Source organism: Hippopotamus amphibius, chromosome 16, assembly GCF_030028045.1.
Source record: "Hippopotamus amphibius kiboko isolate mHipAmp2 chromosome 16, mHipAmp2.hap2, whole genome shotgun sequence".
Taxonomy (NCBI): domain Eukaryota; kingdom Metazoa; phylum Chordata; class Mammalia; order Artiodactyla; family Hippopotamidae; genus Hippopotamus; species Hippopotamus amphibius.
In genome coordinates this window covers 29,054,425-29,187,196 of record NC_080201.1, presented here as the reverse complement: position 1 = coordinate 29,187,196, position 132,772 = coordinate 29,054,425, and the positions used below count along the sequence as shown (strand labels likewise).

General features: G+C 42.1%; 1 protein-coding gene across 1 annotated transcript; it reads left to right on the top strand.

Moving 5' to 3' along the window:
- Nucleotides 1-22,266: 22,266 nt before the first annotated feature.
- Nucleotides 22,267-127,847, top strand: NUP93 (nucleoporin 93). Its single transcript, XM_057712257.1, has 22 exons — nucleotides 22,267-22,360; nucleotides 36,974-37,166; nucleotides 48,457-48,574; nucleotides 87,661-87,723; nucleotides 93,529-93,657; nucleotides 105,052-105,126; nucleotides 107,535-107,624; nucleotides 109,160-109,299; nucleotides 113,693-113,825; nucleotides 115,275-115,432; nucleotides 116,512-116,677; nucleotides 116,953-117,046; nucleotides 117,860-118,051; nucleotides 118,766-118,892; nucleotides 119,009-119,081; nucleotides 119,373-119,417; nucleotides 121,080-121,196; nucleotides 121,950-122,068; nucleotides 122,824-122,941; nucleotides 123,388-123,471; nucleotides 124,897-125,025; nucleotides 127,560-127,847. Exons 2-22 carry the CDS (start codon nucleotides 36,988-36,990, stop codon nucleotides 127,668-127,670), a joined length of 2,460 nt encoding a protein of 819 aa, XP_057568240.1. The 5' UTR covers nucleotides 22,267-22,360; nucleotides 36,974-36,987; the 3' UTR covers nucleotides 127,671-127,847.
- Nucleotides 127,848-132,772: the final 4,925 nt, after the last annotated feature.

Sequence of the window (132,772 nt, the reverse complement as noted above, 5' to 3'; positions counted from 1 at the left end):
CCTCAGGAAACAATCAACCCTGCTGACACCTTGGTTTTGACCTTGTGGCCTCCAGGATTTCGAGAAAATGAATCTGTTGTTTACACACAACCCTCCCAGAAGAACATCTTCAGAGCTCTTGGAATAAACGGGAAGCTTTAGGGTTGGAGAGGCGGGAGGCCGGAAATGAATCACTCCTCTTTTCATATCTGGCTGCAAAGCCCACAGATGCCCTAGCTCAGGCTGCAGCTAGACATGGAACAAGATGAAAGACTGGGCCACACAATGGCTGCAATGGAATTTAAGAAAGAAACAAACAAACAATATCAGCCAATAAATGGAGCAGGAGACAGCGGGGGATTGGGGGGAGAAAGAGGGAGGCAGCTAATCCTAGGAGGGCAGTGTGGGGCTGGCCTGGCTGCCTCAAAATGTTCAGCTTCCGTACGCAGCGGAGGGTGGGCTTTTAGGGAGTTAAATACCCTCATCCTCAGAAGGCTGAGGGCTGACCTTCTGACGGTCACTGCCCTGCCGTCCATCCTACTACAGGACACCCAGGAGGCAGAGGAGAGCAGACAATGCAGTCCTCACCCCCAGGGCTGCCTCACACCCACATGCATTTCACGTGACGGGAAGGTGAACCATAAGGATCAACATCTTTAAAAATCTGGGGCTGCAGAGCCCTGGACCAGTGTTCCCGCATGGCCTGATGGGACCGTCCCAGGAATGGCTGCCCCCTTGAAAGTGGTCACACCTCGGTCCCCACCACTCCCTAATGCGTCAGCCTGCCCATTTCACTCATTTGCAAGACCTGCCTGGCCCTGCAGGGGGTGTGGCTTCCCACTCACCAAGGCTTTGAGTCCAACCTCCTTATCGTTTTTCTTTCCTTCAGTCATCTGTCGAGGCTCCGTATTCTACCTCTTGGCTACAGCAATTCTTCCAATGCCCAGGAAAGCAGTGATACGGGGGGGAGGGTCATTGGAAGGGGACGACCAGCATGCAAGGTCAGGATATGAGCCCTAGAACCAGGCTGTGTGGGTTCACATCCTGGCTACCCTGGTACCTCCGTTTTCTCATCTATAATATGGGTGAAATGAAATGAATAGATACATGGAAAGCTCTTAGCACTTGCAAAGCAGTAAATGTTCACTATTATTGTGGTTCCTAGTGAAACGGAGTCCCCCTAAAAGTGAGTTCTTCTGCCGACTTTATGATTAACCTCTCCATCCAAAACGTTAGTCCCTTTCTTGTCCCACACCCATTCCTCCTCAGGATTGAGGAGTAATGAAACAAAGGCAGGAACTGTAACCGAGCAGGACCCTACGGGGCCTTCCTGGGACAAAACCCCCATGTCCTGTACCTGCCTCTTGTTTGTAGAAAACATTAGCCTCCTTGGCCTCCCCCGAGTTACAAAGAATAAATTTAATTAGAGAAGTGAGAAAATGCAGAAGCAAAGGAAAACAGTCAAGCAAGACAAAATTATAGTTTAGCCATTAGAGTCACGGGCCTTTAGTTCCTCTTCAAGGGCTATAGATAATATTCTGAGCCAAATGCTTTCAGCTGTTTTGCAGCTACTGAAACCCCCACCAGGTGGGAGACGTTGACTGCATGCTGCCCACAAGCACGTAGACCCCAGACCAGCTGGAACCAGAAGGTTGATGACGTTGACTCCCGATTACCTCACCACCCACCAATCAGAATACGGCCATGAGCTGATCACACACCCCTCAACCCGCTTCCTCACCAGGTCTTTAAAAGCCTTTCCCTGAAAGCCATGGGGTCTTCTGAGCATTAGCTGCCTGGAACCCCTTCTTGGTCCTACGGTAAACACGGCACTTTCCTTCACCACAACCTGCGGTCAGAAGATGGGCTTCACTGTGTGCAGGTGAGCAGACCTGAGTTTGGTGTGCAAGCACTAGCCCTGGGTTGTATTTCTACTGGCCATCAGCTACAGCCGCTGCAGGCGGCCCACCAAGGTATTCCCCCAGCTGCCCTCACCACTGATGGGGGCCTGCCTGCTCCCCCAGGGCCCAGGCAGTAGGCACCAGCGTCCTGAGCATTCTTGTACCTCCCACCCAAGGGCCCCCTCCAGGGCACTGTGTGCAGTGGACCCAGGCCCACCTCCACCCTCCACCTTTTGATCCTCTGAAACTCAGGGAGCCACTCCCTCCCGAGCCACATTGCCTTCACACCTCCCTCCCCAATTCCAGAACTCACATCTGTCCTGTCCACCTGTATCAGGAAACCCTCCGGGGGTGGGGGAGGTGATAAAAGTGCCAATTCCTGAGCTGACAAATGTCCATTTCCTAGATCCCATGGATCAAAATCTCTGAGATTAGGGCTGGCAATTCACACACAGTTTTTGAGATTAAATTACATTTACATTCAGTAAAATGTGCAAACGTTAACTGCAGAGTTTGATGAGTGTTGACAGATATACACCCCCATGTAACCCACACTCCAGTCAAGACACAGAGCATGTCCATCACCCTAAGAGCTCCCTGGCCCCCCTTCCAGTCAATACCTATCACCCACCCACAACCAGCACTTGATTTCTTTCACATGTTAGTTTCATCTATTCATGAACCTCCTTTAAATGGAATCCTATCTTAAATATCAGTACTTTGTTTTGGCTTCTTTTACTCAGCCCAGTGTCTTTGAAACTCATCCATACTGTTGTGGATATCAATAGTTTATTCCTTCACATCTCTGAGTAGTGTCCCGTTGTATGCTTGCCCCACAGTTGGCTTACCGACTCTTCTTTGATGGACATTCAGGTTGTTCCAAGTTTGGGGCTGTTATGAGGAAACCTACTATGAGCATTTTTACATGTCTTTTTGGGGGCAATATGCTTTCATTTCTCTTGGGCAGATACCTAGCAGTGGAATTACTGGGTCTTTATTACAATCTGCCAAGCCTTCCAGACTCCATCCGGCAGAAGAGGAGAGTTCCAGGTGCTTCACATTTATGGCGACACTCGGTATTATCAGGCTTTTAAACTGTAGGCATCCTAGTGGGTATGAAGTAGTGCGTCATTGTGGTTTGAATTTAGAGTTCCCTGATGACTGAGGATGTTGACTCTTTTTTCATGTTTACTGATATTTTTATATGCTCTTTCATAAAGTGCCTATTCAAGTCTTTTGACCACTTAGAAAAATTGGATTGTTTAACTTTTAATTATTATTAATAATTATTAATTTTCAGAAGTTCTTTTATATATTCTTATAGAGTAAGCCCTGACAATTTTCTCTTTCTGTAACACAAGTGCCTGACAAAATGATCGCTGAGGCATGTATTTCAAAGAGACATCCACTTCAAAGGCAACTGTGTAAACACATTGCCAGGCACAGGGCAAGATAAGGGGCCAGGCTGCCTCCTCCAACAAGGCGCCTTTATTTTTAGAGATCTTGATTGATTTCAACAGCTGACCTTTGGGACTACTTGCAGGGTGTTTTCCTCTTCCCGTGTTTTAAAATTCCTGCTTTTATGTTTAAAATTCATCAATAAAGAGTGAAAGAAAACCTAGACCCCCACCCACCCTCAACCCAAATAAAAGCGGAACCTCAGGCCCATGCAGGCTCTCTCTCTCTCTAACCTTGATATTGCTGTGTGGCCCCAGAAGTGCTATGTAATTTCCAGATCTTGTAAGTAAAAACACCTCTATTTTCTCAAAGTTTCCTGGTGGTTATAGCTGAAGGGTGTCTTCAATAATAATAAGAACCGTAAGGACTGGTCCAACTACAACATTGGTTATGGATAGTCTGAGACCAGCACACAATTCTGGACATCGGACCTTTGTCACAGATAAATATTAGGAACATTTCCTTTTAGTCTGTGGCTTGCCTTTTCATGTTCTTATGGTATCTTTTGATGATCAGAAATTTTAATTTTTGATGAAAACTAGTTTTTTGTTTTTTTCCTTTTGGATCAGTGCTAGCTTTCTGCCCAAGCATCTTTGCCTACTGACTATATTTTTAGCAAGTTTCTCAGGTGATTCAGCTTCGCACTAAAATTAGAGGTGCACTGGTCTCAGATAATGGTGCTCTGTTGGGTGTTTTCCCCTGCTGACACCTTCCTCCTAATACATGCATGTACACACACACACACACACACACACACACACATTCCTGACTTCTGGATAAGGAATCCAGTACTTAAGCACCCAAGATATGATAGGTCAGAGACAATGGGCTTGCCCCCACAATCCACCCTATTCCTCTTAGTAATAAACACCCAACAGTTATCTGGGACATGGACATCTAGCTAAGACTACTTTGCAACCAGTGATGGCCGTGTAACCAAGTTTTGTCCTATGACTGGTAAGTGCGAGTGGATGTAAAACTGTAGGAATATATCCTTCAAAGGAATGAGGAGCTACTCAGGTCCCTGCCTTCCTTTCTGCTAGTTGGAACCTGGATGTAATGGCTGGATCTTAAGCAACTACCTTGGACAGTGAGGCAGAATGCTAAGGATGGTGGAGCACCAGTGTAGAAGGAACCTGTGTCCTTGATGACTCAGGAGCCATCACCTTGTCTGGATGGCCTCTCTTCAGACTTTTCCTACATGACAGAGAAATAATGTCTGACCTTGTTCAGGCCACTAGATCTTGGTGCTGTTATCATTATTGGGTTTTGTTTGTTTTATGCAGCTGAATTGAATACGAACTTCTACACTTGGCTGATTTCCTTTGAGGGAGGAGGAGCAAGTCAACTTTTCATTCTTTGTTAGTGGATGCTGACAAATTAAAAAAAAATCAAAGCAAAATAAAAACAAACAAAACAGACACCAATTAATTTTTCAGGAACACCCTGTCACATCTTGTTTGGGAAAAAGTTGAGGGGTCTGGAACACTCCTACATCCCCAAGCATTTTCAAAGCACCTCCCTGCACATCTTTCCTTGGAGTCTCATGGCATCCTGCCAGGTCGGTTGGACTTGGACAAACATTGTTGACTTCCCCCGACACATGATGGGGCTGAGATTCAGGAAGCAAGTGACTTGCCCACTGCTCCCCGACCCCTGATGGCTCAAACAGGCTACAGGCAGCATTGGGGTCCCCTGATTTTTTGCCCAGGGCCTTACGGGAATGTGTGAGAACTACAATGGTACAGGGAGGCCAGGACTTGATGCATCTCAGAGGGCAAGGGTGAAATCCTGTTCCCCCAATGACAGTGGGGTGTGCCAGGGCTGGGACTCGAGTGAGACAAAGGGCACCACCCTCCATGCCTCACCTGAGTCCCTGGTGAGGGATGTGCACCTCAGTTCTTTCTCTCTAAACAGCAACCCCTCATTCCTCTACAAAGAGAAAGGTGCAGTAGTGAGACCCTGGTCTGCGGCATTAGACCAACCTGGGTTCAAACCCTCATGACCTTTGGTTCCTTAGCTACACAACCTTGGACACTTTCCTCTGCTCAGCTTCCTTTCTGCTCTGAAACATGAGGGTACTTTGAAAGAGTTGTCAGAAGGATTAAATTAAACAGCATAAATCAAGTGTCTGCCATACAAGTTCCTTTCCCTTAACTTTCCCTTTATGATAATAGGGTTCCCTGGCGTTCATTGTCCCACAGAAGCAAGAAACTGTTAATTTATTATACTAATTACACACCTTCTGGGTATAAAGTATGGTGCTAAGGTTATTTGCCACATGGAGACAAAGCAACCCTGATCCAGCCATCAAGTAAAGAGTGTTCTGGTTGTCAAACACCCATTCCCAGCTTGCTGAATGGAAAGCAGGGACCAAAGAGCCCTCTTTGCCAAAATAAATCCTAATAGGTCCTCCCTAAATGTCGCTGGCAGGTTAACTGAAACAATGGGCTGCGTCCAGCCCAGCCAAATCCACAACACAGAAATTATCCCACTTCTTCTCAGGTTAGTGTATTTCTTTCATTCACTTGACACCTTTATTAAGTACTTATTCTACACAAGGCTTTGCAGTGAAATGCACATATTTTCATTTTACTTGCAGGAATAATTTCAGAAGAAAACAAACAGAAACATTGATTCTTGCCAGGATAGATTTTTACCAAAAAATCATAGAAATTGATGGATGATTTTAAAAACTGAGACCATATTGGATAAAAACTGTCCCTTCAAATCTTCCAGTTTAATCTGAACCTTGAAACTGAAGATCAGACTTCTGATATTATAAAATCAAATGCATTACTAAAAAGCAAATTCTGTGAAGACACTGATGGATTAAAAAGGTAAACAAACATATTTTCTATTAAAATTACATTATCAGCCAGATCAGTGAAGAGTGTTTTGTCCTTCCCTGAATGCCCTCTTCCCTGACTTTTTGAGGCCTGTTTTTTATTTTCTACTCTGAAAAGGAATGAGACATCTAAGACAGACTCCAGCCAGGGACTGTAGCGTGGCAAGTGTGTGTGAAATGGTTTGCATCAGGGTAAACTCTTAGTGTTGGTTCACTGAAGTCTGAGTATTCGGCAGTCTTCTATCTCAAGGCAAGGTAAGGTCTGGCCACATTCCTGCTTCAGGAAATGCTTGCAGTGCCCAGGAATGTTATAGACCTGCTGAGCACCAAGACTGGGCCACATGGAGGAGCTGGCCCTGTGGGGGAGGGGGGTGTCAGTCAAGGAGGTTGGTGGGGGAGAGTGTGCTAGGCTGGTCCTTTTTCAACTAACATTCATGGACCGCCCCCTGGTGGACATAGAGAGGAACATGCCATGCTGCCACCCTCAAGGTGAAAGTTATGGACAGTTGCTCTGTCCTGTGATGTGTGGCATGGGGTGGGGTGGGATGGAGTGAGGGCAGAGGGTAGCCCTGTCCTGGTGGGTCAGAGAAACCTCTACTCAATTCTGGAGTATTGTGGCAACAGGCCCTGCCAGAAATAAAAACAGTTAACATCTTTTGAGTACCTACTATATGTAAGACTCTGCTTGAAGCCCTTAACATGTATTAACTAATTTAATCCTTAGAACAACCATCCATGGTAGATTATTATTATCCCTACAAGAATAGTCACTATGTGAAAGAGGTAATCCCCCCAAAGTTAACCTGCATGTTCCTGGGTATAGTTACCAAAGAAGGGAGAAGGTATGGTGAAAAGCCCCAATGCCACCCAATGTCAACTGTTTATCTTTTTTTTGTTTTAATTTTTATTTATTTTTATTTATTGGTTGCGTTGGGTCTTTGTTGCTGCACACGGGCTTTCTCTAGTTGCGGCGAGCAGGGGCTACTCTTCTTTGCAGTGCACGGGGTTCTCAGTGCTGTGGCTTTTCTTGTTGCGGAACATGGGCTCTAGGCACTTGGGCTTCAGTAATTGCAGCATGTGGGCTCAGTAGTTGTGGTTCACGGACTTAGTTACCGCGGCATGTGGGATCTTCCCAGATCAGGGCTTGAACCCGTGTTCCCTGCATTGGCAGGCGGATTCTTAACCTCTGCACCCCAGGGAAGTCCTTTGTCCACCCTTCTTGCTTGCTGATATTAATTTTCTCCTGGGTTTTCAGTGAAGGATTAAGTCCTCTGATTTCGAAGAGTGGTAACAGCTAGAAGGCTGTTTCTGTTTTCTGCGTTCATTCTTGGGGATCCTTTTCTTTTGTCATTTAAGGTTTTTTACCCCTGAACCTCCAGCTGCAAATACATTTAATAATTAACCACAACAGAGTGCTGGACAGATGGGCCTCGAAACAGATGGCTCCATTAAAAGGCAGCAATTGAGAAATGGAGGGTAATTTGAACCAATCAAGAAGACAAAGTCTCTAGGAGGAAAAGTTTCTACAGAAACTGTAGCCATATCCCCCAAGCTCCTCGGCTACATTCCCACCCCCCCCCCCCATCAGCCTTTCTGGGGTGGATCCAACCTTTTTTTTTAACATCTGGAAACTTGAAAAGGAAGAGAGGGAAGCCCTGAGGCCTTGTCAATGAAATTCACTTTTCTTTTGGCAAATTCAGCATCAGTAACAAATTGCACAATTTGACATAAACAAAGTTGATAGATGTCAGCAAAGCTATTTTGAAACAGCAGCAAGGAAGAGATGTGTAGGATGGTTTTTTTTTTCCACTCAACAGTTTGTTTAATAACATAAAACAACCAGATGTTTAAAAACTCCTACCACCTTCACAATGTCATCTTCCAGTTAGCCGCTGATTAATGAGGATGTTGGATTTGTTCCCATCTCAGTTCAGAAACTTGGCAGAAAGTCCCTTTCAGAACTTCACTGGATAGCTCTTATAGTTCATGAAGGCTTCTAAGTTCACCTCTGAGGCTTTTTTGGACTAGAAAACACTGGCCTTGATATAAGAAGACCTGAATGTAGGCTCTGGTCTGCCCCTCCCTCCCTCTGTAACCTTGGGTAAATCATTTAATCCTCCTGGAGTTTAGGTCCCACAGGGTGCACGATGATAGTCAGCCCTGCCCTGCCTACCCCCGGGTTCTTGCAAGGTTCAAGGGCTCTATAAGATGTGAATCATGTTTTCTTCCACGTGAAGTTTATTGATCTTTTCATTCAAAGCTAATTTCATCTAGTAAAGCGCCCAAATCTTAAGTGTACAGCTCAGGAAATTTTTACCTATGTATATACCTGTATCGCCACTCAGATCAAGACAGGATATTTCTGGCACCCTGAAAAGTTCTCTGTGCCTTTGCCAGTCAGTACTTCCAAGGAGCAATTATTGTCACCTCTGTCACCATAGATTAGCTTTGGCTGTTCTTGAACTTAATACAAGTAGAATGGCATAGTATGTATTCTTTTATGTGTGGCTTTTAGCCGGCAGTGGTTTCTGAGACCCATTTATATCAACTCAGGAATCGTAGTTTCTTCCTTTTTGCTGCTGAGTATACCCCAGGTGGGGTCTTCCTCCTCCTCTTGATGGACACCTGGGTGGTTTCCAGTTTTGGATTATCAGGAGTAAAGCTACTATGAGCTTTTTTGAAAGGGTTTTTGTGTGAATGTTTCCATTTCTCCTGGATCAGTACCTAGGAGGGGCATGGCTGGGTCATTGGGTAGGTGTGAATTTAATTTTTTTTTTTAGAAATTGCTGGTTTTACAAAGTGGCCTTATATGTCTATACTCCCTGTAACAACCTATGAGAACTCTAGTGGCTTTGCATCTTCCCCATGCTTGTCACTGTTAAAGTATGGCGCCCTCTACAGGCTCGGGGGTGTTACTACTATGAGAGAAGAGAGAAGTAGAGGAATTAATATGGAATATACAGTCTGGAGTCATGTTTGAAATCATTGTTCTGTGCTGGGCTCACCATATGGCCTTGAGTAAGCCCCCTAACTCTAGCCTCATTTTCTGCATCTGAAAATGAGGCTGTCCATAGCACCTCTCTCAAAGGGTTGCTGTGAGGATTAACTGAGAAAAATCTCACAGACACCCTTGGCACAGTTACTGCAAACAGCGCCCAGTTAGTGGTTGCTATAGTCTTAATTTCCTTTGTTTACTCTTTAACAGATCTCAGTTGTAGAGAATATCTTTCAGTGTCCCGTGTCCGTCAGGAACTCTGACAGAGCCCCAGGATTATGATTCATTTTATACGGAAAGACATGTCTCTCCTGTTTGGTCAGCAATGTGTTTACTGCCCCCAAGATGCAGTTCACACCAAGGATGACACAGCAAAGAGAAAGAAAGTCCCTGGAGACTGGGAGCTGCTGAATCCAGCAGCCAACCTCCTGCCAAGCTTCCAATTAGGTGAATAACACATTTCCTTATTGTTCAGGCCAAATTCAATTGGCTATTTGGAGATCAAACACCCTGACTGATATACCAAATGATCTCCACATTCCTCCACTGAGCCTGGACCTGCTCTCAGCATCCTTAGCACAGGACTTCTGGTAGACCTGACCAATTGTGACCAAATGGGAGCTAGTGTCCTAGTCAAAGCCTATTTGCTATGTCTGATAATGCCAAGTCACCTTTTGCGTGGCTGAAATGAAATTCATCTGAAGTGCAAAGTAAGAAGCTTCCCTTTTAAGCTTTTAATGACTTTTACAGAATACTTCTGATCACTCAGCCACAGATCACAAAGTGTTATGCAATTTTTTGCCACCCACTGAGAACCCATCTCTGGCGGCAGCAGCTCAAGATAGGAGGCAATTGTGGAGCTGAATTCTGTCATTAAAGAAATATTTCTAGCTTTCTTTCCATGAACCACATGCTAGGAATTGTGGGGAATACCAAAGAAGTAAAACAAGTTTCTAAACTGCAAAGAGTTGAGGGAAGGGAAGCAATATGCATTCTGTGTAGCAACAATATTGACTATTCCACAGAGAAGGGGATATTTTACTTTTTTTTTACTTTTATTGTAGTATAATGAATAATATATGTGTGGTAAGGTACACAAATGTTAAATGTGCAGCTCAATAAATTTTTAAAAAGTGAATACATCCGTGCACTCAGCATCCAGAGTAAGAAACAGAACATTAACAGACCTCAGAAGATTGTCTCTTTTCCCTTCCTAGTCAACAACTCTTCCTCCCTTCAAAATAACTACTGATCTGACCATGTGTCATGATAGATTAGTCTTGTCTGATTTGTACTTTATGTAAAAGGGGTCCTACTTTTGGGTCTGGCTTCTTTTTCTTACCATTATGTCTGTGAAATTCATTCATGTTGTTTTGTGTGGATGTAGTTCATTCTTTTATTTACTGCAGTATTTTGTCATATGACCACACCATAATTGATTTACCCACCATTTTTTAATGAACATCTGGGTAGTTTCCACTTTGGGGCTGGTACAAATAATGGTGCTAAGAACATTATTGTGCATGGCTTTGGTGAAAATACATATACATTTAAGCAAGAGATAGATAAAACATACATATATGCATACATATTTAGAACTTTTGAATCACAGAGTATGTGTGTATTTAGCTTTAGTACATTTTGCCAATTTTCCAAAGTGGGTGTTCCTATTTACAACTCCTCTGAAGTATATGATGGTCTCAGTTGCTCCACAACCTTAAAATCTTTTTTTTAATTGTGATAATATACACGTAACATAAAATTAACCATCTTAATTTTCAAGTGTATAGTTTAGTGGTACTAAATACTTTCATAATGTGCAGCTGTCGCTACCATCCATCTCCATAACTCTTTTCATCTTGTAAAACGGAAATTCTGTGCCCATGAAACAATAACTCCACTCCCACCCCCACTCCCCAGCTCCTGGCAACTACCATTCTACTTTATGTCTCTATGATTTTGGCTACTCTAAGTATAAGTGAAATCATACAGTATTTGTCTTTTTGTTACTGGCTTATTTCATTTAGTATAAAATCCTGAAGTTTCATCCATGTTGTAGTATATGTCATAATTTCATTCCTTTTTAAGGCTGAATAACATTCTATTGTCTGTATACACCACATTTGCTTATCCATTCACCTATCCGTGGACACTTGGATTGCTTCCATGCCTTGGATATTGTAAATAATGCTATGTACATGGAGGTATAAATGTCACTTTGAGATCCTGCTTTCAATTCTTTGGAGTACATACCCAGAAGTGGAATTGCTGGGTCATATGGAAATTCTATTTTTCATTTTTGAGGATCCTCATAAAGAATGAGTTTTTCTACTTGTGCAAAAAATGCCATAAGAATTTTTATAGGGATTGTATTGAATCCATAGATCTCTTTGAGTAATATTGAAATCTTAACAATATTGTCTTCCAATCTGTGGACATGGAAGGTGTTTCCTTTTATTTATGTCTTCTTTAAATTGTTTCAACTATGATTTGTCGTTTTCATTGTGCAAGCTTTTCACAGGCCCCCTGCATTGAGAGTGTGAAGTCCTAACTACTGGACCACCAGGGAACTCCAACTGTTTTTTTAATATAAGTGTTTTTAGCTATCAACTTCCCCCATACTGCTTTCACTACATCCCATAAGTTTTGGTATGTTGTGTTTTCATTTTCATTCATCTCTAGAAAATTCAAGTATTTAAAAATTTTCCTTGTAATTTCTTCTTTAATCCATTAGTTGTTCAATAGTGTGTTGTTTAATTTCCACAAATTAAAAGTTTTTAAAAAACTTTTCTGTTGTCGATTTCTTATTTCATCCTGTTGTGATTGGAGAAGACACTGTGTATAATATCTATCTCTTAAAATCTACAGAGACAATCTGTGGCCTAACCTATAGTCTACCCTACGAAATGTCCCATGGACACTTGAGAAGTATGTGTATTCTGTTGTTGTTCTGTATATGTCTGTTATATCTAGTTGATATAAGTCCTCCTTATTTATCTTCTGCCTTGGTTTTTCTATCCTTTATTGAGAGTGAGGTATAGAAGTCTTCAACTATTATTGTAGAGCTATTTATTTCTCGCTTCATTCTGTCAGTTTTTGTTTCATATATTTTGCTGCTTTGTTATTATGTGTGAAAATGTTTGTAATTGTTATGTATTCTTGCTGTGTTGAAACTTTTATTAATATATAATGTGCTTCTTCATCTCTTGTCATCTTTCTTGAAGTCAATTTTGTCTGATAATAGTATAAAAATTCTCGCTCTTTTTTGGTTACCATTTACTCTTTTTGGTTACTATTTACATGGAATTTTTTTCTGTCTTTTCACTTTCAATCTATTTCTGCCTTTGGATCTAAAGTGAATCTCTTTTAGACAGTATATGCTTGGATCCATTCTGCCAATCTCTGTCTTTTGATTGGGGAATTTAATCCTCCTCCATTGAAAGTAATTGCTGGTAAGGAGAGACTTCTGTCATTTTACTCTCTGTTTTCTGTATGCCTTACACTTTTTTTGTCTCTCATTTCTTACATTACTGTCTTCTTTTGTGTTTAGTTACATTTTTGTAGTCAAATATTTAAATTCCTTTCTCATTTCCTTTTGTGTATATTCTTTGGCAATTTTCTTTGTGGTTACCATGGGGATTGCTTTTAATATCCTAAAGTTATAACACTCTAAATTTACACCAGCTTAATTTCAATAACACAAAAACTCTGCTCCTTTATATCTCCATTCCCGCCCCTTTCTGTTGTTGATGTCACAGAACTACATCTTTATATATTGTGTGCTCCAAAAACGAGTAATTCTTTTAAATGCATTAGTCTGTTGAATTATGTAGAAAACATGTGGAGTTATGTGAAGCTACCATAATGGTAAATTTTAGACTAATAATTTAAATAGATGTATTAATCTCTTAAATCATGTAGAAGACAAAAAGTAGAGCTACATTGTTACAATATTTCTTTTTATAAATGTACATGTATCCATCTTTGCAATTTTTATTTGTTTGTACTACTTTAAGTTACTGTCTGTTGTTCTTTCGTTTCACCCTGCAGAGTTCGCTTGAGTTTTCTTGCAGGGCACATCTAGTGGTAATAAATTTCCTCGGCTTTTGTGTAACCTGGAAGTGTCTTAATGTCTCCCTCATTCTTGAATGACAGTTTACCAGATATAGGATTCCTGGCTGACAATTTTTTTCCCTTTTAGCATTTTGAATATATTGGCCCACTGCTTTCTGGCCTCCAAAGTTTCTAATGAGAAATCTGCTGATAACTTTATTGAGGATCCTTTGTATGTGACAAATTGCTTCTCTCTTGCTGCTCTCAAGATTATCTTTGTCTTGAAAGTTTGATTATAATGTGTCATCTTGTGTGCCTCTAACTTCATCTTAGAGTTCATTTAAGCTCTTGGGTATTTTTCATATCTTCATCAAATTTGGAAATTTTTCCATCGTTTCTTAAAATATTCTCTTCATCCCTTTCTTTCTTTCTCGTCTCCTTCTGGAATTCCCACAATGCATATGTTGGTCCCATGGGTAACTTAGGCCCTGTTCACTTTTCTTCAATCTCTTTTTGTTGTTGTTCCTCAGACTCCATAATTTCCATTGTCCTATGTTCAACCTCACTGATTCTTTCTTCTGCCTCCTCAGATCTGCCTTTGAATCCCTCTAGTGAATTTTTCATTTGTTATTGTATACTTTTCAGTATTTCTGTATTCAGAGCTTCAGATTCAGAATTTCTTTTTGGTTTCTTATAGGTTTTCTATGTTTTTACTGTTATTTCCATTTTATTCATGGATCATTTTCTTGACCTTCTCCACATCTTCCTTTAGTTCTTTGAGCATCTTTAAGACTGTTGTTTTAAAGCCTTTGTCTAGTAGATCTGCAGTTAGGTTTTTTTCAGGGGCATTTTCTGTTGGCCTATTTTTTCCTTTGAACGGGCCATACTTTTCTGTTTCTTTTGTTTGTATGCTTTGTGATTTTTTCTTTTTGAAAACTGGACACTTGAATCTAGTAATGTAGTAGCTCTGGAAATCAGATTCTTGCCCTTCCCCCAAGCTTCCTGGGTTTTTGTTATTGTTTTTGTTTTTATGATTGTTGTAGACTATCTGTGTACCAAGGGTCAGCCTGAGGTGTGAACTTAAGGTCTTCTCAGGTCTTTTCTGAGCCTATGCCTTTTCTTGGGTGCAGGTGGTCAGTTTCTAATTTTACCCATGTATGTAGTTGTTTTTGGTTTGTTTGTTTGCTTTTGTTTGTTTGTTTTAATTTGTGGGTATTCATTGCTGCACGCAGGCTTTCTCTAGTTGTGCAGGGTGGAGGCTTGTCTTCATTGTGGTGCACAGGCTTCTCACTGAGGTGGCTTCTCTTGTTGTGGAGCACAGGCTCTAGGTGCACGGGCTTCAGTAGCACACAGACTCAACAGTTGTGGCTCACGGGCTCTAGAGCACAGGCTCAGTACTTGTGGCACATGGGCTTAGTTGCTCCCCAGCATGTGGGATCTTCCCAGACCAGGGATTGAACCCGTGTCCTCTGCATTGGCAGGCGGATTCTTAAGCACTGCACCACCAGGGAAGTGCCTGTAGTTGTTTTTGAATATTGTAGTCTTTAATGTCTGAGGAAAAAGAGAAAAATGAAGGGGGGAAGTAGGGCACTGGGAAAATATACTGGGAATCACCTCCACTGGAGTGGAAAGGGAGGGGCTTGCAACAATGGGAGAAGGTGTAAAAACAATGGCTGCCCTTCTCTTTGTCTACAGTGAATAATCATTAAGTAACCACTGTGAGATCAGAAGTGGCAATCAGTGATCAGAGCACAGCTCCCCAATATTTGGAGGACAGGGCCCTTTTTGCCCATGCTGGCTCCTGCAACTGTGTGCAAGCTGCTCCAGGAACAGGTACACAGCTGTCTGTCACATGGCTGGGGGTAGGGGATGGGTATCTGTGCTTAAATAGACTGAAATTAACATTGATTTACCACCCAAGACTTCCCCTGGAAATTGCAAACTTCAATAGACCCACAGTTTCAAAATAGTTACATCAAACAGATTCTGCCAGTGCAATTATTGTCCAGGTGCAGACAGATTCCTGGTACTTCCTGCTCTGCCATCTTCCTAGAATCCTCACTTTACATACAACCTTTTGAACACTTGGCTTTGTCAATGTTTTAATTTAGCCATTTTCTCAACATTATCAGTAGTCAGAGAAATAAAAATTAAAGTATAATCATATACTCTATACATCTATCGGAGGGGCTCAAATAAAGAAAAATATCTGATAATACCAAGTGTTAGTCAATTTTGGAGAAACAGGAACTCATATATTGCTGGTGGGAATGTAACATGGTACAACCATTTTAGAAAACATTTTGGCAGTTTCTTACAAAATTAAACATGTAAATACCATACAGCCCAGAAATTCCATTTCTAGGTATTTACAGAAGGGAAATGAAAGCATACGTTCACACAAAAACATATACAAGAATGTTCCTAGCCAAAAACTGGAAAAAATCCAAACATTTATCAGAATGAATGGATAAATAAAATAGAGTATATCTATGAAATAAATACTTACCAATGAAAATGAGTGAACTACTGATACAGGCATCAACATGAATGAATATTAAAAACGTTATACTGAGCTAAAGAAGGCAGACACAAAAGATATGGAATTATTCTATTTACATACAGTTCTAGAACAGACAAAAATAAGTTATAGTGACAGAAACCAGATCAGTGGTTTCCTGGGATGTGTGTTGCAGGATAGAGAGGAGATTGACTGCAAAGGGACAGAAAGAAACTTTTTAGGATGATGAAAATCTTCTATACCTTGACTGTAGTGATTGTCATACATTATTGAATACATCTAAGTGCACTTTTAAAACAGATTCATTTTTGGAAGGAGACTGTACTTCATTTTTCAATGTAGTCATTCTGGCCTGGTGGTTTGTTTTGTTTTGTTTTTTTTATAAATTTATTTTTATTTATTTATTTATTGGCTATGTTGGGTCTTCATTGCTGCACACAGACTTCCTCTGGTTGCAGTGAGCAGGGGCTACTCTTCATTGTGGTGCACAGGCTTCTCAGTGTGGTGGCTTCTCTTGTTATGGAGCATGGGCTGTAGGTGCGCGGGCTTCAGTAGTTGTGCCTCATGGGCTCAGTAGTTGTGGCTCGTGGGCTCTAGAGCACAGGCTCAGTAGTTGTGGTGCACAGGCTTAGCTGCTCCATGGCATGTGGGATCTTCCCAGACCAGAGATTGAATCCATGTCCCCTGCATTGGCAGGTGGATTCTTAATCACTGTGCTACCAGGGAAGTCCCTGGTGGTTGTTTAATGGTTATTCATTGTAGATTTAATTTGCATTATCCTGTGACTAATTTTGTTGAGTACCTTCCATATACTTGCTGCTATTTCAATATTTTATTAGTCAGGTTTCTCCAGAGAAGGCAAACTAGAGACCCAGGAGAGTCTGTAGTGGTTCCAGTCTCAGTCCAACAGGCTCAAGGCTCAGGAAAAGTCAGTGTTTCAGTTTGTGTCTGAAGGCAAGAAATAAAACAGTACCCTAGCTTGAAAGTAGTCACACAGAAGGAATTCTCTCTTACTCAGCTTTTTTGTTCAATTTAAGCCTTCAGCTGATTGGATGGGACCCACACACATTGGGGAGGGCAATCTGCTTTACTCGGTCTACTGATTCAAATGTTAATCTCTCCAAAAATGCTCTCACATACACACCCAGAATTATATTTGACGAAATATCTGGGCATCCTGTAGCCCAGTCAAGTTGATACATAAAATTTACCATCATAGATCTCCTCTTTTGTAAAATACTTATTCAAGTCTTTTGCCCATTTCTAATTGGGTTATCTGTCTTTTTCTTATTGGTTTATAGGAATTCTTTATATATTCTGGATATAAATCATAGTTAGAGAAATGCATTGCAAATTTCTTCCAATTTCTTCACTCTCTCAATGGTGTCTAATTTATCAGTCTTTTCCTTGTAGTTAATTATTGTTGTGTGTTATTTAAGAAATGCTTGCCAACCCCAAGTCATGAATCCCACTGTCTTATGTTTTAGAAACTTTATTGTGCTTTCTTTTCACATTCAGGTCTATAATCCATGTGAAATTTATTTGGGGCATATGGTGTAATGTAGGGATACATTTTTTTCCCATAGCCAATAGACTAATACCACTTACTGAAAACACCATTCTTTCCTCCTGAGTCACTTTTGCCATAAATCAGGTGACCATATCAGATCCATGCCTGGACTCTCTGCTTCATTGGTTTATTTATCTATTCTTGTGCCAATTCTTTTAAAATTATTGTAGCTTTAAATAAGTTGGTATTTGGAAGTATAAGTTCCCCTCCCACTTTGTTTATCTTCTTTAAGAATGTCTACAAGGAACATTCTTGGCTTTTTGCATTTTCAGATAAATTTTAGCATCAGCTTGTTAATTTCCTTTAAAATTTTTTCTAGGATTATGACTTGAGGTGCTTTGAATCTATAAATCACTTTGGGGAGAATTGACATCTTTATAATACTGTCTTCAATTTTAAAACATGGTATGTCTTTATATTTATTTAGGTCTTCTTTTGTTGCTCTCAGCAATGCCACGTAGTTTTTAGTATCAAGATCTTGCTTATCTTTTTGTAAAGTTTACTCTTCATTGTATTATTTTTATGCTTATGTAATTTATATCATTAAAATTTTTAATTTTCTAATTATTTTTGCTTATTTATAGAAATACAATTAGTTTTTATATATCAACCTGGTATTTAAAACCTTGCTAAATCATTGATTAATTTTAATATTGTGATTAATTTTAATATTTTATCTGCATATTATTTTGGATTTTTTGCTTATGTAATCATATCATCTGTCTGTGATGACAGTTTTATTTTTTCCTTTCAATTTTTATACTTAGTATTTCTCTTTCTTGTCATATTGCATTGGTTAAGTCTTCCTGTACAATGTCAAATATAAATGGTAACAATAGACATCTTTTTCTCCAGGGAAATATTTATACTTCATCATTAAGTATGATGTTTGAGGAAGGCTTTTTTAAATCAGATTAGGTTCCCATCTATTCCTAGTTTGCTAAAAAATTTTTATCATAAATGAGTGTTGTATAAAATGCTTTTTTATGTGTCTATTAAGATACACATTTACTTTTTTCTCATTTATGCTATGTGTGGAGAATTACATCATTTTCTAATGCTAAATTAACTTTGCATTTTTGGCAAAACAATCCCTTATTTAATTATGATGTATTATTTTTTGCTGTATTTAGTTTCTAATATTTTATTTTGAATTTTGCCTTTTGTTTACTAGGGCTGTTGTCCTATTTCTTTTCATGTAAGCTTCTGCCAGGTTTTGAATTCAAGGTTATAAAGATCTCATTTAATAAACTGGAAAGTGTTTTCATTTTTTCTATTCTCTGGAAGAGTTTGTGTAAGATTAGTGGTATTTCATCCTTAAATATTTGAAACAATTAGCCAATGAAGTCACCTGGACTTGGAATTTTTTGTTTTGGGTGTGTTTGTTTTATTTCAGTGGAAGTAGAGTGTGTGTTTTGAAATCCTGTCTGTCCCAGAGACCATGACACTTGCTGAGCCTTCATGTCTCCACATGGCTGCTCCTTCAGTGATTCAGTTCTTTGCTTGAATGCCACCTCCTCAGAGAGGTCCTCCATGCCTGCCCCAGATAAAGTAACACCTACTCCTTTCAGCTACCATTTCTATTTTTTTGTAGAGTTGTGTTCCCCAAAATTAACCTTTCCAAAAAAATTATTTACTGTCTTTCTCTCCTGTTAGATCTTGAGTCCCATGGGGCAGGAACCTCATCAATCTTGTTCCCCTCTGAATATTTAGCCCTCAGTACATAGCAGGTGCCCAACAAATATTTTCCAAGTGACTAAATGAATAAAAGGAAGCCAGAGAGAGATGCTTTCCCCACAAGATCACCAGAAGATGAGAGCAATGATGAGGATGTTCATCATCAAGTCCTACCTTTTTAACAATAAAAATTGTCTAGGGTCTCAATCAGACTCAATATAAAAACAAAAATCTGCTATATAATTCTGTAGTTTATGCTAAGTTATGATGTCATTTTGAAACAAAATGTAATGAACATAAAAATGACTTCCTCAGTTTCCTTCTTTGAAAATGGAACTGTTTAATGTTTTTGTTTATTTGTTTGTTTAACATTTTTTAAATATATAGAACAAAATGTAATATGGTGAAAACATTCTTCTTAGCATTGTTGAAAGCACCTCTTTATATAGCATGTGAGGGACAAGCACATTCAATTGGGAAAAGCTTACTGAGTTCTGGCCTGCTGACCTTGTAACAAGTATGTTAGATGAGCTGCTGCAAGAGTTCAAGTAATCCTGCATCCTTCAGGACTATTTTGATTGTAAGTGACAGAAAACCCAACTGTGAGCGAAAAGTGGATTTCCTTTCTCATGCAACAGAACATTCTGGGGATAGCGTTAGCTTTAGTTTAATCTAGAAGTTCACATAATGTCACTGGATTCTGCCACTGTCTCCATCACTACATTGTTCTCTTTTGTAACAGCTTCATTCCCTGGCAGTCTCTTCCTTCATGGCTAATAAAGTTCTAAAAGCTTAATTTCAGGGAGTGAGAACTGCTATGAAAATACCTTCACAGTTCTAATTCCAGTGCTAAAGAGAGCAACTGTGTGAGTCAAACATCTTGAGAATGAATTTTCTTGACTCTATTAGAGTCATAGACCCACCCCTGAACTAGCCACTCTAGCCAGGGTAGAGCTCATACTACACTAATAGTCTTCTGCTACTTGTTTTTTCTACTTAACATTATGTTTCCAAGATCCAGCCATGCTGTGTTTGTGGCTATAGCACACTCATTTTCAATGCTGAATAATATTCCATTGTTATAATACACATAATTTATTTATCTTCTTTTTGTTAATGGACATTTGGCTTTTTTCCTGTTATGCACTGTGCTGCTGTGAAGATTTTTGCAAATATCTCCTGGTGCACATGTGTAAGAGTTTTTCTTGGGCACCTATCATGGAGTGGAATTGCTGGGTTTTTTCAATATGCAAGTGTTCAGCTCCAAAAGGTAAATGTCCTGATTTTCCATTTGGCAATGTTTCATGGGTATTTGTCTATGGTATTAAAAATTCTTCTTTACATAATAGAAAAAATCAAGATAAAAGGATAAAACATTATTCAGATGCAAGATGCTGTTATATTTGTGAATATTGTCTGACCACAACAGGATCTGGCTATATTTAATAGCCTTAAGACAAAGGCCACACCCATACATATTGTCAATCAGCATCAATGATTTATACAGAACCCACAATATGCTGATGTGAAATGTTAAAGATAAACAAAGCTGGTCACTAGTTAAAGTGGTAAGGACATATTTTAATCAGCAATATACTGTTGCAGTTGGGAATAGAGTCCAACTTGAATGGAACTTAACTTTGATTGTACAGAGGTGACTGGACATTTCAAAGGGAGAGTCAGAGAATAAGGAGGGGGTTGAGCTCCGCAGAGTTAGGGCAAAATTACCAAAAGTGGGAAGAAGGTGTCAGTCCACATGAAACCCATCTGAGTTTGCTAACTGGTGCTCATTGAAGTTAGGCTCCTGCCCTCCCACAGAGGCTTGCAGACGGGGCCCTATCTTCAGGTGCTGGCTGGAACAAACAGTAAATTCTTTTGGCAGCCTTGAGTTTTCTCAGGCTGGTACTTTGAGAAGGGCTAGGGTCACCTAGGGATATGGCCCTGAGCTGTTAGAAACTATGTTGGTGTTTTGCTTGAGTCCTTATGGGCTGAGGTTGAGGCCCTAGAAGAGAACAGGGCTCGGAGGAACCTTTCTAGAGTTCTGTCAAGGAGAGAATCTGTCAGAGGTGAGAGGAAAGGAATGGTGATGGTGGGAAAAGCATTATTTCTCTCCTCTCTACCTTTGCATACTCCATTCCCTATGCCAGGAAAAAATTCCTCTCTTTCTTTGCCTTTCTAAGCCCTATTCAACCTTCCAGCTCAGTTAAGGTGTCACTTCCCCTGGGAAGGCCTTCTTGACTTTCAACCCATCAGACCAGGTTAAACTCCCTTAGCATCCTCATACAGCTTTGTCATGCACTTAGCACATTACCTTGAAATACACTCTTTATATACCTGCTTCCTCCCCAGATCATAAGGACTGGGCCTTATTCATTTCTGGCATATTGTGAGCACTAATGTATATTGCGTGAGCGGGCACTGTGACAATCCTAGTTCCACTCTCCTTATGTCTTGGACACAGAAATAGCCTCCCAGCTCCTCTCTGCGGCCCTCTTCTCTACCCAGAGGGCTAGAGGGATCCTCTACAAAGATGTCAGCTCATGTTACAACTCGGCTTCAAATCCTCCAGTGGCTTCTATTTGCATGAGGAATAAATTCAACTTACTTGCTGCGGGCTGAAGGACCCGCAAGGTGTGGCCCCAGCCAACTGTGAGTCTTAACCCACCTGAGCTCGGTCATCCTCTAACAGTCATACTCCCCTTCTTTCTGTTCTTCAAACTCCAGGCTTGTTTCCCCGTGGAGCCTTCAGATTTGTTCCCTCTACTTAGAATGTTCTGCAGCCAAGACGATGCAGGACTGACCTTTTCTCATCATTCATGTTTAAGCTCAGCCATCTCCTCCTGACAGAGGCCATCCCTGACCACATTCTCTCTGCCATCACCCTGCTTTTTTCGTCACTGCCCTCCTTACAAATTGGCAGTGATTTATTATATTTTGTTTCCCCCACCAGCTTAAGAACTCGATTAGGGCAGGGATCTTGTCTGTCGTGGTCGCCACTGTGCCCCCAGTACCTAGAATAGTGCCTGGCACTCGGATGGCGCTCAGTAAAGGGTAGGAATTCCGCGCAGGAAGCTGTGGGATTGCTTTCTCTGCGCAGAGCCAACTCTATCCACGTGGGAGGGGCGGTGGCCCGAGGCTTGCGGGGAGTGACAGCTCAGTCGAAGGCCCCGCCCCTAGCCCAGGCCTTGTCCATGTCCTCCTCCTCGGGTCTCCATAAAGTTTTTTTTGGCGGCGCGCCGCGCGCGGGCTTCTGGGAGGGCCGGCCTCAGCCAATCAGGAAGCGCGGGCGAGCGGCGCGAGAAGCGGCGGCCGCGTTCTCTAGCCGGGACCTGAGTGGCGGACACGGCTGCAGCGCCAGGTAAGGGTGTTTCTGACCCTGTCCTTCCGACGTGGGGCATGTCCTTGAACCCAGGGCCCCAAGGCTGGGCGGAGCCCGGTCCACATGCTCGGAGCCGTGCTGCTCACACTTTCCGTTCACCTCGTGGCAGCCGGCACGCCTGACGCTAGCGACACAGCGTCCCGCCGAACCACCCCCCCGTTATAGCGTCGGGCTGCGCTCCCGGAGTGCCTTGTATCTGCCCTCTTTCTGAATACGGAGCCTCGGCCCCCCGGCGGCCCTCCTGTCCCACTACAGCGCTCTGCCGGCGCGCCACGCCCCCACGCCCACCCCTGCCCTGCGAGCCCACCCCTGCCCTGCGAGCCCACCCTTGGGTGGATCCGTGCCCCCCCCCCCCACATTCTGCCTGATTACCTTCGTGACCACGCCCTACCAGCTCTGTCGCCCCTCGGGGGTACACCCTGTCGGGAGGCGTTGCCCTCTCGAGAAAGTGACGACCCTGTGAGCCTTGGCCTATCTCCTCTGTCTGCATCCAGCGGAATGTTCCTTCCCGTGCAGCGAGATGCTGGTGATTAGAACCTGGAGGTGGCCCGCACTTTCTCTGGGCCGGCAGCACCCCATCCTCTGCGAAGGCAATGCCTACGTTTACTGACGGGGCCGACCGCAAGGGTCTTTGTTCAAAGTTTGGACGACCCATTGACAAAACTGGTGGTCCATGTTTGCCCCTCTGTCAGGTGTGAGAGGAGGTTTTGTTTTGACCAGAATGTCTTTCAGCAGGGGTCACCTTTCTGTTATGTTTGAGAGGTGTGAGAGAGTGTCTTTGGGCATCGTATCTTTTCTTCTTTCAGTTCTTCTCTGTGAATTTGTGTTTGGGACGTTTTCATTTTTTATCGGTGGTGATCTTACTCGAGCCTCATCGTTCTAAATACCTGTTTATTAGGCTAACAGATCTCACGTGAATATCTCAAGCCTGGGCCTCTCCCTTCACCTATATACAGCTGCTTACTTAAGATCTCCACTGAGATGGTTTGTAGGGAGCTCAAACTGAACGTTTCAAGAAAGGGGTAGCAAGCTTCCCTCCACCTCTCTTCCTAGACTGCTCTTCTTGCTGTTTTTTTCTCTTTTCAGTAACGTAAAAGGCTCTGACGGATAACCTTTGAGTCGTCCTTAACTGTTTTCTTCCTTTCTTACCCCACATCCAGTGCTTGGCATCCTGGGCAAGGTCACCATCACTTCTCTCCTGGATTATTGAGATAGTCTCCCAGCTGGTCTCCTGGCTTCTTCCCTGGCCCCTATTTTCAGCACAGCAGACAGAAGGACCCTCCAGTGGGTCCCCATCTCTTTTAAAGATGGACTCCTTACAGTGAGCTATATGGCTTTATATAATCTGACCCATTGTTACTTTCCCACTTTTGTTTTCTGCTACCCTTTGCTTCCACATGGCAGACATGCTTCGACCTCAGGACCTTTGTGCTTGCAATTCAGTATTCATATTGTTCGCTCCCTCCCTTCTTTCAGGTTTTTATTTAAGGGTCACCTAGTGAGACTTTCCCCATTTCCTTTCTTTATCGCTTTAGTTGTTTTTATATTTTACTCATTTATCTTGTGTGTTGTTTGGTTTCTCCCTCTAGAACGTTATCTGTTTTGTTCCCTGATGTATCCCCAGCACCTAGACCTGGCACACAGTAGGTGCTCAATGAAAAGGAAACAAATCCATGTTCCTGACACTGTTAGAGGCTTGGGGATCCAGTGGTGACTGAGATAGGCCTGTGCTCACTGAGCTGCTGTTTTCTGCGGAGCACACCACCAGCAATAAGCCCGCAGGGATAGCATGTAGTGGCAGGGCCTTTTTAAAAAGAGGACAAGGATATCTGAACAGAGATCTGATTGAAATCAGAGAGGGGAATATTTAGGGCAAGAGCATTCCTGGAAGGGGAATAGCAAGTGCAAACACCCTGAGGTGGGAACATTGGAAAGGTGGTGACCTTGAGTGTCTGAACCTGATTCTTGATGGGCTGAAGTAAAAAATAAGGTAGAGAGAAAAATAAGATGTGCCACGGGGAGGAAGGGGTCAGAACAAAGACCCTGAGGTGAGCACCTAAGGTATGTTCAGGGAACAGGTCACTTTAATTCAGCAAACATTCATTTGGTAACTTTTTTTGTATCAAACTTAGCAACCGTGGATTCAAAGCTGAGCAGTCTGTGGACCTTACCCTACAGGAATTCTCCATGTAGAGAGGGAAACAGATTTGGGGAAAAAAATCATCACAGCTCTTTCAGCTGGCCGGGGAAGTACAGTAATAGACTGTTGAGAGTAGTGTGGGAGGGGTAAGTAAGAGTGTCCTAGCTGACTTTGAGAGAGACACGGGAGTTCTGCTGTGGTAGGGTAGGTTTGTGTTCTAGCAGAGTGTGCATCTGTATGTGCCAGGCTATGAAGGGAGGAAACAGCATGGACATCCCAAGGAGTAGTGAATGGCTAGGGTGTCTTTGGTGGGAGGCAGTAAGAGATGAGGATAGTAAGGGTGGCAGTGCCCATTCTTGGAGGGCACTCTGATTGGCCGTGTCAAAACATGAACACTTCCTTCTATAGGAGATGGAAGGTGTCCCTGAGGGGTAAAGGCAGGGGAACATTTCAGAAAGACCTCTCTAGCCAAGGGGAGGGTAGGTTAGAAGAACAGAAGGCTTAGACTGTTGAGGTAATCAGGAGAAAAGTATGAGGTTAGGGTGGAGGCAAAAGAGATGAGGTTTAAACTTTGCAAAAGGTTTGGGAGATAGACCTGGAGGTTGGATGTTCAGGAGAGGAAAGGGAGCCTGAGGTGGTCTGTGGCTGAATTGACTCGGTGCTAATCGTTTTACCAAGAGAGACTGGAAACGCAGGAGGAAGTGATGCTGATGGTGGTGGCAGTGGCAGCTAAGAGAGGAGAGAAGTGAGGCATTTGGGATAATGTGTAGTTTGAGGCACCCGTTGGTCAGCCAAGTGTAGATGTCAGGTAAACAGAAGTGGCCTGGGGAGAGAGCTAGGCTGGACATAGAGATATGGAAGTCAGCTTTGTTTCGATAGGTCAGGGTCCTTGCCTGGACCCAAATAGACCTTTGAGGTCCTTGGATGAGCTTTCTAGGGAAGGACAGCATTGAGCCTCCTGACACTGCATGTTCAAGAGTGTGCGTGTGGTTCTCTTGAGTGCACATGTGTATGTGAATGGATTCAGAGAGGTCTGTAACCATCTGGAAGATTAATGGCCATGGTAGGGATTGTAGTTGAAGTCCCGGTGGATGTTATCCAGAGAAATTTGTAGTGTGAAAGGAGGTCCAAGGGTAGCATTTGAGGGGTGGATAGGTGAAGAAGCCACGGCATAGGAAGCTGAGAGAGGGAGGAGCTGGAGGAAGAGGAGGAGAACCAGGGGAAGGTGGAGTCTCAGGAAGTTTCAGGAAGAAGGGCATGGTCAGGGTTTCAAAGGCTATGAGAAAGGAAGGGTTGAAGAGTCCATTGGATTCGGCAGTTAGGTCATTGGTGACTGCTGAGGAATTCAGGAAATGGGAGGCAGGCAGGCAGGCAGAAGTTAAATTGCAGTAGTGATGAATGAATGAGGCCTGACAAAGCATGGCTGCCTCTTTGTGAAGGGAGTGAGAGCAGAGGAGGACATGGGATCGAGGAATTTTTTTTTAAATAAACTTCTTATTTTAGAATTGTTTTAGATTTACAGAACACATGCAGGATAGTACGGAGTTCCTGTACGCCTCACCCAGTTTCCCCTGTTGGTGAGGAATTATTTTAGGGAAGGAGAGATGTAAATCCTAGGGGAAGGAACCAGTGATAGTGGGGAAAAGGACCACCATCACTTCCTGAGTTCTGGCTGTGTGCAGGTCTCTGCCATAGGCTTTACTTGTATAATCTAATGCCATCACGGTAGCCCTGTGCTGTCAGGCCTACTCCCTTCCCCGTCTCCCTCATTTCAGTAAATGGCATCTTCATGGTCTGAGTTACACAGGCCTGAAGCCTTGGCTTCTTTTCTCCTCTCACACGCTATATCAACAATTCATGTCTACACTAAATCTACTCTTAAAATATAGTATCCATGAATCAGACCCACTTTTTGTCTCTTCCGCCAGTGTTGCACTGGTCCATGAGGGTCTCATGTATCATGTCTGGGTGATAGAGTAGCCTCCTGACTGGTCTCCCTGTTCTTACTTTGTCCCCTTACTTCCCCAGGCAGTTCTCCACACAGCAGTGGGAATGAGCCTTAAAGAAGGCTCAACCCTTCACTAGCTCCCGTCACACATAGGCTGAAAACCAAAGTCCTTGGTGCTGGGAAGCCTACATGATCTGACCTGTCCCGACCCCTTCTCCCACCACCCTTCCCCATGATTATGTGCTTCAACCATGTGACCTCCTGCTCTTCAACTATGCAGAACACACCTCTGCCTTGTTTCCTTGGCAGGACATTCTTCCCCCAAATATCTGCATAGCTTGCCCCCTTACCTCACTCAGGTCTCTGCTCAAAGGTTTCCTTTTAAAAGAAGCTTCTCAGAACACCCCAGCTAAAGCAGTCCCACCATCCACTCTACCACATTTCCTTGCTTTATCTCCTTCATAGCACTTATCAGTGCCTGGCATCATGTGTCTATATGTTTATGCATTTTTATTGTCTGTCTTCTAATAGACATAAACTCCCTGAGTCTGGGAACCTTGTCTGGTTTTTCCACAGCTCCTTCCCCATTGCTTTGAACAAACAGTACCTCGCATGCGGTAGATCCTCAATAAGTATTTGTGAAATGAATGAAGGAAAGAAGGAAGATGGGGCTCTAACTTTGGTGGACTTTACAAGGCCAACATAGGAATTTAGAAAATGAGTCATTAGACATTTTGGGAAAGGTGTGTGGAAGGTTATTCTGGCAGTTAGTGACTGTATTGAGAATCTAGCTACTGTTTAAGGGCAGTGTTGGAGTTTTATATATATATATATATATATATATATTTTTTTTTTTTTTTTTTTTTTTTTTAAGGTAAAGCTACACAATACTTTAAATTTTAAGCTGTTTGGGGGAGAAGGAATCTAGGTATTAATAGACAATAACATAAGGCAAATGTGGAGAATGATGTCAGCAGGATGATGGACTAACAGGTCCTAATGCTTGTCCCCCCATAAAAACAACAAAACAGCAAATAAACAGCTATATATTGATGAAAATAGCTCTGTGAGAGCTCCAGAGTAAAATAAGGAGGCTGCAGAAACCCTGTGGAGCACAAAAACAGATGACCAGTACATGGAAACACGTGAGGTAAATAGATAGCTGGAGTAGAGAGAAATTTAGATGAGGGGAGATTCCTGTGGGGTGGGATTGAGGAAAACCATTTGGTAGGTAGGACTTGAGTTGGTGTTAAAAATGATAGTTAATATTTGAATGGTTACTGTGTGGCAGGCGAGGAAAGTAGAACTATTTTTGCACGTCACAGGTGAGGAGTAATTAACTTACCCAAGGTCACCCAGCTAGAGGGTACAGTTCCTAGCTGGATCTCAGGGGTGTGGTGGAAGGTGAGTAGATGTCCCTGGTTCTGAAAAATGGCGTGAACACAGAGCAGGGTATGCAGAGGATGGTCAGGGACAGAGTGAATCACGTTACTAGTACACAGGGTTTCTCCAGAAACAGTGCCTTCTCTGGGTCCTGTGAGTGGGAGGTATTGAGGGCTTTTGTGCAGGAGCAACATAGGGAACATGGTGGTGGAAAGATTGACATGTTCTCAGTGAGCAGAGTGATGTGCAGTGGGAGGGGCTGGAACTTGCATCTAGCAAGAATTTGGGCTTAAAGGGAGGGAAGTCTGGCCTAAGTGATGGTGACGAAGGTGGAAGCAACAGTCTAGCCTTATTGTGGTAATCATCTCACAGTATATATGACTGTCAAATCATCATGTGTGTGCCTTAAAGTTATACAACATTATGTGTTGGTTTTATCTCAGTAAAGCTGGAAAAAGAAAAAAAGCAACAGAAGACACTGCAAAAATAAAGTATCCCTTGCTGTCTAAATTTGTTTAGGTAATGAGAGATTTGGAGAGTGAGAGATGTCATGTTATCTGAATTTATAGTATTTATACTCCTTAGGGAGTAGCAATAGTTTGGATAATGAGGAATACCTACCTGCTTTCTCTCAAAAATGTATCTGCATCTGTTTTGGTTTCTGAGTCTGCAGAGTAGAGAATACCAATAAATAAGCAATCCAAGGTCCTGCACAGATGCAGGGAGAAGGATGAGTTAGAACCTAAGAGGGAGAAGCCAGAGTACAGGTGAAGGGGTTTGGGAGGGCAGCTGAAAGAGGGTGTTGTGGTTGTAGTTGTGGGAGGACAACTGCATTTTGAGACGTGCTGGGTGTGACAGTTATGGGTTTGAGTGGAAATGCACAAGTGGTGCCTGGAAGCTCCTGGTTTGGAGTGTGAGTTCAAAAAGCAGGATGGAAGTGTGGATTTGACATTCATTGCCATCGAGGATTCAGGGGCAGTGGTGAGATGGTCACTCTGAGGCAAGGAATTTAGAGCAGTTTTTTTTGTTTGTTTGTTTGTTTTTTTGGCACATGGGCTTAGTTGCTCCGTGGCATGTGGGATCTTCCTGGAGCAGGGATCGAACCTGTGTCCCCTGCATTGGCAGGCAGATTCTTAACCACTGCGCCACCTAGGAAGCCCTAGAGCAGTTTTAAAATGAACAAGTTATTAAAAATTAGAAAAGGTCACATACACTTACGGAAGGAATTCAGATTGACAGAGAGTTATACAATGAAAAGTAGAAATCTCCCAAATCAGCTTTGCTCTCTCTCTGGAGATAATGCTAAGTTTGTTGCTATGCTAATGTTATGTGTCTTGCTATTTCTTCTAAATTCTATCTGTGAACAAACCTTTGCATATATATTTATTAATATACATAATATATATTGAGTGTATAGCTTAATGAATTTTTACTTATTTATTCAATCATGTGACATCACCTGTATTGAGATACATGTTCTTATTTCTAGTACCATAGATTTTTTTTTTCTTCTTAAAATCCATATAAATGGAATCATGCAGTATGCCCTTTTTTTGGTATCTGGCTGCTTTAGTTCATTTTTATGTCTGAGAAATTTATCCCTGTTGTTCCATGTAGCTGTAGTTTGATCTTTTCCATTGCTGTGTGCTGAGGTATGACTATACTACCAAAAAACCCTCAATGGTATAATTCTGTATATACAGTGTTATAAGATTATTTGGGGTGGGGATGGGGGGTGGAGCAAGGGACTCAGACTTTTGTTAGAATCTGGTAACAGCTATAGTGCTTTTCTTATATTTTTTAAAAAACGTATGCAGATATTTCCAGGGGTTCCTCATACCTGGGATGCTGGTGTCATGGCCCTCAGGACGAGAAGCCTTCCTTAGTTTACAGCAGGGTGTCTCAGCCTTGACACAATTGATATTTTAGGCTGAATAATTCTTTGTTGTGGAGGTTGTGCAGTGCATCATAGGGTGTTTAGCAGCACCCCTGGCCTCTGAGTCTAGATGTCAGCAGCATGTGGCCTCTCTCTCTCAATTGTGACAACCAAAAATGCCTCTAGATATTGCCAGTGATCCCTGGGGAACAAAGCTGCCCCCAACTGAGAACCGTTAGTTTAGAGAGAACAGCCAGAGCCAAAGGCTTTTGGAGGTAGACTTGGTGATCTGTCCCTGTTTATGCCAGCTGTAATATGGGGCCCATATCTTTCCTAAGGTTCTGTATACAGATACTTTTCATCACCGCTAAAATGGGGCTGCTGCTTCTGAGGACACATTCATTAAGTGAGTTTAAAGACTGAATTAAAATATCGCACATCTGTAGATTCTTCGTGGCAGGCAGGACCTTAGAGGTCACCTGAGCCAAGCCCTTTGTCTCACTGGTGGTGAAACTGGGATCCAAAGATGAGGAAGGGCCAGTCCCAGGGTCAGAGGGCTGGTGTGGGGCAAAGCAGGATGGGGTCCCACAGTTGTATCCCAGGTCTTCTACTCTGAGAATTTGTCAGAAGGTAGGCTGTGTGGGTACTTTGTTTCTATGTGATGCCAGATTGCTTCTCTTTGCTCACTGAAGATGAAATAATGCAAGTGTTACTTTATGTATCAGGCAAGCTGATACTACACACTCCTTACTGCAAACACTGAGTCATCCAGGCCCATACTTGTACTGAATCACCCAGGTCTTTAATTTCTCTTCTGTCTAGGGTAATTTATTTTAGTTCTTTGTTTTCTCCAGAAGTCTACCTTCTGAATGATGATTAGGTCTAACTCTTTTACCTCGTTTCACAGGACTATAAAGAATTATCCAACAACAGTTTTTTTTGTTTGTTTGTTTTTTAATCATCTTTTTCCTCCTGTTCTAGTGGTGTCTGAAACAATATCTGTTAGGATGTAATTTTCTTTTGGTTGTTATAATTGACAGGTGACAGATACAGTACAAAGTAGAATGATATTGTCATTTAATCATAGTTTATATATTCAGAAGAGAGGAGAGCAGAAGCAGTCTTCAACTTTTGACACCTGTGAGGCTTTCCTCATTAATCTTGGTGTTGAACATTGAATACTCTTCTTGTGTTTTAATCCTATTACAGTCTAATTAATAAGAAGGTTTGAGGGCAAGATTTCCACTTGAAATTCAATGCTAAATTTCTTTTGAATCACACCTTCATTGTGGAAATTTTGATTTATAGTTAAAACCATATTTCATAGTGGGGAATGTAAAAATTGTACATTAAAAAATCTCAGCTCTCGGGACTTCCCTGGTGGTGCAGTGGTTAAGAATCCACCTGCTAATGCAGGGTACATGGGTTCCATCCCTGGGCTGGGAAGATCCCAGGTGCCATGGAGCAGCTCAGCCTGTGCACCCCAACTACTAGAGCCCATGCTCTGCAACAAGAGAAACCACCACAATGAGAAGCCTGCACACTGCAACAAAGAGTAGCCCGCATTTGCCACAGCTAGAGAAAGCCTGTGTGCACCAATGAAGACCCAGTGCAGCCAAAAATACATACATACATAAATATATAAACAAAATTTCTTTAAAAAAAATTTTGCAGCTATCTCCCAGAAGTTCTTACTGAATGATATAAAGCTGTGATTAAATAAGTCATAATTTAGTATCATATATTTACTAGATGATTTTGAAGCAGAGATGTTTATAATTGACAAATGTTGCCAAATGGGCAACTTTGAGAAAAAGCTAAAATAGCATTTTACAGTCACATAGATCAGGAGAATTAATAAAATACTTTCTGTGTATCATCAACCTTTTGAAGTAGATAGGCATTATCATCTTCTTAGAGATGAGGAAATTACGAGGGGAGATTTGGATTTTATCCCAGGGGTAAATCAGTTGATTTATTTTGAAGGGTGAATGGCCAGGTAAAGAGGTACATAGGGTGGGTCTGGAAGAGTCCTTAGCACAGGAGCTTCTGTCTCTGTGGAACCAGGGTGCATCACTCTCCCAGTATGTGGATGCATTCACCAACTCAGACACTGAACAAATCTCATTGTTCAAGAGTTTTTATAGAGCTTGATCTGCAGCCTTTGCTTCCCCTTCCCAGAGGTTGATGGGTGAGGCTGAAAGTTCCAGCCCTCTAACCACTTGGTCTTTCTGGTGACCAGCCCCAACCTGAGGCTGCCTAGCTTAGCTGCTCTACGTTACCTCATCTGCATAAATTCAGGTGTGCTTGAAAGGGGTTCCTTGTGAGTAACAAAAGACTCAGAACTTCAGGACATGACAGGGGTTTTAGAAGCTTTGTGCTAGGAACTCAGGGACAGGGACCAAATATATTTCTTATTCTACACTACTCTTGTCTGGCTTGATTAAATATTTAACATAGTTATATTGGGAATGTAGAAATGACCATATTTTTCATAATTAAGACGCAGGTTAATAGCAAGTGAGTCGAAGTTATTTGATGCATTTTTGGTCTGCCTTTTTTTAAAGTTTATTTCATCCTATATGCAATTTGGAGATTTTTTTTTCTCTTTGTTAAGAATGTTTATGTGCATGGAATGGGCATTTTATTGGACACCGAATGACAGGTGAGTACTGACTAATTTGAGGAAATGGAAGTCTGCCTGGTCTTTGGTTTTAGCTCTAAACAGGAGCTGTCTCTCTAAAGCTGTGAGCTTTAATTTTTTCCTCTGGTTAATTTTCTCAGCATCCTCTAGGTGTGGTGAAGAGGTCTGGATCTCGGGAACTTCGGACTAAGAGCATTCACCATTTCTATTTATTTATTTATTTTTATTTTTTTGTTTATTTTTATTTTTATTTTTTGACTGTGCCACTCGGCATGTGGGATCTTAGTTCCCCAACCAGGGATCAAACCCCCTGCATTGGAAGCTCGGCGTCTTAACCACTGGACTGCCAGGGAAGTCCCACCGTTTCTGATATAGCAGGGTGTCCTGCAGCCTCTGAAAAACAGTGGGTCATTGTCCTTCATTTTGGAGGGGAACTTTTTATTGAAGTGCAATACAGAATCAGAAAAGTGCATACATAAATCACGAGTCTAGCTCAAAATGAATGCACTATTAAGCAGCACCCAGCATAAAAAACCAAAATTACCAGCCCCCCAGAAGCCTCCTTTCTGCCTCCCCCCACCCCCCCCTTACCAAAGGGTAACCAGTCTTGCCTTCTAACAGCAGTGATATGTTTGCCCTTCATTTTAAGGCTTACCCGGGTATTTGAGGAGGTCTGTGGAGGCTCAGTAGGACTTCTGCCAAGAGGCACAGAGAGCAGTTTGTTGCTCAGGGCCCTGGTACCCTGCCATGCTCTCTGAAGCACCTTTTGGTGTTTCCAGGGGCCTCTCAACAATCAGGCTCAGTCATGCTGACAGAGAGGAGCCTTACTGCTGTGAGTCCGTCCTTGCTGGCCTTTTCCCATCCAGCCCCAGTTTTGCTGCATTAACTGTTCCACATCCCACTTCTTTGGGTTCTCAGCGTGGCTTCTTCCTGGCTCCCTCCTCCATAGCTCTCCAGGGGTGCATCTGGCATCCAGTCTGCATGTGTCTTGGCCAGATTTCTCCAACACAGACCTTGGACTTCACCCCTCCCCTCCCCTGGTCATGTTAGTTCTCACTATTGGACCAAGCTAGTGAGGTTATTTTCATGATCAGTTTTCAGTGTCTTGGGTCAAAATTGATATTTGGTTGGTTTAACCCCTATATTTTGTGTCTAAATTGATACTTATTTTGCAGAGGGGTTAAACTTGCCTTTAAATTTGTTAAATTATCCATGTTTAGAAATTTAAATGAAATAGAATGATGACTACATCAAAGTATAGATTTGCAAACTTTAATAACTTTTTTCATAAATCAGTTTCCACTGGTTGAGTTATAATGCAGGACAGATCCAGTTTTTCCCAAATATGGTATCATATACATTTCTCTCTTCTCTCAGACAGACATGGAACAAGGTTATTTTCTACTCTGAAGTTATATAGCACAATTCTTCCTGTATGTATATTTGTTCTTTTAGTCTGGAATTTGTTCACCTGAAAACTGTGCTATTTCTTCTAAAATATCCCTGGGTTTTTGTCTGGGTATTTAGAGGGAAAGCACTAGTCTGGACCAAGTGTGATCTGAATTCATGCCATTTATACTGTCACTGCCTTATGCTGTGCAGCCTCAGAAATGTTAAGTATCAGTTGGTAGTCGGAAGAGAATGTTTTTGCTCCTGTCTCTGCTTGCCAGTGGGTGCTGATTTGGCAAGGCTGTGTAGGAAGCCTTCGAGAAGAACAGAGTCTCCACAAATGAAAGAATAAAACTGTTCATTCAACAGATGAGCACCTACTATGTGCCAGGCACTGTTCTAGGAACCTAGGGTACCTCAGTGAACGGTACCTTGTGCAGTTTACATTCTAGCTGGGGTGACAGACAATAAGGGGGATGAGGAGTGCTGAGGGTGGTTACAGGTTGCACTCAAATATTTTGTTCTAGGTTGGCATCAAAGGCAAGATGACAGTTTAGCTGAGAGAGGTAGGGAATCAGCCATAAGCTTATCTGGGAGAGGCATGTTCTAGGCAGAGGAAATAAGGAGTACAGAGAAAGGCTCTAGGGCAGGAACGTGCTTGACCCAGTGGAGGAACAGCAAGGAGGCCCCAGCATGGCTGGAGCCCAGGAAAGGAAGGCTGGCAGGGCTGGAGATGAGTCTAGGAGGTAAGAAGAGATGGGTTACTTCTGTAGGGCTTCACTCTGCACAAGGTGTTTAAACAGAGGATGGATGTGATCAGACTTTTTAAGGGTCACTGGTTGCTGGGTTGAGAAGAAACTGTAGGAGACAAGGGCTGAAGCTGGGAAGCCAGGAAGAGGTGAAAGTGGCTTGGATGGGGGAAGGTGGTGGGAAGAGGTAGATTCTGGGTACATTTTGAAGGCAGATTTGAAAGGCTTTGTTGGCCTAATTGGATGTGGGATGTGAACCAGGGAAGCCTTTAAAGATTTTGGCCCAAGCAGCTGACTGATGGAGTCTCCATACTGAGAAGGCCAAAGAGCAGGTTTTGTAGGCAGAAGGTTAAAGCTCAGTTTGGGGCATATGAAGTTTAGGATGTTTAGAGATTCAGCCTTTATTTTTCTGTGGTCAAAATAATTCTAATTAACTTTTAAAAATCATAGTTATTGAACCATATTAAAGTAAATCATGACTTTTATTTTGCATTTATTACTTACCCTCAAATCCATTACTTTAAATCTTTGTATGGGCAAGTTATTTGAGAATTTGAGCATTTCCTTTGTCTGAATTTGTCTGACATGGAAATGTTACGTGAAATGTTAGATATGTTTCTTTTTTTCCTTTTTTTTTTCCTTTTTTTAAATATAAAGTTTTGTTTCATTCAGGGAGTTCCAAGATCTTCCTTATGAAGGAAGAAAAGTATTTCCTTCTCCTTGGCTCTGTTAGACAAATTATTTTTATCTTAGATTTTAAAAAAATGTGGGGGGGGAGAGGCAGCATATTTCTTTTCTTTCCTCTTTCTGGTGAGCAACCATGTTTCTGATCGTTCATAGAATGTCATTGGCCTCATAGGTTTCTGAGGAAAAGCATTTCTGCATCAAGCAGGAGCCATTGTTTAATAATACTCTCTGTTTCTTTCATCTTCTGTCCCCAAGAATACCTTTCTCATTCTGCAATCCACATTTTCCCACAGGTAGAGATGGCCAGTTACAGCCTGATTCTATTAGGTCAAAAAAAAAAAAAAAAAAAAACAGTGATTATTTAGAAACTTTAAGAGTTTATAGTATATGACTTTTTTGTCTAAAGATTAAAGTCAGCTTGGCACTTTATGAAGAATACCCAAATATTTTCATGTTTACTCCAGCTGAGCTATTTTTGTTTTAACCTTGTGCCCTTGCCTTTAAAGTTAATGTCTTTTAATGTTCATTTTTAAAAGTCCTTATTCTGCGGTGGATTTATGGTGGAAACCATGCCCTTTTAACATTAACCTGCGATTCATAGCTGAGATTTAATTGTATATTACATTAACATTGTAACTGCAATTCTAGACCACAGGGGTTTCCAGAGTACAATATAAGCCATGGGTTTAAAACAAAGAGGAAAAGTATGATCAGCAAGAGCTACTAAAGAATATTGTTCTTTTTTAATAAATAATTTTGTTAACCTTTTAGCAATGTAATTTTTTAAAATGATGTTGATACTATCTATCTATTGTTGATTTAAATAGTGGTAGGAGTTAAAAACTCCTTGGTTATGAACCTTATACAAGGACAGTACAGTATATAGAAGCTCCATAAATGTGTAATATGCGTTAAATATCAACATGTTCATAGGTCTTTTCTCAGTCAGCTGTTGGAGAAACAGGTGATCTTGCTAATATTCATGGTCTAGAAGCCAGCTACTACTTAAATTAGTATAATTATTAGTTGCAACAGTATTTCTAAAAGTAGTAGGTATATTAACAAGTTTAATATTCTGAATGTCATATATAACAAGCAGACATGGATCTCTGCTCTCAGAGATAAAGCTAAAGAACGAGTGAATGGAGACTTGGATATGAATTTAAAAAGACTGTCTTTTATGTTAGTGAAGGAGCAGGTGTGTGAGACTCACACAGGATTAGTCAGAAGACCTATGTTCTTCTGGTCGCAGTTCAGCTTCCTTGCAGCAGGCCGGAGTTGCTTGTGTCTTCTCAGGATCCTCACGGAGCTTTTTGGGACCCATATGAGATGAGCTGGCCTTATGAATTGCCTGGCCCTCTGCTGGTGGAGGTGTTTTTCTGTCTAAGACAGGTAGAGGGAGAGGAAGTGCGGGAGAGAGTACTTTAAGCTTCCCAGAGGTTGCCAGCGTGGCTTCCGTTGCCTTGTCAGCTTTGAGTCTGTGACGGGAGACAGGAATTCTGGTCTGCACCTTAATATCTTTGCATTTGTTCTGGTGGCAGAAATCAGTCTTGGGGCTGTCAGTATGATCTGTTTCTTCCCAGTCTGACTCATTTTCTCTGTCAGACCTGTTGTTCTTGGGCTGTGTTCAGGAACAAATGCTGCTTGTTGATGAGCTGTCTCCTCGTCTGTTTACAAAAAATTCTAGTGTTTCTTTAAGCTTGTGGCAGGTTCAGGCAGTGTTTAAAGCCTATCTTTCCCTTGATTTGGGTCTCTTCTTTTTTCTCCCCCACATAGGATCTGCATCTCCAATGGATACTGAGGGGTTTGGTGAGCTCCTTCAGCAAGCTGAACAGCTTGCTGCTGAGACTGAGGGCATCTCAGAGCTTCCCCATGTGGAACGGAACCTACAGGAGATCCAGCAGGCGGGCGAGCGCCTGCGTTCTCGTACCCTCACACGCACGTCCCAGGAGACAGCAGATGTCAAGGCGTGAGTACTGGTGGGGAGGCAGTTCTGGTACTGGGTGGCTTGGGGGCAGGATCTGTTTCTTCTTTCCTGCCTTGAATTTGGATGCAGTCTGTAAAAAGACAGATACAAGCCAGAGTCTCAGGAATTCAGGAGAGGTTTTATAAACAGGTCAGCAACCTTGCTTTGTCTCCTTGCCTCCCGGGTTTTCCAGCCTGTCTGCCTGACCAAGCTGCGAGCCCCTATCACAGGCAGAGATGATCAGGGTGAGAAAGGATGAAGAACTTTGTCATGCAGAACTGTCCCAGTCGTTCCTGCTTGTGTTCCCTGACTGTGGGGTCGTAAATGGTTCACACAGTGTATTCGTAAATGTGGGTCACACAGGTAAGTGTTACGGTCAGAGCCAGAGAGCGCGAAGTGATGAGCGAAGGTTTTAAGAGCACCTGGAAGAAATTGATGAGCAGGTAGTGGTGAGAAGCCATTCAAGTGAGGAGTGGTCCTGTCTGCTTATTGTCAGTGACCCCAGAGGCTGTTTCTAAAAGGCCTTGGAAATGCAGCGCCTGCTAGTTGATTGTAGAAGGGGAAAGTGGGGGAGCCCCAAGAGAGTGCAGCGGGAGACAAGTGCAGATTGACTGGCCAGTGGCGGCTGCTGCCACACAACGTCGTTGGGTTGTTGATTCCACAGACATGTGTTTGGGGCCCCCACTGTGCCAGGCCTGGGCCGTCTCTGGGGCTGCAACTATGAATTAGACGTGGTCCTTGCCCTCAAGGTGCTTATTATTTGGTGAGGCAGGAAAAAAAATTCCTGCCACTTTTTGTTAAGAAATGTGATTTACTGATTACTTACTGTTCATCAGTAAAGTTTTGCTTAATCCTCACAATAAATAGTAGGATTGTGGTCCCTGTATTACAGTTGAGCAGCTAAGGCTCAGAAAGGGCAAGTAACTCTCTCAGATCACACAGCTGGTGAGTAGTGAGTCAGGATTCAAACCCAGCAAGGCTTACTCCAGTGTGTATGCTCCTTTAGCCCGGATGGAAGGGTCATGGAAGGATGGAGAGGTGCTGTTACTTGTGACCTTGCTGGGTCTGGAAGGTGGCTGAGATTCTCTGTGGGAAATACTGTATGGGAAATCAGTTGTCTCCTCAGTCTTCATTCATTAAACTTGAGGAAGACCTAAGTGCTGGTGTTAAGGTAGGGACATTGTTTTGTATACATAGTAAATGTCACAGGGGTGAGTATAAGGGCTATATTTTTTTTTTCCCAACGAATCTTGAGAGCTGAATGTTTTGGCTGTTCTGTGGAGTCAGTAAGGATGTTGTAGAGATTCTTATGTAGGCCCCCCCAGATTTTTGTTTTTTAAACCACTAGTTAGTTTTGGTTCTGTTGGTTAGTAAAGGTAAATCAGGAGAACCCTGGCAGGGATTTTTCACTATCCAGCCTGGTAGCTAAATGCAGCCAACTGCTCCCTTACACTTCCCCAGCACCCCAGCCAGCCTTTAGACATTTCTGCTAACTTGCCCTCCCTGCAGGCTTCTACTGCTGCTGCTGCTCCTGGTTGCCTGCAGTTACCCAGGGTCTTGAGTGTGCAGGCTTTTGCTTGTGTGAAAGGATGCTGCTGGAGCGAAAGGACTCTGATGCCAACTGAGTTGCTATAGTTATAATTTAATTGCATCAGCTTTACAGCCTATTAAGAGCAAAAAGGGAAAATGTTTTCTTGGTAACAATTATCAGTCATGCTCTCTTTCTTGTAAATTTCCATTCTTCCTCATCTCTTTCTACCTTAAATTCATCATTGTAGGGAGGAGGAAGTTGGAACGTTGAAAGAATGGGTATAGGGTGGGGCAGGTGCTTAAAAAGAAACCAAAGGGCTGACGACTGTATTTTTCCATCTCCTTGATAGGCAGAGGCATAAAGTGTGATGTGAATATTTCAGTACAGGATGAGAGCAGAGGAGAGAAGTGAATAGGGAAAATTTTCTTGCATGAAATAAATTTTGAAAGAAATTTCTGTCTTCAAGATTTTAGTTAAGATTAAATTGTAGATTTAAGATTGAATTGTTCTGTGTTGAAATTCATTTGTTTAAATAGACTGTTGGATTTTTCATTTTAGGGAACAGATTTGCTAGCTTTTTTGCATGTGTGTGTGATATTTTTAAATTGTTACATTTCTTCACACATAAAGGAGAATATGCATAACGTATATAAAGGTATAAATCAGGGGTTGGCAGACTAAGACCCAGCAGCCAAATCCAACCTGCTGCCTGTTAAAGTTTTATTGGAACACAGCCACACTTAGTTGTTTATGTATTGTCTGTGCTGCTTTTGTGCTACAATAGCAGAGTTGAGCAGTGATGACAGAGACTGCATGGCCGGCAAAGCCTGACGTACTTACCGTCTGCCTTCTACAGAATAAGTTTGCTGACTCCCGATGTAGATAATAGTAAAATGAATGAATACCCTTGTGCACATTGCACAGTTAAGACGTATAATATTATCAGTAGCTGTGAAGCCCTCCCTGAGTACACGTTGTCAGTTGCACTCCCTCCTTTTTCCCATTGGAGATGCCTCATTGGACTTTTCCTTTCAGCTCAGAAGCTAAACAACCTAGAGATGTACAAAGGAAAAGCCAGCAATCACTGTCTCTCCCTAACTTTACCCTCCAAGGTAATCGATGTTATTAATGTGCTTATTCTTTCACACTTCTCTTCACATTCATGCAAAGCATGTAAAAACATTTATTTGCCCAAAGGTAAACAGCAGATTATAACTTTACTGTACTCATACTACTGACCTACCTTTTAAAGCACTTACTTTTTGTAGATACTGTACCAAGTACTTTCCATGCATTATATACTTTCCTCTTAAAATAACCCTGTGAAATAAGTGTTACTGTCTCCATTTTATAATGGAGGAGAGTCACATAGCAAGTGGTCACACCAGAACTCATATCCAGCTTGGGCAGTGGGAACCCCTCACATTTGTAAGGCGTTTTCAGTTCCCATAGGTGTTCTCTTGACTGGTCTTCACACGCCTGAGAGGTGAGAGAGGCAGAATTTTCCTTCACGTGTTAGCAGGAGAAAAAGGAAGCTTGGAAAAGTGATGTGTCCAGGATTTGCAGTCAGTAAGTGACAGGTGGGACTAACCCACGCCTCTTGACTTTTTTTCTGCTCCCCCTGAATACTGACTAAGAACAGCTTTGTCCTCCTGTTCTTCTGGGACTGGACTGTTTGACTCCAGCCTCTCTGGCTCTCTGGTCAAGAGAAGCTGCCTGGCTTACAAAAATTGGGGCCAGCTGGGGGCAGGGAACCTTTGGATTTTTCCACCCTTAGAAGCTGAAAGTTTCTGGTACAGCCTTTATTTGTAAAACCATCCCTACCCTCGATTCCCTGCCTCCTCCATTGTCCATATGCGCTGCACAGGCCACATACTGCACAGTTCCTCCAGGCACCAACCACTTGGATGACCTTCCTCTTCTCATAATTCTAATAGCTAATTTTTAAATTCCAAGGTTCCCACCTGGTATGCCTTAAAATCACTGGGCACTGGATACATTCTCACATATCACTGGTGGAGATGGAGTACCTGTGGGACAGAGTTTGGCAATAGCTAGTGAATTTACTCTTGACCCAGCAATCCCACTTCCAGGGATCTCTCCCAAAGATACACTGCCAAAAGAATGAAAAGATGTGTGCACAAGGATATTCTTTGCAACATTATTTGTAATGGTAAAAATTAGAAACAACTCCAACATCCATTGGTATGGGACCGGTTGAATAGCTATGGTACATGTGCATAGCAGAGTGGTTTTCAGTAGCACAGAAGAATGAGAATATACACTGCCATGGGTGGAGTGACTCCAGGCCATATCGTTAAGTAAAATAAACATGCAGGGTGGAGGAAAGTGTATAGTACTTTACCTTTTAAGAAAACAGGTGAAAGAAAGTCCATGTTCATGGATTGGAAGACTTATATTATTAAGGTGTTAACACTCCCCAAATTGATCTATGGATTAAATGCAATTCCTATCAAAATCCCAGCTGGCTTTTTTGCAGAAATTTGTAAATTGATCCTAAAATTCATGTGGAAATTCAAGGAACCTGGAATGGCCAAAACAATCTTTTTTTTTTTTAACTGAAGTCTAAGTGACCTACAACACTGTTATTTCCAGGTACACAACATAGTGATTCAGTATTTCTGTACGTTACAAAATGATCACCACAATAAGTCTAGTTGCCATCTGTCACCACACAAAGTTATTAAAATATCATTGACTGTATTGCCCATGCTGTGCATTTGTTCTAGTGACACATTTATTTTGTAACTGGAAGTTTGTACGTCTTAACCTCCCTCACCTATTTCACTCATTCCCCCCAGCTCCCTCCCCTCTGGCAACCACCGGTTTGGTCTTTGAATCTATGAGCCTGTTTCTGTTTTGTTACGTTTGTTCATTTGATTTGGTTTTTAGAGTCTACATATAAATGAAATCATATGGTATTTGTCTTTAAAGCATTAAAACTTTAAAACTCTTAGAAGAGAACATAGGTGTAAATCTTCCTGACCTTAGGTTAAGCAAAGCCTTCTTGGCACAAGTGACAGAATCAAAAATAGATAAACTGAACTTCATCAAAACTAAAAAAACTTTTGAGCTTTAAAGGACACTTATGAGGAGAGAAAATAACCCACAGAATGGGAAGAAAATATTTGCATATTACATATCAGATAAGGGATGTATATCCAGAATATATTAAAAATTCTTACAACTCAATAATAAGACAACCCAGTTTATTTTGAGGTATAGTTGATTTACAGTATTATATTAGTTTCAGGTGTATAGCTTCGTGATTCAATATTTTTACAGATTATAGTCCATTAAAAGTTGTTACAGGATAATGGCTATAATTCCTTGGGCTATACAATATATCCTAGTTGTTTATCTATTTTATACATAGTAGTCTGTACCTCTTAATCCCATACCTCTAATTTGCCCCTCCCCCTTTCCCTCTCCCCTTGGTAACCATTAGTTTTCTATATCTGTGAGTCTGTGTCTGTTTTGCATATACACTTGTTTGTATTATTTTTTAGATTCTACATGTAAGTGATATACAGTGTTTGTTTCTCTCTGACTTTTCAGTAAGCATAATGTTCTCTCAGTCCATCCTTGTTGCTGCAAATGGCAGATTTTCAGTCTTTTTTATGGCTGAGTTGTAGTCCATTATATATGTGTATCACATCTTCTTTATCATTTGTGCGTGAGTACTTAGGTTGTTTCTGTATCTTGGCTGTTGTAAATAGTGCTGCTTTGAACATTGGATGCGTGTATCTTTTCAAATCAGTGTTTTCACTTTTGCCAAATACATACCCCAGAGTGGAATTGCTGGTAATTCTATTTTTAGTTTTTTGCGAAACCTCCATATTGTTTTACATAGTGACTGGACCAAAAGACAACCTAGTTTTAAAATGAGCAAAAGATCTGAATAGGCATTTCCCCAAAGGAGATATATTAATGTCGAATACGCAAATGAAAAGATGCTCAACATCACTAACCATCAGGGAGATGCAGATCAAAACCACAGTAAGATACCACTTCACCCTCACTAGGCTGGTTGTAGTAAAAAAGACAGATAATAACAAATGTTGGTGAGAATGTGGAAAATATTGAAACCCTCATATACTGTCAGTAGAAATGTAAAGTGGTGCAGCCACTTTAGAAAACAGTCTTGCAGTTCCTCAAAAAGTTAAATATAGAGTTACCATTTGACTGAGCATTTCCACTCCCAGGTGTATACAAGGAGGATTAAAAACAGTTGTCCACACAAAAACCTGTACACGAGTGTTCATAGCAGCATCACTTGAAATTGCCAAAAAGTAGAAACAGTCTAAATGTCTGACAGCTGATGAATTGATAAGTACAAGTGGCATATCCATATAATGGAATACTGTTTGGCAGTAAAAGAGAACTACTGATACATGCTCCAACATGGATGAAGCTTGAAAACATTATGCTAAGTGAAAGAAGCCAGTCACAAAAGACTAGGTATTGTATAGTTCCATTTAAACAGAAAGTAGACTAGAGGCTGCCAAGAGAGTGAGTAGATTAGGCGACATAGAGAGTAACTGCTGATGGCTGGGGGTTTCTTTTCTGGGTGATGAAAATATTCTAAAATCAACTGTGGTGTTGGTCACACAAGTCTGTGAATATACTGGAACCCACTGAATTATACTTATTTTTTGAGATTCTTTTTTTCCCCCTCTTATCACACTTTTAACACTTTTATTATGGAAATATTAAAACATACACAAAAGTAGAGAAAACAGTATGATGAACTTCCAGGTACCCATCACCCATCATATCAACATTCTGCCATTTTTTTAAATTTCTTTTTAGTTTTTATTTTATATTGGAGTATAGTGGATTAACAATGTTGTATTAGTTTCAGGTGTACAGCAAAGTGATTCAGTTATACATATACATGTATCTATGAATTATACTTTTAAATGGGTGATTGTATAGTATGGGAATTATATCTCAATAAAGCTGTTTTTAAAAAGTAGGTTGCATATATATACAATGGAATATTACTCAGCTCTAAAAAGGGATGAGATGGAGCTATATGTAATGAGGTGGATAGAACTACAATCTGTCATACAGAGTGAAGTAAGTCAGAAAGAGAAGGACAAATATTGTATGCTAACTCACATATACGGAATCTAAAAATGGTACTGATGAACTCAGTGACAAGAATAAGGATGCAGATACAGAGAATGGACTGGAGAACTCGAGGTATGGGAGGGGGCGGGGGGTGAAGGGGAAACTGAGACAAAGCGAGAGAGTAGCACAGACATATATATACTACCAACTGTAAAATAGTCAGTGGGAAGTTGTTGTATAACAAAGGGAGACCAACTCGAGGATGGAAGATGCCTTAGAGGACTGGGGCAGGGAGGGTGGCGGGGACTTGAGGTGGGGGAGTCAAGGAAGGGAGGGAATACGGGGATATGTGTATAAAAACAGATGATTGAACCTGGTGTAACCCCCCCCCCCGAAAAATAAAAAAAATAAAATAAAAATAAAAAGTAGGTTAACACAAACTTATATACCTAACTGCTAAAAAAAAAAAAAAAAAAAAGGAAGATGTTTAAAAGTACCTGAGATTTGCTATAATCAGATATGGTGAGACATGCAAACATGGATATGACTGTCATGAAAGAAGAAGTTTCTGCTCACATGTCTCTAGAAACAGGAGGCAGGGCATGCCATGCAGAGCCACTGAGGAAGCACTGAGGTCAGTCAGGGGGCAGAGGAAGCAAGGGGAAAATGTGGGCATGAGCCTTTACTGTGGTTTCTGCGGGAACGCAGGGTGAGCAGGCTTAGGATTGGCTAGTTTGAATAACCTCAGTGGGCTCCAGGGTAAAGGCACTGTCTCTGATTGTCTCGTACCTAGCCCTGTGATGATTAGGGCAGGGGATAGTGACCCAGTGAAGGTGGTTGAGGTATGAGCTCTGGATTGATTAGTGTGCATATGTTATATGTGCTTGTAGGCCTCTAGGAATTAGCTAATCCTGGGAGAGGCAGTCCCTCCAGTGTCAGCAAGGCCCCAGATGTCAAAGCAACAAGTACAGGAAATTAAAAGGTACGATTAATACAAACTGTAAATAAACAAAAGGTTACCTATAGGAAAAGGGAAAAAATAAGATGAAGAAGACAGGGACTTTTTTATAGATTTGACTTTGGAATTATATAAGTATTTTGCATAACTGTAAAAGAAAACTAAATTTCAGAAAACGAATCCCTAAAGAAGGAAGATAAATGCTTATTCAGTTGGTAACGTAACCATTCAGAGAGGAACATTTCCAAGTAATATCTTAATCGGTCTTCAATAATGATATTGTTGGAGGAGGGATGGATACTACTGTTTTAAGACTGCTGTGTGTATAGTGTAGGATAAAGCAAGTAAGTAGTTACGGTGGTGATGCTGAGATCTAGGACTTTGGGTATGAGAGAAAGGACATACAGATAGAAAATCTGTGAGGTTAACTCCAAACTTTATGTTTTTAATTTTGAATTGGAAGTGTCAATATGAACTCAGTGATGTAGTTCTTTATCTTAAGGAAACTGAAACAAAAGTAAAAACTTTATTTCTAGCTCGGCCTACTGAAAGGCTTAGAAACAGTGTAACAGTGAGCAATCCTAGTGCCCAGATAGTGGTCTCTAAAAATCTATTTCTTAATAAAAAGTAACTGCGGCTCTTTGGAGGGTTGACCGATTGCAAGGTCTGGGACAGGTCTGTGTAAGATGAACTTGTCTTGTCATACCAAATGGCAAGGAAGTTATGAAGGTCAACTTGAATCATGTCAAAAGAACTCAGAAACCAGCTTGAAAAGGCTTCTACTGGCCAAAGATGAGAATAATTTTGAGCATGGTAAGGATAATAACTGTAGTGGATTGAAATACATCAAATATGTTTAAATTCATGAGTTCATAATGATACTAAAGCAGAACTCACCAGTCACTTTTGGAGAATGCTAGAAAATCAACTCATTATTCAGAGTAACCACGTAGTTGATGAAGAGTGTCTCTAAGGGGAAATATTCCCGCTAATAAAGATAGCCTCCCACCATTTTGCAACCTCTGAGGAATAAGAGTCTGAAGTAATCGAACCAAAAATAATAATAATAATAATGCCACCTGAATCTGATCAAACCGTTAGCGCTGACTTTCAATTTACAGGAAATTGGATAGGAGAGGCCAGAGGAACATGTTAAATTACATCATGGGGATGCAATCAGTAAAACCTGTTATGTAGGAAACTACATCCTTGCTGCTTTGAGTGTGGTCCATAGAGCAACAGCATGAGCATCAGCTGTGAGCTTTTTAGAACTAGAGCCCCTCAGGCCCTATCCCAGACGTGCTGAAACAAAACCTGCATAGTAACAAACTTCCCAGGTGATTCACGTGCACATTTTAAGTTTGAGTTGCACTGCTTTATGGGACAGATTAGAGTCTCCAACAAAGAAATTGTAAGGAAAAAAAAGAATGAGATGGAGGGGCAACCCATAGATTAAAAGACATTTGGAGGAATATCAGTTATTTTGCAAGTAGAGAACTTATTTGTATTACAAACACAAATTTTAAAATTATGAAATAATTGGGGGAATATCTTGGATTTACTTCAAAATAATCTGGGTGGTGGAAAGAGGAAGAAAGGTAGGGTTGTAGATGAAATAGAGTTTGCTTATGACATGCTGATTTTTGAAGCTGGGTGTTAGGTACTTAGTTATTTTAATTTCATATTAAGATTTTTTTCTATAATAGTTTAAAAAGAGTTCGTTAAAATGGCTATAATCAAAAAGGTAGTAACAGGTATTGGCAAAGATGTGGAAAAAACTGGAACCCTCGTACATAGCTCGTGGGAATATAAAATAGTAGCTGCTTTGGAGACTAGTCTGGCAGTTTCTTCAGAACGTTAAACAGGGAGTTAATATATGATCTAGCAGTTCCACTCCTAGGTATAGACCCAAGGGAAATGAAAACATGTGTATGCAAAAACTTGCGTGTGAATGTTCATGGCAGCATTTTTTATAATAACCAAAAAGTGGAAACAACCCAAATGTCCTTCAAATGACGAATGGATATGTTCATAAATATAAAATATAGCATATCCACATAGTGGAATATTATTCAATAATAAAAAGAAATGTATTGATAACATGCTACAACATGGATGAACCTTGAAAACATTATGCTAAGTAAAAGAAGCTAGTCACAAAAGGCTACATATTGTATGATTCCATTTATAGAAAACGTCTAGAATAGGCAAATTTATAGAGATGGAAAATAAATTAGTGGTTGCTGGGGGAGATTTGTGAGACATGAGCATTTTATTGATACATTCCCATGACTGTTGATGGACTGGGGGAAATTTGGGGGGGGGGTGATGAAAGTGTCCTAAAATAGATTGTGGTGATGGTTGTACAACTCTGTGAATATATTAAAACCCATGGAATCTACACTTTAAATTGGTGAATTGTAACATGTGAATAATATCTCAGGAAAGCTGCTATAAAAAAAAAAGGGGGGGGGGGAGGAGAGCATTATACGGATACCCATGCTCCAGGCTTTACCCAGCACTAATCAGAATCACTGGGAGGAAAGTTGTCTCGGTTATTCTAATGTGCAGCCAGGACTGGGAACCACTGTATTAGAAAGTTAGCCATCAAAGATTGTTAGAAGAGACAGGCAAGATTATCTGTTTGAATGATAGCCTGGAGGGGAAGTCTCAGGGATGGCATCATAGCTGACCAGTCTGCGTGGAGGAGACAAAATCTGTAGTGGGGAGCCCCCTGGGCACACATCATCTGTTCCTGTGGTGCTTAGTGGAGTGCAAATAAACATGAGAAGTCCTTTCTTTTCCTCCAGGAAGCCTGTTAGTTCAGAATTGGTCCTCTTCGGTGTAACACCCATAGGTGTTAGGGTTGCTTGTGCTGCCAGATGGTCTAGCGTCTTCTGAGTTTTTCGAAATGAGCTCAGACTTTGTCAGTGGGATTTTGGGGTACTAAATCATAATCAAAAGCAACAGTCTAAACAGTGGATCTCCCTGAGTTTCTTTCTTCCAGAGAGTGTTCTAGATATTAGTGAGAATCTATATATTTTTTTGGTCTCCCTTTGTTACATTGCTCCAGATGAGTAAACATGAAGTCAGCTGTATTATTCCCATCTCTCTTCAAAAGCATTTATTAGTCAGGTGACAGCTTCCTGTATTGTTGGACTGGGCAGCGGAGAGGAAATTTGAAGATGTACTGCGCATGATGTTTGGCTTTTGAAAAGAAGCTTTGGAGAACTGGCCAGAGACTGTAAATATAGGATGGTGGTTAAGAGTTTATGCTGTGGAGCTTGGTGACCTGGCTCTGCTGTTTCCTGGCTCTGTGACTTTGGATAAGTTGGTTAACCTCTTTGCACTTTGGTTCCCCCATCTGTAAAACGGGGATTGAGAATAATATCTACCTCCTGATTTTCTTTACTGTAAAATGTTTGGAACAGTCTAGCCTATAGTTTTATTGATAGGCTATCAGTTTATCCTAGACAGGTCCCTCACTCTAATTTAGGCATGATGAGAACTCTCTCTTACTACCAAATGCAACTTTGTGTCTGTTATGCCAAGTGGTAGATCTTTTTGAAAAGGTATGAAACAACCACACAAAAGTGTTCAGGCAGCATTATAAGAAGTGTTGTACTAAAAATACTCTCTAGTATTTTAGGAAGCATATTAGATGTCCTAACTCTACTCTTTTTTCCCTGCCCTGTATCCTTATATAGGTCAGTTCTCCTCGGGTCTCGGGGACTTGACATATCCCACATCTCCCAGCGATTGGAGAGTCTGAGTGCAGCCACCACCTTTGAGCCTCTCGAGCCTGTGAAGGACACAGACATTCAGGTAATGGTTGCCAGGTGCCAGGACTGGTGCAGGTGCAACGCTGAGCATGTAACCCAGGCTGAAGGCCCTGGCCCTTTGTTCACAGGCTGGTTTAGGAATTCCATGTTTCTTTGTTAATTCTCTTCTTCCTCAGATATTAAGAGAATGGGAGGCTCAGCTTTGGAGGAACATTGGATTATTTTCAGAGTGCTCTGTTAGACTGAATTTAAGAAAGCAGTTCCAACCTGCACTTTTTAAATTATTGTAATTACTAGCACAGATTTCTCTTCCTTCTTTGGGCTTAATCCAAGGCACAGAGACATTAGTTGTAAGTTTCTCTTGCTTTCTTTGCTAGACCTCAAATAATTTTACTATTCGTCTTCCACGTTTCTTTTCTACGTCGTGCTTGTATGGGTTGGCAAAGAGCTGGGGAAAACTATAGAGTACTATTTACTGAAACCTACTCATCGATTTCTAGGAAGTATTTGGCTCCATTAGTGGCACCAGGAAATGGTCTAATAGAGCACTCCAGTCTCATTTAACCTAGCATGCCACTGGTACAATTGATTGCTATTTTAATCTAATAAAAAACTGGTGTGGGGGGGGGGTGTCCAAAATTGTTAAGGAAAAAATCTTGTGATCCATTTCGTTTTGAGGAATTGGAACACTGATTTGTGTTCGAATGAAGGGATACCATTTTTATCATTGATTTACCTTTGAGATGAAAGGATTCAGGTCCTACAGAGGCAAATCCTAGTACAAATGGATTTGTTATTTATTATTTGGGCTCAATTTGAATTAATACTCTTTACTTCACTACCCTTCCTAAGAATTGTTTTAATCCATCTAATGGCCACAATTCTACTGGATTTATTCCACTTGAGAAACCTAAAACCTTCAACTTTAAGTTGAGAGTTGAATAACTACAGGTATGCATTATATTCCCTGTTACTGAGGTGTTTCCAGAGTATAAAGATACAACTTTTTCCCAGTTTTATGTACTAAATTATATTTACTTGTCCCCTTATACATGCCTTCTTATTTCCATGTAATCTTAAAATGACATGTATACCTGCCTCTTTTTTTTCTTTTTTTTAAAGTTTTAGCTGTTCCTTTCCCCACCTTCTATTTCAACTGCTTGATGCCCTATAAACAAATACTTATAACAGGATCGAGGTGGGTAAATGGGATGGAGCACAAATAATTTGAATAATCACCATGTATTTAGGGGAGTATCCCTAATAGTGTGGAAAGAAGTGGCACTTGCTGAAAGGTTGTTGTTTGAGTTGTTTTTAATCTTTAAAATGCCAAATAAGTTGTTTATTTTAAAAACTGCTTTTAAAATTTTCTTTGGCATGTTTGGAATACCCAGCAACATTTAGTGTTCTACTTCATGAATTCCCATTGATGTGGTACAACATTTTTTGAGATATTAATGACTGGTTTATAAATGTATTGAGTCATAGTGATCATTTATTCTAACCTTCTACTTTATGCATGAACACTGTCCGTCAGCAGCCCCATTAGGTGGCTTCCCAGCAATGCGTACTTAGTCACGTCAAATAGTTTCTTAATTTGTAATGAGCATGGTTAAGAGTTTTGGTCCTGCACCACTGGGAAATCTTTGAACTCTGAGAGGAAAGATGCCTCCATTTCAAAATTTTACCTCTCAGTTGAGCGTTTCTGGAATAGCTTAAAAAATGTGAAATGGTCACTCCAAGATAAGTTTTGATTAATTGGAAACTGATCATCTAGACCTGAAGTAAAGATTTAAGACTTAACTAGTTTCAAAATAAAATCCTCTATTGACTTCATTTTCTTGCTAGCAAAGGCTTAAAGGAAGAAGTTTAACTTTTAAAGAGCTGAGTCTTTGGCCTAATTTGAGATTGCTCTAGTGATTGATAGACATTGGAGTTTTAAGTTGTATTGTCTGGCTCAGCTGACCTATGCCTTAACTTCCTATACACACAGCAGTATCATGTCCTTGCCTGACTTCCTGGGTAGTAATCAAATACAGGAGCCAAGCCAGCTTTTGCCCTTAGCGTGGAGTGGTCCTTCTTTTAATTCTTCTCTTAACATGTTGATTATCCGAGAAGAGTTAATTTGGACATTTTCAGATTTTTGTTTTTAGAAAACCCAGGTATATTTTTTTGATGGACTTTTTTTTCCTCACTTATTTTTACCAGCTTTATTGAAATATAATCTACATAGCATAAATCTGATTGATTTTTGTGTATGAAGTTTTGTTTTCCAAGCAGTGCAATGTTTGAGATGAAAACACGTCCTAATCCCACATACTAAGTATCAGAGTGAATTTATTACATCAGTGTATAAATTCATAAAAGGAAATGCTGAAGGATCCTTTGACAGATGCTGTCCAAGACTTCGTACCATCCATTGTTTGCACGACTTACAAGCTTGAAAAAGAGTTTTCCCATGAATAGATTGTCCTTTTCTGTTTGGTAAAAATTGTATTTCTGTCTGTTTCTAATGGAGCTTGAGATTAATATGGGTTTTTTGTTGTTTGTCATAATGAGTAATGTTGGCATGCATTGAGAATGCATTTTTAAAAGATTGCTGTGGTCAGCAAAGTTAACATATTTAAATAAACCCACTTAAATGTATGTATGGCTGATGATAGTAGAATTTTTTTTAAAATGCTTATTGATTTAATTTTTGTAAATGGTCATAAAGAAGGCCTATACATTTTTACAGTAGAGGTGGAGAGCAGTAAATATTAACAGGACGTGATACTAAAACAACTGTACTGCTCTATCCTAAGTGACTTTGTGGTGCTTATGAGTACGGTTCCTCTCAGAGAGATTCATTTGCTCACTTCTGTCTTTGGAAAAAAATATTGAGGGCAGACTGCACATTTTTACTGTGGTCTGAACAGACCTAATGTACCATGGATGATGGGTATTATATAGTAATAAAGTGCACAGTTACAGAGTTCAGTTATATTCTGTGCTTTTTCACTAGGTCACATGTATTTTTCAAGAAGGCTGTGCAGAAATAGCCTGGGTTGGCCATTGAAATAGGAGCTGCAGTTTCTCAGCATTAGGCTGTAATATTTCCAAATGGCATTAGACCGAAATATAATAATAATATTGCTAAACTTACTGTATTAGATTCCTGTAGCTGCCACAACAAGCTGTACTACAAACTTAGTGGCCTAAAACATTAGAAATTCATTCTCTCACAGTTCTAGAGCTCAGAACTAACTTTGAGATCAGGGTGTTGGCAGCACCCTCTGAAGGACTAGGGGAGACTCCTTCCTCTTCTAGCTTCTGGTGGCTCCTGACATTCCTTGATCTATGGCAGTATAAGTCCAGTCTGCCTCCATCTTCATAGGTTTTTTTCTCATGTGTGTCAAATCCACTTCTCCCTTCTCTTGTAAGGACACCAGCCATTGGGTTTGGGGCCCACCTAAATCCAAGGCCATCTCATCTTGTAACTTAATTACATTTGCAGAGACCTCATTTCCAAATAAGATCACATTCAGTGGTACCAGGAGTTAAGACTTAGACATATATCTTTGGTGATACCCACCTCAACCCACTATGCTTACAGTGCCAGAAAATTTGAAACTGTAAATTAACTGTAATAAATGAAGCATCTTCAAATCTGTCTGTTTCATAGCTGAGTGGCAGAGTGTCAGGATAAGGCATCTATTTCTAGTTGTTTCAGGGACTGCAAACCTCAACCAAGTATCTGATCTCATCCCCAGCACTCTCTGGCAGCCCTTTGGAAAGTGAGGCTGGCTACCCTTGTCTGATTCCAGAGTTCAGTCATAGGTACTCTCTCCAAGCAAGTTAACATTCTGTAATGTATTTAAGAGATTTCTCAAGAGACATTTCCAGCTAGAAACAGTCTGATTTTTTAAAAGTATTTTTAAGAACTCTAGTTTTCAGGGTAAGTATAGGTAGGATTAAGTTGGGGGATGGGAGAGGGCAATGAGAGAAAGATTTCTGCTTCAGCTAACCAGGTTACCAAACCCTTTCATTTTCCTTTTGTAGTTTAGGCCTTTGTTCACCACCTTCTTTTAGTGTGGAGTAGCACCTCTGGAAATGTTTGAACCCTAATTTCACTCTGACACTCTTAAGGATTTCCTTAGATGCCACCTCTTTCATAGTCTCAGATGTCTCTTCCCATGGCCTCCAAATATAGCGTATTGGCTTTACTGCTTAAGGAAAAAACAAAACTTTCTGACCGTTCCTCCACAAAGTAAACAGAACTTTAGATTATGTTGTTGGAATTGACTTAGCAGCCAGTTTAAATCTTGATAAATGAAAATGTAGCCTCTTCTGCACACCAAAAACCCCTGTACAGAACTAAAGGTCTTCATAATCTGCTGAATTTCCGGATGGAAATCTGTTCTGTATGAGCAAAGAGGAAAAGAGGTTTTTTTTTTTTTTAAAGAACTTTTATTGAGATACAGTTAACAGACAATAAACAGCATATATTTAGAGTGTACAATTTGGTATCCCAACCTCCCAATTCATCCCCCCCAATCCTCCCCGCTTTCCCCACTTGGTGTCCGTGTGTTTGTTCTCTACACCTGTGTCTCTATTTCTGCCTTGCATTTCCTCTTTCATAGTTGTTAGCATTTGCCTTGTGTATTGAGGTGCTCCTATATTGGGTTCATATATATTTATAATTGTTATCTCCTCTTCTTGGATGGATCCCTTGATCTTTATGTAATGTCCTTTCTTGTCTCTTGTAACATTTTTTATTTTAAAGTCTATTTTACCTGATATGAGTATTGCGACTCCAGCTTTCTTTTGATTTTCATTTGCATAGAATATCTTTTTCCATCCCCTCACTTTCAGTCCGTATGTGTGCCTAGGTCTGAAGTGGGTCTCTTGCAGACAGCATATATATGGGTCTTGTTTTTGTATCCATTCAGCCAGTCTGTGTCTTCTGGGTGGTGCATTTAGTCCATTTACATTCAAGGTAATTATTGATATGTATGTTCCTATTACCATTTTCTTAATTGTTTTGTTTTTGTTTTTGTAGGTCCTTCTCTTATGTTTCCCGCTTAGAGAAGTTCCTTTAGCATTTGTTGTAGGACTGGTTTGGTGGTGCTGAATTCTCTTAGCTGTTGCTTGTCTGTAAAGCTTTTGATTTCTCCCTCGAATCTGAATGAGATCCTTGCTGGGTAGAGTATTCTTGGTTGTAGGTTCTTCCCTTTCATCACTTGAAATATATCATGCCACTCCCTTCTGGCTTGCAGAGTTTCTGTTGAGAAATCAGCTGTTACCCTTATAGGAGTTCCCTTGTATGTTATTTGTCGTTTTTCCCTTGTTGCTTTTAATAACATTTCTCTGTCTTTAATTTTTGTCAGTTTGACTACTATATGTCTTGGCGTGTTTCTCCTTGGATTTATCCTGCCTGGGACTCTCTGCGCTTCCTGGACTTGGGTAGCTATTTCCTTTCCCATGTCAGGGAAGTTTTCAACTAGAATCTCTTCCAATATTTTCTCAGGTCCTTTCTCTCTCTCTTCTCCTTCTGGGACCCCTATAATGTGAATGTTCGCACGTTTCACATTGTCCCAGAGGTCTCTTAGGCTGTCTTCAGTTCTTTTCGTTCTTTTTTCTTTATTCTTTTCCGCATCGGTGATGATCACCATTCTGTCTTCCAGGTCACTTATTCGCCCTTCTGCCTCAGTTAATCTGCTATTGGTTCCTTCTAGTGTATTTTTCATTTCAGTTATTGTGTTGCATATCTCTGTTTGTTTGCTCTTTAATTCTTCTAGGTCTTTGGTAAACTTTTCGATCTTTGCATCCAGTCTTTTTTCAAAGTCCTGGATCATCTTCACTATCATTATTCTGAATTCTTTTTCTGTAAGGGTGCCTACCTCCTCTTCATGTAGTTGTTTTTCTGGAGCTTTATCCTGTCCCTTCATCTGGTACAGAGTCCTCTGCTTTTTCATTTTCTCTCTCTTTCCGTGGCTGTGGTTTTCAGTTCTGCAAGACGAAATACTGCTGATACAGCTTGATACTGCTGTCTGCCCTCTTGTGGAGGAAGCTATCTGGGAGCCTCCTGTGTGCTTCCTGATGGGAGGGACTGATGGTGGGTAGGGCTGGGTGGGTGGAGCTCAGTAAAGCTTTAATCCGATTTGGTAGGCGGAGCTCAGTAAAACTTTAATCTGCTTGTCTGCTAATGGGTGGGGCTGTGTTCACACCTTGTTGGTTGTTTGGCCTGAGGCCACCTAACGCTGGAGCCCACAGGCTCTTTGGTGGGGCTCATGGTGGACTCTGGGAGGGCTCAAACCAATAAGCACTTCCCAAAACCCCTGCTGCCAGTGCCCCTGCCTCCTCGGTGAACCACAGCTGCCCCCCCACCTCTGCAGGCAACCCTCCAACACCAGCAGGTGGGTCTGATTCAGTCTCCTATGGGGTCACTGCTCCTTCCCCCTGGGTCCTGGTGGGCCCATATTTTTGTGTGCCCTCCAAGAGTGGAGTCTCTGTTTCCCCCAGTCCTGTGGAGGTCCTGCAATCAAATCCCGCTGGCTTTTAGGGTCTGATTCGCTGGGGATTCCTCTTCCCGTTGCTGGACTCCCAGGTTGGGAAGCCTGACGTGGGGCTCAGAACCCTCACTTTAGTGGGTGGACATCTGCAGTATAACTGTTCTCCAGTTTGTGAGTCACCCACCCAGCATTTATGGGATTTGATTTAAACGCGATTGTGCCGTTCTTACCGTCTCATTGCGGCTTCTCCTTTGTCTCTGGATTTGGGGTGTCTTTTTTTTTGGTGAGTTGCAGTGTCTTTTTGTTGATGATTGTTCAGCAGTTAGTTGTAATTCCGGTGCTCTTGCAAGAGGGAGTGAGCACATGTCCTCCTACTTTGCCATCTTAATCCTATTTAGGAAAAGAGGTCTTAAAAAGAGGATAAAACAATTATAAGAAAATGAGTCAGGGAACTGATCTATCACATATAAGACTAATGGTGCAATAATTGACTTGTTAAAAACTTGTTCTGCTTACCACACTATATAATAAAATATTCATTATTTCCTTTTTCTGTCCTTGGGAATGTAGAATATACTCAAACCACTCTTAGCTTATCTTCTAAATAATCGGAAGAAACCAAATGGCCTTGATAAGTGCAAAATGAATCCCTGATGGTATAATCCCATATCACCTAAATTGTTATCTTCATGGTTTCTCTCTTAATTTTATACCTTTAGAGTTAAGGTACTGCTGATTAAATGCAGCTGTAAGTAACAGCTAAAAGGAGAAGTAGTTGTGTTGAGTGCTAATTGTGTGTTTGTAGTGCTGGCAAGTTGTTGGTAGGGAATTGGTTCCAGAAATCCTGTGGCAGTTTGTTGAAAAGAGGGTCAGACTTGCCTAGAATAATTAGTATGCTAATAGCAGTTCTTCAGGATTAGTACTGGCAAAGTATTGATATTGAGGGAAAGGTGCAGTGAGCTTTCCCTAGCTTGAATTAGTTGAGGAAAGGTGCATTCTGAATGCGTGAACAATATCTTAATTCTGAAATTATTTTTAAAGAAATGTAGTTGTCATTTTCATCTGTTTCTAGAAACTGAAGCTGCTAAGTGTGTGTACCAAGTAGAGGTCTTACCAAAGCTGCTTTAGTAAATTAAGGAAGAGATGAGGTTCATTCATAAGAGTTGCATCTATTTGCATACTGATAATTTATATAACAATTCTGAGAAATGGTTTAAGTAGGCAAAACATACCCATCTTCCTTATTGTTTCTGCTGTTAATATGCTTGAGCAGTCTTTTCTGCACATAATGGTGATCTAGCCCAAATTGGATGATTAGAAATTTTGAACTGATGGACTCTGAAGGAATAAGACTTTGCTCTTTAAATGTTTTCACACAATATAGAAATGTAAGAGACTGTTGCATGGAATCTAACAGTGTGAAGATTTTCAGTTAAGTGTTTGTATTTATTAACCTCCTTTGTTATGTTTCTTTTGCTCCTAAGAGAGTCAGTGGAAAGTTCATGGTAACCTTTCTTTTGAATTTTTAGAGGACTGTAATGGATATTTGAATCTTGCCCTTTCCCAGCTTATAACAGCTGCCTGTCCTGGACTTGAAACAACCTATAGGTAATGCTCTTGGGTTCGCTAGCAAATGAATCCAATTCCTACTGAATCCAAAGCCTGTTAGAGAGAAGCCCTTTCCTAGAACAAATACCAGGTACATTTTAGACCAAAATTCAGTTGTAGTGGCTGAGGTGCAAGTGGAAAAGACACATCTCACTGTGCCCTGTGTTCTTGTTCAGGACAGTAGCTGTGCTAGGCTTGTCTCTTGTGTAAACACTGCGGTGCCCACATCACCCCCACTTAATGAGCATATTTGCTGTTCCTTGTCATTAAACCCTGACCCAGGGTAAATCTCAGAGCTGGTAAAAACCAGTAAACATGTAAAAAGGAAAAAATAGTGTCTTCACAGAGGCAGGTTAATGTACTATCCTATTTTGTATTTATAATTAGGTGGTCTAATGCTGATTGCTGGGCTAAAATAGTGAAATGATTTAATTTTTCTGCTTGTTTGTGATAAGGGGAAAGGTAGACATTGTGGTCTGGTGGCAAAGTATGCAATTATATTAAAGTGTCCTGTGAATGGAATTAAAAATGATAACTTTGGAATAAAAATGAGTGTTAAAGGCAACATCTGTGGAAAATGTGAAAAAGTGCTTTTATGTGAGCCAAGGATATAAGATTTCAGCCTTTTTACTTATCCATTCACACTTACTCCTGAATGCAGGGCTTTCAGAACAAGCAAGTAAATGGATGCTTGAATGCATTCTGAGCAGACAGGAAATGACAGGCTTTTTTGTCTTCTCAGAGATTTCTTATATCCTGTAGCGAGCAGGGGAATATCAATTACCAACTTAAAGAAGAAAGAAGTTGGAATGGTTCTGTAAGAGTATTTTGGAAGAAGCCCATAGCTAAAATGTTTATCTAACAATTTAATAGAGCACTTCAAATATTGGCCAGGCCCTGGTGCCTTTGAACTGCAGTTGAGTCATCCCCTCCCTCCTTTACCAGCTTCTCTTAACCTGCTCATATCTACTGATGCCCCAGTACTCTGGAGATGGGGAATATATATTGTCATCTTCAGTCTGGTATATTTAAATTGGCTGGTTTCAGGAACCAGAAACGGGCTGAACTGTTTGATTTAAGTGGGGGTTAAAACCTTGTCAAGTATTGAATGCACTACTGTAGACCAGTCTGTCATTCTCAGATGGCAGCCTTTGACCCTGTGCGTCACTTTGATTTGCTTGCCACAAGCGCCCTGTGATCTCTTATTTCCTTTTCGGAATATTCGATCCAAGGCTTTCCAGGCCAGCAGCCTGCTGTGGCTCCTTCCGTTGGTGGTGGTTGCAAAGTGTGGCTCCCTAGTTATAAAACTTTGGGGCCCAGGTTCTCCCTGCCTCCACTAAAAATCCACATTCTGTAAAGGAACTGAAAGAGGGGCTCAGACAGGAGACTCTTGGTTTGCTTTTTTCTGTCTGTTGTTTGGCAGGGACCAGGAAAAGAAGCTGGAAGGTAGGAAGGGCAATATCCTCTACTGACAAGACCTGTACTTAGAATTTCTTTTGCTGCAGAGCTCTCAGAACCAGTGTGTATCACTTTCCTTTTGAGCATTTTCCTGTCTTGCAAATGGTTGGCTTCCATCTTGCACTTCAGACACAGAGAGGTTGAGTGAGTCCCCCACGCTCAGGGTGAAGGCAGCTCCTGGTCTGCAACACTAATGATCAGCAGCAGTGCACGTGCTGTTTTAATTATCCTGGAGGACAGAGGGCGAGTCTCCGCTTCTCACCATGGAGTGGCTGTGAGGCCGAGATGCCATCAGCGAAACTCTGCCTATGCTTTTCAGAAAACCGCAGCACTTGAAGCACTGCGGCAGAATCTGCTGAGCAGGACTGGGTGTGACACAGCTTCCAAGAAAATGTACAAAAAGAACCCTTGTCTTATAAAACACATTTACAACTAGAACCAGACTGTTCATTTAGTTTATGACACAAAGGGGAGGATTAGGTTAGCAGAACGTTAAGTGGGAGTGTGGATTCACTAGCTGATTTTTATTATTACTACCCGATTTGATTTATTTCTTTGAAGGGTGCAAGCACAAGGATGTGGGGCAGAGTTTTCTCCGTTCCTCCTTTTTTTATTAAAAAAAATTGTCTGTTTAAAAAAGCCATCCCTATCTTAGGGACAGGTAGAAACAGCCATGGAAGGTTATAATATGTTTGATTTGGTCAAGGTACCAAAATATACTTGTATGATATCATCTAGGAGTGCTTTCTCATTTCTTACTAGGTTCTCTGTTATCCACAGGGCATATCAGTCTGTCTCAGCAGAAGCAGTCTCTAAATGAGCAGGGCCTGGTGGAACCTTGAAGGTTTAAGGCATTCACAGTAGCACTTGATTCTGTGACGAGGTCCCACGTTGCCCCACATATCTTCATGTTGAAGGAATCATGGTGATGGGTTTTGTATTCAGAAGGTGCTTACGTAATCCGTGCTTCTCAAGTTTCTTTTTTCTTTTTTCCCAGTTTGTCGCACTGACAGATACTTTTATAAAATACAGCAAAAGTGAATTACTAGAAGAAAATGAAATAAAAGACTTGCAAAATGTGAACCTTAGGTTTTGTAGTTTCATTTGTTTTTTGGGAGATGGTGGCCGGGCGGGGGTCGGGGGGGGGGATGCCGTGCTGCTCGTGGACTCTTAGTTCCCCAACCAGGGATTGATGATCCTGAGCGCCAGCAGTGAAAGCGTGGATCCTAACCGCTGGACCGCCAGGGCCAGGGAATTCCTGTGAGCCTTAGTTTTTTCAATTAAATTCAATAGACATAAAATTACTCTGTCAGATTGCTATAAAAATTTCTTAACGCTGATTCTCAGATTTTGTACTTTTCTGCTGCAAACTACTTGTGGACAGGTGCTCCGTCAGCTGTACTTTGAGTAGTGCTAGTTTCAGTAGCTGTGTTTTCTTCCTTTCTCCTTTTTTCCCTTACTTCCTCCCTCCCCGCCCCCCTTTTCTGTCTCCTTTCCTTTCTTTTGTTTAGTTTAAGTATTGCTTGCTGGTACAGTGAAACATGGCACCAGACAAGTTTGAATTCCAGTCTTCCGGTCTTCTGTTTTATTTTACCGCAACTAAAATTGGGGAGGCAAAGCTAAGGTTTAGTGAACATTTATTGTGTCCAGACACTGTACTAAGCACTTTCTGGGTTTCCTCATTCGGTCCTTCCAGTAACCCTCGGAGGCAGTTATTATTGTTAACCCCATTTCACCAAGGAGGAGCCTAAGGCCTAAGAGGCTGTGTATGCCAAACTTGAAGTCCCTTCTGTGGGTTTGAGTTCAATACTGTGCCCTTATTCCCCTAGGTTTTAAATTTCATTTGTAGACTAAGGCTATTTTAGTAAAGGAGTGAATTTTCAGGGTATGTTTGAAGGAGAAAAGGGCTAGAAGTAGGAAATAAGGTGTAATTGATCGCTCATTGAGAGCAAAATAAAGAGTATAAAGCCCACGGAAAATGGATGTGGTGGGCATCGCTTTTATTTATATAAGCTAAGTAAAATAATGTTGATTGAGGGAGAAGCTGGAATGTGCTTTCTAAAAACCTTAATACAAGCCCCTGCTGATTTGGGGGGAAGATGAGTTTTGCAGGAAGGCCAAACCTGTATCCTCTGTTTATCTCCAGGTGCTGGCTTTTTTGCTATAGTTTTCTGCTTGCTGAGCTGTCAGTTTAATTTACTGTTTAAAGCCCAGCCTATTATTTCTCAGGTTTGCTGCCCTATAGGTACACTGTAAAGGATTTCTGTGAAATCCTGGAGCAGCTTTTAGTTTTGAAATGCCAAGACTTTGTGCTTGTGGAAATAGGTTGTGTTCAGCTTCTTGCTTGATCATCTTTGTTTTGTTTTGCTTCTGAAGCTGAGCTGGAGTTAGAAGGATGATGCTAGAAGCAATTTAAAGGGCACATCAAATTTTTACTGTAATCCTGAACTATTGATTGTTGACTTATTTGTAGGTTTAATGCACACCCATTTCCTTACTTAGCGTCTGACTGGCCATTAAGCTCTGGCAGTGTGCCGGAACGTCGAAATCTTGTGTCTTATAATATGATTTGGCTGTCTAAGGGTATTATGTATTTGGTTTTTAAAGACACAGGCAAACCCCTCAACTTGGTGTGTGCTCCAGAATACAGGAAAGAATTTCTGCATAGCAAAATTACTAACTTCTAGGAGACAGCACAAAAGCGAGGAGTTGACATTCAGCAGAACATTAATACCTGAAGTCATGCAAATTGGTACCCTTTGGACTAACTGGGTCTTAGAAATAAATGCAAGCTAACATAACAGAATTTTGACGAGAAGACCAGCAGGGAACTAACTGGGCAGGCGTGGTAGTGTGCCAAGACTAGGTCCCAGCTAAGCAAGCAGTCCCGTATGAGTGGTCCTCTCCCAGTGTGAAGTTGAAATTAAAATCTAGCTGAGGGGCAGGTACAGTGCCCTGCTTATGGAGGGAGCTGGGCTTAGAGTGATTGGAAGAGAAGCAGTCATTGCCTATGAAAAACTTTTACCCTCCTTTTCACAGCCTGGACACCTCTTGACTGGAATTGAGGATGAGTGAGGGCTGAGGGACTTACATGACAAGAAAACATTAAATTCGGGATTTTAAGGGTGTGAATGAGAACTGAATGGCATTAGAAGGGAAAATTCACTTTTCCCTCTAATTTGCAAAAGCAAGATGTGCTTAGTTCAGAGAAGTTGGTAAATGGCTCAATAGTGTACTTTCTTGACTGCCACCATTTGGGGAGTGTTGAATTGTTTGGACCAGGTACTTGAAGCTGTAGAACATCTTTGAAATACCAGGAAAATTGATTTATTTTAACAGGGCAGTAAGGAATTAGTCCATGAAACGTGTGTTAGAGATAAACTGTGAGAATAGCCCTCATAGTTCAGAATTGGTCAATTCCTATAAAGTAATATGCAGTCTTTTCCTTTATTCTGTAATGAAAAAACCTTCCTAATATGTGAAAAAGGGATCTGAGACATACAGATTTCATGAGCAACTATGTCATTTCACTATCCCCCACAAACTGTTGGGGAAAATAGTTATTGAGAAGTTCTATGACTTTGCCCTAATTTGGAAGATTTAGGGAGGAAGTAACAGGCTAGTAATTTTATGTGAACGTCAAGGGACACACCATAATTATCCTTCCATCCGTATATTACTTTCAGTGCGCTTTGTTCATCACCGTCTTGTTCCCTACTACACTGTTTGAGGTGAGGTGAATGGGTGTTAGCACCATCTTTATTTAGAAGGGGAAGAAATTGAGATCAAGATAGATTAGTTACTGTCAGTGGTGGAACTTGAACCCGGATGCTTCTTAATACCTTGCCCTGTATCCTTATCATCATGCCTTGCTGAGGAAGGCATCAAGAGGTGGGCTGGTTGGGTAAATTCCACACCATCATCATCATCATCATTATTGCAGAGATGCTAAGCTAGTGCTTTTGCCACTGGTCAAATTTCCTGATGTTTCAGTTCTGTCTTTCCCTTTAGCCCTTTTCTTTCTTGTTTTCTTTGGAGTGACATTTCCACTTATTCCTTTCCATGTGAAAGATTTGCTGGTTAACTAAATCAGTTGTAGGGGTGAAAATGCTACTTAGAAGAGTAATGCTATAGACTGAGTGGTGACAAACCTCACTTTTTCCATCTGAGATATACTTTGGAACAAAAAGTGATACTGAACAAAAGTGTTGCTGCTGCTGACATAGTTTATAGATGCCCTTTATGTGAAGGGGCCCAGGGTTTCTTGAGATTTGTCACACTAGAGCCTGTCAGTCTGGTTTCTGCTGTCTGAGTGGGTCACTGGTGCCAAGCAAATGCAAAGTGGCGAACCAGAACAAATGTCATATTTGAAACTTTAGGTGGACTAGACTGTTGGGGTTCAGAGCAAGTTGGAGGGGGGGATTTTTTGTTTTTGTTTTTGCCAGTTTTTTGCTTTCTGTTTCAGCCTCCCTGTTTCCTTCCTTCCTTTGGTCTATCCTCCCTTCTTCCATTCTTTTTGTCTGTTCTTCTTGTCTTTTCTCCGTTCTTCCTTTCATTCTTGCTTCCCTTCTTTTCTCTGCGTCCCTCTTTCTCTGTCCACACCCTCCCTGCCCCCCCCCCCCCCAGCCTTTTAGACTGGCTGGCATCCAGAGCAGCCATTGCTAATGGGAATGTACCTCCCTTTTTCCAGTCAAGTGGCAGCTGCGAAGTCATGGCTGTTAGAATGATTCCTGCAGCCTGGCATTGTGCACCCACCTGTGCTGTCTTGCCCAGTAGAGTGAGTCTAGTTGTGGGGTTGAGCTGGGCCTGGTGGAGAGGCTGCTTCTGTGGGAGCCTGGCCTTGCTGGCTGCCAGAGATGGGCCTCTTCCTCACGTGCTCTCGTTACTTGTGTTTTCTGCTTTTGCAAACCCCAAAGAAGTGGAATTAGTTTATCCATCTGGCTATCCTGCTCAATTTTGCTCTTTTAATGGGTACTCTGAAGTGTATTTACTTATTTTTGGCCCTTCCCTAAAGCCTGTGCTAATATTCTACTTTTTTTTTTTTTTTTTGGTGCCTGACTCAAGTTGATATTGAGGGTGTATAAGAGGTTTCTGTTACAGTACATAGCTCTTTTCGGTGAGGCTGTTTCAACTTAATTTTTTGAGGATTGGTAATACATTAAAGCCAAATCCTAAGTAGAGAGCATAATGGGGAAGAAAATGACCAAGGAAAAGGGCATATTTGATTTTGTTTCTCATGTTTTAGGAATGAAGTTATAAATTAATCTAGCTTTCAACTTCATATGTGTTCTTCACCATTTGCTAACTATTCATCCTACTAGCTCATATTTTGGGGGAAGGGGGAGCATTACAGAATGGGGTTTATTTTGGAGCAGCAAACATTGCAGAGCCCTTCAGGCCTCTAGGTTTTTCATTGGGGGTTAGGAAGGGAAAGGAACTGCAAATCTCATCTTTGTCTTTGTATTAACTTTCTACTTCAGGTTGGTTTTAACTTCCTTCTGCACTCCTCTCATGCTCTGAATGCATTTGACAACAGGAAAGAAACTCTTTGTCAGTGATTCTAAAGTGTGGTGCCCAGACCAGCAGCAACAATATCACTTGGGAACTTGTTAGAAATGCAGATTCTCAGCCCCCCACCCCAAACCTACGGAATCCAAATATCTGCAGGTGGGGCCCAGAATCTGTGTTTTAACAAGCCCTCCAGCATGAGATCCACTGGGTTAAGTTATTACAGAAGTGTAGTATAAGTAAACCCTTCTTTTCTAGCCATCTCCGCCAGCTTTTTTACTTAGTTCCCCTGTGGCCCAACCCTGAACTTTCAGCCTGCAAAACAGTGTATTTATCTTCTAAGTGTTTGAGTCCATAAAGAATTTGTAACCACTCATGAAGGCCACATTGGTCAATAAAATATGTTAAAAACTTACATATATTTAAAATCTGTGGGGACTTCATATGTGGTGCAGTGGTTAAGAATCCATCTGCCAGTGCAGGGGACACGGGTTTGATCCCTGCTCCAGGAAGATTCCACATGGTGTGGAGCAGCTAAGCCTGTGCGCTGCAACTATTGAAGCTGTGTGCCACAACTACTGAAGCCCGTGCTCCACAACAAGAGAAGCCACTGCATTGAGGAGCCCGTGCACCGCAACTAGAGAAAGCCCGTGTGTGGCAACGAAGACCCAATGCAACCAATAAATAAATAAATAAATAAAAATAATAATAAAGGATATGGGAGAATATGCATAGGTTACATGCAAATACTACACCACTTAAAAAACACCTATGGCTTATAATTGGTCACTGGTTATTTTTTAGTCATGAAGGTATTGACTCTGATACTGAGGCTGTAGCTTAAAATACACTGCCTAAAAAGCAGTCAGAGCCCAGTGGGGAATGAAGAAGAAGGGGACAGAGGAAAGGGAAGTGGAAGGATTAATAATCCCATCTTGGTTAATCACCACTTTCCTCTCTGATCACTGTGAGCGGATGTGCTATTGCTTCTGCAAATGTTAATAATTCATGGATGGACTATGCCAAAGGGAGGCCTTAAATCTGGTCTCAGCAGATTAAATATACCGTCTGCCGTCATTAGGAGCCAGGAGAGATGAAAGATGGACTTGTTGTTTTTATTCATTAAACTGATTTTCTCTGCCTTCCTCCTCATCTCCTCTCATTCTCACTTTATCTTTTCATTTGCTTCTCTCTGTAACCCCCTCCCACATTAAATGAGTGCTAAAGATCTTGGGTCTACTGTTAATGACATTAGATTTTACTTTTCCTTAGCTGCTAGTAACAACAGATGCCATGAGAGAAAGCAGAGAGGCAGAATAAGTATTTCTTTGGAAATGTCTAAATCAGTCTGCATATTTCAAAAATGTATTAACATGTGCAGCCTGTGTGTCTTAGAAATCACTTGAAATGGCTTCTCTTTGCTTTGAAGAGTAATCCTGTTGTATAGGGAGTTGAAGATATACATAGTGTTCTTCATATAGGTGTGGTGGTGTTTTCCCATTTTACAAATGAGGAAACCGAGGCATGATGTGGGTAACTGTGTAGGGTTACCTAGTACCCAGTTCTTTTGACTCCAACTTCAGTATGCTTTCCACTAGACTTAATTAGCTCTTGCCTTTAGAAATCATTTGTAGGTAGCTTTACATGGCATTTCACCCGTAAACCTTAAATAGAACTTAGATTAAGTTTGAATAATATATAGGTAGCTTCACAGCAACACTTCAGATTAAAATTTAAATGTGAGTTTGCCCAGAAGCACCGCAGTTGGAGAAGGCTGACGACAAGATGCAGTTGCGTAGACATTTCTCGAGCATCTGAATAACAACCCTCAACAACTTATAGGTTAATCAATAAATGTATTTGAGCACTTAACCCTGTACATGATGCTTTGTTAAGCACTGTAAGTGGATATAATATAGTCCCCGTCTTTATTAGATCTTCAGTGTTTTAGGTCTACCCAAGGGGATTCAGCTACTTGAAATGCCCCAGTATCGACTTAAGGATGTGAGATGGCAAAATGGTAGAACTGGAAATGTTTTAGTCACCTCAGTACTTTTTCACCTCAGTAGTTTGCTGGAGGACTTAGTATGTAAGAAGTATTTTAATAAAACTGGACCATTGTTTTTAAGATGATTTTCGCATGTGTGCTGGAAGGATGGTGGAGAGAATGGTGTGGGAAGAGCAGATTTAAAAATCAGCCTAACTTTCAAAAAACTGTTTTAGAATTGCAGATCCTTGTGTTCCCGTTGTAGAGATGTGGAGGGTGCAGTACAGAGATGGAAACCTGAGCCAATGGTTTTATAGGAAAGCATAAGTTCCTAGGGCCTAGACCAGGCCACCCATCTCACTTGCCTTCTTTGTCTGTGCTGACCTGGAGTGGTGGGTGATGAAAGGCAGGGCATCCTGTCACTTCTCCCACCCCTTCATGTAGGACCAACATCCCATGGGACACCAGTCATCATGTTTTCTGTTGTAAATTGATTTTGTTGTTGTTTTGCATATAATTTTTAACTGGTTTTTTTCTTATAAAATTTTTCTTAGAAATATTTCAGGGACTTATATTTTATATGTCAGTGAATTTGAAATTCTGACCAGATAACGAAACAGACAGGTTTTCCCTTGTTTAAATCGTTGAAGATTGAGTAATTTTAGTAATCCTTTTCTATTGAGGAATCTTTTTTTTAAATCAGTTTCCGGCCTCATCAGTGTTTGCCAGTTAATAGCAGAAATAGTAAATGTATGCAGCAAAAAAAATTGCCTGAAAATTGAGGTTTTAATGTCTTTTCTCTAAAATAATAGTAATCATATGATGGACCTTGCTTTAGGAAGCAAATCCAAACTCTGAATATCTGCCTTTATTAAAGAAATCTTGGGGTGATATTTAGCTTCAAATAACAGCTTCCCTACTGAATTTAAAATAGAAGTTGTTTAAAAGAATTCTATTTACAATCAACCTGGTAAGAAATACATCTGTTGTGTAAAGTACAGTGGTAACAAGAACTAGCAAGCCAGAAGCTGTTCTTTTGTATCCACCCTCATCCTCCATGTAAGAACTTCAGATTCCATGAAATAGATTCCATCAAGCACACACCCGGCCGGGTTTTGTTGGTACAGTGTCTGATAGTGCTGTGCGGAGAACTCTGTAAGCAAGAAACTCAGACCCTGAACCCAAGACCTGGACCCGTGAGAATCTGAGTTTCTCTGTGCCTTATTTTCTTAATCTGTGCCACCAGGGAAATGAGTTACCTCTGAAATTTTAGGACTGTGCCGAAGGTGAGTCTGTATTTACTTTATTATTTCATTTATTATCATTGAGGTAGAACTCCTTCATATAGTCTACAAATTCTTGCCAAAATTGCTTGTTCCCTTTAGCTAAATACTGAGGCTTGATTACATGCTGAGTGTGTGTGTGTGTGTGTGTGTGTGTGTGTGTGTGAGAGAGAGAGTGAGAGAGAGAGAGACGGAGAGACCCAGACCCAGACTCAGACTGACAGAGAGCTCTCATTCTGAATTTCTGAAACTTGGGACTGCAGTGAATTGCCTTGGAGGAATATTTGAGATGAGATGGTACCTCCTCCCATTTTAGCCCATTCTTATTAGTAACTGCACTTGCTGAGGAACTACTTCCAAAAGTGTGTTTAAAGTGGAAATCTTACTTCTGAAATAACCTTCACCTACCTCCGTTAAGTTTCTGGCCCACTTCCAAACCCTGTTCCCACCCCTTTTGGCTTACAGGCTTACCAAGGCAGGACCCTGTTCTGGGACAGCAGGAACGCATCAACTTCTCAGTGCAGAGAGCTTTCTTTTCCCTGTTGTTTCTTGACCCCTGAGCAGACAAGTTTGGATATGAACAACAGAGAATGAACCTTAATTTATTTTTACTGCTAAATAAAATGCACTAAATCCTGATTCTTCAGTGACTGCGTAAATGTAGTGGTCCTCACTGAATACTCAAGGTGAAATGTCATTGATAAAATTAGCAGATTGCTTTTTTATTCTCAGCTAATTTGTCAGGACAGATCAGCTGTGAATGCCACACCACTGACTTTGGGCCAGGACCATCTCACTTTCCCGGAACCTCCTTGGCTCTAGATTTAACTGAGAAGGAAGCTGACTTTGGGAATTGAATACTGTTGGTAATATTGCTTAGTCATAAAGAAGAATTTGGTGCTTCTGCACATTGGCTAAGAACCACCTCAGCATCTCTCTTAGTACCTAAGGCTGCAATTATCTCAGGGCGCTGAAGAGATTTAAAAGAACAAACAATAAGCAAAAGTAATATTTAGTTGCCCTTTAAGTAGATGCCTCCATTTCCCTGGGTGGGGCCTAGTGAGCACTAATAAACATCAATGAAGTGGTTTTGTTGAATGCCCATTAAGGACAACACTCTGGTAGGCACTGATGACAATTAGAATAAACATAAATTCTGGATACTGCCCTCTGGAAGCTCATTGTTTTCCACCTGGAGAGCCCAGACTAACGTTCCTGTAATAGGGTCAAACCGTCCAAGACAGTGTAAAGTGACTGGCAAAATTGAATGGGAATGACATGCGATTCTAAATGCCATATGGAGTTGAGAGGAGAGGAAGGGGGTGATGACAAATGAATTCTAGGGTGATTGGGGAAGATCCCCTGGATTAGTCAGGATCCCAATAGACCTCGAAAGATTAAATAGGCGTAGCTTGCAGGAAGTGAAAGAGGACAGTAAGAACCTGTACAGGGTCAGGGAGGTGAGAATAGAAGTTTTGTGCTAAGAAATAAAATCTGTCAGTGAGAGGGGATCAGATGTGGAAGGAGTGACTGCCAAGCAGTAGAGTGTAGGCAGTACGTGCTGTTAAAAGTTTTGGAGCAGGTAAATGTCAACACGAAAGGAGGGAGGGTGTGGAAACACTTACGGAAGTTGGCTTGGCCAGTGGAACACTGCCTGCTGCGGTGTTGTTCAGAGGCAACTGCAATAATCCAGGCACAGTAATGATGGCCAGGACCAGGTTGGTGGCTGAGAAAATGGAGAGGAAAAGATGTGTGAGAGACATTTGGGATAAAACATCTGCCACACTTGGTGCCTAGTGGGCTTAAAAAGGATGTTCAGAAATAACTCAAGGTTTGTGGCAAGAGAAGGATTGGTACTCTTGGTCGACACTGAGAAATTAGGATGGTTAACTAGATTGAGAGTTGAGATTTTATTTCAGTTTTTGATGTTCTGGCAAGACATCACCGTGGAAATGCCCCTGAAACACTTAACAATAGGATAAGAAACACCACTTAGAAAATAGCTCCAGACAGAATTTTCCAGAACCACTGGTCTAGTGATAAGAGTTGTGGCAGTACAAATGACTGTACAGGAGGGGAAGTGTATAGCATGGGGCAAGGGACCAAGGTCTCACCAAGGAGAGAGGTGCCGGGAGGAGGTTGGTGATGGAGGCAGCGAAGGGAACTGGGAGCCAGCTGTGCCTCAGAAGACTAGCGAGTAGGAAACAGTGACTTCCCGACCTCACGTGGCCTCTGACTTTTAACTCTTAGAAGCACTTACCCACCAGTGATATCACTTGATCTTCCCAGCAGCTTGGCAGAAGGTAGAACATAGGTAACTCCAGGGTTCTGTAAAAGTTTGATTTCTGGGTAAAGCCCTGCATATTGTTAATGTATTTTAGAGCTTTACAGTTGTTCACTTCAGTGGTAACTTCACCTAATGATTTTTTATTTTTTAATTTTGTTTATTTGTTTATTTTTGGCCTCACTGTGCAGCATGCAGGATCTTAGTTTCCTGACCAGGGATCGAACCTGTGCTCCCTGCAGTGGAAGCGCGGATTCTTCACCATTGGACTGCCAGGGAAGTCCTCATCTAGTGATTATTATAATTGGACTTGAACCACAGAATTTCAGTGGCTTCCTTTTTCTATTCTATGATTTTATTTATTAATGGTAACAGGTCTTTTAAAAAATATTTATTATTTTTGGCTGCAACTGGTGTTAGTTGTGGCGCGCAGGTTCTCTCTAGTTGTGGTGTGTGGGCTCCAGAGCCTGCAGACTCAGTAGTTGCGGCACATGGGCTCTCTAGTTGTGGCACGTGGGCTCTAGAGCACGCAGGTTTAGTTGCCCTGCTGCATGTGGGATCTTATTTCCCCAACCAGGAATCGAGCCTGCTTCCCCTGCATTGGAGGAAGGTGGATTCTTAACCACTGGGCCACCAGGGAAATCCCAGTGGTAACAGGTGTTTTTTGTTGTTGTTGTTTAAAAAAAAAAAAGGAGTACTAACCATCCCTTAAAAAATGTCTCCTCATCCTTGGTGTGTTTCAAGCATGGGCCTGTTGGAACTATCCCCCACCCCTGATCTTTCAAACCAGTTAACTACATGAGGGAGAAAGTCAGAGAGTCTTTGGAACCTGAACATCTTAAGTTGGAGGAAGTGTTCCTACTGTTTTTGGAAAGTTTTTTGTTTTTTCTTTCTTTCTTGGTCCTATACCTGTACTTTGCTCAGAAGTTCTTTAATGAACTGATTGGGAGAATCTGTAGAGAGATGGAAATAAAAACACCAAACTTGAAACTTTTCTATTAAAGATTCTTATTACAGTGAATTCTAAGGAACTATCTAAAGCATATTTTGTTGGAATTTTATATGGAATACCATTTAAAAAGTCAAGCCCTCACCTGAAATTTGAAGATCTTTAAATACACAAAGACCTAATACACTTTGGTCATTATGGTAGTAAGATCCATCTGTCTTTACACTTTTGGATGTCTACATTTTTTACATAGAGTGTGTGTGTGTATCTGATGTACAAATTAGCTGCCGTTGCAGTTCAGAGTGGTGCAGTGTACGGAGGATTTTGAAAAGATCATGTCAATCCTCTTTGGTAGAAAGAATCAGACATCATCTCTGCATTTGTATAAGCAGGCCCATTTATGTCCCTTATATTAATTAAGTGCTGAGTCCACTAGTTGTCTATCCTTTTCTCTTTGTTTTAGTTTTTGGTGCTTAGGGCTATATGAAGCCAAAACACAGAATTAAGCAGTAGACTACCAAATAGGCATTAAGGAATGGATTACTTCATTTAGTGATAAAACAATTGGAAAAGTACTTCCTCTGTAAGGTGGCTTCTTTCCAGCGTTTTAACAAGCTCCACATATTTATTCCGGCTTGGTGTCTGAGGCAGGTTAGTTAACACTTCTCAGTAATCTCTGCTCCGAGGTCCCTTGCAGTCAGAATATTCTGCAACTCATCTGGCCTCCTTGGGATACTCATAGATTGGGGAAGATGGAAGCTGAGCTGGTTTACGGTTTACTCTAGCATAAGGATATATCCTCTGAATTTATTTCTTTGGCTGTAGTGGCATGGGAAAATTTGGCTCTGTGATGTGGGTTTTTTAAGTAATTGAAGGGGGTTTTCTCAGTCCCCTGTAGTGAACTTCACATTTCTCCCTCAGGAATAGGTTTTAACCATCAGTGAAATGGTTTGACTGTAACCACACTGGGGTCTTCGAGTTCTTTTTTTTCTTGCCCCTTCCATCCCCAGGCAGAGACTCCCATTGCTGCATATCCACTGTGCTCGGTTGCTGTATCTATTTGATCAGAAACAAAAGAGTTTGCTTCTTGCACTGGTTCAGAGAGAGGTCCCCCAGGATTGTCTTTTGTTCCGTAATTGGAGCATAAGCCGAGCCTGGTTAATTTCAAAGCTACCCCCAACACACATTTCCTTTCTCCCTCCTTGTGCAGTTTCTGAACTGCTAGTGGTACCTTGTATTGGGTCTGGAACAAAAAAGCTTGAATTGTTGAATGTTAGCTACAACTACTGTGACATCTGCTATGGCACCAAATAGCACTGTTGGTGCGGTTAATTTTAAGTTAGGAGAAGAAACAAAACTAGAAAGCTCTTCAGTTTTACAGCTCTTGTTAACACATGCACCTCCAAATTATGCATTTGGTGCTATCACGATGAATAAAACAAAGAAAACCATGGGTTGATTTTTATGTTAGTAACATAAGTTCTTTCATTGTTATTCACTGTTCAGACACCAGTGTGTTCTTATGTTCATTCTTTTTCCATTTAGTTTTATTTTTTTCAAGGCAGAAACATCTGAAACATCTCAACTATGAACATTTAATTGGCAAAAGTTCTGATGTAAGGAATACAAGTTGATTATATTAGTTGTTTTTCTTTTAAAGCAGCAAAGTCTGTAACTTGGTTCTGCTTCTTTAAATGCCAAAATGATTGTTATCGATGAATAAGAACCTTAAGTAGCCAAATTTTGGATGCTAAATAGCCAAGTTAATATTTGTATAAAAATATGTGTGGAATTGGCAAATCGTGTCCTTCAGGTTCTGCAGTATAGGTATTGGTTTTGTAGCCAACACATTGCAGTCATAGGATTTGTGGCTTTTGTTTTTGAAGATGGAAGGGTCTTTCTCTCAATTTTTCTTTTGCAATCTGCACCATAATGACAGTCTACTACCTTACTGGCCTGACTTTAATCATCTGGTGCTTGGTTCTCAGTGCGGTTTCATCTCTGCTTTTGCACAAGCTTTCCTGTAATTGCACAGTTGTTTGCTGCATTGAATTTCCTTTAGTGACAATAAAGAACACGTTAGTATTTTGATGTAGTCTTTAATTTTCAGGTTATACATTAAAACATGGAAGAAAAAATCCTTTTCTGAGGAACATTTTAAAAACCCATTACGGTAGTATGGGAACAGTCATTATTTACACATCATATATTTTTCCCTAAATGTTATAGGGAGAAGTGACACTTGAGCTGAGCATATGTTAATAAAAGGTCTGCATTTTCCTGTGTCACTGACAGTTTCATTGGCTGTATATTCCTGAAATGCAAATAACCTCGGTTCTGTTCAAAGCTGTAATTAATCTGAATAGTTATTTAAACAGTATCGAAATCTTTTAACTACTGAGAGGCCAAACATATAAGATGGTGAGTGTACTGTTCTGTTTGAAGGACAGTGCGATTGATGAGGGCACAGTGATCTGAGATGCTTGTGGATGTTGGATCTACACATTCTGTAGGCTAAAATGGCAGAATCTGCCTGCTGCTGTATAAAATCTTTTAACTACCATTTATTTTAGCATCATGGCATGTGCAAATTCCTGCTGCTCAGTTAAGGGACCAGCTTCACAACTGGTGATACAATCTGTGGCCACAGCACTGCATCACACTGCAGCAAATGCATTTTCCACATTAACCAAACATGACAGCTGAAGCAATTATTAACTATGCAAGATGTCGGAAGTCATCAAAAATTCACATCAGAGTAATTGCAGTGGCTTGGGTCAAAAAAAAAAGTATCATAGCATTCCTTGCCTACATGTTGTCTCTCCCCCTCTTAAATCTTAACTTGGTACAGTCCGTTAACAATAAAATACCCTTCTGTAACCTATAAACTGTTACTCCCATCAGTTTGTGCTTTCAAACTGATGGCTGACTTCTCTGAATTTGTGTGGAGCAGCACGAATGATGGTGCTGTGCCCGGGGGCTGCATGCACCCTTTTTAAGGGGACCCTGCGATCTCATTGTCTAATTAGACTCTAGTGCTTCAGTCATATCAGCACTTGCAGGGTGTTCTCTTTTCCTTTTTCTTCTTTCTCTTCTCTGTTTCCTCTCTCTCTCCTTCTCCCTTCCTCCCCCCCTCTCAATTCTGGCTGTTCGGAGTGGGAAAAACTTGAGCACTGATTCCAACAGAGCTCATCCCACATAGAAGGTATGGAAGAGCTGCAGTGACCAACAGCATCGACTGGTCTGTAACTCCTTAAATTTGAAAGCTGCAGGTAGGATTGCCTATGTTTTGTAAAGAAATTAAGGCTAATGCACCCCAGTAAATACATTGATTGAATGTTGTTGCAGTACCTCTGAAAGACAAGGTCTCGGTTTGTATAAAATTTTGAGTTGAATTCAAAAGTGTTTAACTCATTTGATAGAAAAAGTACTTGATTCTCCTGAGAATTATTCAGATTTGTGCCTTGTCATTCTAACATTTTTCAAAAAAAAAAAATTGTTGGGTGGGGCAGGGAAGCATTTGCTTAAAGATTTAAATAGTTGTTTATTTAGGATTTTTGCAGACTTTAAGTAGTAAGTAGTGTGGACTTTAGGATTTTTTTGAAAAGATGCATGTGAAGTGCAGAATTCTTACATGAGGTAAAATAATAAAACAGAATTTTTCTTTGCTAAAATCAGATCCTTCTTTGGGATTGTAGGTGAGTGAGTGAGTGTGTGTGTGTGCGTGTGTGTGTGTGTGTGTGGAATGCTTTACCAAGGAATTCAGTCATTTATATTTTGTTATAGGGGAAAAGTACTATTTGCGGTAACTGAAATTATATCAAGAAATGCTTTAGCAGAAGGCTTTAAATGAGAAGAATTAAATAGTAACACCAAAGATGTGGATTCTGAAGTATTATCAAATGTAGGTGATTTGAATTGATAGTTACTTTTCCTATCCTAAATTCACCCTCAAGAGAGTGAGGTATGAATGCTTTAAGTATATTTCCAATTTTTGGTGCAGAGAATGTGATTTGTGTAAGTGAAATGAAAAACTTCCCAAGTCATGTAAGCATTATCTAGAGTGTGGTAAAATTATAAATGTTGCCTATACCACTTTTAATATCTTAATTAATATCAGAGATAAAATGCTTTTAATTCAGCAATTAAAAAGCAGCATGATTGTTGTCTTCCCTTAAAAACAAACCTAAAAATAAAAAAAGATGATGATGAATAGCTTTTTACCCCAAGGAGTGTATTTGTATCATGGGACCTGTAGGGTCTGGACTTCTTTCCAAAGCATGGACTTGGAAAATGCTCACCTAGTTGAGAGATTTAGCTCCCTTCAGAGGTGTGGGACTTTCTGTACTCTTTAACAATAGGAAGACTTGAGGAGCTGTCAAGTGGGGAATAGAAGAGAGCTGCTCAGGGGAGGGAGAGGAACTGTAAGAATTTCACTTGTCTCCGTGTTGGAGGTCTGGATTTACCCATGACTAAGATTCCTTTAAAACTCTGACCCAGTGCAGCATTGCAAAGAATTGATTTCTGGGAAGAGACAATGAGCTGTGGTTTGCATTTTGTAAAGATGGAGGAAACCTCTAACACTGACCCTGTATGGGAGATGACTCAATTATCTGTGCCTTGGTACAGTTGCAAATTATTTTCCTTTGTCTGAAGTGGGAGGATGCCAGTGCCTTCATCAGAGCTCCTTAATTTAATGTATGGAAAATGTCTCAGCCACCATTTTTAACAATTAGCTGTATCATGGTTGAGGTGAGCTGGGTTCTGAAGGCAGCTGCAGGGCTATTTCATTTACATTAGGTTCTGTGGCACAAGAGCTTTGTTACTGTAAAACTCAGAAAATGAAATTGCACACTGCATAGAAGAGTTCTGTAGGAGGGTGGAGAGCATTTCCAGAAAGAAAATGGAATCCTTTTGTCTTCAGTAAGTATTTCTCATACTCATATAGCGGTGAGAGGTTGAAAATTTGTCTTTGGTTGCATGGGCAAAAAATAGACTTCAAAATGAACACTGCAAATAGTAAAGGTATGATACATAGATTGTTAGATGTATTTTTTATGTATGTTTTAGAAACCAAGTGTGATATATATTGACACATATATGTATATACACTTGAAATATAGGTTTTGTGAGTGGTTTAAATACATGCTTTTAATTAAATATTCATTGGTAATTTAAGTTAATGAGAGGTATGAATTTATCAGTAGTCAAAGATGAAAATGACACTTGAGAGAAAAAAGAAATCTGAATATGGTATATTTAAGAGAGTTCAGGCTTCTTTTCACTGTCTTTCACAGTTAGTTTTCCATTTATGAAGAAAATTGCTGGATTTTAGGGGTTTTTGGTTTTTTTTTTTTAAGAAAATGCTTCCATGTAAATGATCTATATAGCTGATTAAAATATATAAGAAAAATGTTTTAACAAAAAAGATTTTGTCCTTAAATGATCAGTAAATTGAGGGCTTTCACTCTCATTAATGGGGATAATTTTTTAGTGCCTTCTGTTTAATTAATAGTTGTGACTTCAGAGCTACTTGTGGAAAACTCGTGTTTGTGATTCTAAGCTTAGAAATCTTGATTGTTAAAATTAATTGGATTTGACTGAGCTTATTCCTTTGTTCCTTTATGTTGTTACTAAGAGGAAACAAGTGGATTTTAACTTTGATTTGTGTGTTTACCTTTTTAAAGGCACTTAACCCTAAAGAATTTATAGTAAGTATATTTTACAGTAAACTGTACCATGAAGAATTTGCTCAAAATGCTTTAAGAGCTGTTTCAGGAGTTGAATCTTCACAGAACTAGATATCTTTTAACTTGATATCAAATTTATAAAGCCAGCTGTTCTTCCAAGTCTTGTTGCACTAGCTGTTGTTCATCCTATTCACTGAATGCTGTTTTCTCTAATTAGGAGATGTTTTTGAAACTAGGTGAGAGGAGGATTTTCACATCAGTCTTTTCATTGAAGTAGGAAGGCTCAGTTTTCCTAAGCCCTGTTTAGAATCCCACAAAGATTCCGTAAATCTTGCATTAATTTTATCCTTGCGGCATAAGAGCCTACATCTCAATATAATTTTGTTAATCCTGAGAGGGACATTTAATATATTGTTTACTATATAGTAGAATGCAAAGGGATTCTTTTGCTTACAAGGCTTGCACTTTGAAATAAAAGACTTTTAGGGCAGCAAATTAGAACTCCATTTTAACTACATCTTTGCTTGCATAAATGTTTGGTTGGGTGACATAAAGGGTATCACAAAGCCTTCCTTTGAAATTTTTAAAGTAAAACTTGGTTGAAGATTCTGGTCTTATTTTCTTTCTCTGGCTTTATGTAAGCTGTGTACCAGGTACTCTGAGGACATAGCAGAGACCGAGTTGCTTCTCATTTTTTTTGCCCCCACCGTGGTCTACTCAAGTTTGGCTACTGAGAAGAGGCTCTCCTTTCTGGTACATGTAGGGGATTCCTAAACCTCTTCAATCTGGAAATTTTAGCCTGGTTGGTAGTAGAGAGTCAGGGGCTGGTTCTTTTTGATGCAAAAAAATATGTTCATATCAAACCTTTGAATGCTCTGGCAGGGCCATAATGTAGATAAGCAAGCATGTCGGCCAGCCCGCTAGGAGACGTTCGTGGCACTAAGATGGCAGTGAGGAAGGAGTAAAATGGCGTCACCAGAAACACTGTGATAAGAGGTGGACCGCACAAGTCATTTTCCTTCAATCAAGTTTGAAGATACCTCTAGCCCTGCCAATTACAGTTACTTTTTATTCTGTTAAAAGATAGAAATTTTGAGATTTTCCTGAAGTAAAGACTTAATTAGTACTTACATCTAGGTTGCTTCCGATTATTGCTTTTAAGAAATCGGTGGTAGATATGGATAAAATAAAATTTTAAATAGATATTTTCTATTAATACTTACGAATTTCCTTGCTTTGTGCTTTTTCTTCTTTTTTAATTGTGAAAACGTACTCCTTTCAATATAGGATGAATTTTCAGAAAACAGGACAGTATGCTTCTCCTTTATGGCAAGATGAAACTAGCATTCCTATGAAAGTACTTTGTCTGATTCTGATTTTTGTTCTAGCTCTTCATGGGCTACGGTTATTTTAAATATTAAATATATGTTGGCTGCCTTCAAAAACAAAGTTTATTGTATTTCTTTTGTAGTTTTAAGGTATGGTTTATTTTGGAAGTGAACTATAGTCATGATGATGCTAATTTCTTACCTGTTCCCACCTCTCATAGAGTTGGAATTTCTGGAGCTGTCCTTAGTGTCTGGAGCTGTCCTTAGTGTTTATATAGTGCAATCAGCTTATCTTACAATTAAGTAAAGCAAGGTTTACTGTCATTGAACAGCTTTCTCAAGGTCATATACCTGGAAAGCAGTCAATTTTGCCTAAATGTAGGCCATCAGATTTGTAATCTGTGCTGTGCCTCTGCCTGCATTTGACTCTTTGTGGGCTTGCTAATGGGTGATGGATCTAATGGATTGAGCTTGCAGTAAAGTCTGTCTTTGCTTTAGCAACCTACTCATAGAGATGTCCTTAGACTTGTTGGAAATGACTTATTGAGCTGCACTTGGAGTCCTCCAGGTCCTTTGTTGTAGATGATACACGTTTAGAAACAGTTAAAACAAGATATATCCTGCAAGTCAAGCTTTTAGGTCCAGTGTGTTGGCTTAGCATGAAGGGTGAAGTGCTTGTCTTCTGGGATGGGCACGGGCATTCTCACATGTCCTTCCAGCAGATCACGCCTTTATCTCTAGGTGTGAGTGGTCCCACAGTGCAGAGCTGCCCCTTCTTGTCCTGGTATGCGTGCAGGCTTTAGCTCCCTGTCAGTTTCGGGCAGTTTGTGTTTGAAAAATGGTCTTGCCCTCTCCCCTCCTGTTGCTTGTATTTGCCATTTTCACTAAGCAGTGTTTTGTGTTTTCTGTACCCGTGGTGACGATGGTGAGTGCATCCTGCAGTATTCCCTCAACTCCGACAGGGTGAAGGCAAAACGCCTCCAAACTTAATTAAGAGAGAGTGTGAAATCCCAAGTACTCTTAGCAAAGGGGTACCATGACAGAGTCTGTTTAAGGCAACAGGAAGTTATAAAAGAGAAAGTCTATTGTTTTAGTGGTCTCTGGACAAATGAATTTTTGAAAAAGAATTTCTAAATAAGAAGAAACTGCAGCAAAATCAAAGCTCCCTTTTCTGTGACAACCATGATGATGAGTGCTCCAGTCCCATCAGTATAAGCAGTGCTGCATAGCGGGAGGAGCTGTGATTTTCGACTGCAGTGTAAATGACTGACACCGTGTACCAGCAGGGAATTAACATGACACGTGGTTCCCAAACATTGTCTTGACTAACGGTGCTCCTTGTGCTTGCTAAGTAGAACTCAGGCTTAGTCCTGAGCACTGTGGAAACCAGCCTGGCAAAACCCACTCCGCTCCCACCTGACTGCCTCAGAGACACACCCTCTGCTGTCTGTCCTTCTCATAACCCCCAAATCTTGTTTTTGTCTCCTGCTTCCAAAGGGAAAAGACACTAGATCTAACAAAGCAGGCGGCCTGCTTTTTTGGGTTGTTGTTTTTTTTAATCTAGTATTTTTTAGATCTCTTCATACCTTTGGGTGAGGAGAGGGTTCTTCAGCTGATTTTTGAAGCCAGACATACTTTGGCACACTGTTTATTCCATTTGCAAAGCTAGATTGAAAAGTTTTCTCTTTAGAATCCTCCCTGTTCTTGTGTCCCCAAAGGGTAGCTGTAGCAAGTGTGCTGATTTGGGGCAGGGCAGGGCAGGGATATGGGTTTGGGGGGGCAGGGAGAGGAGATAAAATGCTCAGAGTTGCTGTCCTTGCTTTCTCCCTTGGGGCCACCTCAGCAGTCTGAGAGCAGTTGGCTGGCTGGCTGCCCTCCCTCCCTCTCTGCCTCCCTCTCTTGGCTTCCGGTGTTCTTTCTCCTCTGCCACCCTTCCCAGGAGTGGAGAGAGAGGATGGCCAGCAGTGGCCCAGCGACTGCAGTATGGCATACCCTGCTGCATCACTAGGGTGCAGGCTCTGGCTCGTGTTCTGGAAGTGGTGAGGTATCAGTGCTGAGCAAGTCACATCCTCTCCCCATACCTCTTGTGACCAGCAGGGGAAAGTTGCCTACGCAACCGTGAAAGGTTATTGCAGGGCTCTGCTGGATTTGGGAGGAGGGGGTATTTCTGCTGAAAAGCATTTTCCCCACTAGTTGGCTAAATGGCCTTCATTTTTTATTTTACTCATTTATATTATGCCCTTACTACTTGCTCCCCCTCTCTATGGAGTCTCCCAATAACTGAGTTAGACAGATTGCTTTCCTTTCCTTCATGACCAGAGACAGATAACAGGGATGCCCTGGGCCCCCTAAAAGGGACAGAACTGGCTTTGCAGCACAAGAGATTTAAATGGCCCTCACAGGAATACAGGCCTTACCCTTGGCCTTATTCTCCAAGTGCAACAACCAGATGTGCTAAGCAGCCCCAGCTTGATGCCTTGGTGTAAAACTAGGAAGAGACATCGAATAGTTCTGTGTCTGCATTGTGTTGGCAAGGGAGGTGTGCTCTGCATCCTTGCACCCCTCACCAGTGCCCCACAGGAATGATGTGTGCCTATTCTCAAAGGTGACTTTCTGAATCATAGAGAATCCTGCCTCTTATGTTCTATCTTTACCCTAGAGCTGAAAATCTTGAAAGTTGGGTGTTTGTTGTATGATAGTTATTTCCTCCTCTCCCTCCTCCCCCCTTTGCTGTTCCCCCTTCCTCCCCCACGTCCTCCTTCCATCCTCCTTTCCTTCCTCCCCCACCTCCCCTTTTTTTCCTCCCCTTCTTCCTCCGTCTCCTGAGATGGGAAGGCTAATTCTTGAAGCTGTGGGCCTGTGGTCCTTGCTCCTTTTCCTCTCCGAGCTCCCCTTCCTCTTCTCTCCCTCTCGCTTTCCCCTTGCCCTTCCCCCCTCTTCCTTTTGTTCTTTTGTGGGATGGAGAGGGTAATAGGGAGGGGTCCACAAAAGGCTATCAGATGAGCTTATATGAGTGGCTTTCCTGAAGGCCTGTGGCTTTTCCAGAAGGCTCAGGTGAGACGGAATTGTGTCATGGCTGTACTGGCATGGCTGGGGGAGACCAGCCAAGCCAGTACACTTGAGTCAGCATGCTGCCCGTAAGGCCCTAGATGGGCCCGGGAGGAAGCGCTGCTCAGAGCTGTGTATTCTTGGGTTTAGAATCTCTTTGCGCACATTGAGTTCTCTTCAGCCTGTGAGAATTTGTAGACCGTCTTGTAAATCAGTTTGAGTTATATGGGAGCAAGTGATTTGCTTTGCCTTAATGGGCCCAAATTCATCATGTAATTGTGTGACCCTTTGGTTAGCCAAGTAGCAGAAACCATGTATGAAATGGGACCCTGCAGCCTAATGGTGATAGATGGCCTGGTGCCAACGCAGTACCAGGTCTGCTGCCTGTAGACTGATGGGTGTGCTGAACTAGCAAATGGTGGGACGAACTCTACAGCCACTCTTGCAGGGTCTGCTGCCACCTGCTGAATGAGGGTGGCTAGGCTTTTGCATAAACGCACAGTGAGAAATCATACAACAGCATTAAAAATGTATTACAATTGACAGTGCCAAATCTGCCAGCTTAGCACTGCTTTCTGCGGGGGTATTTTTTGAAGATATATATATACACACACCTATATATACATATATATATTTCTTTTAAATTTAATGAAGTCTAAAAAAATATGTATTTAATACAATCTGTGAACAATTTAAAATATTAAAATTTTTGTAGAAAACAAGCAGTGGAAGTTACTCTAAATGTCTGAGTTGGAGAATAAAGCTTGGATTTGCTATTTAGTCTGTATTTCTTACAAAAGGAGATTCAGTCTCTTGTGGGCCTTTTAGACTGACATTTTATATACTCTTAGTGCATTAAATATTGATCTAATAAAATAACCAACCATGCTATAAAACCATATGAAAGTTCCCCAAATTTTGAAAATGCCCCCAGTTTTTAAAATTTTTTTTTCATCTTTTGGGCTTTATCAGTAATGAATATCTCTTTGCTCCTGAAAAATTCCTTGAGGCATTCTCTGTAAGCACCACAAAGGGGGCTAATGAAAAGCGTGTCCACACCATCTGATAAGCCCAGCAGCTCTAGTGCTGGCAGGATTTCTGTTGTGCTCATCTGAAAATGGTATCTTGCTTTGTCCTTCCTCACTTTCTCCCCGTAAGTAGCAGTTTTACCTTTGTAAAAATTTCACATAAGAGAAGATTTCAGAAGACGTCATTCGTTCAGAAATTGGGAAGAAGATTTGAGAGAGGTTAAGGGAGTGGTATTTTATTCAGAATGAGCTGAAGCAAAATAATGGGTACAGCTCGCATTCCTGTCTTGACAAAAAGTGGACACTTCTCCATTTCACTATCTAAAGTTCTAAGGAATACTTGCAGTGCTTATTGGGATTCTTGTTTCATTTTGGAATAGACCCTCTTGGTTATTCTGCTTTTTAAGTTTATTTTTTGCTCTGCTTATTTTTCTTTCCTTCTTCATTGCCTTCCTAATAAGCTCAAGCTTGTGTCTTGGCAGCGTTTTTTCCAATCACAGTGACCATTAACTATGGCCACTGCTTACTTGTGTTAATGTTATTTGGATTTGGAATGTTGGTTATTGACTTCCTATAAATTTGTGTGTATCGCATGTATTAAATGAGAGAAGAGACAGGATTTTTTATAGCACTCACCATGTGTTTTTGTCTCATGTCAGATACATTCTGATAGAAAGTCAGGCCTGCTGTGGCTGCCTCACCTTAAATTTTGACAGGGTGGTTTGCCAGTTGGTCTGTTGAAGGGGAAGAGACCTGGAATGATCTTTTGTTTTGAGGGCCATGTAAAATATGGCTTTTGTTTTGTGGGGCCATGTAAAGTATGGCTTTTGTTTTGTGGGGCCATGTAAAGTATGGCTTTTGTTTTGTGGGGCCAACTTAGACTAATTATTTTATCTTTTTTTGTTGTATTTTTTTAATGGTCAGGAAGTCTATGTGTGCTTCAATTCAAACTGTTTACAAAACTCTTCAACAGATCACTTATTTGTTGGTGGGAAGCAAAGAACTGTGAAAGAATCAATGGAAGCTCTTTTTTGCCATCGTACTTTCCTAGCTAAAGTGAATACTAAAATTTTTCTCACAGAGACCCCTATTTCTTACACTTTTCACTTTTGGAAAGCAAATAAGTGAAGGGAATTTAGCCATTTGACAGAAACAAACATCCTTTACCCACTCCCTTTTTTCTACATCATTTATATTCTGAAACCCAGAATCTGCGTGGTGATTAAAATAAAGCAGTTTTTCATGCTTGTCTTTCTCAACCTGAGCCATTTAAAAGCCAGTTTGGCTGCCAGGTCCCCGAGATGTGACTACAGTTTTGATAGGAGACTCAGCTTACCTTGCAGTTACGTTCTGGTTTGTTCTCAGCTAGTATACATTGCAAGGCAGCCCACTTCCTCTGTTAAAGATGGAACATGTAGCTGGAGATATTGCTTGTGCAGATGTACAGTGTTTATTGTTCCACAGCAATAAATAACAATGATATTTTGGAACACTCTAGAGTCAGCAGTCTAGAACAATGATTCCTCCAGGTTTTTTGTCTGTGATCCGTAGCAAGAAATACATTTAACACCATGACCCACTTCATACATACAAATAAGTACATAAGATTGAAAGTTTCATTCACAAAACAGTGTTTACCCATACCACATATCTCTGTTGCATTTTAGTTCATTTAAAAAATACTGGTTGATTTCATGACCCAATTATGTGTTCTGATGCACATTTTGAAAAACATTCTAAAGGAATGCCCCAAACTTGTTTCATTCCTTACCTAACTATGTGAGGTAGGGGAGGAAAGGAATAAATATGGAAGCGTAAAATAGCTGTTCATCTCATCTCTACTTGCATGGTAGAGTGGAAAAAGGTAGAAAAGGGGTCAGAAAATTTGGAATCCAAGTCTGAACTCGGCTGTTTATGAACCAGGTGAACTTAATATGGAACCACAACGTTTTAGAGTTGATAGCAGCTCTGGAAACCATCTCACACAGGCCTTTCAAATTTTAAACTTATATTAAGAACATACTTTAAAGATCATCCAGTTAAGTACTATTGAGAGACAGTTTTAGCATTGGGTTAAAAGTGAACCAATGAACCAAATGTGTGTAACACACACTTAGCGCAAAGTAATCGCCACATCCATATAAGTGTTAGCTGTCATTAGTACTGATGTAAGAATTAGTATTCTCTGAGGCTTCAACTTCACCATCTATAAGGGGAACTAAAAACTGATGAAGAAAACAAATTTAAGGAAATTTTGCTCCCGTCCTGGAACTCCATTCTTTTAGAGATAAAAGGAACTTTATTTTCTAAATTTAGAAGTTTACTGTTCCCTAAGTATTTCAGAAACAGTTGGTCTTTTGAGAGTTAGAGCTTTGTTTGAATTCTGCCTCTGTCTCTTCCTGGTCGGGAACCCTTATCATGTTGGTTGAATGCTGAATTCTTTTTCTTACCTGTACAATGGGATTGGAATGGGAGGGAAGAGAATGGAGCGGTCACATCTATTCTTTCATATTGTTAAAAGATTAGCAGTAATGTCTTTGAATTGCTTGGAGCAGTGTCTGGGCCTTAATTGCTTCTTGAATGGGAGCTATTAAATGTTACAGAAAGCTTGAAACCAAAATGCATTCAAGGAGCCAGTTAGAAGAGGGTCTGTTTCCAGGACTCTGGCAGAGAGGAGCAGTATACAGATGGGAAGTCAGGAGTAGTTATTTTACTTAGCAGATCTGGAGATGTTTATGGAATGTTCTTTACTGAGTGGGCCAGCAGTAGAAGGGCTGGGTGGGGAGACTATGAGCAATTAGAAAGCACTTGTTGGCAAAAAGAGCGGATATTAATGATGAGGATCTCTGAGGATCACAGTTTAGACGGCTGGCATCTCCAAGTAGGAAGTGAGCTGTTGGACCTTCTCTTTAACTAGGAATCCTCAGTGTGGCAGGGAGCCCCACCCAATGAAAGAAGGCACCTCCTAGTATACTCTTCATACCCCAGCTCACCTCTATAGAAAACGCATTTTCTGATAAGCTATAAAAATATATCTCTGAGGGCTTCCTAGATGGTGCAGTGGTTAAGAATCCGTCTGCCAATGCAGGGCACATGGCTTCGATCCCTGCTCTAGGAAGATCCCACATGCAGCGGAGCAGCTAAGCCCGTGGGCCACAACTATTGAGCCTGTGCTTTAGAGCCCACGAGCCACAACTATTGAGCCCATGTGCTGCAACTACTGAAGCCCACGCGCCTAGAGCCTGTGCTCCGCAGCAAGAGAAGCCACGGCAATGAGGAGCCCGCGCACCACAATGAAGAGTAGCCCCCACTCACTGCAACTAAAGAAAGCCCGCGCACAGCAACAAAGACCCAACACAGCCAATTAAATAAATAAATAAATGTAAATATATATATATATATATATATATATATATTTCTCTTTCTGAGATGAGGGGCCTGAGAGGTGCCTCACAGGAGGAGTTGGAAGGACAGGAAACACACACATGGAAAGGGGAAGTCGAAGCAGAGATCCATGGGAAACTTGGGCTGAGGCAGGTATTTTCTTGCCCAACTTATTAGTTCTTTAATTTGTTATTTTTCCCTAAGGTATATATTTACAAGAAACTGCCACTAGATGGCACACAGATCCCAGAACTATTCTGACTGTATAGTATATTATTTAAGATTCTTTTCAAAAGACAGGTCACTAATATGTTGTTTTTAAAAATAAAATATGATATGTAACCTATTTTAATATTTCATTTTAGGAAGGATGAAAAATTAAAATTCAAAATCTATATATTTTGTGGGCATGGTTTGTGCTGTAGAGAAAGCCCAGTTGCAGAGGTGCATAGTGGCTCATGGTCTTTGTTCGTATGTAGGTGATGTCTGTAATTTGATTCTCATGCACAAGTGCTTCGTTTAATTTATTAAGTGAGATTTTTGGAAGGTAGGTTTATAAAGAAGAGAGTAATCTGTCCCCAAAGCAATACCTTTTTTTATTCTTTTTCTTTCTTAACCACTACTTGAAATTTCATTTCTTAGAAATTTTGAAATTGTTTCTTACAGACTGTTATGTTGCTTTTAAACAAATGTGTCTGATTTTTGCTTTGTGTTTGTGTTCAGATTGTGTGTATGTGTATGTGGGTTATATGCAAACATGGATGCAGTTAAAAGAATGGGATGGGCTGGTCACTGGGAGAGCAGAGAAGCCCAGAGAGGGGGTGGAGCACTTGGCACAGCCCCTCCCACCCCAACCAAAAAGAAAATAAATGAGACCAGGCCTTGTCAGGCAGTGGTTATCACCACCACTGCGACCATCAGCAGCAGCCATGAAAAGGTGCAACAAAGCACAATCTATGCCTTGCCCTTTGTTCAGGAACAGCGGTCGAAGGTCGTAGTTCTATAGCTTTGTTTAGAAACTGTGACACTAAAGCCTTTAGCTTTAGCCGTTGAAGACCCGCTCAGGAAAAGGGAAATCATAATAAAGGTTTGTTGACTTGATGTAATCGTTTGCTGTGAAGGGTATGAATAAGGTCCTTTAAAATCCTTCCCTTCGTTTCATGTCTGGCTCCCTTGCAATGACCGGAAACAGGCATGTGGTGACAAGCTGCCCCCTTCTGAATGGATTACATGGGGTCCTAGCTTTATGTTTTTTGGTTTATTGAGGCCATTATATTAGTCGGCAAGTGGCCGATGCCTCTCTCCACCCCACCCCACAACCAATTATCAGCACAGGTGTTTGGAGCAGCCTCCATGTCGTGGTGTCCTCAGAGCTGCCTGAGAGCTGCCTCAGGGACTGCCCTGGAGGAGCCGATGAGGGAACTTCCCTGAGCTGCTGGCCATTGTCTCTGCCCATTCCAGTGCACTGTCCAGGTTGGGATGTTACAACAGGTGTGGAAAATTGTGTGGAGAGTAGTAATATTTTATTTAAATATATGTCCGCAGTCTTATCTAGCCCCCATCCTTGCTTTGTTTTGTTCTAAGAATCATAGCCTTATATCTGGGACTGTTGCAGCATGCAGGCTCTTGGTTATAGCACGCAGGCTCTTGGTTGCGGCATACATGCTGGATCTAGTTCCCCGACCAGGGATCGAAGCCGGGGCCCCCTGCATTGGGATGCAGAGTCTTAACGACTGGACCACCAGGGAGGTCCCTTATATCTGGGACTGTTTGAACAAAATATACTAAAATGTTACAATTGTTGAAATATTTATGTGATCAGTAAATTAATCAATGAACCATGACAGTACATTTTCAAGAAAACTATCAGATGTTTTAAAATTTAGCATGTCACTTTAAAAACTTCAGCTTAATTCTACTTTGTATTATACTCCCCCAAAGAGTTCCTAAAACAAAAAAGAGCAAAAACATGATTCTGAAAAAAACAGATGATTTTGGGCATGTATAAATATACCCATAGTGTGCTTGACGCTCAGGTACCTTGCATTCCATAGTATAGGTGGATCTCATGTATGGGGTGATGCGAATTCTTTCATGTTGTAACTAAGACTTTTATCTCTACCTATTAGTTCATGGATCATCTTCCTTATTCCTCCTTGGCTCCCGCATCCCAGGCTGTGGGGAAGGAGCTTCACCCCTGTGTAAAGGGCAAGGCATTGGCACGGAGGCAGGCATGGAAGCCCGCTCTGTCTGCAGCTGTTCCTTCCCCTCCTCCCTAGGATCTCAGGTTGAGCGATGAGCACACTGAATAGCAACAAGGAAGTCACCCTGGGCATCTTTCTTTAATGTCACCAACAGATCTAGACCGAATCAATCCTAATGCGAGAGCTACATGTGTCAAGCCTTGAGCCAAATATTTGATTACATTATCTCATTTAATTAATATTCAATTTACATATGAGTAAACTAAGGTTTAGAGAATCTGGGTGACTTGTCTAAAATCAAATTACCCATGCAAGTAGTAAATTGGGGAACCACGATGTAAAACTAGGTCTGTTGTGTTATCATGAAATTGCATTTTGCAGACATTTAACCCTGTGCATATTAAACCAGCCTTGTGGGCCAGCTCCTCCTCCCTAACCCACCTGTATTTAAATAAGCAGCAGATGTCATCAGGCCTGAAATAGGGAGTGCACGTAGCAAAACCCCAGAAGAAATATGTAAATAAATGATTTTTCAGGTATCCCAGCCATTTGACAAACAAGTGAAAAACACCTAAACAAGGAGAGAGCTGATGGCTTTCTCAATGTTAGGAAGAAACTGAAGAATTCATTGAAAACAACAGAGAAATAGAGACTGAGGAACAGTTGCAGAAACAGTGACAGGCTGCATAGCCAAAACTGTGTCTATAATACAGGCCATTTTCAAGTAGAGAGTGTTTTGTGAGGGTGAAGTTAGGCAGGGTAGCAGATATCCTTACAGTTTTTTGTATTCTTTTTCCTACAGTGTGCTTTTGATTATTTAAAGGTTAATTCTGTTAATTCTAACCTAAGTTGTGTCATTTCTCTCCTCCTTCCTAGGGCTTTCTGAAGAATGAAAAGGACAATGCCCTGCTCTCTGCCATCGAAGAGTCCCGGAAGAGGGTAAGAAATGAACCCAAATGTAGATGTATACTGTTGTGAGGGCAGCAGTGTATACTGGGGCGTGCAGGTTCTAGAAGCTGGATTCTGTGTCCCAGGCCCAGCTCTCTTGACAGTTCATCAGAGGGAGTTCTACAAGAACCGTTTTTGAGGAAAATACCATGCTCGTAACTCTGCGTGTATTTAGTGACTGCATCTAAAACACTGGGGTGGCCAGTTAATTATTAAGTTAATCTTAAAATGGAAGGGCCAGACAATTCTTTGGTTTCATTGTCATAGTATAAATGGTGTTTTGGTTTCTATTGAATCAGTAGTCCAGAAAGGCACTTAATGATCATTGATCATCTTCCTCAATTTCTCTTCCTTTTATCACACAATTTGACTTTCTATGCCACCTTTTAAATTAACAATTTCTCCAAGCTCTTTCAAACAAACAAAGGATATCTTGATGTTTGAGAGGATAGTAAGTCAGCCGGAACAGCCGTTATATGTGCAGCAATATTTCACAGCAAGCATTCCCTCAAGATACTCAAAGATCATTTACTTTACTAACATGGGAGTTATCTTCATTTGTTTGACAAGGATTAAAAGATCAAAACCTTTCCGAGACATTCCATTATGGAGTAAGAGATTTTCAGGCCCCCGGGTCTTTTGGGGAGGGAGGAAGAAGGTTAGCGATCATGTGAAGTTGGTTCTAAAAATGCAGCTTTTCCCAGGAAGGAGGCTAGAGGATTCACAGTAGTCTGGAAGCAGAACCTGTCTCTGCAAGGGCGAGTAGGGGTGCAGGGACCTCTGTTTTGCTCTTTACTTATGTAATCCTTAGATCAAGTGAAATGTATTTGTGTATTACTTACATGGTTCAAAAAATAAAGCTAAAAAAAAAATGCTGCTTCTCAGTGTGCTTTATTAAAATATTCCATATAGGTGGAAGTGTCTCAGCAGGGCTGATGTGAGTGAGATAGAGCAGCAGGGGGGCTTGCCAGCTCTAATTTATAAGAATATGTTTCAGAGACATTATTTAAGTGACTGATATGTTTAATTATCAGAGTAAAATTCCCTAAAATTTAATTAATTATATTTTTGGCAGTAGTACTTATTCCTAGAAATAGAGAAATTCACTTGATCCAGATTTGAAAATATTTTTTTAAAGGTTTTTTCTTTGTGTGTGTGTGTGTGTGTGTGTTTGTGTGTGTTCACACTTGGAGTGAGTTACTCACCAACATTGATTCTCTTGCTGTAAAGGACCAATGAAATTAAATTAGGGTTGTCGAATGCCACTGAGCCTCATTAATCCATTTACCCTGAAGAATGTGTTTCTAAAATTGGCAGTCTCTGAACATTGTGCCATACTGAGACTAAATGTGCAGCCAGCCAAAACATTTAAGTGACATACCACAGTGCAAAATGTGTGCATATGTGTTTGTGAGGGAGGTGTTTTGGTATTGGGAACTGGCCTTGGAGGGGGGGACCTTTCACATGTCTGGACACCAGGAGACTGCTTCTGAACAAGAGTCGTTTTCAAACAAAAGGTGAGCAGTTTCCTGGCATTTTGGTGGTAATTTCACGTTTGAATAACTTGCCAATGTCCTGCTGAAATGCCAAGAAAACAAGCTACAAAACCACAAATGTGTCCTATCTTTTCCCATTTGGTGCATCCCAGCAAAAACAGAACAACATTATCAGAACATATGTAGAGTTTCTAAAAGCCAGCGACAGCTCAGTAATAAGCGGGTGTGAAGTCAAAGCATATTGCCCTTTTCCCTTTATGAAAATGGGGTTCAAGTGCTCCCCACCTGTTCTTAATTCAGTTGCCCAGTTCTTTCCCTGCCTTCCTTTCTTAACTATGTTCAAAAAGATATTTTTCCCCAAATAACTTGAAAGATTCGGATTTAATTTATAATAGTTTCTCCACTGCTTTGTTGTTTTCTGTGGTTTGTCTTTCCTTCCTTTTAATTTTTATACCTCTGCACCCTCTTCCAGGTTATCCCTTTTCTCTTCCCTTGGGTTTCTTTCCTTCTTATCCCTGCTATTCCTGTCTCTCACCTGGCCTCAGACCCTCACTGTCTTCCTCTTCTCTTAGTTCTTAGCTCTGTTGAGTAGCTCTGTTGATTCTCTCTCATTAGCTCCTCTAGTTGACATTCTTCTTTGCACCTAATCCAGTGGTTCAGATGTGAGTCTAGAGGGAATAGTATGAAAAAGGGCAGATGGATGGCTGATCATCTCTGATTAGCCTACAAATTGGATGTTCCATTTTCTCTAATGTAATTAAGATAAGCTGGGGGTGGCATGGTCAAGGGAAGAGAATTTTAATGTTGGGTCATTTATTTTTATTTGAAGCTCCTTATCACACTAATGATGAATGGAATGACAGTGCTGTTTGTTCAGGTTATGGGGCTGTTTCTAAATGAGTAGCCTGGCATACTCCTCAGATGTATCTGAGGATTTGAGCCCAGAAAGCTGCCAGTTTTCAGCGTACTTCCTGTTTTCTTGAAGCAAGAGTTCTTGGCACACAGGTGGGCAGCTTGATTAACAGGGGATGGTTAATTATTGCCACTGTTGTCGCTCTGACCGTTATGTGATGCTGGAAGTCTGCCCCTGCCATCTTCATCAGCAGTGTCTCTGAGATAGATTGTGTTTTCTTCAGTTGCCTTTACTGCTCTGCCATTCTTTATCAGCTAGAGGACTTACCCTTAAGAAAAATTCTTGTGGCACCGTAGTGTCCTGGGTCACTAATTTAGCAAGAGAAAATTATTTTTCTCTGGGCATTTTTTTTAATCCAGGCTAACTGAAATGGTCCATTCTGCCTGTCAGTGAGAAGAAAACCAGGTGAAAAGACTGTTTTTAAAGTTTTTTTTTTTTAAACAAAGGATACACTTTTTTTTATTGGAATATAATTGCTTTACACTCTTGTACCAGTTTTTGAGGTACACCAAAGTCAATCAGCTGTATTTATACACATATCCCCATATTCCCTCCCTCCCTCGACTCCCCCCCACCCTCCCCATCCTTGCCCTCTAAGGCATCATCCATCATTGAGTTGATCTCCCTTTGTTGTACAGCAAGTTCCCACTGGCTATTTTACAGTTGGTAGTATATATATGTCTATGCTACTCTCACTTCATCCCAGCTTCCCCTTCACCCCCTGCACCACCCCCCAACCTCGTGTCCTCCAGTCCATTCACTGCATCCTTATTCTTGTCTTGTCTGTTTTTAAAGTTTTTGATTGTCATTTCTTTTTTTGTCTTCAGAATACATATTAGAAAAGAGATCCATTGATAGATGGACGAAATCAAATTTGCAAGATGTGCCAAACCCTCTCCCTAATCATTTTTGTGGGTGTCTGCTTTTTCACATTTTAATAAATATTGGTCCATACTCAAACATCCCGTTTGTACAAAGAGAATATGATTTTTCTGACAGTTTCCCAGAGCTCATATATATGGATGTTATCAGTATAAATTATCTGTGTTGCCAAAAATAAAGCAGGCATTACTAATGCTCATTCCCTTGATGCTGCCTAATTAGATGCCAATCTGATTGTAAATGAAATGGCTTTTTGAAAAGTAGGCTTAAGCTGATGGGAAACCTGGTCTGCCAATTAAAGAATAATAGGCTAAGAATGGTTATTATTCAGTGTCTCTCTATAAGTTGCTTTAATCTCCTCAGAGGGGTTTTGGTTTTGGGGTTTTGTTTTGTTTTTTCTTTTTTTGTTTGTGTGTGTTTTCTCCCTTTCTCCCGCTCTGCCTTCCTCTTTTCTTTGTTTTCCTTCTTTCTCTTTTTTCTTTTCCTTCTGAGTGCCTTTGTTTTGGCAACCTGCAGTGTCACTAGCAGATAGGAGTGAGGTTTGCCAGACATTTCAGTAGTGACTTTGAGAAGACTGAGGAAACCTAATTGCAGAAGGCTCTGTTTTTTTTTCTTTTACTGATTTGATTCCTCCTATGAAAATATTGCTATTTCTAAAAAAAAAAAACAGAAACTGGGAGAATCTTTTATTTTTGTCTTATCTTAGATGCTCATTAAATCTTGATACCATTGACTTTTTTTATTTATTTATTATTTTATTTATTTTTATTTTTTGCTGCTCTGGGTCTCAGTTGCAGCGTGTGGGATCTTTAGTTGCATCATGCGGACATTTTAGTTGCGGCATATGGGCTTCTTAGTTGCTGCATGCAAACTCTTAGTTGCAGCATGTATGTGGGATCTAGTTCCCTGACCAGGGATCAGTCCTGGACCCTCTGCATTGGGAGCGCAGAGTCTTACCCACTGGACCACCAGGGAAGTCCCAAGATGCCATTGGCTTAATAATCCATCATTATTTTATGTACTACAAAGAAAAAGTACTTCAATTTAAACTTTTGACATGCTATCAATTGTAATATGTAGCCTAATTTCAGAGGTTTTAAGGTTTGAAGAAGATACTTGTCTGAATAAGCACATGAAAAGATGTTCAACATCACTACTCATTAGAGAAATGTAGATCAAAACCATAAGTTATCACCTCACACCCATTAGCATGGCTACACTCAAAAACCCCAAAAATAGTGAGTATTGGAGAAGATGTAGAGAAATTGGAACGTTTGTGCACTGTTGGTAGGAATGAAAAATGGTAGAGCCTGTTCGGAAACATTATGCAGTTGCTCAAAAAGTTAAACATAGGATGACCACGTGATCCAGCAATTCCATTTCTGGATATGTATCCTGAAGAATTGAAAGCAGGAACTTGCAGAGATATTTATACACACATGTTCACAACAGCATGATTCATAATAACCAAAAGTTGGAAGCAACTCAAGTGTCCATGGATAAATGAACGGATAAACAGAGTGTGGTGCGCACACACACACAGTGGAGTATCATTCGGCCTTAAAAAGGAAGGAGAGGGCTTCTCTGGTGGTGCAGTTGTTAAGAATCCACCTGCCAATGTAGGGCATACAGGTTCCGTCCCTGGTCTGGGGAGATCCCACACACCGTGGAGCAGCTAAGCCTGTGTGCCACAATTACTGAGCCTGTGCTCTAGAGCCTGAGAGCCACAACTGTTGAGCCCACGTGCCGCAACTACTGAAACCCATGCACCTAGAGCCTGTGCTGCACAACAAGAGAAGCCACCACAATGAGAAGCCTGCGCACTGCAATGGAGAGTAGCCCCCACTTGCCGTAACTAGAGAAAGCCTGTGCGCAGCAACGAAGACCCAATGCAGTCAATAAATAAATAAATAAATAAATAAATAAATTTATATTTTTTAAAAAAGGAGACTGCATATACTACAGTGTGGATGAACCTTGAGGACATTATGTTAAGTGAGGTAAGCCAGACACAAGAAGACAAACACTGTATGATTGCACTTCCATGAGGTACCTAGAAGTGGTCAAAATCGTAGAGACAGAAGTAGAATGGTGGTTGCCTGTGGGTGGGGGGAGGTGGGAATGGAGTTATTGTTTAATGGGTGCAGAATTTCATTTTTGCACAATGAAAGGAACTCTGGAGATGTATGGTAGTGATGTTTGCACACCTGTGTGAATGAACTTAATACCACGGTACTGTATACTTAAAAGTGGTTAACATGGTAAGTTTTATTGTTAAGTGCATTTTACTACAATAAAAAAATTTTTTTAATATGTTAGACTTGATGAAATAGGGCATGTTGCAAACAGTTGTCAGTAAATTCTTTAAGGATAATTAAAAATAGATTGCTTTCGCTCCACTTATGGAAAGATGACAGATCTAGGGAGCTTTGAATTTCTGTTGCACTTTACGCAAGCAGTGTTCTTTGTTCATTTGGGTCATCTCTCTCTGTCCCTCTCCAACAGACCTTTGGCATGGCTGAGGAGTACCATCGAGAGTCAATGCTGGTTGAGTGGGAGCAAGTGAAACAGCGGATTCTCCACACCCTGCTGGCATCGGGAGAAGATGCCCTTGACTTTACTCAAGAAAGCGAGGTAGGCTGAGTCCAGAAGGTAAACTACTATTAAAAATGTGAGGTCAGAGAATGCTTATCTGCTTGACTACTGGCAGTCCTGGCATAGTTGATCACTGTCTCCCTCTTGAAGCCCTTTCTTCGTTGCCTTCCAGACACTCACATTTGCCTGGATTTCCTCTAGCATGTCTGGCAGCTTCTGCTCAGCCTCTTTTGCTGAATTTTCCTCCAACTCCTTGACCTCTAGATGTTTGTGTGTCCCAGGGCTCGGTCCTTGACCTGTTCTTGTTTCTTCCTCAGTCACTGCCTTGTTGATCCCACCTGGGCTTGTGGTGTTAAGTACCATCTATGTACTTGAAGACTCAAATTTACATCGCGGCCCCAACTGCTCCCTCCCCAGACTCATTTTTCTAGTGGCCTTCTTGGCTGTACTCAGATGCCTCAGAGCCATCAAGCTAAACATATTTAGAATCGAGTCATGATAGCAACTGCCCCTGACTCTCCCAGCACCAACCTTCTTTTCTCACAGAATTTATCATCTTTGTAAAGAGCAGTTCCAGTTTTTCACTTGCTCAGATCAAACACCTCACGTCCATTTTTGTCTTTCCCTCTCTCACCTAGACTCTCACCTGTTGGCAAATCCACTTAATCCTACTTTCAACATATGCCCAGAATCCAACTGCTTCTTACCGCCTCTGCTGTTTGCACTCTGGTCCAAGTCACCATCATCTCTTGTTCGGATTATTGGACTAACCTCCTAACTGGTTGTTTCTGTTATCTATTGCTGTGTAACCAATCACGCCAAACTTTAGTGGCTGAAAACAAGCATTTAGCTTAGCTGCATATTTATGGTTCAGGGTCTCTTGAAGCTGCGGTCAAGATGTTGGCTGAGGCGACACTCATCACAGGGCTCAACTCAGGGAGGATCCACTCCCAGGCTCACTTACGTGCCTCTCGGCAAGCCTCAGGTTCTCTCTGGCTCTTGGCTGGGGATGCCAGTTCCTTGTCATGTGGGGCTCTCTTGTGCTACTCACAGCATGGTAGTTTGCTTTCCCTGGAGCAAGAGGGAGGGATCCAAGGAAGAGCTAAAGGGCCCCCAAGACAGAAACCCCGGTCTTTGCATGACTTAATCTTGAAAGTAACATCCTGTCGCTTCTGTTTGATCAAAGTAAGTCACTAAATTCAGCCTACACTCAAGGAGAGAGGATTAAACGAACGAGGGCTTGGATCCCGGGAGGTGGGTATCATTGGGAGCCGTCTCAGAGGTTGTCAACCACACTGGTCTCCCTTCTTTTGCCCTTGTGTAGTCTTCTCAACACAACAGCCAGAGTGACACTATTAAAACACAGGCTAGATCGTGTCCCTCCTCTGCTCGGGATCCTTCAGTGACACCCATCTCATTTGGAGTGAAAGTCAGAGTCTTTATCGTGACCTCTGAGTCCCTGCCTAACCTGGTCTTGTTGCCTCTCCCAGCTCACGTTATTCTGCTCTTGCTGCTCCAGCCAGACAGGCTCCTGTCAGCTACCTTGAACAAACCTGCTAGGCTTGCTCCTGCCTCAGGTCCTCTGGGATGCCTGTTGCTTGTGCCCAGAAGGCACGTCCCCCAAATAACTCATGGCTGTCTCCCTCACTCTCTTCAAATGTTACCCAGTGCCATCTCAGTGAGGCCTTCCAGGGCCTTGGTATCTGAAATCTAAACCAACCTCTCCCCATTCAACACTTCCTATATCCGCTTTTCTTGCTATATTTTTCTTTTCAGCACTTCCTCACTTTAAACCATTGTATTTGTTTTATGTCTTTATATTGCTTATTGTCTATTTCTTGCAGTAGAATGTAAGCTCCATGAAGGTCAGGATTTCTGTTTGTTGTGTTTTACTCATATCTGCAGTGCCTAGATGAGTCCCTGGAACATATTAGATACTCCAGAAATATTTGTTGAATAAATCATTTGGCCTTAGCTAACTTTGTGGTAACCAGAGTATTAGGGATATGTTAAAACAGTGTGAGTTTAGAGTGGATATGTTTAATAGGGTTTATTTTAATTGCCAGTGTTCATTGATTGGTAGTGGTGCTGAGTTGAGGGCTTTCTCCTCTTTAAAATTAATTTTTTTTAATTGGAGTATAGTTGATTTGCAGTGTTCTGTTTCTGCTGTGCAACGATGGGAATCAGCTATATGTATACATATACCTCCCCACCATAGACCTCCTTCCAACCCCCACCCCCATCCCCCCCATCTAGGTCATCACAGAACACTGAGCTGAGTTCCCTGTGCTATACAGCAGGTTCTCACTAGCTATCTGTTTTACAAATGGTGGTGTATTTATGTCGAACCTAATCTCCCAATTTGTCCTACCCTCCCCTTCCCCCAACCCGTGTCCACATGTCCAATCTCTACGTCTGCGTCTCTATTCCTATCCTGCAAATAGGCTAATCTGTGCCGTTTGTCTAGGTTCCACATGTATGCGTTATTTTTTTTTAAAGGCAGGGTATTCGTATGACTCAAAAACTGAAGTACCCTTTCCCCAGAAGCCATTCCCTCCCCTATTTGCCTCTCCCCGGGAGTAATCACTATTATTACTTTCTTGTGTATATTTCCAGTGTCTCTTTGTATGAATACAAGGTAATATATTCTTCTCCCCCCCTTCCTACACAAAAGTTAGTTTATCATATGCTCTGTTCTGTATCATGCTTTTTTCACTTATTTGTCCTGGAGCTGTTTCCTGAGAGAGATTTTGAGACTGCGTCTTGGGATCAGCAGGAAAGAGTGTCTTGCTTCATTAGTGATGTCTGCCCTTGTGCCAGTGGGAGCTGTGACTTACTGCACATTTACCATGCTGGTGTTGGGGAGAAAACAGCCCTGAGGTTCAAATCCTAGCTTCACCACTGACTAGTTCTGAGACTTCGTCCAAGTTATTTAACCCTGCAGACATTTAATGTCTTCATTGGTGAAATGGGATTACTGGGAAGATTAGCAGTGATGTAAAGCACCTGACCCATAATGGCCATCCCTTACTATTGTTTTTGTTTTGTTTTATTATAAATTTATTTATTTATTTATTTATTTATTTATTTATTTGGCTGCCTTGGGTCTTTGTTGCTGCGCATGGGCTTCCTCTAGTTGCTGTGAGCGCGGGCTACTCTCCGTTGCGGTGCGCAGGCTTCTCATTGCAGTGGCTTCTCTTGTTGCAGAGCACAGGCTGTAGGTGCGTGGGCTTCAGAAGTGGCACGAGGGCTTCAGTAGTTGTGGCTCATGGGCTTATTAGCTGCTCTGTGGCATGTGGGATCTTCCCGGACCAGGGGTCGAACCCATGTCCCCTGCATTGGCAGGCGGATTCTTAACCACTGTGCCACCGGGGAAGTCCCCTTACTATTGTTTTCAAGTAAGTAGTTTCAGATAATTTGGAGGTGCATGTTAAAAATTATAATTATCAAAATTATAGCATTAGACATTTCAAGTAATATTACCAGTGCTTCCTGGTAAATCTTTTCCCCAGAAGTTGTTTCTTGACTAGCTAGCATTCTTTTCTCACGAGAGATAGGACAGCTGAGACTCAGAGAGGTGTGTAATATGCTGGTGAGACCCTGGACTGTTGGCTTCTAGACCATTGTTCTATTGATATCTGGGTCATAGGTGGGTAGCCTGGCAGTGGGTCATGCCTGCAGGATAACTTCACACATCCTGTATCTACGAATTTGCTCCTGATTTAAAACCCCGTTTTTCTATTAAATTAGCCCCCAAATAAATAGATGCTAAAGTCATTTATCTTAGGAAATTACTCATTAAGAATGCTGTCCCATATTTCTTAGACTCAGAGACTTCAAAGAAGAGCAGTCTTTGGGAAAACAGAGCTAATGTATAAAATCCTTGGGCAGCCTAATGTTTCTTTCTCAATTTCTTATGAGTTTGGGCAGATAAGTAGAACAGCTCATGGTTTTATAAACTTCATTTTTTAAAATTGTGTTACTAGGTTGTGGTCTGTGTTGGGATTTGGAGGTAATTATAAGCTGCTAATGAGATACTCTTTCTTGATTGCTTGTCTTAAAAATAGAGTAGTCTGTTTAGTAGACTCTTCTTCCCTGACCGCGAATCCTCTCTTCTAGAAGGGAGTTATTGATACTTTTGCTGTTCTCTGTTGTGACACCTAGCAGAGTGGATATCTTTGCTGGAAAAGCTGCCAGATGATGCAGACGGTTCTCTCTTCAGATTATTCAGGAAATTGGCATTTCTGGAACCTTGTAGGTTTTGTTGTCTGTTGCTGTTTTGAACTTTTTTCCTGAAGTATAACATATATACAGAAGAGTGCATACATTATAAGTATACAGCTCAATGAATTACCAAAAATGAAGCATACCCAGATGAAGAAACAACATTACCGGCACCCCAGCACCCCCACTTCTCTGCCTTTTCATTCACTACTTCTCACCACCACCACCAAGAGAAACACTGTCCTCACTTCTAATGTCATAGATTAATTTTGCCAAACTTTGTGTAAATGGAATCATACAGTGTGTACTCTTGTTTCTGGCTTCTTTTGCTTAACATTCTGTATATTGTTACACGTACTTGAAGGCTATTCATTCTCATGGCTGAATAGTATGACTGCAGTCTGTTTATCCATTCTCATGTTGACAGACATTTGGATAGTTTCCAGTTCTTAGCTTTTATAAAGAGTGCAATTGAGAGCATTCTTGCACCTGTCTTTTGGTGAATGTACATTTGCACGTCCATTGGGCACACCTAAGTGAGCAGTTGCTGAGGCAGAGGGTACACATACGTTCAGCGTTAGCAGATGCTGCCCAACACTTTCCAAAACGGTGTCTCAGTGTCTCCTTCCACCAGCACGATGAGAATTCTCTTTGTTCCATATCTTTGCCACACTTGGTATTTTTTGTCTTTAATTCAACCATTCTGGTGGATGTGTTGAAGAACTGTGTGGTTTTACAGGTTTTTTGCATGTAACTTTTTTCAAAATGATGGAAAGGTGGTATTATCTCCTCTTGGGCAGGCACTTTCTCTACCCTCTTTGTAGGAAACTACAGAATGTGAAGGCCAGAGACAGGCTTTGGGATTTAGCAGGCCTGAGTTCCCGGGCCTCTTCCAGGAACCTCATTGTTCTCATCCTCACTGTAAAAGGCCTCTCGGAAAGAAGCATTGGAAGGAACATAGAACATATGTAAGGCGCCTGGCCCAGAGCCGGCATAGACTACATGCTCAGCACATCCCAGCACTGTTTATGGTGCCGGTTGGTATTTGGTAAGCTATACATTATTGTCTATTTTTATTATTTTAATATGGATCTGTCCCTTTTTAAGTGTCCCTTGATTTATAAAGTGTCACTAGGAATGAAACAAAAATGTCAGGACATAAATAGAAGAAATTAAGGTATGAATTGCCATCTAAACCATTCTTTTCTGGGCACTTTATTGTCAAGAATAAGGTTGTCGGAGTATGGAGAGTTGTTAGCTAGGAAAGAGGCTTCCAGTCATTTTGAGCTGACCTTATATTTGAAGGAAAATGTCCAAATTTGGCTAATTTAATATAAAGAGAGGCTTGAGGCTTTTTTTATTTTTTATTTGTAAGCAAAAGTGTACTAGTAGGTGTTGGTTCCTGAAGCATTTTTCCCCCAAGCCTTCCGATAACAGAAGAGCAACAACACATTAGTAATATCTGTTCCTGGCAAATTTTAATAAGGGAAGTGATGCTTCAATAGCATAAATTGAATTTGGGAAATTAATTTCCTTAGGATATCATTGAAGAAAAAGGTATAATCTTTAAAGGAAGGTAGGAATCAAAAGATTGTTAATAACTTTCCAGGTTGTGGTCTGAATGAAAATGATATGCTTTGAAGCAAGAAAGAGACTCCTGGCTAAGAATCCCCGTGTCCTAGTCCTCACATCTGGCCTGTGGGGAAGAACACCCCCAGGCTGTGTCGCTTGCATGACAGCACATGGGCTTTGAGCAGCGTTGAGAATCCTTGATTATATCTTAGCCAACATTTAAAAGTAAATTTTTATCTAGCCTCAGTGTGTCATGGCTGTATTGGTATTAGACATAGTCAGTGGATAGTGCCTTAATGTATTGTCTGGAAAATGGCTCAGCCGACCAAGCAATAGGCTCGATAGAGAAGCTAAGTTGTAGCTTAATCATTGCAGATAATGATGTGTGAACGGTGTGTGTTGATGTTGAATGTAGTCTCTGATTTTGATTACTGACTGAATACCATGTTTCATACATTCCCAGTTACACAGCTTTTCTACATTTTAACATCTCTGAAATCAAGATGTCTTAAATTCAGTGGTGTGTCATAGTTTGTCAGCATTTTTCTTTCCTAATGTTATATTAATAGCATTTTGTCTTATAGTAGATGGTGTATTAGAATCGATGGAATACAGTAAAAACATAGACTGACAATTTGAATATGAAGACCCCAGACTAGATGATGCCAAGCTGTATTTTATGGCTCCCAGGTAGTTTTCTCATATGTTTCACATAGAATTTGAGTAGGATTTCAAGCATAGAAAGTGCTCAACTGCTCTTTCAAAAAGAAGTTTAAAGAACCCAACTCAACAGGCCCTTCATTTTGACATCAGGATGTATCACACATGAACACCTTCTTCTTGCACAGCATTCTAATGGTAGAGATATAGGCCCACTTGTGAAAATTCAGCCGCTCTCCTCCACCCCCAACTGGAACACAGCCTCTGACATTCTATCCTTCCAGTTGCCTCTCAGGTATTTATGTGCACATTTATACATATATGTCCATCTGATCAGTTTGTTATCAATTTATCCCATAAGTGGCATCATTTGATATAACAGATGCTACAACTTAGCATTATGTGATTTTTTTAAACTTATCTTGGAGCTTTTTCTAGGTTAGTACATGTAGGTGTCTGTCATTTTTTAGTGGCTGTAATAGATTTCATTGTATAAATGACCCAAGAATTCTTCCTATTTTATCCATGAAGAATGATGCTCCAGAGAAGTTAGATGTCATTACCCAAGGTCATACAGTTGGATTGCATTAGAAGCTGGGTCTTCTGGTTCCCAGTTGGTGTTTTTTTTCTAGTAGTGCTGGGCTTCTATGTACAGATACTGTAGCCAAGTATTGTACATTAAGTAATTTGGTTCTGTTTTACTTACATAAAGCCAAAACATTCCACTTGGAAATTAAAAACTCTTTTCCTTCTGTAGTATCATCACATTTTCTTTCTTTCTCTTTTTTTAATTATTTATTATTTTTGGGTCTTCATTGCTGCACGTGGGCTTTCCCTGTGGCGAGTGGGGACTACTCTTTGTTGTGGTGCACGGGTTCTAGGCGTGTGGGCTTCAGTAGTTGCAGCACACGAGCTCAGTAGTTCCGGCTCGCAGGCTCTGGAGCACAAGCTCAGTGGTTGGTGGTGCACGGGCTTAGTTGCTCCGTGGCATGTGGGATCTTCCTGGACCGTGGATCGAACCCATGTCCCCTGCATTGGCAGGTGGATTCCTAACCACTGCACCACCAGGGAAGTCCCCATGACATTTTCTTTTTATTCTGTACTTATTTTGCTAGAAGTGAGTGCTAGTTACATTCTTTTCCCCTACTTAGACTATGCTCTCCTTTGGAAAACAGGTTTATTCATCCCTGGATATGTTATGTATGAAAGTAGTTGTTTAATAAAAGCTTGCAGTTCCCTCCTGCCACTCTGCTACCACATCCTACCTGTCCTGGAATGCTCTCTTAGAAAATGGCTGTTTGGAGAACACCATGTACACTGAGAAGATCCTTCTCATATCTGTGCTCCCAGAGGTTGCTGTTTCTCCACATTATCTCCAGACTCCTGGATAAGCCCCTTGTTGTCCTCTCTGGCCCTGCCCTCCCATCTTCCCTGCCTTTCTGGTCTCTGATTCCATGCTCCTGTTATCCCCACTGTGGTCTGATCAGGCCGCAGTACAAAGAGAAAAGCTGAAGAGTTTAGAATGTTATTCCCACACAGTATACTGGCGTCCACTTTCCCAGGCCTCCAGCAGCCCCTGGCTTTGAAATTCCAGCTGGTTCCTCTACTCAGGAATGTGCATGTACACATCCTGTTGATGGATAACTGACCTTGTGTGTGGTGAAATAGAGGCTCAGCCAAGGGCAAATGAAGGAAAGGTATGTTTGAAAACAAGGGCATTAGGCAAAATGAATTTAAATGGAAATTTGAAGGCCGAAAACCAACTACTTTTTAAATGGATAATTTTCAAAATTAGGTTTTTAGTAGTACTGGAGAATATTTCTCAAGGCTCTTTATGTGTATTTAGCTGAAACAACTGTGTCCTTGCAGAAGTGTTTAGTGCCATTCCCCCTCTCATCCCCGTTTATTCCCCCCAGTTGGATTACTGGAATTAACAGGCTTAGTGCTCTGTTCTTTGAAAAGACTTGGGGATCATCAACTTTCAGAGAGTTAGTTGTGTTCCAGAAAGATGGCCACGTTATAGAACAATCGTCCAACACAGTGTTCCTGGGAGCACTCAAAATTAGTCCAGGAGTGGAAAATGAGCTGATGGGGGGTTCTGTTCATACAAGCAATGCGTTTTCATTGTAGAAAAATGAAATGAGAACTTCCAGCCAGCACAAAGTAAAATATTTTAGGTTACGTTTCCGTAGTGTCCATATCTATCCATTGTTCAGCATCTGATTTATTCCCGTGTTCATTATGGTTTCTTTTTTATTTAAAAAGTGATAACAGCTAGCATTTACTGGTCAAATGTTGGGCAGTACACTCTTTCTACTTATTCCTACTTATTCCTTGTGAAGTAAGTACTGTTTTCTTCCCATTTAATCTTTTTGCAAATCTGTGAAGCAGATACCATTGCTGCCCCTGTGTTACAGCTAAAGAAGTAATATACTCAGTCAAGATCATGTAGCTAGTGAGCAGTGGAGCCAGGATTTCTAACCGCTACTCTCTCTTGTTCTTCAATGGCCATCCTCGGACAGTTGCCCTGGGCTGCCCTGGCAGGCAGTGTGGCCCCAGACTGTGGGCACAAACCATGGTTCCACTGCTTCCTGTTGGAGTGAGCTTGGGCAAGGTGCTTTCTGTGTGCTTCAGTTGCCTTCATCTGTAACATTGATATAATAAAAGTATGTATCTCATAGGGTTGTGGGGTTAATACAGGGAAATTAAGACAGTACTAGGCATATAGTAATTGCTCAGTGAGGTTATTGTTACTGTAACCGGATGCTTTTCAATCATTTCAGATAGGAATGCTTTCAGCTGTGAGTAACAGAAAACTTGAGTTTCTGTAGCTTGAATAGGGATTTATTTTTCTCACCTAACAAGAAGTCTGCATGTGTGGAGAATGTGAGCCTTAATTCAGTTGCTCTGCAGTGCCATCAGAGACACCTTGTCTCTGTACACCACCATTTTTAGCATGGCCACTTACTTCAGGCTCACGGGATGATTGCTGCAGCTCTAGACATCCTGTTTGCATTCAGGGGGAAAAGCTGAAAGGCCGTGCCAGGCTCTTTTTTCTCCCTTTATCAGGAGAAACAGAAGCTGCACTAAGCAGAATGTACTACCAGGCTTGTGCTTTCATCTCATTGGCTAGAACCAGGGCGCATGGCCGTTCCTAGCTGTAGTAGAGGCTGGGAAAGGGTCATGTGGAGCGGTCAGTTTGTGAGGACCTATTGTTAAAGTTTCAGGAAATGTGTAGTCGAGTTGATACCATTTGGAATAGCTTGAATTCTGCCATGATGGGAGTATTTACACGACAGAAACCAGCAAATGCTACAAATCAAGCCCGTTGTTAAGTATTTACCAGTTCACCCCTGGATCTATTTAACTCCATATGCCAGAGTGGGAAGTGGCAGCAAGTAGAGGTAAGAGGAAGGGATGTGAAATGGTCATTGGGCCAGCCAAGCAGCAGCATCTAGCCGGCTTACCCTCTGATGGGGAGAGTTAGATGCCAACATATGGAAAAGTTTATTAGTCTTTTTTTTAGAAAGACTAACGTTAACCTTTAGCTAAGCGTACTGCCTGCTGTGAACAAATATGGATCAAAATTAGGTGTATTCTACTAGGTATATTAGTTATACTCTTAAATTTACAGTACCTTGGTTTTTTACTGTAGTGAGATCAGATTCGATATTTTGAACAGTAAACTGTTTAAAGCTCTTTTAATACCAGTGATTGCAGAAAATCAGAGCTGGGGAGGATCTTTCGAGATTGTCTAGGACAGCCCCTTCATCAGCCGATGGGAGCCTGAGGCTCCAAGGGACTGTGCTTTGCCCCAGACCCCAAAGCCAAGGAGTGGAGCGAACCAAGCCAAGGAGGAACCCAGGTGTCCTCACAGTCCAGTGTTCATTCCAGAATCTGAGGGTTTACAACCCACCTTTCTGCCTCCTGCGCCTCCCTCCTCTCTGTCCTGCCCCAGTGCATGCTCACACTGGTATCCCTTTTACCAGCTTTGGTGGTTCTAGGAAGTTTTGCTGCTGTCTTCCATCTGTCTCCTAGGAAACCTACTTTAAACTGCTTTGTTTTAGATTTTAGAGAATGAGCATTTATTTATTTTTTTTATGAGAGAAGCTTAAAGAATTTGATCTCCGCTATAGTACAGTACAAACTAATATTGGAAATTTAAGAATATGCCTAATGTACCTAATTGGAACATACCTAATTTTGATCCATATTTGTTTACCATAGGGAATAAACTTAGCTAAAGATTGACTTTAGTCTTTCTTTAAAAAGACTAATAATTTTTTCTGCGTGTTGGTGTCTAACTCTCCCCATCATATGGCAGACTGTTTGGGGACAGCCTCTGGGGGCTGTCTTGTTGTCATCCCTGTGGAGATGGGTGTGTACATGCTGTGCATGTGGCAGGCAGGCACTTAGCACATATTTACTGAATGGTTGAATGAATGAATGCCCAACTTAGACTGGCTTCACATCTTCAGATATACAAAGTTAATCAGTAGCTGTTGTCTTAGTGTGGACTCTAGGTAGCAAATATCTGGATCCCAGTATTATGACCCTGGAAACTCCATTTCCTCAGCTGTCTGATATGATTGATGGAAACGGGAGACCTACATACGCCACAGCCTCACTGGGGTAAAGACATGGAGGGGGAAGATGAGGTGGAGTGGGGGCTTGGGATTGAAACCGAATGTTACAGAGATGTTCCTTTCCAGAAACAATTATTGAGATATCCTTACGGCTTCTCCAGCCTCCCGATATTTTTGAGTTAATTGAGTCCCATGCCTGCTCCCTTCTCATGTGTTATGGTACGAGAGCTGCCTTTTATTGAAACCCTAAAATCATCGTTTTGTGGAAGTCTGACTAGGAAACAGACTCCTCACAGCTTTGTTAAAGACAAACATATGTTTATGATTTTTTTTTTTTTTTACCTGACTGAATGTTGCTCTGAACCAATTCTGAATGTGTATTTATCTGCAGCCAAGTTACATCAGTGATGCAGGACCCCCTGGTCGAAGCTCTCTGGACAGTATTGAGATGGCCTACGCCCGGCAGGTGAGCATGTTCTCAAGGAAGGTTGAATCCAGGAAAACCTTCTGTGAGCCCTCTGGGGAGTAAAAGAGAACACAGACTTCACGTGAAAGTCCAGCCCTGAAAGCAAGTTGAGTTTTTTGTTCAGAGAATTCGTTAATATTTTACCATCTAGGTCCCTGGAGAAGTCTATCAAGTTGGTTAATAGAATGACTAAGGTTTGATTTAGGGAAATTGAAATCTGCCTCACACACTGACCAAGGCATCTCATTTTGCATTTGGCAACAGCCCATGTACAGTAAAGCTTTGAGTAACTGCACTGCTGAGCAAATGGAGTTCTGTATTAACTGATCACCTGGTCAGCGAATGGTATTATCAGAAACGCTTCTTCACCCTCTGTTGTAGAGAGAAATTTTCTAAATGCTTTTCTGCCTTGGTAAGGATAGTGTACTTACCATTACCTGATATTACCGTCCTGGAGAAGCTTATGATATTTGGGGGGTCATGGTTCTTGTTGTATATCATGACCATGTGATGGTGTGAGTAAGGATTGAGATACTTTGTGGTAAGGCACAGAGACTCTGTTGACTGAAACTGCCCTTAGGACAGTACATACCTGGAATTGCCTTTTTGAATAAAGCAGTGCTGGCCATCTGTGTATTTTATTCTAATTTGCCACTTTCCTTCACAAAGTATCAAGAAGGTAAAATAATCTTGTTTCTTGAATTGAGGGTGGTGGGCTTCCATCCCTTTAAATCATCCTGCATCAACAGTGACCAAAGAACATCTGTTCAGTCATGACCAACTCCCATGAATCTTTGAGAGGAGAATACATTGGTGCCACTGTGGCCCTCAGCATTTCTCACTTCCTTTCTTCCCTCCAGCCTGGGGTGGAGTGGGTGGAGACAAAAACACACGGTGGCTATGGAGGTGAACAGAGGGAGGAGAGAAACTCTTAGACCCTATGCCTTTAACAGACGTCTCTACCTTCAGCTGCCAGCTCCTTAGCAAATGGAGTTCTGCCTTAACTGAGTTACTTGGTGAGCTAGTAGTATTATCAGAAATCCTTCTTGTACCCCTTGCCAAGAAGAATTTTCTAAATGCCCTTTTTAAGCCTCTCTCCTTCAGCGTACCATTGCCAGTTCTGACTCTAGGCCTCCAGAGGCAGCCACGTCAGCTTCCCGCACACAAGTGCCCCTTCTTCCAACTCCCTAAGGATTTACTACTGGGTCTTCATTTATTTTCTTCTCCAATTTTCAGATTTCTCTCTCTGTCCCACACTACATCTACATTTGTTTTGAATTTCACTCGTGTTATGTGACTGACTTCCATTGCCACAGGCACCTGCAGAATTCAGGCCTAATGAAATTATAAGCTTCTGAGAAGAGAAACCATGTATCTTCTGTGTCTGTGAGACTAAAGCTTCATAAAACTAAGGTCTTCTAGCACTCAGGACACCGTGATGTCATGTATCTGTTTACATGGCCATCCCCTTCAGTGGAGAGCAAATCTTTATATTCCATGTTGAACACAGTAACCAAGAGAAGCGTTCTCATAAATGCTCATTGAGCGAATAAATACCACCTCATGGTTTAAAAACCATTTCATTTAATCTTTATAACACCCCTGCAGGCTGCATGATCCTCTCCCCTGTTTGGAGTAGAGGGAAGTAAGATTCCACAGGGTCCTGAGTTGTCTAACGTCACTACCTTGTTTAAATCCTTGGTACAGCAAGGACTTCACATGCAAAGAGTAGAACTTGCTAGTTTTTACCATCATCATGTTGGTTCTTTTAAAATAAAATCCAAAGTAATATTGGCTTTTCCATCCCTCGAACATCACATAGTTCCTTTTTCTTGAGAAAATTTTACTAAGGAGCTGGGATTGTTTCCCAGAGAACCAGGTACTGCAGATGGGCAGCAACTGCTCTCCTAACGTGTGGAGGGCTGTGACCTGACAGTCTGTACTCAGTCCTTAAGCCCTAGGCCTGGGACCAGTCAGTCCTTTTGCCAGAAAGATTACCAAACTTTTCCTTGGGTTCCTAGGAAGCAGCAGCAGGAGACCTTCCACTGTCCCATCTTCCGCTTTGGTCCTTGCTCTCTGGGACTGAGGATCTGCGGGCAGAGCAGCGCAGAACTGCCCATGGAACTCCTCCCCTGGGATCACCATTCCTCAGGTGTTAGGAGGGCTGGGGTAGCAGTTCACTTTGGTGTGTGTTGATGCTGCTGCCTGAAGCTCAGACACAGAACTGGGAAGCTGACCGGAGGCCTTGCCCTGCAGGCAGTGTGAATAGCTCAGCCACTCTGAGGAAGGAAAGGTTGGCTGAAGCTTCTGACCATGGTGCAGAAGCTGGTTTCAGAACTGCTTCAAGGGGTTCTAAAAAGAAGAGGTGAAAATAGAATTTGTGCCATTAACTTTGCTTTCCCTTTCAGATTTATATCTATAATGAAAAGATTGTCAGTGGACACCTGCAGCCTAACCTCGTGGACCTCTGTGCCTCCGTTGTAGAGCTGGATGATAAGGTAGCGCCCAGAGGTGACCGGAGGAGACACGTGGGGTCCGGTGTTCTGATGGGATTAGCAGCTTGCTGACTTGGCAGAAATGTGCTGAAGAGAAACTCTATGCCATGGAAGGATGTTAACTGTTTGCAGAGTTTTATTTTAAATAATTTGGGCTGGTATTTTTTTTTTTTTTTATGATGATGATCCTCTGTATATAAATACATGTATTTTTAATGCATCTTCAGAAGGCCCAGTAAAGCTCTGTTTGCTTTGAAATCCTGTCAGGCTCCAGCTCCTCCCTGACAGTTTCCCTTCTTAGACTAACGAGCTCTTTCACAAGATGTGACTTGTAAAGGTGATGCAGTTTTCACACCAGTGAGCCCCTTGAACTTGACTCAGGTGGGGTCTTTACGAGCATTCTTCATATGCCATTGTTCCTCTCTGTTCTGTTCCTCTCCGACTCCCCATCTTTATTCCTGTCCCTCAGTTCTTATGCTTGGCCAATTTTCTCCCACTGGGGGAAAAAATAAAAAAGGGGGTGGATAGATTGGTAGGTGGCCAGGAGGAAGAGAAAGAGGAGGGAAACCTATAACAGAAGTAAGCACTTGTACACTTTTTCCTTCAAAAATGCTTTATTATTTTTTAATAGTAAATAAAAGACAATACAAACCAATCTAAAGAAGAAAGTAAGAATTTATCTAGCATCTCACCACCTAGAAAGAGTCACATTTAGGTGGATTTTCTACAGTTTTTAATTTTTGAGAGAAACAATGAAAACAGGATTTTCTCTTTTCCTTTGGAAAAAGTGTAAACCTGCTTTTTCCGCAATCGCTGCTGTCTTCCAAGGATTCATAACTTTATATATGGCAGAGCATTCAGGGAACACATTTTTAAGGCGAGGTTTACAGCCAGGAGGATTCTGGGAAGAGGGAGTCCAGCTGTGTGGTGGTAACACACAGGAAAGAACTCCCGTGCCTTTCCTGAGGAGGCCACATGGGAGGCGTCTTTTGAGGAGAGTGAGTAGGCAGGAAAATGGGAGGCTGTGCCACTCACAAAATGGGGTAAGAGCAGTGGCCTTTGGAGAGCCTCTGGGAGGACAAAACCTGTGTTATTTAGGTTAAACTCTTATTTTAAGCCTTAAAAAATTCACATGACCTTGTAAGGACTGAAATGCAGCCACTTGAGTTTAAACTCCTAGAGCTTTGGATGGTTATAAATGAATTCACTCTCTCTTAAGGGATAACCCACTGAGATTCAGTGTTCTTGTTACTTTTATGTGGTCTTAATTATGTAGGTGGTTATGTCAGACCTGGAATAGTAATTGATCTGAAAACCAACTTAGGACAGGAGCTGCTCGCAGGAAGATGGGAGCCTGGCAGCTGGCCGGGCTGGGCAGAGGTGCATCTTCTGTCCTGGGCTTGAGCCCGAGGGCTTAGACCGGACATTAACCTCTTCCCCCTCCATGTCCCACCTGCCTTTGAGTCAGAGTGCCGTGAAGAACCAGGCAGTTTCCCCGGCCTTGCAGCATTGTCACGTGCAGTCTCATGTGTGTGCAGAACATCTCTGACATGTGGACCATGGTAAAACAAATGACAGACGTGTTGTTGGCACCGGCGACGGATGCCCTGAAGAGCCGCAACAGCGTGGAAGTGCGCATGGAGTTCGTCAGGCAGGCCTTGGCATACCTCGAGCAGAGGTAAGGTGGCAGCAGCACAGAGGCTGACTTTAAAATCCCCCAAAGGCGGCCGTTCTCAGGTTTCAAGTAGTCCTCAAGCTAAGTGTGCTGTAGCTGGTATAATTTAAACAAGGTTGAGCAGGTCTGAGAGATGTTAGGCTGTTTTCAGAAACACTTCTCTACCGGAACTGTTGCTACATCAGTGAATCATGTGAGTGGGAGCACCAAGCGCTGTTAGGCTTTTCTTTGTCTCTCTCTCCATCCTCTGTCCCTCAGCACAGAGACACGATTATCAGGGCATGGTGCCTTGGCTCAGGATCCTGGTCCCCCATGTGGTTCAGCCATTGCTCCTCAGGCTCTTTGTTTTCTCTGAGCATTTTAATTTTCCCACCCAGCATTACCACCTTCAGACCTTAGGAAGCCACCTTGATCCTTTGTTTTCCTTCTGGCTCTACTTGGTTAATCCTTGTGAGTCCAGATCCTTCACAGCTGCTAATGCCTCTGATTTGTGCCGGGGTGTTTTTGCCGCCTCCTCACTAGTTGGAGTTGGTCACAGAGGGGTTTGTGGCTGTGCCCTTGTGCCCTAACTGTTGTCCCCCTCGTTGGTAGGGCCCGTGCCATTCATCCACTCCCCGTGGACACTCCTCCTAGCTCTCAATTGGCCAGCAGGGGTTGTCATGAGTGTGCAATAGACCCTCTTTATTTCAGAGACAGGGTGCTGGATCTCTCTCTGTTGGCTCAAGAAGAGAAAGCCAAGCTGAATACACAATTGCAGCTCTTTGCCGCTGAGCCCATGCAGCTGCCAATGGCCTTGTAGTGTGGTCACCCTCTGTCAACAAAATAATACTTCATTAGGAAGTCAAGGTAATTCAGACTTGGTACGGCAGAGAGAGAACAGCTTTTTATACTAAATTAATTATTTAATAGCTACATGAGATGAACGCCATCAGACATATTAAACTTGCTAGCCTCCATTCCTTTGTTAAGAAAAATCTGGAACTCCAAATGGTTTTTTATTGCTTTTGGCACAGGCACAGACAGTTTATAAAGTGTTATATCAGGCTTTCACTAAATTTTTGTAATGTAAGTTTTATAACTCTTCAGCCATAAAGAACCTAATGTATATAGTGGTATTTATTTGCTACCTACAAGTCAGCAAATTATGAGTCAAAATTTCTTACAGTTTATAAAAACATTAGGGTTTTTTTTAATGGGTGTAAGTATGTCACTGCTCATGACTGCTTTTTCTTCAGTAAACCTGATCCTTAACATTAGTGCTTGACTTGCACCATGCTGCAGTTTTCGGCTTTATGTGTGTAAGCCATCCCATTTCTTTTATTATTCTTTTCATTTAGTTTTTTTAGAATTATCTTGTTCCATTAATTCCTTTAGCAGCACTTGGAGCTATTTGGGATTTTCCTATGCACAACTATTGTACGCTTATTTTCTTTTTCACTCTAGTAGCATCACTCTCTGATGGCATCCTTTTTAAGCATTTGTCCCTTTTGATAAAGAGACTATTTCAGATAATTGTACTCACTTAAAAAATATTTTTGCTGATGCTAATCCACTGACAGTATAACATATACAGTATTTCAAGTGATGTGATGCACCAAGTGGCAAAGTAGACGTGGTCCCAAATTATTTTGGGGGTATAAGGCTGAAAATGTTGAGAAAATTTAGAGTTGATCTGTTTCCTGCCACATTCCAGATCTAAAGCAGGATATGCATTTCTTAGCTCTCAAGGAATTTAGGCTGCTTCTTCAACTGAGGCCCTTTCCAGCATGTGAGTTGTCTTCATTCAAGTTGGAAAAGACCATAGTGGGAATCTGTTTGTCCTGGTTGCTACAGGACTCTTATCTCTTTTCCAACCTCTGCTTTTAAATACTTCCAGTGATGGGAAAGTCATTACATTTGTTAAATTGAATTGTGTTTATTTTTCATTATAAAAATGCTACATGATTATTATAGAAATTTTGGAAGATGCCAAAAAGAGGACCTGAGAAAAGGAGCGGTCCCCTCTCTCACATCCAGAGGCTTCTGGTACCTTGTTGTATTTCCTGACTGCCACCCACACCCCTGCTGCCTTTTTGGGACATATGAATATTTTGTTTAATATTTGTCTTTTACACAGCTTATGATCCAAATGTGTACAATATATGGTTTTATATAGTTTGCTTTTAAAATTTTTTGTCAGTATCATTTTTTATAACTACATCAATTTCCATTGGGTCTGTTCTTCTGTGATTAACATTTAGGTGTTTTTCTCTGTGTATGTGTCTCTCTCATTTTCTGTCTCTCACTCTCGCTCTCTCTCAATCAGTTATTATACTTAATCTGGTGTTGAACATATGAAGCACCTAACTTTTTCAGGCAATCTGTTCTGTTTTGAACAAGAAACATATTTAGAAACTTCTTCATTATATTAATCCCATGTTTGGAGATCTATAATTTGAACCATTTAATCTTAATATGAAAACAATTTTAAAACACTATAAAGGATTTTAAGAAGCATGCTAGCAAATAAATAAAGAGGAAATGATAGAAAATCATTTGCAGCCACCAGTGTGACAGTGGGCTCAGCAAGGACCATCAGTGGAAACTAATGGGTGAAAGATTATTGAACAGAATATTCGTACAACGTCCAAGTATTAGCCCAGAGTACTTATTAATTACAAAGGGGAAAGGAGTTGCTTTTACAGCGGTGAAATCTGGTGGACAGCACCTTTAACCAAGTGATCAAATTAAATGTTACCAAGAATGGGGCAAAATGGTGTGACCTGCCTCATTGTGGCAGTACCAGCATCATCTGTGTAGGTGGGATTCTTGGCAAAAAAGTTGAACCTGAATTAGGTCATGAGAAACTATTCAGCTTGTGGGACATTGTACTAGGTAGCTAGCCTGGATTCTTTTTAAAAGGTCAGTGTCGGGACTTCCTAGGTGGCGCAGTGGTTAAGAAAACTCCTGCCAATGCAGGGGACGTGGGTTCAATCCCTGCTCCAGGAAGATCCCGCATGCCGCGGAGTGACTAAACCCATGCGCCACAACTGCTGAGCCTGTGCTCTAGAGCCTGTGAAGCACAACTACTGAGCCCGTGTGCCACAACTACTGAAGCCCATGTGCCTAGAGCCCGTGCTTCGCAACAAGAGAAGCTACGGCAATGAGAAGCCCACGCAGCACAACGAAAAGTAACGGCCTCTCACCGCAACTAGAGAAAGCCCATGTGCAGCAATGAAGACCCAACACAGGCAATTAATTAATTAATTTTTAAAAAATAAAATTTTAAAAAGGTCAGTGTCATGAAAAAAAGGTAGTAGAATTACCCTAGATTAAGGGAAATGGAAGTGGCGTGACAACTAAATTTCATGTATTCCCTTCACTGGATTCTGGATTTAAAACAACAAATTATAAAGGATGTTATTAAGAAATTTGAATATGTGTTATATTTTAGATAATAGTACGTTAATGTTAAATTCCTTTTTTTTATATAAATCTATTTATTGGCTGCATTGGGTCTTTGTTGCTGTGCGCGGGCTTTTTCTAGTTGTAGAGAGCAGGGGCTGCTCTTTGTTGCAGTGCGTGGACTTATTGTGACTTCTCTTGTTGCGGAGCACAGGCACTAGGCAGTAGTTGTGGCACATGGGCTCAATAGTTGTGGCTTGCAGGCTCTAGAGCACAGGCTCTAGTTGTGGTGCATGGGCTTAGTTGCTCCACAGCATATGGGATCTTCCCAGACCAAGGCTTGGACCCGTGTCCCCTGCATTGGCAGGTGGATTCTTAACCACTGCGCCACCAGGGAAGCCCTAAATTTCTTGGTGTCATAATAGTATTGAAGTTAGGTAGGAAAATGCCCTAACTAGGAGATACATGGTAAAGTGTTTACAGATGAAGCAGCCCCTGATTTCTATACTTCTATGACATTTTTAAATGGTTCAGAAAAAAAAGATGTGTGTATATCTACATATATAAAGAGAGAAAAAACACGCGTACAGATGTTAACAATTGACGAATCTAAGTGTATATGAGCATTCATTGGACTATTCTTTTAATTTTTTGTAGGTTTAAAATTTTTCAAAATAAAGAATTTGAAAAGATCCCAGTAGAGCAATAGGCTGTGAGCTGGAGCAATTATTATTCGGCACATTAGCCCTTAATGTATTTGAAGTCCACAATTATGTTGCCCCAGGGATTCTTTTGAGTATCTGCAGTGATGAGAAATCTCCACAGTGATCCATTGCCCACTGAATAAATAGTGTGGTTTGCTTCATTAAGCATGCACTGTTTCCTCTTCTGTGTTAGATTGAAGTTGGGCCCTGCCCTGTGGAGTTCACAGTCTAGTGTTGTGGGTATGGACATAGATATGTGTAATATGTGTTTTCAACTTCCTTTTTTTTGGCTTTTAAATTTTTTTCAGTTATAAGAATTACACTCTTGTGACTGTCTTTGGCAACTTGCATCAGGCCCAGCTGGGCGGCGTGCCTGGGACTTACCAGTTGGTTCGAAGTTTCCTGAACATTAAACTTCCGGCTCCCTTGCCTGGACTTCAGGTACTGGCATGTTTCTCTATGTGATCAGTTACTTCCCCAGAGCAGTCTCTCTCGGTTGGGCGTTTTCAGTTTAAATGAGGTTATGTGTGGAAACTGCTATATGGAGAGGAGGCCAGAGCGGGGTGGGGAAAGAAGCGAGGACACTTTGGGAGACTGGAGTGCAGGTGTCCAGGTGATGATGGTGGTTGCTCAGCTCAAGGTGGAGGAGGGTGCAGGGGGATGGTGTCATTGGGTTCTGGACATGTTTTGAAAGTAGACCCAATAGAACTAGAAGAACTTGGATGTGGCACAGTCAGGGCTGACTTCTGAGATTGTTGACTCAAACAGCTGGAAGAACAGAGTTAGACATGGTTCCTAGAATGTGCCTTTCTTCTCAGCTCACAGTCAGTTACAGTCAGATACGGGCTGTGTGCAAGTGCTGAGCCAGAGCTTTGTGTCAGGGGTGGTGGGATACACAGGAGGCTGGTTTCATACAGAAGGTGAGGCCCATACTTGCGCTTGAAGAGTAGGGGCTTGCCAGCCAGGGGTCTGGGAAAAGGGTATTCCAGGAGAGGGAGCAGTGTAAACAAATGCGTGGCGGCAGGAAGGGGTATCTGGCGTATCGGGTGTGTGGTTGAGCTGGGCCAGCTTGGGGCCAGCTGGTGAAGGCCTTGAGCACCAGGCTAAGCACTTAGGTAGTAAATAGCTCAGAGGGGTTTAAGTGAGGAAGTGACACAATCAGATCTGGGTTTCAGAAAGAGTCCTGCCAAGGGAAGGGTGGAGGGGCCAAGAAAGGAAGTCTGAGGTCCACTTTTCTGGAGGAGTTGGGGAGAAACAGAGAGAGGAGTAACCACAGGGTGCTGGGCAGGTGTTGACAAAGCCACTTTTAGGAGAGAGAAGCTCTAGTGCTGGGAGAGTGGGAACAGAGCTGCTTTCTTAGATTCCCCATTGCATAATGTAGCACAGTGTCCAAAACAAAGATACTCACTAAGTGAATAAACAGCTAACGGGTGATTAGAAGTGCCAGAATCCGTTTAGCTAAACATTAATGGTTAACATTTTATAAACTCGAATATGGTGATTGTCTTTTATTGGTCAGTGAACATCTTTAGCCTGAGTGCACATCTGTAAATTATCACAGAAGAACATGTCACCCTATTGCTTTGGGTACTGGGGTTCCAATGGAGAACCAGCTGGCTGACTTGGAATCCTGTGGGGCATACAGTGCTGTGGAGGAAAGGCTCTCGAGCCAGACTGCCGCTTACCAGCTTACCTTGGAAGATGGTTTAACATCCCCATGCCTCAGTTGGTTTGTAAAACAGAGGAAGAGGCCATTCATGGCCCCTACCTAGTGGAATAGTGAGATTAAATGACTTAATACAAGAAGAGGACTTAGCCGAGGGCCAGCACATCGAAAGCCGCCCGTTAGCTTTTGTTTGCCTGTTTATTTAAGCACCTTTCCTCTTTTAGGATGGAGAGGTGGAAGGCCATCCTGTGTGGGCATTAATTTATTACTGCATGCGCTGTGGAGACCTACTTGCCGCCTCACAGGTGGTCAACCGAGCCCAGCACCAGCTGGGAGAGTTTAAAACTTGGTTCCAGGAGTACATGAACAGCAAGGACAGAAGGTACAGTGAATAAGACGGTGCATCTGGAAGAAGCCACGTGGAATCAACAGGGTGGCCCACACTGGCATGGCTCTCTTTTCCTTGTGCATGGCTCCAGATAAGTTTCTGCTTGGGAGAAAAATGAAGTTTAGAAAGCAAGTAGAACTCTGGAGAATAATAGTTGAAAACATTAAAAGAGCCCCATTCTGACACTACATCTAGACTTAAAAGTCCCAGGCACATCAAGGGTGCTTTATAAAATGAAACTTTATTGTATTACACTTATTCACACTTAGTGCTTTTCTGATTGACCCAAATGAAAATATGTTGTTATACAATTCATAGCTCAAAGGCCAGAATTAGAAGTTAAGCAAACTCGAGATATAATCATTGAATTAATTCACTATGGTTTTTGGTTTTTGTTTTAGTTCTCTTTCATTAAGGAATTGCTAAGCATTAGTTTTTCTCTGGTTTTTGTTAATGTAATAGGACTTAAGTTCATATTCGAACCCAGTTTAAATATATGTACATGTATGGTGGTTACCCCAGTTATACGTGTGGAAAACCAGAGTTACTATTTTTGGCAGTGTCATTAATGCCATGTCCAGAAATTGTCTTAAACCGTAAAGCCCTGTCTTGCTCATATTCGAGAGTGTAAAGTAAAGTAGTGACGGTGTCTTAGGGTTCCCCGAGGAGACCATGAGGCACGGATTTGAGTGCAGGGAGTTTATTTGGGAGGTGATCTCACAGGGGTAAGGGAGTGGAGAGGCCAGAGTGGGGCTAAGGCAGTTAAGGGACAGACTCACGCTTGCCCATCACTACTTGAGGGCTGCTGGGGAAGCGGGTGGAGGATTAATTCCCCAGACCTTCTCATGTGCTCCTGTCAGCCACTGCTAGAGGAAGCCAGCGGCAGAGACACAGGTGCTGGTAGCTGCAAGTCAGGTTAAAGTGACGGTACCTGGGAACATGGGTGGGACAGTGTCTGTTACCCTCCGTGAAGGAAGGCTTCATGACTCTGTTGTGTGGTTGGGACCTGGGTGCTTTCAGATGCCCTTGAAGACCTTTAGCATGTGTGTGTGTCTGTCCCCTTGCATCTCCAGATTGTCCCCAGCTACAGAGAACAAGCTCCGACTGCATTACCGCAGGGCCCTCAGGAACAACACGGACCCCTACAAACGGGCCGTGTACTGTATCATTGGCAGATGCGATGTCACAGACAACCAGAGTGAGGTGGCCGACAAAACCGAGGACTACCTGTGGCTGAAGGCAGGCACTGCTTCCCTTGCCCAGCGGGGCATTCACCCCTTCCCCCTGCCCCCTGCTCAGTCTGCGCACAGATGTTACTGCTTAATGTACAGTGCCAATATGGTGACCAGACTAGTGGACTTCCTGTCTCCTGGCCCGTTTTTTATTGTGTAATATTCCCAACCAGTAACACAGCCGTTAGCATAGTCTCAAGCACAGCTGCTAACCAGCTACAAGTCCGCGTCTAGCTCAGGAAGTAGTTTGTACCAATGCCTGTGTTTCTCTTGGGGGTTTAGTTGAACCAGGTGTGTTTCGATGACGATGGCACCAGCTCCCCACAAGACAGGCTCAGTCTCTCTCAGTTCCAGAAACAGTTGTTGGAAGACTATGGTAAGATACCCTGAACAGAACTACCTTCCCTCTCTTGTCCACCAAAGGTGGACACTTAGCTTTGCTCTGGGAAAATCCTTCATCTCTGAACTCTCTCTCTCCTTCAGAACCCTGTGGATCTTCAAAACACAACACAACAAAACAGAAATTTCAAATTCAAGTAGAGGCCACGCATGTGGGCTTAAGCAGAGTATGTGACTTACATGGTCATTGACAGTAAACTTTCCTGTAGTTCTTTGAACTGCTGTGGTAGACGTTGGCTCAGGGAGAGACATAAGAGGACTTGGCTACTGCTTCCTTGGAGATCTTGCAGTGACTGTATCTGAGCACAAATAAGGGAGAAATAGCTTTTCTTTTTTTCATTCTCTCACTGTTTAAAAATTCTGGGAAGGAGAGAAGCTTCCAACTAGTGGTCCGCAATGTTGAATGCAGATTATCTGTGAATCTGAGTGAACTGAAGCTTTGAAATCATTTCTCTCCTTATCGAGTGACTCTTATTAGGATAAAGGAGATAAACAGTTCCTTTCGTATTCCATTTTAAGGTCCTGAACTCTGTTTCTCTCCCACCTAACGCAAGCAGTTTGGGTTTTAGAACACAGCCCCCGCTCGCCAGTTGTGAGATCGATCCGGAGGCTGTGGAAGCAGGGCGAGGCTGAAGTGGCGTCCACTGTGTCCAGAGCCCCCACATCCGTTCAGGCTCAGGCTGGTGCTCTTGTCCCACCCAGCAAGTCCTTTAAGCACACAGAGCTTGTGGGCTCAGGGCTGCCAGTAGCCTGGCTCCTTCTGAATCAGCTTGACCTCCTCTCCCCGCAGGCGAGTCCCACTTCACGGTGAACCAGCAGCCCTTCCTCTACTTCCAAGTGCTGTTCCTGACAGCACAGTTTGAAGCTGCCATCGCCTTCCTCTTCCGCATGGAGCGGCTGCGCTGCCATGCCGTCCACGTGGCGCTGGTGCTCTTTGAGCTGAAGCTGCTTTTAAAATCCTCGGGACAGAGTGCTCAGCTCCGTGAGTATTTGTTGGCAGTGGCCCATCCGTAACACATCGCCCATCGGGTGGTGGTGGGCACATAGCTGCAGCCAACGAGGATTTGGGCAAATGGTGCCAATCGCTTCAGAGCGTTGTGGACAGTTGGGCTTCTGGGGTGATTAGTGTGAGGGTTCTTGCCTTTCCCCCTTCCATTAGTATTCCCCGGGGTGTTTGATATATAAAGTGCTGTGCTAAGTACTAGTTTCGTGGCCAGTGAGTCAGGTCACCTGGAGGATGGTGCAGGAGAAACAGTCCCTAGAGTCATGAGACTGGTTCCCATTAAGGCTCTAATTGGAGACATTGGAAGGCGCTCCCAGCCATCTTCTGTGCTTGCCTGCATGGGGCGGGAGTCAGGGGAGGGAGAAAAGATACATGTGCATGAATGGCTCCAGCTTCCTTGGTAGCACAGCAGACTCACCCCAGAGCCCATGCCGTAATGGTCAGTTGTCGCCATCTTTTCATTCAGAAACCAGCATACTAGTAATTTACTACAAAATGCCACTTTCCCCACTCTACTTGGGACAAAATTGAGGACGGGGTGGAGAAGGGGATTGGCCTAAGCTCACGCAGGTTACATTGGCTGGGCTGCAGGAATAGGTGCCGCTGGGTCTTTGGGTTGAGTTCCCACAGTTCCTGGTTGCCTGGGTCAGAAGGGCCGTGTAGTTGTGACTAGTTCTGTCCCCCTTGGTGCAGTCAGCCATGAGCCTGGCGACCCTCCTTGCACGCGGAGGCTGAACTTTGTGCGGCTACTCATGCTCTACACCCGGAAATTTGAGTCCACGGACCCGAGAGAGGCCCTCCAGTACTTTTACTTCCTCAGGTTAGACTGGCTTTTGACCATTTACTTCAGCTGGTTTTGATTTCTGTCATTATGAGAATGGCGATTAGAGACCATGAGGCCACACGAGAAACCAAGTGGGTTTTGTCCCCTTCTAGGGATGAGAAAGATAGTCAAGGAGAAAACATGTTTCTGCGTTGTGTGAGCGAGCTGGTGATAGAAAGTCGAGAGGTATGTCTGTTAACTTTTCTCCATCCCCCGTGATTTCCAGTATACGAGTTCTCATGCTGATGTGATACCAGATGGTCAGCTCAGTGGGAGTTTGGTGGATGTGGCTGGCGGAGGCAGAGCTTAGAGTTTTCTTTGGTCTCTGACAATGAAGATGTTGATTCAGTCTCACTATTCTCTAGTCTGTGCAGGACTTCTCCCCCCTTCCCTAGTCCTCTCTTGTCTCCAAAGAATTGTGGATTATGTATATATCCTCACCCAGGACACAGAGTAAACTTTTTTTTGTCTCCGCAGTTCGATATGATCCTTGGGAAACTAGAGAATGATGGAAGTAGAAAGGTGAGTTAAACGCACCCCTAGAGATGTGTTAGTTTGCAGTTGGGGATTTATAATTGTCAAAAGAATACAGTTAGATTTTAGAATTCAAAATACTAAAGACGCAAATCTGAATGAAGTTGCTTACTTTTAAAAACAAAGAATGAAAATTACAGGCCTCAAGTGATGACCTTGATTTTACACACATTTATTTTTCTCCTTAAAATATGTAAATTTGTGGTCAGATAGCTTTTTTCGTTATGTTCAGAATACTTATCTGGTCACACCTGCCATTTTTTGAGCTGAGAAGGCTACATTTCTGTCCTTCTTGGCTCAGAAAATATGCAAGAAGGGAATTGATTACTGCACCTCTTTCCCTAGATGGGAAAGTTAGAAATGCACTTGACCTCTTTCAAAAGGTAGTTTCTGAGGGCTCAGAATTCTACACTGACCCCAGAGATGCAGCTGCTCCCGTGAGCCTTAGTGATTCCCTGAAACCCATCACCGCTGTTGGGCAGTGTAGAAGGGGCAGAGGCCCTGGTGTCAGAGACCCCTCCTGACCCACTCGGGCACTCTCCTTGTGCCTCTCTCAGGGACTCACTTTCCTTGCTTGTAAAAATGGGCAGCTTAGAGCCAGCAGTCTCGAGATGAGCTCCTACTGCTCACACCATCCAGCTCAGAAGAAAGACGGGTGGCAGTGCTGGTGACAGTGGCCATGCTCGTGGAGCAGTGACAACTGCCAGGCCCTGTGCTGAATGCTTGAGGCCTATTTTCTCACCTAATTGCCACAAGAACCCGACAGGGTGGGACCCATTATCTGCTTTCCAAGGGAGGAAGTGGAGACAAGAAAGCTTAATTATTTTCACCAAGATCACACAGCTTGTAAGAAGGTGAGCTGGGGGACTTCCCTAGTGGTCCCATGGTTAAGACTCCATGCTTCCAATGCAGGGGCCACGGGTTCGATCCCTGGTTGGGAAACTATGATCCCACGTGCCACTCGGCATGACCAAATAAAAAAAATGTGAGCTGGAATTCGAACCCCATCCTTCTTGACCCCAGAGCCCATGCTCTTCACTGATCTCTTGTGTAGTGGCATAGATCACCCAACTTGGTCCAGGGCTAATGGAGAATCAGACGTCACACAATCTCCCCTCTCTATTCACGGACATCTCTCATACTTCTTGACCATTTGGTAGCTGTTGAGTGACAATGCTGATTATTTTTTGTTTTTGTTTTTGTTTTTTTAAGTATCCTGACACCACTTGCCATATATTTTTTCAGGACTGGGTTGCTTTTGCCATCTGTCTTAGAAAGCAGATTCAAAATCTCTCAGATATTTTCTCTAAGCCTCCTGACCTTTTCTCCCTAGTGCCTACTCATGAGCAAAATTAAAATCATTGATGGTTTCACCAACTCTCTAGGTCATTTTGGAAAATTAGAAAGCACAGAGTCTGCTGCCTGTGAGTCTGCCTCTTCATGGGTAGTTTCCTTGGTCCTTTTCATATGTTTAATAGGCCCTTATATCTTCAAGAAAGCCAGGGTCTGGCTGATGAAATATATGCATTGCCCAGGGCAAGCATTTTCAGTTAAAGTAGTTTTCGGATTCCAATTGCTTCTCTGTGTTTAAAATAATAGCTCTGTTCCCTTCATTTCTCTCTTCCTCCCCTCCATAATTTGTCTTGTCAGCCTGGAGTCATAGATAAGTTTACAAGTGACACAAAGCCTATTATCAACAAAGTTGCTTCCGTGGCAGAAAATAAAGGACTGTTTGAAGAAGCAGCAAAGCTTTATGACCTTGCCAAGGTAAAATGTGCTCCTTTCCTTCTTTTGCACTTAATAGATCTGTCAGCCTTTTGGCATTAAATGCACAAACATTTCAGTGGTGCCATTGTTGTATGCCTCTCCTTGCTGAGGCATTTTCTCCTAGTGCTTAGGCAGTTAATGGTCCAGTCAGGGTGAAATTCCCATTTTACAGAATTATTTCTGCCCATAAGGTATTTCTGGCCAAACAAGAGCAGCATATTGAAAGGCTATCCCGCGGGCATTGAGCTATAGTCTCACTCGGCAGCAGAATAAGCATCCATTGCGTTTAGGTGGTGAAGCTGCTAGTGGAAACGCCTGGTGCTCACCCTCCGGGCAGCCACACACACACTGGTGCTCGGTGTGTGATAAGGAACAAAACTAGCCGAGACATTTTGAGAGAACTGGAGTAAGTAGTTCTCTGTGAGAACATACAGGGAATACTGATGACTGTGTGGCCTGAAGAAGATCACATCTCTCCTTTTATCAGCTGAGAAACATGGGCCAAAAAAAGGGTTATAATTCATTTTTTTAATTTAAAAATGTTTTGACTGAGGCCTGATTAAAAAGTAGGAAAATGTACAGATGTTCAGTGTACAGCCTGATGGATTTCCCACAGGTATAGATCTGTGTCTTCACCACCCAAATCAAGATACAGAACAAAAGTTCCCTCTTTTGTTTTGGTTATTTAGTTTTTTCCTCTTACTGATTATTTTTAATTGATTCCTTTCTTAATTAAAAAAATAAAACAAACAGAACGCTGACAAGGTGCTGGAGCTGATGAACAAACTGCTCAGCCCTGTTGTCCCCCAGATCAGTGCGCCACAGTCCAACAAGGAGAGGCTGAAGAACATGGCACTCTCCATCGCGGAACGGTAAGGCCAGAGCCGGCTCCGAGCGGCCCCGGGACTCCCAGCGCCAGGCAGCCCCCAGCGCCCATGCAGAGTGGCTCTACTGACACCCTGCCACCAGCACTGACAGTGGGAGAGTTCCTGTTCCCCCACATCATAACCAACTGTCACTTGGCACTGTCACTTGGTAAACATTTTTGCCAAAAAGAAGGGTATGAAAGGGTATCTCAACATTTTAATGCTGTACATGAGATTTAATTCTAGGCATTATATGCATCTGTGTGCCATTAGCAGCCATCTCAAAGGCATTTTGGAACAAAGCCAGTGATGGATGGATGGATGGATGGATAGGTGGATGGGGGAGTTCTTAGAGACATAGTGGCCAGTGTCTCAGAATCTACCTTCCTCCCCATGAGTTAGTGGAGTTATCATACTTGAACCAGTGTAACTCCCGGACTGGGGCAATAGTCGTCACTTTTAGTGCCCTCTACAGATACTAATAAAGTGACCCAGTGAAAACTGGGTTGGAGGTGCTTGCGGAGATGGGGGCTGAGGCTAGAGAACTGTGCTTCATACAAAACATTTATAGGTGGATTTCTGTCAAATCCATCATCAAATGCTTGGCCATTTCAAAAGAAACACTGTTTTCCACTCCTTAGTTCACCTCATCTAGAGAGTTTAGGAGGTTTTGACATTTTTTAGGTGCTATCCTCAAGTTATAGATTGCACAGAAATTCTTGATACACCCCTGTCCTCCTTCCCCCTTTTTTGTCCTTCAGGTATAGGGCTCAGGGAATCAGTGCAAATAAATTTGTGGACTCCACATTCTATCTTCTGTTGGACTTGATCACCTTCTTTGACGAGTATCACAGTGGCAATATTGACAGAGCCTTTGATGTAAGTTTCAGGAGGGTTGTTTGAAGTGCAGGTTAATGTATGCCCTGGAAAAATCAAAACACTTCGTGAGATTCATTTAAAACAAAGGAAATGTCACCAATGTGCCTGTTAAGTGAACAAGGACAAGTATGATCCTGGGAATTTAAAAGGGATTTCTATGTTGCTCTTTTTTCCTTTTTCTTTTTTCTATTCCTTTCTTCTTTAGTCTAAAAACAGAGAGGTTTCTCAGAGTAATTTGAAATCTTTGAATTGTAAAACTGCCTCAGAAAATGAGGATAGGAATTGAGTCAGTCAGCAAGTTAGAATCAAAGCCTTTGAACAAGGGGAGTAGCATTTCCTATTAAGAAACCCACTATGAACATGTTAGATGCTGACTGTGTGTTTGAGGACATGAAATGACTATGGTGGTTATATCATATGGGGCTGGTGGGTTTTATTTTAAATAGATAATTGATCGCTTGAAGCTGGTGCCCTTGAATCAGGAAAGTGTGGAAGAGAGAGTGGCTGCCTTCAGAAATTTCAGTGATGAGGTGAGTCCTTTTTTTCCTGAGTTATAAAATTCTTTTTTTCCCCCACTTCCACTGAAAGCTTTTGTTTTAATGTAGCCAGTAACTTTAAAAGTCCTAGTACAGTCACCATCTAGACTGAGTTTTCTAAGACGAGTCCAGTTGCAGGTATCCTAGGCTGGTTTTTCCATGAGTATGCATATCCCCATCAGATTATTGTCTGAGTTCTGGCTCAGAAAATGCACTCACTTCAGTGTTCTTGGGAGAAACAGGTTTCTTGTTGCTCCTGTGAGATCTGTTTTAATTCTCTGTTATCCACTTGGTATAAAGGGTGATCTTGTCTAAGTCGTTCCATTGGGTGCGTGAAACATGCATCATGATTCACTTCCTTCTTTCCCTTCTGTGAACCATTTTGTCTCAAGAAGCAGGTGCATTGACCATGGACTCAGTTAGCCCAAGAGCCCCAGAGCTACTCTCTCTGCAGGGTTTCTAGCATGTTGCCAGTGCTTAGCCCAGGGGTGCTCGACTGGGCTGCACACTGGAGTTGCTGGGAGACCTTTGCAAAATCTTTGTGTCCAGGCCCAGAAATTCTGGTTTCACTGATCTGAACTGCTAGCCCAGAGCTCCCCTGGTTATTCCCACGTGCAGCTAGGGTAAGACTTTTCTCTAGCACCACAGGCACTCAGGGCCAACTACCTGGTTCCGGGATGTTCCTAACAGTGTTTCAGTTTAAAACTATTACTTGGTAATCACATTCCTTTTATGAAAGCACGTGTCTGTTCTAGAGGAAGAAGGCAGGCCAGCTTCTGCACATGTGGTGGGGCGGTTACCTGCTGTGGTACACACAGTTCAGGAGGTCTTGCCTCTTGCCAACCTTCCCTTCATACCTGATACAGTTCCACCCCTAGGCACTCCTTCTTTTGTTGTTTCTTGCCCTCCCCTGGTTACATCATTCATTGTTTTCATGGACTGAAGTGGTGTATCAGGGCCTGTCCTCATAGACATTCCCAGGGACTCTGCTCAGGCTGTGCAGGTCCCATGGAGACAGTCTGGTGGGTCTGAGACAGTGGGAGTGGTGGGGACTGGAGAACCAGTGTGTGCGTCCCTGCCTGCTGACATTCCAGGGCAGGCTTTTGCTAATCACTCTGCTGGCCAGACAGAGTTGGCATGCTTTTTGCTCACTGCCCTGCCTAGGAGGACTGGCAGAAAGAAGGGAGCAGGAGAGTGACCCACCTGATCTTCTGAGTAGCGTTGCCTGAGCTTTGCTTTCACGCTTGACATTTCGGTGCCATCAGCTCTGTTCTGGTGGCTGTGTGACGCTCCACCTGACAGCTGTGGGGATGTGGCATGACCAGGCCTGCCTGGAGCACTGCTTCCCCCTCCCCCAACCTGTTGTCTGCCCCAGAGCTTGGTTCTTTCTCCTTACTTCTTGTGTGTCTCTCTGTGCAGATCAGGCACAACCTCTCAGAAGTGCTTCTCGCCACCATGAACATCTTGTTCACACAGTTTAAGAGGCTCAAGGGAACAAGTCCGTCGTCGGCATCCAGGCCCCAGCGAGTCATCGAGGACCGTGATTCTGTAAGATCCCAGCACTGGCCAGAACCATCGCTGAGAACCGCCTTTCTGGTTTGCTGTGTATTGCACCTCAAGAGACCACTGCTCATGACCCTGAACTGCTCGTTTCTTTACTACCTGGCAGCTGGGGAAAGCTTGTCGGGGACTGCTGGCAGAAGTCAAACCTTAAGGGGGTTCTTACACTTCTCAAGCAAAAAAAAAAAGAGAGAGATGTGCCACGTCAGCGAATATCACCTTTAAAAACATCAAAGTGCTAGTTTATACTCATTCCATAAGAATTCCTGTCCATTTTAAAATGTAAGGTCACTTTATGAGTCTCAGTTCAGCACTTTCGTGAAAACCATACTTACTTTTGGTCAGCAATCTGATGCAAACCCTAGTTTCTGCTCTTATCTCACAGTGACTCCAGAGAGGTACCCAGGGCAGTTGTTATCCCCATTTTACAGCTGAGGGAACTGAGGCCTGGGTCCGGACGCATCTTGCTTTTGTGAACCCCTCAGGTGATAGGTAAAGGACTGTATCTGGAAGCCGGGTCTGTCTGACACGTGGGCCAGTGCCCTTTCCATTGCCTGTGGGGCCTCCAGCATTGCCTGGGTCGCGCAGAGTCCAGGTAGATAGAACCCTGGGACTCAGCGTGTGGTGTACAGTTGATTTGACAAAAAGGGAAAGGTCTTTGACCGAATTAAACCATTAAACCTGGAGATGTTTTAGAATTACCTTCCGCTGAACATTTCCACTTGATGTTTGGTGAGACTCTCAGTTTGGTGTGTAACAGTCATACCTGATATTGGCAATCAAGAAACTAGAGCCTTGAAAATCTCTCTCCTGCCTCCAGGGATGTCTGTGGGTCCTCTCTGCTATTGTCAGGCACGGTCATTGTCAGAACGTCTGCCTCCTGAGTGATGGTGGGAATTTTCACCTCTGGCAGCACACGCAGCAGTGCTCGGGAGAGGTCCGCTGACGTGGTAGGCCCATCCACGTGTGCGTGAGAGGCGGCCGCTGGTCTGCCGTCTGCCCCGGGACAGGCCAGAAGAGCCTGCGCAGGAGATGTGCCAGCGGTGGGCTCACTGTGCTGGGGCCTTGGTAGCAGTGTTTGTGATGAAACGCCGAGCAGTGCTGTTGTGAATACGACTACTGAAGTGGTGGGCATTTCTGGTACTCTCTGTGCTGCTTACAAGTCAGAGCAGGGCTTGCTCACAGAGAGCAGAGCTGGTAGCCTGGCAGGCCCGTTTTCCACATCTGAAGGGAACTGACTGAAGATCAGCTGGACTCACATGCTGTGTGTTTTAGTCTCTCTTTTTTAGGCACTTAGTTTTTACATGTGACGGATCAAGCCATTCTCCTGTCTTCCTCTTACCCACCACTGTCCTTTGTAATGGGAGGAAGGGATGGATGGGGTCGAGGACAGACATGTGTAAAAGCTGCCTGCCCAAGAAGTGGCCTCATGGTTTAAGGTTGCAGTGCTGCCCAGGGTGGGAATGGGTCCCTTGGCCTGCACACCCCTAGAGATCACATAAAGTAGCTGCAGGTTTGGCATGAGAGCCCATGCATGTTTATGCACTTTTAAAGAAAATCTATTGGGTACTCTCATCATAAAGTACATTTCTTTTGGTTTGGACATTAATTAGGACCTGTACTTGCCAATTTACCTTACATATCAGGTAGAAGGCATTTGCCTTGCAGTTTTATTTGTGAATGGTCCTTAAGAAGCCTAGTAAGTGACCCTTGAATTTTCCTTAAAAGTCTCATTACTGATCCAAAAAGTAAGTGTAGACCTTCCCTTTCTATTCCAGATATGGTTTCTTTTCATGCTGATAAAAGCATCCAACACACCTCAATATGGTGCAACCTGAAGCTGTTCTCCTACTTTTCTTTATTCTTATTCAATAATTTGTCAGTTGGAAACCAGAGTGAAGGTTCCTATTTCTGTTATGGAAACACCTAAGTTAAAGTCTTTTTTCCTTCCTGGAGCAGTCCAGGAATACCGTAAATATTGTTGCCTGAGGAAAGACGGGCAAGCACTTCTGCCTGGAAGGAAGAAACGGAAGGAGTGAAAGGAAGGAAAGGGGGACGACGCAGGAGAGGAAGGAGCTGGAATGGACTGCACTCAGGCACAGCTGTTGCCTCTGGTAGTGCAGGTGCTTCGTGGGGGTTTTAGAAACCCGGGTCCCCACGGAAGCAGGTGGACAGAAACCAGCCAGGAGAGAGAGAGGCTCAGAGAAGTAGAGCAGGCAGTTTGAAGCACAGGGCCGTGTCAGCAGCTGGTCAGACGTGTCAGGCGGGGCAGCTTGCCTGGCAAACCCATCCATCTTTTGCTAAGCAGAAGGGCTTTGGAACTGGGGCCCCGGCAGCCGAGCTTTGCCAGCTCTGCACCATGCTGGAGGAACGTGACGGTGGAGGGTGAAACGGTCATCCACCCACTGGGAAGCTGCCCTGACACCAAGGGGTAGAAAATGGAAGGACGGGGTGGTGGTTCCCAGGACAACGCCCTGACCCGGAAGTTAACTGGGTTTCTTCTCTTCTTCCCCTTTTCTCAGCAACTCCGCAGCCAAGCCCGCGCCCTGATTACCTTTGCTGGGATGATACCCTACCGGACGTCTGGGGACACCAACGCGAGGCTGGTGCAGATGGAGGTCCTCATGAATTAAGTGCGATGCTCCGAGGGGCTCCAGGGCTGCTCGCTGTCAGTACCTCAGGCGTGTGGGCCCGCCAGGGTGGGGGAGGGGGGGTGTTTCTGGTTTTGTTTCTGTTGTCCTCGTTTTGTTTTGTTTTGTTTTGTTTGTATTATGTATTTTGTCAACACCAATAAATTTCTTTGATTTGCATTTCTTTTCACATTCTTTTATTTTCATTGTTTTTTTTTTTCCTTTGAAATTATGTTCAAATTTTTATTTGTGCGGGAGGAAGTGTCTTCACTAGTGCTTGGGCCAGAAAATGATAGGCTTCTACAGGCCTCTGTGATTTGGATAAAGTTGACCTTAAATGATTAAAAATTCACCCAAAATGAGCAAGGAAATGAAGCCTTTGGGAGTTGCTTTTATTTAGATACAACATTCCCTGTAGCAGGGTCGTGATTGGCTTTTACACATTTTTATTTGAATGTGAAAGCCAACCTCAGCCTCGGTGAGTAAAGAGTTGTGTGTGAAATACCAAGCACTCCATGTCCTCCTCCATCTTCTCTCCCCAGGATGTGCCTTGGGGTCTAGGGAGTCCAAGACCATCCTCCAAATTACCTGCCCTAATCCCAGGAATAATCATTTTGCTGTTCAGTTGCAATCTCATTGGAGATGAAAACAGACCTAGAAACCTATAGCCTCATAAATGAACATAGTCGGGGTCTCAGCTGGAGCTCAAGGAAGGGCAGACCTGGCCACTTCTCCCTCTGTAGCTGCCCCACTGCGAGGCGACTGCTTGGCTTTGTGTACGCCCCTCTTCAAGAGGACTTCTGAGCCCCTCTTTTCCCTCCTCTGGTGGTTGGTTCCTCTGCATGGACAGCCTCCCCTCTCCTTCCCTACTTGTGAAGCCAGTTGGCCGGGCCACCTCGTGAGTCTCATTCCATTGGACATCAGCACCGTAGGAGTGTGGTCCCTGAGGAAGGGTCATCCCCCATCATTGGCCCTGTTTCTCCTGAAGCCTTGGACTAAACTGGAGAGGCCATGAGGACGAGTGTTTGCTCCTGAGTGGGGCAACTGGGGCTAAAAGAAATTGGGTATGGTCGGCCCTGCTGGTTTTATGACCTGCTTCTGAGGCGGGCCCTCCCAGAAGGATGTTAAGATCCCGAGTCTGCAAAGGTGCTTTTTGCTTCGAGGGATAAGACTCTCTCTTGTCACAGGGTAAGGTTACCCTCACCACCCTCTGGTTATAAAAATACTAATTGTTGCCTTTCCTTGTAGTAAAGAGCTAATCTGTGAGTAATGGGGCCATCTGCTGCTCATCAGTTGGATCCCATTATATCCGTCAAGGATGTAGCCTGAGGGGCTGTCTCCCTTCCCTCGTCCCATCTATTCACCTTCAGTTGAGCTTTCCTAAGAAAAATCTCAGAAGACAAGCAAGCCCTGCAGGGGACTTGATTTAGCAAGTTGTGCCCTATTTATATGTATTGATTTATATTTTAAACAAAGCAAACGATTTGCTTTCACAGTGCCTTGAAAGAGTGCTCTGTGGACTTTTCATACTGTATGACTTAGTGTTCTGTTTTTTTAATCCTGCATTTTGTAGATAGAAGTGTGACAGTGTCAGAGAAGAGAAGGCACGAGGAGTTTAAATATGTATTCCCTCCCTGGCTCACCTCTTGTTCATTATTCTCACCCTGAGAAGTAATTGCGAATTGGCCTTTCCTTGCATCAGGCAGTTCTGCTGACTCCAAACAGAAGAGCTGCACATGATCCCTGCATTAGGGGGATGAGGTTCTCCACTCTTGCACAGAAGGGAGAGGAAAGCTGCCCTGATGGGAGAGCTGTGTGGAGTTGAGAGGAACACAGTCCCTGGTTGGCATTTGAAGACTTGCCTAGTGAGAAACATTTATAGGAGAAATAAGATAACTCGGTTCATACCAGGAGGGCCAGGCTCATAGAGCAACACACAGTGCTTGTCCTGTCGGCTGATTCTGTGGTAAAGCAAGGCCTGCTGGGTGCAGAGATGCAGGAAACATGAGGCTGAGTTTACAGCATCACCAGGTTTCTGTGTACCCATGGTTACAGCTTGTGCCCAGAAATCATGGTCCTGTGACAGGTTATTTGGTTAAAAGTCATCCTCAGCTCACTTGGTCAGGAAACTAAATCTTTTCCTTTGATACTGGTCCATGATTTCACCATTTACCCAGAGAAACTGAGAGAAAGTGGCCCTGGGAGTCTTTCATCTTCCCGGGATGAGATTCCAATCTTTCTAACAAAATCAAGGGCACTTGGAAACTGATGGGGTCAGTGCCTACCTCCGAGTAGCTCATAATAAACTCACGGAGACACTCAAAGGAAAGTACTGACTTGATCTGGGTGCTTTGCAGGGGCCTCAAGATTTGATTGCAAAGATTCTGTTCCTTTGATTTTTTTTTTCTTTATTTTTAAACAAGCCTGGCCACCTAACTTCTAAGGAAAACTGGAGTGGAACTAGTGAGCTCTCAGAGCAGATCCTTTGGTTTCATCGCTCCTGAGCTGGATGGGCTCATTGAAGAACAGGAGATGCCCATGCACACTGGAGCCAGAATGTAGGCCTGCTCCTGCCCTCTAAGAACTACAGTCTAACTAGAGACTTGTAGTGGCAGGAGAGCAGCCACTATTGTTCTTTTGATGAATCATTTAAATTCTAGGGTTTAGGTTACTTGAAGCACTGTACTATAGATTTTCCCACAGAAACCCACACTTGCTGATATAGAGAAAAAGAAAAAAATTGAAGACTGTTTACTCTGGATTTGCATCCCTGCCCACTCTGTGAACTCTTGGCCAAAGCTTTAATACTCAATTTAGCCATTACATGCACATGTGCCAAGGTCCTACTGCTTTATACTATCTCCACAGTCCTTGTTTCTCCATTAGGCATCTGAATCTTTGTCTAGCTCATTAGGCAGTTCACATCACTGCCATGTTTTCATCACACCACTCAGGAAGTGACTTGGGCGTGCTGAACGCTGAGGAAAGCCCCAGGCTGGTGCATTGTCCCAGGCCCACCAGAGTGCTGGCAGGGCCCAGCCTGACTGGACTCTCACTTAGCCTCAGTCAGTCAAGGAGGTGGACTGAGCCCTGTGTCCTGCACATTGGGAGGAAATGTTACAGAATTGCTAATGGAGATGTGCATTTTATGGTATCGTTCAAGATGTTCATTTTATATCAGTGAAAAAAGGCTTTTGTGCCTGCATTTCAGGAATATCAGGAAGAAGTCAGCAACGCGTTAAACAGAAATCGTGTAGCTCCCTGGAGGAAAATGAGGCTTGAGGTGCTGGATGTCCCCCATTCTTCATTCTCTCTAGGTTGAACTCAGAAGTCACCTACCTCCAGCCCATCTTTGGACAGCTTCGTAGTATACTAGTATCCCTCACAGGACAGGGACAGGAGGGAAATAAATCTTTCTTCTTGCCACTTGTTTCTAACTGAAAAGGTTGGTGGAAAAAAAAGGTTGGTGGAAAAAAAGCTTAAAACCCCTAAAATGTTTTGGAAATTAATTTCAAATGATCTGTACTTCTTGCCGTGTTACACATATAACTGTTGTGACTGGCTGTACAAGCCCTGTGTATTGATGTGTCAGCCTAAGTTGAGCAGCAGCCACAGGCCTCCTGCACGTGCTGGGCTGTGTGGGGTAGCTGGGGATACCAGGGTCATCAAGTCCCCATCCCAGAGTTGTTCAGAAGTCTCAGTGGGCTCTTTTGTTTTTATACCAGGATCACCTGAGTGGAAATAACTCTTGGTTCTAAGTTGCTAACCTAGGAAAGGAGCAAAATTTTTTGTCCTGACCTTGATTTTTGAAATAGCTTCGGTTTGCCGTCTCCTGGGTATCTAGTCCACAACGGCTCGCTCAGCAAAGGTTTGAATGAGCAGGTTCTTTGCTTCGGCCTCCTGTGCCAGCCCCCTCCCCACATCCTCTGTGCCAGCTCCCCACGCCTGGATTCAGACTTAGGGGCTTTTAACAGGCATTCAGCCTGAAAGAAGGTAGAGGGGAATGTCTCCTGGGATCAGATAAAACAGGCCTGATCCTTCGAAGAAGGAATCTTGCAGAGCTGCACAGTCTGCAGGGAAACATGGAGAAGGGGCTGGACATTTGATGTACTGTTAACGATAAAAAAGGCCAGATCTTTACAAAAATAAAATAAAAGGTTGAGGGCTAGCAGAAACCCAGCGTTGCATTTGCCTACTCTGTCCTCCCTGTTGCCTTTGCCCTTGGGGTCCTTGAGAATCTTTCTTAGGATGCAAAGGGTTAAAGCGTTTGCCTTAGACGGTGGCTTCTGTTTGAGCAGGAAGTGGGGGAGCCAGCGATCCCAGAGGGGACTCCTGGCAGAGAAGCAGACAGCCTCTTGGGTGGCCCCCGCAGAGCTGGCCTAGGCAGGCTCTCAGGTGGCATCCAGGGCTGCATGGCCTACAGCGAAGGCCCCTTCATCTGCGCCAGATTTAGCAAATGAAAATACAAGACACCTGGTTAAATTTGAATTTCAGATAAACAACGAATACGGTCTTAGTATAAGTTTGTCCCAGTTTTATCTGGCTACCCTATTCAGGCTTGCCTCTGCCGGCATCTGCTGCATAGAGGCTTCCAGGCTTGGCACAGGCTGCCAGGAACGCTCCAGCTAAATTGGATTACCCTGATTTGCTGCACTGTTTGTGCCTCTGTGGGCAGCAGAAATGACAGTGAGATACGAAGTCACTTCAGAGAGGGCAGTAACCGGAATTCAGTTCTGAAGAGCCAGGCAGGCTGACTGAGTGGGATGAGCGTGGGCCCCTGTTGACCTCAGCTGCCAGCATCTACTGGGTATTTTTCCATCAGGAATTTCAAATGTGTATTTTACAAAGAGAGCAAGGAAGCGAAGTACAGCCTTTTCTCACTTGATCAGAAACTTTGATTAGGGTTGTAGAGGGGAGAATGCTTTGCTCTGTTTGGTTGACTGATTATTTTCCTTTCATCTTTCCTTTGCTGACGTTGCTCTTGTGTGGTATTTGTGGGGAGAAGGGACAGGGTGGGAAAGAGTCCATGTATGTGTTCTCATGTTCCTTCCTGTACAGTAACTTCTGCATTTACTGTGTTTAGGATGGTACCTTCACCACCACCC

Excerpts from the sequence above, each read along its gene's own strand:
- NUP93 (XM_057712257.1), top strand. The coding sequence starts at position 36,988 with ATGGATACTGAGGGGTTTGGTGAGCTCCTTCAGCAAGCTGAACAGCTT. Across the intron at positions 37,167-48,456 it reads GAGACAGCAGATGTCAAGGC|GTCAGTTCTCCTCGGGTCTC; the intron begins GTGAGTACTGGT and ends ATCCTTATATAG. Across the intron at positions 119,082-119,372 it reads TGGTGATAGAAAGTCGAGAG|TTCGATATGATCCTTGGGAA; the intron begins GTATGTCTGTTA and ends TTGTCTCCGCAG.